At 48.5% G+C, this 115,579-nt stretch overlaps 6 protein-coding genes across 13 annotated transcripts in view; 2 read left to right on the top strand and 4 right to left on the bottom strand.

Annotated features, from left to right (window-relative positions):
* The window catches only part of TIE1 (tyrosine kinase with immunoglobulin like and EGF like domains 1), an 18,548-nt gene extending 5,837 nt beyond the window's left edge, over positions 1-12,711 (bottom strand). Inside the window, exons 1-14 of one of the 3 annotated variants that reach the window (XM_037498939.2) lie at positions 12,557-12,711; positions 9,605-9,916; positions 9,420-9,530; positions 7,838-7,993; positions 7,543-7,674; positions 7,266-7,406; positions 6,968-7,096; positions 6,065-6,210; positions 5,682-5,826; positions 4,212-4,370; positions 3,914-4,051; positions 3,428-3,724; positions 2,572-2,862; positions 2,082-2,272 (exon numbers count right to left, since the gene is read on the bottom strand). In XM_037498939.2, coding sequence (XP_037354836.1) covers positions 2,082-2,272; positions 2,572-2,862; positions 3,428-3,724; positions 3,914-4,051; positions 4,212-4,370; positions 5,682-5,826; positions 6,065-6,210; positions 6,968-7,096; positions 7,266-7,406; positions 7,543-7,674; positions 7,838-7,993; positions 9,420-9,530; positions 9,605-9,916; positions 12,557-12,614 — 2,406 coding nt within the window. In that variant the 5' untranslated portion in view covers positions 12,615-12,711. The remainder of the gene's footprint in view (positions 1-2,081; positions 2,273-2,571; positions 2,863-3,427; positions 3,725-3,913; positions 4,052-4,211; positions 4,371-5,681; positions 5,827-6,064; positions 6,211-6,967; positions 7,097-7,265; positions 7,407-7,542; positions 7,675-7,837; positions 7,994-9,419; positions 9,531-9,604; positions 9,917-12,556) is intronic. The other 2 variants (XM_037498940.2, XM_037498941.2) reach the window with 2 other exon arrangements.
* A 14,916-nt stretch (positions 12,712-27,627) lies between these two features.
* On the top strand, positions 27,628-31,293 carry CUNH1orf210 (chromosome unknown C1orf210 homolog). 2 transcript variants are annotated; one of them, XM_037499667.2, is made up of 4 exons: positions 27,628-27,665; positions 29,162-29,257; positions 30,155-30,269; positions 30,416-31,293. In XM_037499667.2, exons 3-4 carry the CDS (start codon positions 30,251-30,253, stop codon positions 30,727-30,729), a joined length of 333 nt encoding a protein of 110 aa, XP_037355564.1. In that variant the 5' UTR covers positions 27,628-27,665; positions 29,162-29,257; positions 30,155-30,250; the 3' UTR covers positions 30,730-31,293. The 2 variants fall into 2 exon arrangements, with proteins under 2 accessions (XP_037355564.1, XP_037355563.1); XM_037499666.2 differs by lacking the exon at positions 27,628-27,665 and adding an exon at positions 27,710-27,756.
* Positions 31,294-35,048: 3,755 nt separating this feature from the next.
* TMEM125 (transmembrane protein 125) lies at positions 35,049-38,837 on the bottom strand. Its single transcript, XM_037499621.1, has 4 exons — positions 38,808-38,837; positions 38,103-38,311; positions 36,676-36,818; positions 35,049-36,470 (listed from the first exon to the last, which is right to left on the bottom strand). Exon 4 carries the CDS (start codon positions 36,334-36,336, stop codon positions 35,677-35,679), a length of 660 nt encoding a protein of 219 aa, XP_037355518.1. The 5' UTR covers positions 36,337-36,470; positions 36,676-36,818; positions 38,103-38,311; positions 38,808-38,837; the 3' UTR covers positions 35,049-35,676.
* Positions 38,838-46,539: 7,702 nt separating this feature from the next.
* On the bottom strand, positions 46,540-92,093 carry CFAP57 (cilia and flagella associated protein 57). Of its 4 annotated transcripts, none has more exons than XM_037499039.2 (23): positions 91,968-92,093; positions 91,509-91,684; positions 87,879-88,195; positions 85,617-85,903; positions 83,808-84,018; positions 83,007-83,159; positions 81,340-81,479; positions 80,411-80,576; positions 79,593-79,706; positions 78,274-78,486; positions 76,779-76,952; positions 74,202-74,363; positions 72,963-73,118; positions 72,000-72,093; positions 71,279-71,469; positions 68,543-68,716; positions 67,381-67,539; positions 64,943-65,086; positions 62,346-62,462; positions 61,044-61,178; positions 60,820-60,963; positions 52,434-52,566; positions 46,540-46,888 (listed from the first exon to the last, which is right to left on the bottom strand). In XM_037499039.2, the coding sequence occupies exons 2-23, from the start codon at positions 91,663-91,665 to the stop codon at positions 46,683-46,685; spliced, it is 3,747 nt and encodes a 1,248-aa protein (XP_037354936.1). In that variant the 5' UTR covers positions 91,666-91,684; positions 91,968-92,093; the 3' UTR covers positions 46,540-46,682. The 4 variants fall into 4 exon arrangements, with proteins under 4 accessions (XP_037354936.1, XP_037354938.1, XP_054547102.1 ...); XM_037499041.2 differs by having other exon boundaries at positions 64,967-65,086; positions 91,968-92,067; XM_054691127.1 differs by lacking the exon at positions 76,779-76,952 and having other exon boundaries at positions 91,968-92,067.
* Positions 91,888-100,359, top strand: EBNA1BP2 (EBNA1 binding protein 2). The gene is made up of 9 exons (XM_037499043.2): positions 91,888-92,373; positions 92,457-92,540; positions 92,761-92,930; positions 93,519-93,642; positions 94,671-94,760; positions 97,204-97,279; positions 97,517-97,610; positions 99,244-99,406; positions 99,530-100,359. The coding sequence occupies exons 1-9, from the start codon at positions 92,308-92,310 to the stop codon at positions 99,578-99,580; spliced, it is 918 nt and encodes a 305-aa protein (XP_037354940.1). The 5' UTR covers positions 91,888-92,307; the 3' UTR covers positions 99,581-100,359.
* CFAP144 (cilia and flagella associated protein 144) lies at positions 98,887-108,938 on the bottom strand. Of its 2 annotated transcripts, XM_054691128.1 has the most exons (7): positions 108,325-108,938; positions 107,074-107,296; positions 105,654-105,911; positions 104,715-104,774; positions 102,381-102,484; positions 101,138-101,280; positions 98,887-99,536 (listed from the first exon to the last, which is right to left on the bottom strand). In XM_054691128.1, exons 3-6 carry the CDS (start codon positions 105,781-105,783, stop codon positions 101,170-101,172), a joined length of 405 nt encoding a protein of 134 aa, XP_054547103.1. In that variant the 5' UTR covers positions 105,784-105,911; positions 107,074-107,296; positions 108,325-108,938; the 3' UTR covers positions 98,887-99,536; positions 101,138-101,169. The 2 variants fall into 2 exon arrangements, with proteins under 2 accessions (XP_054547103.1, XP_037354935.1); XM_037499038.2 differs by lacking the exon at positions 98,887-99,536 and having other exon boundaries at positions 101,072-101,280.
* Positions 108,939-115,579: the final 6,641 nt, after the last annotated feature.

Genomic DNA, 115,579 nt, shown 5'->3' with positions numbered 1-115,579 from the left:
AGAGGGCACCCTGGTGGTCAGCTAGGGACAGACATACAGACAGAGGACATATACTGAGACAGAATCATAGGAGACAGAGCCATGGTTGGGTGTTGGGTGGATGGAGGCACAGACTGGGGATCAGGTGAATCAAGCTGCTAGAAGTCATGACGTGAGTGAACGCAGGACTAATGTTTCTAACATTAGAAACAGAAAGGAATTAGAATGGCCTGTGATGGGAAGCAGTGAGCTTCCCATTATTGTGCTGATTGCACAACCAGACTTTTTGTTACCAAGGATGCTCTGGAGAGGAGTCTAGCTTTGGGGAGGGTACATGCATGGAGCACCTACTATGTGGTAAGCCCTGAACTGCTGTGAACTAGTGGAAGGGTCTTCTCCACAGGAGCCAAAGCAGCGATGATAGCTTCCTACCCTTGGGCAGTCCATCCATAGCCCTAAACTCACCCTGGGTCCTGAGGATGGAAAGATCATAACAGAGACTAACATCTACTTCCACCAGATGTGTGGGACCCACCTGGGCAGGACTGATGATGGGAAAAGGAAGCAACTGAGCAGGACCAGTATGAGAAGTGGAAGCAGAGCTGAGACACTTGGCAGTACAGACCCCTAACTGAGCTAAGTCCAGTTTGATGGACACGGATGAGGACATGGCTCATGTGGATCTACAGCTTAAGGTACACACCAGAATGCACACACCTGTCCGGGTAGCAGGACTGCAGTGCAGCCATGCAGGGCACACTTGCTCATGTGCCCACAGAGGAACTCAAGCACAGGGACACTGCATTGGGGCACATGCATATACCGGTGGGGATGCACACATGTGCTTGTACATGGAACACACACACAGGTGCACGCATACCTGCCTGCAGGCACATGTGGCAGAAGTGCCTCTATTGTATTAGGATAATAGATGTGCTAAAAGCTACTTTCCCACCTCCTTCGTGCAACACTGGGAGCTGTTACCCTGCCCCCACCATAGCAGTAGCTTTCTGTGCGGGCTGACCTCACAGGGAGAGCCAATGAACCAATGCAGTCTGGAACAAAGAAGCCAATTGAGTGTCTGAAGGGAGATTTGAAAGGCAAGGCAGAGACAATAGCCTGGGACACTAGGCTTTCTATCACAAGGGTCAGCCCTTGAGAGAGAAGAGCATTTTTTTTTTCTTGAAATGCCAAAGCTTGGCTGTAAATATCAAATGCTCAGTGCTGGAGGACCAAGGGTAGAGTTCAACCCTAAGCGACAACAGTGGGGGTGATTCCAGAGGAGACAGGACCACCAGGTGGAGCGAGAGATGGAGAGATGGGAGGAGGTGATACATGAGTTGATGTTGGGAACCTGGAAAGGAGTCAGCATCGCACCTGTACCCCCAAGTCAGCTGGAAGGGCACCCAGGTGCAGAAGGACATGAGGACTCAGACAGGTCACAGGGAAGCCGAGAGGACTGGAGTCTTGTGCTCCTGCCCCCCAGGAGTGAGGGGGAGCTGCAGGTCTACTCTGACTCCAGCGTAGTCACCACAGCTGCGGGAGGGGTCAAGGCAATGGATCTGGGGGCCATGTCAAGGGTTAGAGAAGCACCTCAGAGTCCTTAAGTCACCCAAAGGAGGTCCTGCTACGTGTAAGGATGGTGGTGGGGTAAGGTGCCTGCATCCTGAGTGGCCTATTAGCAGGAAGCCACAGAAGGCCTGAGCCTTAGCCCTGAAGTGACAGATAGAGCCTGCCAGGACAGAAGCCAGCAGGAAGCCAGGGCTACCGAGACTTAGATCACTCCCAGGGAGAAAGGGGAGACCTCAGAATTGACCATGGTGAAGTATGGACACACTGAGTTATTCTGAACTGGGAATATAAACATTTCACCACTAATATAAGTGGGCTCATGAGCTGAGTTCAGTTCTAGAGAAATAAAGTTATGCTTTGCGCCCTTGAATGTGTTCTAGTCTTATACTGTGACATAAATCCTTGCCTGCATGCATGCTTACACACACACACACACACATACGAGGTATATAAGCATATGTGTGTATATAGGTGGAAACATTTCCACAGGGTTTGCACACATGTGCCCTGGATGGGTCAAGGTGACTGACCGAGCCTGACTGGTAGGTGAAGGTGCGTCTGCGATGCAGGCAGCTTCTGCGAATGCACACCAGGGTCAAGAGGGCGGCCAGAATGGTGAGGCAGGTGGCAGACACGGAGCCCACCACAGCCAGTATCAGCTGGTGATCTAGGTCTTCTTCAGCTGCCCGGATCTCCTGGACTGGGCCCTCGCTCTGTAGCCCTGGACACAATGAAATGTCACCTGGGTGGGGGCACACAGAAGCCACCAAGGGGTCACCCACAGGTAGAAATCAGAGATCCTAGCTCTAGGAAAGCCAGGGATGTCAGGTCTAGGACCAGAGGGTCACTGGAATGACAGGACTGTCCCAGCTCCTGAGAGTGGATCCTAAAAAGGGGAGGGTTGAGCGTTCCCAGTACCAGGCCTTGTGACACTTGTTGGGAGGGGCTGGAGGCAGGGGATCATGTGGAGGGAGACTGGTCCCCAAGACCCAGGGGTCCCCATGGAGCCTGCCCTCTCACCATTGCCCAGGGTAGACTCTTCTACCACGTTGCTCCAGTCCCCGGGCCCCTGGACACTGGCCCGCACCCGGAACAGGTAGTGTGTGCTGGCATTAAGGTGACGGACGATGGTGCTGGTCTCCTCTGGCCTGTCCACATCTATCCACAGAGGATCTCCTGAACCCCCAGCCACCTGCACCTCCACGATGTACTTGGCTATAGGCCCAGCCGGAGCCTCTGGCCGCTGCCATGTCAGCTGGATCTCGGAGTCTGAGAGGGCCTGTGCATGGAGGTGTCGGGGGGCTGGAGGGCCTGGGGAGACGGGGGTGGGAAGGCAGGATTCAGATAGGGCCAGGATATGTAGTGGGTCTGACAGATCTCTGTCTCCCTTGCGCTGTGGACCCCAGAATGGCAGCCATACCACCAACCCCCTTCTTCTCCTCCTGGGCCGAGTTCTTCTCATCCCACGGCACCCTTCTGCTTTCCCTTGTTCTCCTTACATCCCAGGTCTTCTTGAGGCCCCAGCTCCTCCTGGCATCCTAGTCTTCCCCACGTGTCCACTGTCCTGCGTTCCCCTGAGTCCCATGTTCTCCTGGTGCTCTGTGTCCCTAGTTTGCCACGTGAACCATCACCCCCGGGCTCTCCTTCATCCCATGCTCCTGGCCACCCACATCCTCCTGCTATCCCGCGTCCCCCTATTCCCTGTCTCCCCATGTCTGCGGATATGCTAGGACCTCCTTATGGCCACGTCTTCCTCACGTCCCATGTCCTCTCCACGTCGACCCATCCTGTAACCTCCATGCCCTTTGGACCTCATGAATTCCCTGGCCCCACGTCCTCCCCGCATCCCAGCCCGCCGCCGCCTTCACGAGCATACCGCTGGGCGGCAGGAGCACGCGTGCGGGGGGCGAGGCCGGGCCCAGGAGGGCGCAGTGGTAGAGCCGCACATCCAGCTGGTAGCTGGTGCCAGGCGTGAGTCCAGTCAGGAGGGTGGTGCGGGCCTGGGGGGACGAGACGTTCTCCCGCCGCTCCTGTCCCCGTGTCCCGTCCCACAGGCGCAGCAGGAAACCATCGCCCACCAGCGGCCCGGGCACCGAGGGTAAGGACCAGCTCACTCGCAAGCGGTCAGGGCCCTCCATGTGCCAGCCCTCCAGCCACGGCTGCAGCAAGGGCTCTGGGGCCAGAGATCGGGGGTCAGAACTTCCAACAGTCCTTAGGACTGGGTGAGCCAGAGCCCCAGTGGATGGGGTGGGACCTCCGGTGGGAAAGGCAGGGGCCCCTGGGCTGGACAAGATGTGACAAGCCCTGCGTGCATAGGACAGTAACCCTGAGGGGACGGGAAGGGATGATTTTGGCTTCTCACCAGGACAGTCTGTGGTCATGAGGGTGGGAGGCCCTGGGGGCCCCTCGCCACCTTCCCCTGGCCTGCTCAGCTGCACGCGGACACTGTACCCTGTCTTCGGCCTCAGGTTCATTAATGTTACGTTCTCACTGGGGTCCACTGCGGGAGGGGCACACAGCACACATGATTAGTTCGTCTTCCAGAAACCTCTGTCTTCTTCAGCTTCTCTCTTCTCCTTATATCCTCTCCCTCCCTGATCATTACCCAGCTCCCCTGTCCTACCCCACCCAGTCCTGCCCCCAGCTCTCTCCCCACTCACCCACAATGGCAGACCAGGCTATGGTGCTGTCCTGGGGCCGGTAGTGCAGGCGGACAGAGGTGATAGGCCCATCCCCAGAGAAGGAGGACAGTGGAGAGACCACAAGCTGGCGACTCTGCTTAGCCAGGAGCCGAGGCGCGGTCAGGGGCTCCGGGGGCACTGCAAGGACGCTCGGGGTGAGGCATGGCCCAGGCAGCCTGCCCAGTCCTCGGGAAAATGAGAGGACTCAGTGCTCTGGGCATCAAAGACGCCGCTGAGTCTTGGTTTGACTCTGGGGACCCTCTGGGCTAGGGAGAGACCAAGTTTAACAGATGACAGGAGAGGCCAGGGTCCAAGGGGCAGAGCTCTGCCCTTGGGCAACTCAGGGCATGAGGAGTGGCAATGAGAGTATGTGGCATCCCAAGAGATGTTAAGTGGGGGAATGACAATGCCAGCTAGGTGTCGGGGAGGGCATAATACCCATGCAGTGTGGGGTAGATGCAGGAGCTGAAACCCAAGACAGGGAGAACCTGTGTCACCTGCTCTCTGTCCCTTCCCCCAACAGTCATATCTCTCTTAATTAAAAAAAAAAAAAGGAAATGAATGAAAAGCATTTGTCTGTATGCTTCAAATGCATGATCTCTAATTCTCACAGCTATCTTCAGGCAGGGCTCACTGCCCTGTTATGAGTGAAGAACCTGGGACACTGAACAACTTGCAGAAGGACACACAGCCAGGCAGAGATGCAGCCTTTGAACTAGGCCTGACTGGGTCACCTAAAGTCAATCATTTCTGCCCCAAGTAGCCTTTGTATTCCTGCCCAGCTTCCTCACTCCATGGTCAGTGTTGCGGCTATAGCTTTTCCCGCTAGATTATTACATTAATGCTTTCCACTGGTTCCCTTGCCTCTTCTAAACATTTACCACTAGCTTTTCCGGGAAGAAAGGAAAGAAAGTGCAGGGGGAAGGTCAAGAAGGACTCAGGCTCTAAGCCAAGGGGGCAGGAGGAACAGTGGCATCAGGCAGAAATGCGCCTGTCTTAGGAGGTGCTGATCTGGTAGGGGTGAAGGCCCTGTTTGGATCTAATTTGGGCCCCATGGAGCAGGCCACCCTCCAAGTCCTAGCCACCCCCCTGTCCTAGCACCAAGTGCCCTGCCACGTGACTCAGAGCAGGGAAGCAGAGTCCAGTGGCAGGTAAAGGCACACGTCTGTTTGTGGGGTGGTAGAGAGAGGCCCAGCCAGGCAGGAGGCTGAGTGGGGCTGCAGAGTACCCCTGGTCTCCAGGCCACTGGATGTCCTTTGTGGATGGGACTGAGCTGGGCTCTGGCCTCCACACTGCCCAGGCCTCTGGCTATTACAAGCCCTCATCTTTACCTGGCGCTGGGGCTGTGCCCTTTGGTGCCCTTTCTGGTAGGACACCCAGTCTGAACACCACAGGGATGTGCTCACTCTGCCTGCTGTCCAGCCTCCATGGTCCCTGGATGTCACTGACCTTTGATGCTGACCCTGAAGCGCCGGCTGTCTTGGCCACCGGACGTTGACACACGGCACTCCCAGAGCCCACTATCTGCAAGATCCAAGTGGGACACCTCGAACTCGGCTGTGGTCCTGTCTGGCTCCACAATGGACTTGGTGGACTGAGAGGCAGGGGAAGGGGAGAGACACAGAGAATGTGCACACGGAGCAGATGCACAAGAGTCTGGACTGACAGCGGGGTGGGCAGAGGCTGGGTGGCAGCCCTTCAACCATTAGCCTGACCCCATCGGGGCCATCATTAGGCCAGTGGGTGGAACCTGCAGAAAGTACTAAGGGGTCAAGGGGCTGGGGAGCCTACTGGGAAGCTGGGGAGTGAGGGGCTCTGGATCAGGGGCTGACCAGCAGCACTGTGCCATCTGGCTTGCGGAGCTCCATGCTGCCCCGGACGGGGAAGGGGTTCCCTGCGGCTGCACAGTTGATCCGGGGCTTCGTCCCTAAGTTGAACTCCAGGTCTGAGGCCACATCAAGGATCTGGGGGATCCGGTCTGAGGAGAGGAAAGACACATATCCTGGAGCCCCCACAGGTGCAGACACATGACCACCAAAGTGCCCCTTCACTTGCCTGGTCAGCCATGCAAACTTGGAAGCCAGCCAGGTGCTTCTTCTAGGCCTTTGCCCCAGCTCTGATCAGCTGCAGAGTCGACCTCCTGTACCCCTCACCCTGCTATAATATCCTCTCATATGGCAACAGGGTCCTGCACTAGCCTGCTCGTGGGTGAGTTGGCTCAGCCCTCATTCATTTCTGACCCAGGCTACAGATCCTCCTGCGCCTCCTGCTTCTACTCTTTACCTAGAAGTGAGAGAAGGGCTTGCCACAAGTATAGATTCGACTCTCTTGTGCCTCTCCCACAATTCCCTCCTGCCCCTGTCATACAAGGCCTGCCACTTGGTCATTCAAAGTCCCCAAGATTTAACCCTCATGACCATTCCCCCAGCACCTCTTTCCACACTGTCCTGGTAACCAAACCTGAGTCCTCAGCCTCTGGGCCTTTGCCCAAGCTCCTCGCCCAGACACCTCTCTCTTGTACTTCATATCTCATCTCAGATCTCCCCTTTTCTCAGGAGCCTTTCCTGACCTTCTTAGGCTGGTGCGGGGTCGGGGTGGGGGGCCCCTCTGGGCTCCTGCACACTCAGGGGAGCTACCTATTGCTGTATGTACTGTGTGGCTGGCCAGTGAGAACTGCTACGAGACCTGCGGTGTTGACTTGAGTTGCGGGATGTCAGAAACCACTGTGCTCATACCTGACTTCTCACAGTGCACTCCATGCCACCCAGAGGGACAGACACAGCCACTGAAGCGGTCACAGGTGCCACCATTCTGACACTGGCACTGGAGGTGGCAATCAGCCCCAAAATGGCCAGGGGCACAGGCTGGGAAGAGAGGAGGTGTGGTCAGAGGAGCACAGTCAGGGGGTAATGAGAGCACAGCCTAGGCCTGTATAAGGGCAGAGAGGGGCACTGCCCAGGTGAGCAGGGGCATTTGGTATGGTTAGGGCCAGTGTGAAGGGTCAGAGACCATGGGGGTTGGGTCAGTCCATACCTTCCTGGCACTGGCTTCCCCTCCAGCCAGATCCACAAGAACAGCCATAAGGATCAGGGAGGCAGAAGGTGAGGCCCCGGCAGCCTGAGGTGCCTGGGCACTGCTCCTGGCAGCTCTGCCCAAAACGTCCTTCTCTGCAAGCTACAAAGAGCATATGGGAATGTGGGACACTGTTGGGCTCCAGGATCATGGACCTATAGGCACCCGCACCCTCCAAGCTCTGTCTCCATGGTTGGTATTCTTTCCGGCCTGGGTACCAGTTCCCCCTCCTCCTTACCCTGCTCACAGCGGGTACCAGTGAATCCAGGAGGACACACACATTCGCCATCCTGGTCGTGGCAGACACCTCCATGCAGGCAGCCCGGGCACTCCTTGGTACAGTCTGGTCCCCAGCGCCCAGCCCCACAGCCTGGAGGATTGTGCTTTCAGTAGTGGACCCTCACCTACCTGAACTCTGCTGCAGAGGACTGAGGCAGCCTTGGGGACCCAGAGGATCCAGGTAGCCCATAGGAAGTGCCCACAGGGCTTCTGGCCTCCCATGCCACCCGTGACCACTACCCTCTGGCCCTGACCCCTCACGATGAGCCGAAAGAAGGCGCTGCCCAGTGGGCTGGCTTCCAGGTAGGTGGCACTGTAGATGCCACTTGACGGTGGCTGCACATTTGGGAGCTTCAGAAGGAACCGCCCATTCTGGGCCTCATGCCAGTCCAGGGAGTAGAAGTAGGATCCTGGGGACATCAACAGGTCAGGGCCCTCAGCAGCACGTGAGAGCGAGTGTCACCACTCTCTACCCACCTCTGCCCAGGTCACGTCAGTGTGTGTCAAGCACAGTGTCACACCTGGAGAGAGGCACAGCAGGTATCTGTACCCAAACCAGAGAGCCGGGAAGCTTCTCCAGGCTCCAACAACCATGCGGCTTATCATTAAGTCCTGCTCAGCCTGTCTCCTCCCCAGCTCTGAAAGTGTCAGTGCTCTCCAACCACTGCCTAGACCTGGCCTCCCAGAGCCTCCTAAGCAGTGTCCCTGTTCCATCTGTCCTCCACTCAGCAGCTGGTGTGGGTTTTTCTCCGCTAGATTTCTGAGTTCCCACTTAAACTCTTCAAAGAAGCTCCACTGCTCTCAGAGCATCCAGCTCTTCAACAGGCTATTTTCAGCAATTTGGCCACCGCTTACCCCTCCTGTCCCACACCTTCCCATACCCTGCCCAGCTCCCCATATTCCTGCATTCCTGAATTGCTTCTTTGTCTTCTAGAAAGACCCGGGCATTTCAGAGTTTCCTGCTTTTGCCCTTATCCATTCTTCTAGAATGTCCTTCCCCCTTTCTCTGCCTGAATCATTCCCATTGCTCCTCTGAGGATCTGGAATTTTTCCCAGGTGCCTCACCCTCCAGACCAGAGAACCCTGATAATAGAAGAGTATCCCTTTTCTTTCCCCACATTGTCTCACCTCTTTGTTCAGGATGGAACTGATGTCAAGGAGCCCAAGTCTAACTAATTATCTACATATTTTTCTTTCAGCAAGTCTGGGGCTTAGGAGGCAAACCCCTTGGGCTAAGGGTGGGGAGGTCTCTCCTCCTGTAGAAGCCCAGGGATGCAGATGCTGAGGACTAAGGTGGGAATCTTTGGGGTCACACAGGAAAATGGCTTCCTCCTATGAGGTGGCCAGAGGCCTGACAGGGCCAGGGTGGAGGCAGGCAGGGCTGAGAACCACAGGTCTGCCCAGGCCTCTGCACAAGTCTGGGCAGATCCTTTGGCAGGGGCTCTACCTCCCCCTGTCTGTGTAGGGAACAGATTTGCCCTGCTATGTGACAGTTAAGTCCCAGCAGACAGCCAAAGGGGAGGGTTTAACCTAGTGCAGCTTTGCAGATGACAGGGAAGGAGGTAGCAGCTTTGCAGATGACAGGGAAGGAGGTAGCAGGCCACAGAGGCTGCCCAACTGTTGAGTGAGGTAGGAGGGCAGCTCAGAGCTAGAGATGAGGTGGATGCAGGTATCCAGGCCAGACGATAGGCCCTGGAGTTTGGCCAGTAGGTTAATAGGTGTATAGAAGTGTACACGTGTGGTCAGGAGCCAAAGCTAGATACTTGAGGGCCCTGGAGGTGCATGGGTATCAGATCCATGGGTTCACCTGCCCAACCAGCAAGATGCCCCTCTCACCATTGCTTTTCCAGATCACATCTGTTTGCTTCTCCTTTCGCACACGTGCAGAAAGCACAGCTGTGTCACCTTTGTTCACTGTGTAGGTGACCTTGTCTGGGAGCAGTTGAGCTGTGAAGTGGAGGGTGAGGTCAGAGTCCATAGCAGCCCCTGCTCCCAGCTCCTTCCCCTTCCAGGAGACTCACCTGCAGGGTTGTTGTATACATAGATCACCCGTGTGCGCTGTGCGCCTGAGCCCCCCAGGCAGGAGAAGACGCCAACAAGGTCGGAGGGCTGTGAGAAGCCACTCAGCGTGAGCTGGTGCGAGCCGTTGCGCGCCAGGTGCAGGGGCTGCCAGGGCGTGCGCACGATGCGGTTGTCCTTTTCCAGCAGCAGCGGCTGGCCCCAGGTGTCGGAGCCCGGGCCTGCCCCGGGCTCCCCGGACACGCAGGTCAGGAAGAAACGCTGGGCCTCGGTGAGACGCAGGTCGGCCCACAGCGTCAGATCCACAGCAGCGCCTGGGACCAGGACACCAGACCTGGGATCCTAGCCGGGTCCCCACCCCCCCCATCTAGGCACCCAGTTTCAGGCATTTCCCTCCTCTTCCTGTCACTTCCCCTTCTCTGGGCTCAGCCCCTTTCCCTCAAGTCTCCACATCCTAAAATAACGAAAACAGAAACAAAGCCCTTTCTCTAGTCCTTTCACCCCCTCCCTTCTCTGCCAGATGGCTTTCCTTTGCAGCCCCGCTTTTGGAAAGAATGATCTATGCTCCCTGTCTCCGTTTCCTCACTTTTTACTGCTGATCACTCCCCTTTCCTGACAGGTCTAATGCAGCTTTGCAAGAGGAGCTGCTTTCTCAGCCCCCTTGAGGAGGGTGAAGGCTGGGAGGAGGAGGAGAGCAGGGAACAAAAATGTCAATCCAGAACCTAGAGAGCTTCGCTAAGCAGGATTCAAGGGGCTGCCTTCTGCAGCGGGTGGTTGTGGGGTAGAAAGACAGCTTTGGGCCTGGCCCAGAGAAAGGGCTGGGACAGGGAGGACAGGCCCAGAGCAGGCCCGCACCCCCCCTACAGTCCAGCTGTGCCTTGGTTAGAGCCCTGCCAAACTGGGGGTACAGACATAAACATATCTCTCAGATGCAGGGCATGGAGAAGGAGCACCTAACTCAGTGTTGGGGGGTCAGGAGGTGAGGCGATGCCTCTTGGGAGATAAAGCCTGAGGGTCTTGGAGCTGACAGTTACAGTGGGATGAGGAAGGTGAGGGCAGGAAAGGTAAATGGTAGAACAGAGCGTTCTAGGCAGAGGGAGCAGCCTGAGTCAAAGCACAGAATGAAAAATGTTAGGGTGCAGAGTGGGGGCTTTCCAAGTTTGGTGTGGCTGGAGCACACGATGTGAAGCTGAGAGTGGGGGGCCTTGTGCAGCAATTCAGAAAGAGGACTGTTCAGAGGGAGGACCATTTGGGAGGAAGATAATGGAGCATCTTTCCAGACTTCCCAGTCCCTCCTTCTCTGACCCCTCTGTTAACTTCCCAGTAATTAGTTTAAAGGCCATTTAGGCTATTGATGACTGTTTGTGGACCACGAGGAAAGAAAGCTAGCATCTTCCGTGTGGCAAGCTCCTGTTTCCCATCAGCTCCTCACCCCTCCATGAAGGCGATGCCTTTCCGTTTATAGAAGAGGGTGGTAATAATTATTCTACAGGCTTCCTTGAGTAAGCTCGCCCATTCCCTTATCTTTAACTCTCACTGCTGAGTCTCACCCCAGGCCTGTGTTTCCATCAGCTTTCCCTGAACCTGCCCTCTCCAGCGCTCACTGACTCAGCACCAGCCACCCAAGACATATACTTTGGAATCCTCTCATATTCCCACTGTCATAATAATTAAAGTTTATTGGTGGTCAATTATATGCCAGGCAGTTTATTTATGTCGTCTCATTTTATCATCCCAACTATCCCAGGAGGTAGTGTTATTACCTAATTTTATAGCCAGGGAAGGAAGTCTCTGGGAGGTAACTTGCCCGTGGTCACGCAGTTAGTAACCAGCAGAGCTAGGCAGCTAAAGTCCACACTTTAAAGCTAAATATTATGCTGGCTGTACCCAATCAGTCCCAAAATTCTGCAAATGCTTTTTTCTCAAGGCTCTTGGATTCATCTCCATCTCCCCCAAGTCCACCCTTGTTTTGCCCTCACCTTTACTCACCAGGACCATCCCAATGGCCATACCCCTCCTTCCTCATCTGGTACTCCATAGGAACTATCTAAGACCCGTGACTCTCGGGCCTACAACCTCCCACAGCTCCCCATTGCCCTCAAGATGAAGTACGTGTTCTTAAGCCCCTTGCTGCTCACACTCTGTCCCTCCTGCCATGTTCCCTCCTGGAGCCTTCTCTCCCGTGCACATGCAGGCCTCTGAGACTTGCCTCTATTGTTTGTCTGCTTGGAATAAAGACCACCTCTCTTTCCTGACACCATTCCATCGCTGCCCTGACATGAAGTAAAATGATTTCTCTTCAAAGCTCCTCCGGAGCTCCTTGTATCTATCATTTTAGCCCTCACCCCATGACCTGTTTCCCCCATTAGACCCTGAACCACTCAACGGTAGCCTGGGTGTCTAATGTTCTTTGGCCAGAGCACTGATAGAATCAGCTGCAGCTTATTCAGAAGGCTACTTACCAAGCGCCAGGCTCTGTGCCAAGCACTTTGTGTAAATTACCTCATTTAAACCCCATAACAGCCATGGGAGGTGAGCATCATTTAATCTCATTGTACGATCTGGAGGCTGCCTGCCTTTTAGCTAATGGCCTACCACTTTGCGCAGCTCCTGATATTGTTGATAAATGTTTGCCAAATGAATAATTGAGTGACTCCAAACACACTAACCATATAAGCACACTCTGAAAACTTCACGAAGCCCTTAGGCCCTGGTGCTCCCCATTGATCCTAAGATCCAATATAGTCAACAGTTGCTACCCTCTATCCCATCTCATGCCCCACATCCCAGGCCACAGTGATTTCTAGAGCCTGCCTGGGTTTTCCTGGCCCAGATCCCCCTTTTATCTGGTCAGGGTGTGGATGAAAGTGATGGCGGTGACCATACGGTTTCCTGGGGGAGAATCAGGGCCTGACGGTCTGGGACATGGTGGAGGGTGATCAGGGGAAACTTACCAACATGAGAAGCCAGGAAGAGAATGGGGAGCAGCAAAGAGGGCCTCAGCCAGACCATACTCTGGAGGCTGACCAGGCCAGCCAGGATAAGCTGGGCCCACGGTCAGCTACTCTGGGTCTGGCTACTCAGCCTGTGCTAGTCAGTGTGTATTGGAGCTAAGGAGGAAAAGGAAGTGAGGTGGCCTGGGTGGGAGGGGTGGGAGGGGAGAGGGGTGGAGAGGGCTTAACCTTCTTCTGGGCCTCTAGGCCCTCCATCCTGGCCCCTACAAGGTTGGGGCTGGGTGTGGCCTGGAAGGCCCTGGTCTGCTTGAGGTAGGGGGAGGGCTGTAGTAAGGACTGGCCCAGAGTCGGTTGAGCTGACTTTCCATGCCCTTTTCTTGCCTCTGTCCATTAGTCCAGCGGCTCACAGGAGGCAGGAGGCAGGAAAGGGAGGAAGCCAGTGGCTTCCGCCTATTGAGGAGGGATGGGGGGAGGATATTGTTCTGGGGTCTCCCCTCCCCCCAGCACAGATATACAATACGGTCACACAGTTTTTGGACTTTTTGCCCCAGGACACAGTTACGTGTGTGTACTGGAGAGCAGTTCGCATATGTAATGTAAAGCTATCTGTGGGTCTGGGAATGTACATACCCCAAAAAGCAAAAAAGCTCACATCAGTGGCAAAAAAAAAGGACCTTAGTACTGGTCTTATATAACCCTCATTTGCGAATGGGAAGCTGAGGTATGCAAATCTGAGGGTATTCTGAAATCGCTGAGCTCGTGGCAAGCCTGGGACTTGGTCTTCTGACTGTGGCCCCTCAAGGGCTTGCATTAAGCAGATCCAGGGGAGCATGTGGGAGCGAGGTTCTTGCATCTACAGTCCTCAGCTTATACAGCTAACTGCCTGACGTCATTGGTTTTGCAGCAGACCCCTGCCGGTCCCCTGGGACTGCGCAGCAGGCGTCGCTCCAGCAGTGTGATCACCCGGTTTTTGTTTTTTTTTTTTCAATTTTATATGTTTTTTACATCATTTTTCATTTTTGCACAATGTATGCATTTTCATCTTGGTTATAGTCCCCATACAATTCCCACCCCCGCTTGTTTTGATTCTACTCCCTTCTTCCCCCCTGCCCATTGTGTTTCTGGTTTAGTTGCTTGTTTATTTTGATTTTTACTTTATTATAATTAGTCTTTTTCTGGTCCCTTATTTAGGTTTTCCACATTCCTGCTATGAGTGAGACCATCCGGTATTTTTCTTTTTCTTTCTGGCTTATTTCACTGAGCATGATCCCTTCTAGCTCCATCCATGTTGTTGCAAATTGCATGAGTTTAATCTTTTTTGATTGCTGAGTAATATTTCATTGTGTGCTCTTGAGGGCAATGACAACCTGGAAGCTGCCCTAGCCTCTTGACAAAGCTTCCAAAGAACCATGGATCTTGCCTTTGCTGTGCCCCTCATGTCCCACTGCCCTGGCGCCATCTAGCCCCTGGCAGTTCCCAGAACAGAGAGTGACCCACAGGCTCATGCTTGCGGGAGGGCAGTGCACTCTGTCCTTGCTGGGAGCAGAGGGAGAAGGCTTGGAACCATCAGCTCTGTGGGATCAGCTGGTTAAGTCTACAGCTCCTCCAGCTGAGAGTGGAGTGGCTGGGGTGGGATGAAACCTGGTGCCAGCGTAGGCGGCTTGGGTTTGGGAGTCCAAGCCCTCTGTCTTCCAAGCACCTCTTCCTGGGTGGACTTACCCCTGGACCCATCAGGCTCCAGCTCACTATCCTAGGCCCCTGCAGCCTGGTTGAGCTGGTTCAGGCCCAGGTTCTTCTGAAAATCTCTGAAAGACCCAGGAGAAGCTTTCACTCCTGATGTGGCATGAAAAGGCATCAGGGAATAACCCCCACCCTTGAGGCTCACAGGCACCCCATTCTTAGAGTGATACTGGGAAGAACTTTCTTCAGACAAGTCTCGGGTGGGAATGGGGTGGGGGTGTGTGACTGATGCCTTAGACTTCTGTTCATGTTGGTGCCCAGGTCTTTGAATCCGGCATAAGGAGGCTGCTGGGAAACGCTGGAACAGTCTGTTTGGCATAGTTGTGGGCAGAGTGCACTTTTGTGTGACTTTCTCCTTGATTCTGGGAAAACCTGGTGAGCCTGATGTCATCCTGCAGATGTATACAGAGAGCACTTGGGCAGCATCTGTTCTCTGGAAAATGACACAGATACTGGCACAGGTGTTTGCTCTGAGTGAAGTTTGGAGACTCCAGACACGGAGGCGCTTGCAAAGACCGCCAGGCCCATCCGCCCTCCCCACTTTCAATTGGGAAACAAAACTCAGTAGTAATGATCTGTAGATAAATCCAATACAAATCCTGCAGAGTTTGCACCGGAGGATTTGTCTATAGAACAATATCCTACAAGTAAGTGTAAAAGTATATTTTTACATGTGCTGATATTATTTTGTAAGTAATTTAAATACCATATATTTACAAACAGCATGTCTCAAATGAAATATAATTGTACAAGCAAAGTTTGAGTGGGTTGTATGTACATCTCCTGTTATAATAGGAATACTTGAATCATGATGCATATTTTAAAGTCTCAGTCACTGGAAAATTGTATAGGCCAAAAATAATGTTAATACAAATATTCAGTTCTACATATTGTAAGGTTTGACTCAAACTCGAACTGTTAATCATGGTAGAGATAATTTATGTATATGAAAAAAAGCGAGAATAACAGCATGACTGACTCCATACAGGGCTGATAATTCACTGCTAACAAAGTCACTTTCCTTCAAATACTGGGAATTCAGCTGTTACACATGGGCACCTACAGAAGTTTTGCCAGGTGGTCCAGGGTTTTGGTGTAGCCAGGTTTCCTTGTGGAACTCTGAAATAGTTTTTAGTAAACTATATGTGCCAATTTTCATTTCTAATGCTACATTTTAGTGACCTCCATTTAAAATGTTACTAGTAACCAGGGCCTCCCCCGTGGCGCAGCGGTTGAGCGCTGGGTTGCGAAGCTCCCTGCGGCCTCTGTGGCGCCAGTTCGATCCCCAGCTGCTCCCCGCCCACCGGAGGAGGGTCCCACATGGCACACAGACCTCTCCTGCCGCCCGCTGCTCCCCTCAGCAGTGTACTTCGGTCCTTCTGCCTGTTCTGCTCCCCGCTCTGGCTCTGGTGAATTCTCTCACCCTCCCACGCTTCTGACTGTACCCAGTGCTTGTATAAACAAACAAACAAACAAACAAACAAATAAATAAAATATGTGCCTCTTTAAAAAAAAAAAAAAAAAAGAAACAAAATGTTACTAGTAACCAGTCTGATATTGGTGATTGCTTGTCAATCACAATAGAGGAAAGCACTTGATTCAGAACTGCCCGGGACCCATTGGGACAGGCCTGTGTTTGCTTGATGGTGTCAGCTGTTTCATGTGAGGCTGAACATGCTTGTAGATTTTTTGTAGCTAATCTGTAGATTTGGGGCCACTTCTTTTGGAGTAGTCTAGATGGCTTATCAGCAACAAAAGTGTTTGTCACATATATGGCGGCTAAAAATCCGAGACTGGGGTGCCAGCACAGTCAGGTCAGCAACAGATTCATTCTGGGTGGAGGTTGTTTGCATGGAGGATGTGCTTGGTGGTGTAGCCTTGCATGGAGGGTCTGTTTGGGGGTCGAGGCTGGGTGAAGTAAGAAAAGTAAATAAATAAATACATTAATAAAAAAGTTAATGTAGAAGGGGAGGAGTGAAGGCTTGGATTTTGCGGTGTTTCTCTTGGACATGAGTTTTTCCTCCAAGCATGGGTTTAAAGAGGGTTCCGGAAATACTTGTTTTGAGGTTGAAGATAGAAGAGGTGGGGGAGCAACTTCTCAGACCTCACCGATCGCCATACCGCGTGCTTACTAGGTGCTCTTCTGCACCGCTGTGTGATTCCTTACTCCCTGATCTGGCCAGAATGAGTCCACTGGTCATTGCCCGTGGATGTTGCAGCCATGTCAAAATGCTCTTAAAGACTCTGAATGTTGTCTCAGCTTTTGCCCTTGTCTCTTTGCAACAGTTCTCAGACTACTGTTACTGGTAACCAGTCTGATATTGGGTTTCCCACCACATTTTGTGTAGTACTAATGGGGGTAACGAACAGGTAACAGATTTAATGGGGTATTGGCTGAAGTCAGATTTGAGGTCTGAATGTATGCTTTGAGAGTCTCAGCATTTCTGGGTTATGATGGAGTCCACAGTGTGGCCATAGGAGAGGCAAGGAAGTGAGTAACAGGAGATGAGAAAATAGGAGTTTGGAAGGGGGCTTTTAAAGATATGCCTGTGTCTCCCTTCACCATTTGGAGGGGTGTCTCTGCACAGATGCAGCTGTACGGGAACCCTGCCCCAGCATTTCCAACACAGGCCTTCCTGACTTGAGCATCAAACTGCATGGTGTCTGTGACATGTCAAGATGCTTAACTGTTTCAAAACAGAATTCTGTCTCTCCTGCAGAGTGATTCCAAATTCTCTTGGGATGGCAATGGGAAGGCCAGGCCTCCTGTGCGGGGTTAGACCAATACATATCCTACTTGACCCCAGGGGCTCAGAGGACCCCAGGCCATAGGAGATCCACTGCACTTGCCTATTCGGGGCTGGGACTGCTTTTTTCCATGTTAGCCATCCCCCATCTTCCATCTGGTGTCTGCCTTTCTCATCTGTGAATGGAGGCTGGGAAGTGGGTGGGGAGGAAGTAGAGGAAGTAGGGAGGAGCAAACCACATTGGGCTGTGGGCAGAAGGCTGCTAATTTAGTAGATTTTACTTTTTACAAGAACTTCAGAATTACAGAAAAATTGAGTTTCCATAACTGCCACACTCACTTCCTGATGGTGCAAGGGGTTAAGTCTCAGCACTATGTAGCTATCTGCAGCCTCTGCAACACAAGTTCGATCCCCAGCCAGGGAGCTGGCCTACATGGTACAGCAGACCTCTCCTGATTCACCCTCTGCTCCCCTCAGCAGTGTATTTCAGTCAGTCTGCCTGTTCTGTTTCTCGCTCTGTCTCTGGTGAATCCTCTTACCCCCCACACTTCTGGCCTGTACACCAGTTCTTGTGTGCATAAATAATCTTTAAAAAAAACAGAAAGAAACCAAAATCTAGGTGCTAGGTGTGCTCACTTCTTTTGGGGTGTCATTGTTTCTTAGCTGAAAAGGAAATATATGTGTGTATACCAACTTGTGTATATATTTCTATATCTACTATATTAAACAATTTTTATTTATATTAAAATATATTTTATATTTCTATATTAAACAATTTTTATTTATATTAAGCTAAACATGAGTTAATAAGGATGTCCCCAACTCTAATTCCTTAATTAGTTCATTTTCTATGTAGCCAACGTCCACGGTCCTCTCACAGAACTGGTGGTGTAATGGACATTGTAAAATTGTTATGCAACTTATGCACACACACACATAAAATGCTGATGGAATTTAGGGGAACAGAAAAAAAGGAAATTATTCTTGCCAAACTGGCCCTCAAAATTGACATCCAGGCCCCCAGAACAAGAGTGTCGCATTGGCCCTCTTCTAAGTAACAAAGACTCCTCCCAAGGAAACCTGTCAGCCAAGGGTGGGTTCCTTAGCTGTTGATGCAGTTATTTTTCAAAATAAAGAGAGTCCCCTCTTTGCTTTTTGGATTTAAGTCAAACTATTCTTTACCTGCTGTGTAAAGTCAGTATGAAGTTGAAGGTTGCTTTATTTTCTCAGTGATTGTCAAGGAGGTGGGGAGGCCACCATGCCTCCTCCATCACATCCCTTTGTGCTCCTAAAACATGCCCCTGAGACTTGACTCCTAGAATATTTGGAAAAGTATTTCAGACGTTTCTGTTATGTGCAACCCCCAGTGCTGTGGTCATTACATATCCCATAAGTGCTGTGACTCTAATGCTTGTCAGTGGGTGATAAGTTGCCCAAACATTCTGAGGTTTTCTTTTGGTTGAAAGATGAACACAGGCACCCAATTTGTAGGCCCTGTCTTTGCTGGGAACCAACTTACCAGTAAGTCGTCATTCATGTTGTGCAGCAAAAGGGGAAAAAAAGAAAAAAGGAAGTAGCTTAAGAAAGATGTTACTTAGGTTTCATCTTTGAGAACAATGGTACTTTCACTTGACTTCAGCAGCCATGAAAGCCATATTTTCATTTCAAAAACCGTTCTTGCTGTTCTTCCAGGAAATCCCTGTCTAGGGAGAGGAAGTCTGTCTGCAGATGCTACTGGAATGTCAAGCTGAAGCTGCGTCCCTCGAGTGAGCAAGTGAACCAGCGTGTGTTCTCATTTGGGGCTGAGAAGATGTACCAGGTGTTTGTGACAAGCTGTGATGAGGGCAGTAGATAACTTGGAATCCATTGTGTTCTTTTCCTTGTTAGAAAAAAGAAGCTTCTGAAAAACAAGGCTGTCTTTGAAGAAAGTCCCAGTTAATCCAACAAGGCTTTGAATGAAGTGCCTTTTATATAAACTGCTTGACAAAGGCCACTTGGCCCAGAGGACACCTGTGAGGCCAGTGGTGGGAATCAACACCCACAGGGGTTCAGCCAAGTCAAAGCTCAAGCTCCAGACCTCCTTACAGCATAACAGGTTTTTATTGGGCTTGGGCAGAATGAAACTGAAGGCAAGCAGAGGTCTTAAGTAGAACACCAGTAGACCTTGGTGATGGAGCATTTGCAGGTGCTACGCCTCCTCATGGCTCACTTGCCTTTCCAGCTTGGTGTCATCACTAATCCCATTCTACAATGAGGAAACAAATGCTTCATCATTTGGTGGGGCTCAGCTCTGACTGCGGTTTGCTCCACAGCTGGGGAGATTAACTGCAGGAGACCTGCTAGATCGTCCCATCTAGAAGCAGGTAGAGTCTGCCCATGTTCCCAGGGAGGCTACTCCCATCGACATGTGTCATCCTAAAACTCTTAAAAACAATTTAAGGATGTCAATCCTTGTGTGCTCGGAAATCATTGGAGATCCTACTTTGCAACGACAATGAGTTCAACTCTGCTGTATTGCGACAAAGTGGAACTCTTTAAAAGGCAGGAGGGACCAGCAGAGGTGGGCAGGCAGGAATTTTAAGGGCTTCTTGCCTTTAAGGTGCATCAGGCCCTTGCTTCATCCCAGATCACTCTGAAATCCTAGAACCAGGAGCACACAGCACAAATGACTCATTGTCCTTCTGCCTCAAACAACACTGAGCCTACTTAGAATACAAAGCACATTTTATGAGCGAAAGCTGTCACCACAGGCCACAGCCACACATTCCTGCAGGAGCCAGGAGTTCCACCAACCATAGGAGGACTTCCTGCTCAGGCTCACTTTTTAATGTTGTCTGAGGATAAGGAGTGGTAAGGACACAAGTGCAGTAGCTGAGATGGTAAGGAAATGACTGAAGGTAGCCTCTCCCCCAACTCCCTTTTCTCACCCATTTCCCTGAGTGCTTATTGGTGTTCTGCCAGCTGCACCCTGCGTGGCCTGGAGGAGATGCACATTTTTCAGTGGGGGGTCAGAGAACATGCCAATGAGACAACCCCCCTGGGGAGAGACATCTCCTTCCACTTTAAGTGGTACCTGTGACCAGAGGATTCCGTCCTGGGGGTCTCAGGTGGGCATGACTTTCCTCTTTCCCCCTTTCTTTCTAGAGTCCTGTGATAAAGCAAGCATGTGAGAGATGCATGCTGCTATTGCGTGCGTGCAGCACAGGGAGGCCGGGCTGGGATGAGGCAGCAAGATATGGCTGTTCTGCCCAGCTGTTCTGCCACCTCTCACCACTTGCTTGGGTGTGAACTTCCTCAGGAGAGGGTGTGGTGGTTCTCTGCCAGGCCCACTGAGTCCTGTTCCTCCTGGTTACCCCAAAGATCACAGTGGGGTGTGGGGGGGCACATAGTGCTACCACATGACACTGGATATGTGTGATGTCTAGTTATATATACCCAATGTGGCAAGATGGAGCTGGTGGCTTGGGAAGAAGTTGTCCTAAGAAGCCAGCTGTTGGAGCTGATGTGGCAACCCCATGAGGTAATTATACTGGAGTTTTGCGGGTGGTATGATTAGGGATATAAAGGCTTGGTAAGCTCCCCCTCAGGGCTTTGTGGGATACAATGGTCCCAGATGAACTCAAGCTGCCACCTCCAAGGTTCCCTTGTCTTGGGCCTAGGTCTGGTGACCGTGACTGGGGATCAATTCTTTGAGTTGACCTCAGTGAACTCCAGCTTCTTAGTAATGACTGGGTCAGAGGGCCCATTTTTATTAAGCTTCAAGCCCAGTCCTCAGCAGGACTAATTCAGGGATGTTCCTGAAATGATAGGGTGTGTCCCGAGGTCAGTGGTGGCAGACTGGAACTGGGGAGAGGCCTCCCAGGAAGGTAGACTGAAGGGGTACAGAGCCCACCTCTGGGTGACTGGAAGTGACCAGGAAATGGCAGCCAGCCTCCTTCCAAAGGCTTGACAAGAAGACAAGCCTCTGTCGATTCAAAGGGGGCATCTGTTCACAACAGAGCAGCGGTTCCTGCACACAGCACACGCACTCAAAGGGTAATATCCTGGATGTCTGCCCATTCATTTATTCAGCCACAGTGTTTTTTGGGATTTTTTTTTTACTGAGGCATCTAGAAGCACTACATCATGATGACCACCAAAAGTCTAGTTTCCATCCACCACCACACAATTGAGCTCCTTGACCTGTTTCACCCACCCCAATCTCCTTCCCCTCTGATAGCCAACAATCTGTTCTCTAGCTAAGAGTTGTTTTTGTTTTGTTTTGTTCGTTCATTTGCTTTGTTTATTTATATCCTCCTATGAGTGAAATCATGGTGTTTGCCTTTCTCCAAGTTACTTTACTTAGCATCATCCCATCAAGATCCACAGGGCTGGGGCCTCCCTGGTGGCGCAAGCGGTTAAGCGCAGCACTGTGAAGCTGTCTACAGCATCTACAGTGCCAGTTTGATCCCCACCAGCCTTGGAGCAACCCACATGGCGAGCAGACCTTTCCTGTCTTGCCCGCTGCTCCCCTCAGCAGTGTATTTCGTCAATCTGCCTGTTCTGTTACCCGCTCTGTCTCTGGTGAATCTTCTCACCCTTCTGCGCTTTTGGACCGTACCCTGGCTCTTGTATAAATAAAATAAATCTTAAAAAAAAAAAAAAAGATCCACAGGGCTGGGCCTCCTTGGTGGCACAGGGGTTAAAGTCTCAGTGCTATCAAGCTATTGCCAGCCACTGCAGGAGCTAACCCATATTGCGCAGCAGATCTCTCCTGTATCGCCCTGTATTTCAGTAGATCTGCCTGTTCTGCATCCCACTCTGTCTCTGGTGAATCCTCTCACCCCCCGCACTTCTGGCCTACAACCCAGTTCTTGTATGCATAAATAAATCTTAAAAAAAAAAAAAAAAGATCACAGGGCAGTTGCATTCCCTCAAGTTTTCATCGAGAACCTTTTGCATGCCAAGCCTGTGAGTGTATTTGTGACTGGGTGTGTATGTGTGTCTTCCTGCCATCTTTGGCTTCTCAAAGATACTGCAGTCACCTCAAGGGTAAGGTCCCCTGGGCTGCTGCAGGAGAGGTCTGGCAAGATGGAGAAGGGAGTGGGTATGGAGTGGAGACCAGGACACCTCCTTCTTTTGCTTGCTCAGCATCCATTCTCCGTTCTAGTGGCAGCATAAGTCCCTTTGGCTAATGTAATTAATCTTTGAAAGGAAGTGACTGCTGTCATTCCAAATGATTTTGAGGACTCTAACACCTGGATGATAATTTCACTTATAATTTCATTTATTAATCAAGTTATTAGTGTGTTATTAGAAGGTTGAGTTGAGTAGGTACATGCTTCAGATAACAGTAAAACCATGACTGGTATGTGGAGCTCATCTGAGGACCATTCCATCATCCATACCCTTGGTCTTGTTTTTGTAAAGACCTGCATCTCCTGAGTAGACTCCTTTTCTGTTTCCACCATCGGTCCACCAACTCCTATTTTTCCAAGGTACTCTCTCTAGTATATCAACAATCACTCTTTAATTCAATGGATCCTCTCCTCTCCCCACCCTCCAGCCTCACTTTCCTCTTTACCTTCTTTACTGCACAGAGCGCACATCACATCCACTCCCTGGTCCACCACTGGGCCTACCACTGTCTTTGGCTTAATCAGATTTTGTGGCAAATCCCCAGTCCTGGTTAGACCTGTATCCATTTCTCCCCACCTGCACTTAAGAGTGGCTGGAAAACAAAACACTAGCCACCCTAAATGACCTCCCTTTAAATCCATGACTTGGACCTTAAGGGGGGCCTTGATACTGCCTTGCAAATCTGGTACAGGCAGCTGGGGGTCATTGTCTCTCCCAAGTTGTTGAATTCATACTTCTTCATCTTTCCTCCAACCCCAGCACATCTCCCTACTCTTCTCTCTCAGGTGACAACATTGCTTCCTATTTCTCTGGTAGCCATGGGGAAAAGCCTCCTACCATTTTATTTGTACAATCTACCTGCCTCCGAGGGCCTCTCCCTCCACCTGTACACTGACCCTCACACCCCTTGGTTTCTCGTTGCTCCTTCTTTCTTCCTCCTTGTCAATTTCCCCTGTCTTCTGGATAATTCCAACCACATACACACTTGGTCTTACAGAAACTAGCCTTAAAAAAAAAACAAAAACAACTTCCCTTGATTGCACACCTGCCCCCAGTGCCAGCCATATTTCCCTTCCCCTTTTCTAACAAAATGCCATGAAGGACTTTCTCTACCTCTTTTGCTCTCATGTTCACACATCACTCCAGTCAGGCATTTGTCCCAAACATACCAACAAACTTACTTTTGTCAAGGTCACCACTGACCTTCATGTGGTCAACTTCAAAGTTAATTCTTGGTCCATATCTTAGTTGACCGATCATCAGCACTTGACACAGCTGACAAAGCCATTGTCCTTGAAAGACTTTCCTCTCTGACCTCCAGGGCCTCTCTCACGTGGCTGCCTCCTGACATGTTGACGGAGTCCTTGCCTGCTGCTCCTGGTCCACCTCTGCTCACCCTCTTCTCACGCTACACTCCTTGGAGGATCTTACCTGGGTGGCTATCTTTAAAAAAATCATCTACGTTTGTTGATTCTTGCATTTCTACGTCTAACCCTTAGCTGACCTCCTCTGCGTTCAGGCTAGTTTATGTTACCTCTGGCTTAGTATGTGGCTGGATGTCCTTTAGGCACCTCCCATCCAACATGACCAAAGCTGAGGTCCTAACGGCCCTCCCAGGTCTGTCCCTTTCAAAGCCTTCCCACAGCCCACCCTTCTAGTTTCTTAGGTCAAAACTTGGGAGTTATTCTTTGTTCCTTAATTTTTCTCAAACCCCACATCAAGTCAAAAATTTGCTGGATTCTCCTTCAAAATATATCCAGAGTCTGAGCGCTCTCCCATCTCCACCTGACTACCCTGCCACAATGTTGCCTCTCTCCTGGAGGGAAGCCTCCCTGCTTCTACCCTGGCCCCCCTATAGTCCGTTCTTCACATAGTCCTTTGCTTAACTCCTCAGTGGCTTCCCACCCGACTGAGAGGGGGACCCAAGGAGGCCTCACTTGAGCTGGTGCCCAGCAGGCCCCTCACACAGCCCTCCCACCTCTCCCCACTCACTGCACTCCATTGTCGGCCCCTCCCTGTTGCTTGAACAAGCCAACTATGCTCCTGCCTCTCCATCTTTGTCCTGGCTGTGCCTTCTTTCTGGAATGTTCTTCCCTCAAATTGGCATGGTTTCTGTCTCTTATTCAGATCTCAGTTTGTATTCCCTCTTCAGTGAGTCCCTTCTTGAGTCCTTTCAGTGAGTCCCTGTTTTCTGTTTCACATTCATTGCAATCCCCTCCACAATTCCCTATCACATGATGCTATTTTACTTTTTTTTATAGTACTTACCATTATCAGAAAGAATTTACTCTTATGTATTGTCTGTCTTCTCTGCCAGAATGAAAGCTGTATGGTAGCAGCAACTCTGTCTCCAGCTGCCAGCACATAGCCTCCCGTATGGTTGCCAGGGCTGCCCTGGAAGGGTGTAAAAGTTATTTACTGCACCAGAGTCCTGGCTGAGGGACTGTGGGTGCTGAGATCCAGCCTGCGCTCTGTGCTCCAGGTGGTGGGCATCTGGCAGGCCGCCTCCTGCTGGTTTGCCTTGTGTGCTGTGCAGGCTGGCTGTGGCTCTGTAGTGGCTGTCATTGAAAATGACTGATAGATGTGCAGAACGTGACTTGTTTTCTTCTATAGGAGATCACTTAAATTACCTTCTCATGGTCTCATATTCTTCATCTATGAAGGGGATAATTAACATCCTTCTCATAGTACAGTTAATGAGGATTAAATGAAATAGTTCATTAAAAAGATGAAGCAGATTTGATTATATTTGTGGATATGATTATATTTGTATACACTGTCATCCGTAGCCATCCTCCAATAGGCAAATTCATAGACAGAAAGCAGATTAGTAATTCCTAGAGGCTGGGGGGAGGGGAAAAGGAGGTGTGACTGCTTAATAGGTAGGGGTAACATTTTGGTGGGGTGAAATGTTTTAGAACTAAAGTGATGGTTGCACATATCCTGAATGTAATAAGTACCACTGAATTGTGCACTGAAAATGACTAAAATGGTGAATTTTTTGTCATGTGAATTAGTTTATGTGATGTAGATGCCTCAATTAGAAAAAAAAGAAAAGAAAACATGGCATGTTGCCCAGGACATCACAATGTTAAGTGACTATCTTTTGAGTTCTACTATATGATTTTCTTTTTTTTTTTTAATAGAGGCATGTTTTATTTGTTTGTTTATTTGTTTGTTTTGTTTATACAAGCACTGGGTACAGTCAGAAGCGCGGGAGGGTGAGAGAATTCACCAGAGCCAGAGCGGGGAGCAGAGCAGGCAGAAGGACCGAAGTACACTGCTGAGGGGAGCAGCGGGCGGCAGGAGAGGTCTGCGCGCCATGTGGGACCCTCCTCCGGTGGCTGGGGAGCAGCCGGGGATCGAACCGGCGCCACAGAGGCTGCAGGCAACTTCGCAACCCAGCGCTCAACCGCTGCGCCACCAGGGAGGCCCTACTATATGATTTTCTTGCATCAATATCAAAGCAAAAATCCTACACCTTTGACTGCTCACTGCCCCACCCAGGTTAGTATTTCCCTCCTCTCATCCATTTATTTCAGAAGTATTTATCGTTGCTATTTCATATCTTGGGGATAGGAAGGGCAACAAGAGCAAAGCAGACCCTACCCACAGTTTGTGGGCTCAGAGGGGGGCCTGCCAAATAAAGAGAAAATCACAGTACTATGGGAGAGAAAGTCCAGATTGGGGGGGAGCAGTAGGGCAGAGTCAGGAAGAAGGGACCCAGACTAGGGAGTGTCCGGTAAGACTGGTCTAGTTAAAGGGGCAGTTAAACTGGAGTCTGAGTGATGGTGGGTTTAGGAGGAATAATCAGGAAGCAGGGAGATGGGCATGTTGGGGGAGGAGCTGGAAGTGAAGGTTGGGGGGAGAGTAGGGATCCCAAGAACAGGGCTAGAAAGCCTGGGAGGTGAGAGCATGGTGGGTTCTAGGAATAGAGAACAGTTCAGGGGCCTCCCTGGTGGTGCAAGGGGTTAAAGCACCGCACTATAAAGCAATCTGCAGCCTCAGCAGTACGAGTTCGATCCCCTGCCAGCCAGGGAGCAACCCACATGGCAAAGCAGACCTCTCTGGTCCTGCACCCCAGCTCTTGTATACATAAATAAATTTTTTTTAATATTAAAAAAAATAGAGAACAGTTCAGTTTGGAGTGGCTGGGGGGAGAGCGAGGGAGGGACCACTGGTGGTCAGAGCCCAGCTTCCACGCTGAGATATTGTAGGTCCTCTGGGAACTGCCTCTGCTCTCTAGCTGCACTTCTACCGTGGCCACTCATAGCTCCTGGCTGCAGCCTTTGCTCCGGCTGTGTCTTGTGAATCCCTGTGGACTCTTGCACCGGCATGACTTAGCTCAAGCAACCATTCCCCAGACTTTTTTTTTAAAAAAAGATTTATTTATTTATGCACACAAGAGCTGGGGTACAGGCCAGAGATGCAGGGTGGGGAGGGGTAAGAGGATGCACCAGAGACAGAGTGGGGAACAGAACAGGCAGGTTGACTGAAACACACTGCTGAGGGGAGCAGCGGGCGAGACAGGAGAGGTCTGCTGCGCCATGTGGGTTGCTCCCTGGCGGGCTGGGGATAGAACTCGTGCTGCAGAGGCTGTGGATTGCTTCATAGTGCGGTGCTTAACTCTTTGCGCCACCAGGGAGGCCCCCATTCCTCAGACTTTTACCGAGAATTTGCCCTGTGTAAGGTGCTGCGAATCCATAAACTGCCCAAACTCGGCTCCACCCTGGGGCAGAGGCGGCACAGAAGGAAATAATTACAAGATTGGTAGATAAGGGCATTGATCTCGAGTGCTGAGCTGGGGAAGAAGTTGACCTGGTAGGGGTGGGATTAGAGGGGGTGGAGGCGGGGCGTGAGGGGTGGAGGTGGGGCTTGCGGGACTGCAGAGGACTCGGAAAGGTGACTCCTGAGCTGAATCATAAAGGACCAGGAGGCACTAGCCACGGGGACGAGAAAGGCAAAGGGAGAAAGGTTCAGAGCCTAATTTTGTGTGGTCACAAGATCCTTGAGATCCAGGTGAGGCTTGAACCCTCAGTTCAGGTAAAACAAACCCCTCAAGGGGCCAAAAGGCCTCTGAACTCACACTCCGCATGGACCTCCACATCTCCCCCACCCCCACCCCGTGCAATTTTGCGAGTCCTTGGTCCTCGGCTTTGCCTGGCGGACAAGCCCTCCCTACTGCCCTCTGGTTCCGGTTCACCGAGGCCGGCGGCCTGCACAGTCCCGCTCACTCTGGACTTTGTACCTGTCATGCAAATTCGCGTGAGCAAGCTCGAGCGGTAGCCTGCTGAGGTGTGTGCCCCTTCTAGGACCCGCTGGACCCCTCTCTGGATCCCAGGGGCACCATCACCCCACCACTGGGGGCGGGGGCGAGGCCTGCGGCAAGGTCCTCCGCACACGCGAGGGAAGAGGTAGAAACCGTCCTCCCGCCAGGAGGCGCTGCCTGCTGCCCGGCCCTCCGCCCTCACCTGCGGCTCCAGCCCCGCCTGCTGCGTCCCCAGGTGAGTCGAGCGGCCGCTCGGCCCGCCCACCCGTCCAGGTCTGGTCTGCGCCTTCCGGAAGCTTCTTCCAGACTGTGCCCAGTTCCAACAGGTGGGGAACAGAGGGGAAGACATTGGGGGCACTGGGTGGGGGGGGGCGTACAGATTCTTGATGGCTCCTGGAACGGGAAAGCAGCAACAAGCCAGGGTGGGGCGTGTGTGCCTGGGCAAATCAGTGTGTGTGTGTGTTTGTCGGGGAGGAAATGTGACCCGAGGGGGTGGGGTGACAGCCTGTGTGTGTGTGTGTGTGTGTGTGTGTGTGTCCTTGGGAAGAATTCACAGGGACAGACAGGAAGAAAGGAACAGAAGTAAAATCTTAGAAACGTCAACTTGAATCCAGTTCGTTTCAATTTCACAAAATCTTACAGTGAGGACACATTGCCCAGTGTGGGACCTACAGTAGGCACCTGAGTGTTTGCTAACAGATGAATGATTTACCTCTCCTTTCTAAGGCCCCTACCCCCATGTATTCACTCTGGATCTCTCCTTCACTCACCACACAAACATGCACTGAGTGCCAGGCTCTCTGTCTGCCAGTGCCCAGGCAGGTTAATCAGCTCGGTCCTGTCCCCAGGGAGCTGCCCATCTAGTAAATGGTCAATTTTGGGTCCTGGGACAACCTCATCTGGAGGAATGGTCTGAGAAGCAAGAGGGTGGGTGGGTGAGGCAGGAGGGGTGTGTGTGTGTGTGTGTACGTGTGTGTCTGTCTGTAGGTGTATGGTATGGGGGAGGGAACTGCAGAGGACAGGAGGAAGAATGTGGCCTGGAGTGGGGTGGGGTTGGAGGCATGTGCTGAATTGCAGGAATTGGAAGAATATACTAAAGAATGTGCACAGCCCTCGGGGGTCTAGGGAGTTCATAGTAAAGCAGGGGAGGAGGGGGGTAAGATTTGGGGAATGGCTGTGGGTAGAGACCAGTTTTAGGAAATTATTGTAAGAATTTAAGTACAAGATAAAGGTGAAATTCTATGGGGACTCAATCTGAGGGGATAGGGGGATGCAAATATTGTTTAAAAAAAGAAAAAAAAAAGACAAAAGTGAATTGGGGGTCTCCCTGATGGCGCAGTGGTTGAGCGCTGGGCTGCCCGCAGCCTCTGCAGTGCGGGTTCGATCCCTGGCCGCCGAGAGAGGGTCCCACATGGCACGCAGACCTCTCCTGCCGCTGGCTGCTCCCCTCAGCAGTGTACTTCGTCAATCTGCCTGTTCTGCTTTCTGCTCTGGTTCTGGTGAATTCTCTCACCCTCCCATGCTTCTGACTGTACCCAGTGCTTGTATAAATAAATAAATATTTTTTTAAAAAAGTGAATTGGATGGGGCTACATCTTTGGGGTGGAGAGGAGGTGATGGCTATTCCAGGGATATTTAGGGGAAGAAAAGATGGGGCTTGGTGACAGGTTTGAGGTCTCAGCGTTAAAAGATATGATGAATGCTTTCCTAAACCAGGTGCTTCTCTCCTAGGTGCTTTCTTCACCTGGATACTGCTCAGGTCCTCCTCTGATTCAAGTGATCTGCCTGCAGATCATCTTTAGCCCTAGCTAAAGATTCCTCCTCCAGGTACTTCCCTAACCTAGTTGCCCTTGTAGATAGATACCTGCCTCCCCCAATCCCCTTTCAGGCATTGCTCCCCCAGACACTCCTCTGATATAGACACTCCTCCTCTGGCTATTTGCAAGCCCAGGTGATCTAGTCTCTAGAAGAACTTCCTTTAATTCTCCTCCACTAGGTGCTCTCCAGCTCTGGTGACTCCCATCCAGGTCATTTCCTTATCCAGGTGATCAGCACTTGCCTACTTCTAGGAGCGGAGGAGAATGGACAAGGGGTGTGCCTGAAGGGCTGAGGGTAGAGGTGAGGTGGCAGGGGATCCTGACTCAGGAGCAGAGGAGCCAGGACTGCCCTGGCTGCTTCTGGGAATTCCTGCCCTGGAAGGGGATGGGCACCATCCTCCACTGGTAGCCTGCACTCGGCTTGTTAGCACTGAGCCATTGCTGCTGTCCATCCTCCTAGAACCAGGACCTGCCTCTGCCTCCAGCCCCAGCCTCAGCTTGGTCAGCCTCAGCTTACTAAGCAGTGTAGCCTACTGGGCTCTGGCCCTGATCCAGAGACCTGGGTTCAAGTCCTGTGATTTTGGCTGAGTCATTCCAACTTTCTGGGCCTGGGTCCTCATTTATGGAGTGGGGGTGATGTTTATAACCACAGTGCAAGGCCCGTAGCTCATTGCCTGAATCATATGGGGTGCTCAGCCTGTTCTCTCTTCGAGTCACTTTTTCAGCCTCTTCCAGGCCTGGGCCCTACAATGTCCCCTTACAAATAGCCTGTTGCCACGCACTCTTTTCTCTCCTGTGGACAGCAGGTTATGGCCAGTTGTCTGTGCAGTGGCCTGACATGACTGGGGCAGTGGCCTGAAATGTGCATGCTGTGGCTGTCCCTGACACCCACATGTGTGTGTTTCAGGACTCTGTGCCCAGGGCCGCCTGGCATCTGGGGGTCTCCTTGGAGGCAGAGCTCTTCTGGCAGAGGCCAAAGCTCACCAGTTCTTCCAGCCCCTCCATGAGTGCAGCAAACAACAGTGAGTGACATTAGGAGGGACACTGAGGAGGGGTGTGGGTTCCCCTTATCTGCTGGGGGTGGGGGAAAAACCCTGCTCCCTCTCCTCTTGATTTCCCCTGGAATCCTGTCTGGAGCCCTATTCACACAGCTGTCCTTTCTTTGCAGCCACTGTGGGGCCCTCGGAGTTCCCCACAGCATCAGCCATGTCCCCTGGACCAATCACTGGGACCCGGGCATGGCCTGTGCTGGTAGGGGTTGTGCTGGGGGCTGTGGTGCTCTCTCTCCTCATTGCACTTGCTGCCAAATGCCACCTCTGCCGCAAATATTATGCCAGCTACCAGCACCGCCCACTGCCCAGGCCAGGGAAGGGCTTCCGCCAGGAGATGGGAGATGATGATGACGATGGCTTCATTGAGGACAATTACATTCAGCCTGGCGGGCTGGGGACAGGGAGTAGCAGGGACCACTTCTCCCTCTGAGCCCTGATCTTTGGACACCCCCGGCCCCCAGTGCCTGACAGCTAAGGATAGTGGATTCTACATGGGAACCACGAGCCTCAGGGACAGAGGTGGCTAGGATTTAAGGGATGACCAAGGCTAGAGCGATTCTCCCCTGATACTAGCCACCCAAGTGACAATGACCCTCCTGCTCAGCGACTCTCAATGGCTGCCTGCTGTTCCCAGGGTGAAGCCTACCTAGGGCCTGACTATGGAGATCAGGCCTGTCAGTCTCTTAAGTTTCTTTTCTTGCCTTTCCCTTCTTTACTCCCCACTTAATTATTTGTTATTCCTTCCCCTCCCACCAATCTGTTTCTTCATGCACAGACACTCCCATACTCCCTCCCTCCGCTTCTTCCTCCCCACTTCCTGGTTCCGTATCCTCTGTGACAGCGATGAGAAACCTTCTTCCTACCTGCTGTCTTTGCAGAGGCACCCAGGTGATCATATTTTAGGAGAAAACCAGCATGCCCCGTTTCTTATTGAAATGTTTTCCTATCAATGAAGTAGATACCTAAATGGTTGTGTTTTTCATAGGTCTTAATAAATCAGTTTTCATTTTAAATAAAAAGTCACTCCTTTTGCTTTCCTGACCTGGCACTTGTGAATAAAAATGTTCCTTGTCACAGTGAAAAACACCACGTGGACAGCGGCTCCCAACACTCCAGGCTTCTTTGCCATTCCCTTGCCTCCTGTATGTGAATTGTTATCACAATTTGCATTTACACCTACGGAGCCTCAGGGAGCTCTGGGGCCCGCAGCTGTGCCTCTTTCTGTCTTCAGGGTCTTGCATGGCCAATGCTAAATATTTGTCAGATTGGTTCAATTACTGTGGGCTAAGAGTGAGTAGTAAAAGGTGGGAGAAGGGTCGGGCGTGTGGAAGACTTTATCAAGAATCTTGAAGAAGAGAAGGATAGAACCATAGTTGGAGAGATTGGAGCAAGGAGGCAGTTTTAAGATGAGACGGGCTGCAAGCAATGGAAAGGAATGTGGGGAGAGAATGAAGGGGGCTGCTGACCTTGGAGGCGGGACGCAGGTGATCCCAGCTCTGGGGGTTCAGCGTGGTACCCCCAGCACTGTCACTTAAGGGTATTAATGAGGCTGCCTACCTGGGACTCCACATACTCCTCTCCTAGTTTCACATATATCAGGTTCTGGGCTGTTTCCTTCAACATGATTTCATTATGACATCAATGAACAAAAATGTATCCTGGCTAATATTGGACAAAACATTTTTCGAGGACCTAGTTTTGTTAGGCACCATTTAATTGCTTAAAGTTGCAGTTTCCAGGAGCCCACTGCCAATGTCAAGAGAGGACTTACACAGGCAGGCAACAGAATCTGATTGGGACAACTGTCTGCCACTGGCCCAAACTGCTGTGACGAGGGGGCAGCTCCTGTAGTGCGTAGGATTTGGGGATCCCACCTGTTCCAGGTTTTTTTCCCAGACAAGGGGAAGTTGTCATGAGTCTGGTGGCTACCTCATATGTGTGCAGTGGATGCAGTGTTGGCCTTTGGAAAGAGCCAGTGGAGGCGAGTGTTGGGATGACCAATGTAGGGAATGCTCAAGGAAGTCGAGGAGGGCTGCAGGGTAGAGTTTGAGGGGTGCCCTGGCAGTGATACGGCTGAATATTGGGATGCTGTGCAGGGATGGATTGGAGGGGAGAGCTGATGTGACTAAATATGGCTCAGAGAACAGTGTTCAGAGCTATGCAGGAGGCAGACCTGACTGGACTTGCTAACTGCTTGGATGTGGGAGCAGGAGGGAGTCAGCCAAGCTGCTTTGGCTTCTGTGGCTTGATGGCTGAGCTCACTGAGGAAGAGTTGGATTATGGGGATGGAGGATTCAATGTCGGATGCGGATTATCAGAGGAAGATGCCCAGGGCACCAGACAACCTGGCTGTGTGATTTCTCTGTAACTGCAGCCGGCAAAGCGGCAGATGCAGCACAGGGAGATGGGTGGATTCATCCAGGGAGAAGCTTTTGCTAGGAGGGTGGGCCCGAGGGCAGGGGCTAAGGTGTTGAGGACTATGATAAGGAGTGGGTGAAATGATGGGTCACAGAATCTTAACCAGAGGGGTGGGAAGACATGAGGGGAAAGGAAGAGAGGCAGAGGGACCCATGGCTTCAGGCTGCAATGTGGACCACGATGAAGTTTAGTAAGATGCTCTAAGTGAACAAGCAAGTCAAGTTTTCCTGACTGAGGAAGTACTGTCATAGCCCTGCCTGCGACTCCACCAGCTTTACCATGCTGCCTCTTTATAGTTGGGTGTGCAGATGCCTTTCCAGTGCCCTTTTGAACAGGCCCCCAGGGGGCACAAACCACATTCTTCATCTGGCACCATTCCCAGGAGAGCCTGACCCTGGCCTTGCCTGCATTGCTGCTCACCCAGACCGGCATGCTGGGAAATGTCCTTCCCCACTTTCCAGCTCTGTGTTTCTGTTTTTCTGTTTGTATCTTAAAAGAAATATTGATTCTGACCCTGTCTTAGTTGAAAGGAAATGTGATTTCTCTCCATATTACAGGAAAAGTGTTCTGTGGTCCTCTACTGGCCTAGGAGTTGGTGCTAATAGGAACCCAGGAAGAGAGAGAATTCCTGGGCCAGACAGGGCAGGGCCTCAAGATGGCAAGATTCAGGCCAAATGTGGGTAGTGGTCTGACTCCCCAACCCTTCCCAGTTATAGCTGGGTAGCTCCATGGCCCACACACACGCACACACACACTGCTGACCCTCTAAGCCAAGTCCTTCATCCATCCAACACAGCACCTACTATGTGTCAGGTCCATGCTGGGAACAAGGGATACACAGATGCGCAAGACCCAAACCCTGCCAGGAGGAGCTCACCATTTTAAAAGACAGACACACAGAGAAGGAATTGGGGACTGGTGTCCAGGCTAAGGTATGGGCATAAGAGAAGGACAGTTTACCAGTTGAGCGGGAGAGTGCTGGGGGAGACTCCCAGAGAATATGGCTTCTTAGGGAACTGGGTCTTGAAGGAGACACAGGCAAGGAGAAGGGCACTATGGATCTGAGACAGCACAGGGAGGTCATGCCAGTAGTTCAGGGGGGCTGGCTCAGGAGGCATTTTGGCTTTGGCTTTTGAAGGGAGAGGGAGGCCAAATTTTGTGAGGAAGTCTGCCAGAGGTGGCAGGCCATGGAAAAATTTTAGGCAGATTTACATATTCATTTTAGGACAGTTTTTCTGGCTCAAGGGTGGTGGGGTGTTGTGGATTTAAGAGGAGAAAAGAGAAAAATTCGGGAGGGTAATAGGGAGACTGCTGTATGAGTCAGACAAAGATGAAGCAGGCTCTGTGTAAGTAGTGACTGTGGGGGCACGATTACCAGGCAAATATTTATGGGGAAAGTCACAGAAGTTGGTGTATTTATTGGCCATGGGGTGAAGAGGGAGGGAGGGTGCTTTCTGGAGCCACTCTGAGGCTCAACCCTGGATGCTAGGTGGATGTGAGACAGAGGAGCTAGTTCAAGATGGAGAGGAGAGCCGTTCAGTTTTGCATGTGTGAAGGCTAAAGTGTCTGTGGAACACCCAGTGCTTCTGGACATGCCCTGTCATTTCTGCTCTTGACTCTCCCTCCCTGGGTGGGTGACACCCTTCCCCTCCTCCACAAGCTCACCATTTTTTCCAGGAGGCCGCCTGGTCTGGACAGCTAAGAGCAATTTACTCTTGCCAGAGCCTCTGTAGCTCTAGTTAAATGCTTTTGAGAAGCCACATCTGGCTTCCCATCTCCCTTGGGATCCTCCTTGGTACTTCATGTAAACTGCACCCTGCAAAGCAGGAAGTGAGGGAAATCAGCAGCCCCCATCTCTAGCACAATTCCGTGGAATTTTAGGGTTGCCTCCCAGGAAGGGGAGATCCCTTCCAGGGCTCACCCCAAGAAGGAAGTGACTCTTACAGCCCAAGGCGGTTACAAACTCCCCTCCCATGCTTGGGAGCCCTGAGCTAGGCACCTGTGCAGCAACTACACAAACCAGGATGCTCTGGTTTCAGAGGTGGGGTCAGGAGCTGCAGCCTCCAGAGAAACGAGATGAAAAAAACCCCAATACTTAAGGCCTCAGGCTCCCCATCCTCTCTCCACCCTCTGGAAGCTGAGCATCCCTTCACCCTAGCTCCCCTCCAGCTTCTTAGCACCAAAAGGAGAGGCCCCAGGTCTGACTGGAGAGGTCTTCACGGAACCTTTGCTCAGCCTGAGGGGGGCACAAAGTGTTCCCTCTGGGAGGGGTGGGGGAGGGCAGGAAGGGTGTCTAAGTGAGCAATAAAGACCATGACTGTAATAGTGAGCACTGCTTTTATTGCAGACGCGCCCCTTCCTTCCACATGTCAGTCCTCACAACAATCCCCAGAACTGTGACCATCACCCTCAAGAATGGAAGCTCAGAGAGGTCGAGTCACTTGCCTGAGGCCCCCAGCTGTGAGTGGAAGGGGGGGGGTTCCAATCCAGACCAGTCCCACTCCAGAGCCCATGTCCTTTCCACGTTGCCACCATTTACTCTCCTCAGGGGTGCTGGCACAGTCTGTGGGTGGGCAACAGTCACTTCTGTGGAAATTCTTGACAGGTGGCACCGGGCAGGGTTGGTTTTGAGGGGTGTTGGGAATAGGGGCCAAAGATCTTCAGGGATCCCAGACACTTCTCTGCCCAGAGACTCCAGACACAGACAGGTCAACTCTGACAGTTGTGGGACAAACACCAGGTTCCCGGGAGCCCCGCACTCACCCTCCTGAGGTGCGGGCATGAGTACAAAAAGGTCTTCATCACCTCATACAATCCACAGGCGGGCTGACTGTCTCGGGACAACCCACGCCTCATCTGCCCTCTCCCCTCCCCTCTCGCACACGTGCTGGCTCACACGCGTGACCTGGCACAGTTCTGCGGCTCCGAGCAGGTGGTGGGAAGGAAGGCTCCGGCTCGGTCAGATGAGATTGGCGATGCTGGAGGTGGTCTCAGGACGCTGGCCAGCAGACAACTGTCCCGAGATGCTGAAGACGCCGCCATTGTCCCTGGGGTCACCATGGGCAGTGGGGGTGGGGGCGCAAATAGGGGGGCAGTGTCCACTCATGCCCACCTGGTACAGCAGCAAGCCCAGCAGTAAGAGTGAGCCTGAAGCAGCCAGGGCGATGCCCACACACAGCATGGTGGCCAGGGGCCGGGTTGGGGCAGGGGCTGCGGCCAGCCCGGCCAGCGTCAGGCCCATGACCAGCAGCACGAGGCCGCTGAGTAGCACCATGAGGGCATCGGCACCCCCACCGCTGCGCAGCAGGGCCACGTGGTGGGGCTGGCGGATGCAGTTCATGTCCTGCACGGCCGAGCTCATCAGCTGCTTCACCAGGACCAGCAGGGCCAGCAGGCAGAGCACAGTGCCCACTGCCAGCCGCCACTCGCCTGAGCGGCTGCTGGTAGAAGAGAGCAGAGCCACACCGCCCACCCCGCAGCCCGCCACAAGGCCCACAGCCATGGCGAAGCAGAGGGCAGAGCGCCGCGGCTGTTGGGACCACCATAGCTCCACCTGCTCCGCCAGCACTTCCGGGGGCAGCCCTGGGCGCAGGGAGCCCTGAGCTTCTCCTCCAGGCATGGCTGGGGCTGGCAGGGTCAGGGCAGAAGGCAGAGGTCAGTGTCAGGGGTTAAAGGGTGCAGAGCATGGCCTACTTGGCAGCTAGAGACCCTGAATCCCGTTCCTCTCACAGTCCCGGGTCTGGTCACCATCACCTGCGTGGAGATAATCAGCTTGTCACCTCCCAGACCTCCCGCCCTCTCCTAGGAGCCTGGGGATGACCTTTAGGAATCTCCCCCAATGAAGCCTCCTTTCCCAGCCATGGCCCTTGGGCATGCCCCTCCAGTGACCCCAGGAGAGTTCACCCCACATAAAACACCCCCACACCCCTCCAGAAAGCCCTTTTGTCCAGCCCCTGACCTCTCTGGCTCCAGTTCTCTCGGTTGCCCGTCCCATCCTGGCTGGCCGAGGATGCTGGTACCACCGTAGAAGATGGAGGAAGAGTCAAAGATAAAGCCTCATTCAAGATCCACTCACATGGCCTCAGCTGTCACCGCTGGCTCCTGGGGGGAGGGGAGGGCAGAGGGCGGGAGCTTATGAGTTAACCCTTCCAGAACCAGCAGCCTGGCCCAGAATCTTCTCTCTGAGGACTGCATCTCCTTCTCTGTGGTTTAGGATGAGACCTCCAACACCCAACTGCCCCTGATAGTCTATCCAGTCTCACAACCAGGGCTGCTGGTTCCCAAGCCGCTCTCTCTCCAAACAGATCTCCCTCCCTTAAGCCAGTAGTCACTTTGATGTCCATCATCATCTCTCCTGCAAGAGAGATGATGATCATCTCTCCAAACTTCTCACTTTACCCCAAACCTGCTCTTCCTCGAGTGTTGCTCGCTTCCTCATTGAATCCACATTCACATCCATAGGGTGGTAGTCTTTAAATAATTCTCCCCCCAGGTCTCTGCTCTCATTCCCACTGCTCCTGCCGCATCACCTCCCTGCCCTATCTCCTCAGCAGCCTTCCGGCTCCCCTACTCTTTCCCATGCCCCCACCCCCTACCCCATGCCACCCTCTCCCACGCTTTCACTAAAGCCTAAAGCTGCATGAAGGAGAAAGGAGGGTCTGAAGTCCAGCTCTGGTCCTAGCACCTGTGGGCTCTTGGGCCAGGGCCTCACGGTGATTACTCATTTAACATGTCCTCCAGAGCCTGCCCACCTTGGCAGCTGGGCTCCCTGACCTCCAGGAACCCCATTTACAGCAGAGGTCCTGTCTGTGATCACTGCTGGCGGTGGGTTTGTCAGAAGGGGGCTCGGCGGGAGGGCCAGGGAAGCTCCCCTTAAGCTCACCTTTTAGAGCCAGGGTCCCCTTATCGTAAAAGTGAGGACAATAACATTTCTCTTGAGGGGTGGGGGTGAGTCATTTGACATCTGCATTTCAGAATTCCAATGGGAATTCTGGGGCCCCCGTAGATGCCCGAAGCATGTTTTTGAATAAAAGAACACTGCCCTCCCTTCCAACTAGGGTAAGACTCCTGCTTTATCCACAGGGCGCAAGTCCTGAATCATCCAGGGGTTTGACTACGTGGCTCTAGAGGGGTTACACCCCAAATGAGGGCTCTGTCCTCCACAGCTCCTCTGCAGGAGCAGTCTGGGGAACACAACTTGGGAGGGGCAGGTGTTGATGCTCCCAAGGGAGACGGGGGAGGGGCTGTGACTTCACTGGGTGCCAAGTGCTTGCACAGAGGTGCTGGGAGAGTGGCACCGGGTGGGGGTGGGGGTGGAGGGTCTCGGGGAACAGCCAGTGGGAGAAGGTAGGGGTGGGGTGAGGTGGGGGGCCGTGGGGCACTCACAAGAAGCCTGGAAATGCTGGATCCTCTCTGAGCAAACTGGGCTGGCGGGTAGGTCACTCCAGCTCCGTTTCCGGGGAGGTGCTTCACCTGCCTAACCTGCACCCAGGTGAGCCTGGAGTGGGGGAGGGGGAATCAACAGGTGTTTCTAAGGCAGGACTTGAGCGGATTGGCTGACGTGGCAAGGTTTCTTCTGCTGGGCTGAGGCATTCCTGGGAAGGGAGGGGCTTCTGTTAGCTGCTGCTAGGGCTCCAACACAATTCCCAGATGGGGCAGAAGCAGGAATGTGATCTATCTGCCCCAGCGTCTTGGACCCCACCCACCCCTAGCTCCAACCCCAGCTTGGCTTTATCCTCAGTCTCAAACCTAACCCCAACTCCAGCTGCAATTCAGACTCCAACTAGAACTTCCTTTCAGCCTCCTACCCCACACCGCGGCCCTAGCCCTGAATCTCAAATCCCAATCCCAATCTCAGCCCCATTTCCAAATATATTTCCAGCCCCAGCTGCAAAACATAACCCCAAATCTGACTTGAAACCCCAATCCCAGCTCTAAATTATGGAATTAGGCCCAATACCTTACTCTCTCACCCTCAGCCCCAACCTTGCCTCCCATTCCTGAACTCAGTCCCCAAATCTCAACTCCAAACCCTGCCTCAGTCCCAGATTCCACACCAGCTGATATTCAACCCCAGCCCCAGTACTCTACCTCTGGTGCTTTTCCCTAGGCTGGATATCCCACAAATCCCTTGCTCATTCTCAAGTGCCTGACCTTGGCAGGACTGCCCCACAAGTCTGGCACCTGCTGGGAGAGGGCGGGTAGGGGAGGGGTGGCTTAATTGCACTGGGAGGAGGGGTAGAAGCACTTAAGTAGGAAACAGGAACTTCCTTGCTTAAATCACTTGTAGGACACTTTGTGATAAATGCCACTCTCTCCACAGGCACACAGATCCCCTGCAACCCACTGGGCGTCCCTTGTCACTAACCCTGTCCCCCAGCCTGCACGCCTGTAGTTCAGTTCTACCTGCTCTGCCCTCTACTCTGCCCTTCTGGATGGTTTTGAAGTCAGAATTCTCACTACCTGGGTTGTTTACCACTCCCTTGTCTCAGTCTGGCCAACTTATTCAACTGAGATGTCACCTCCTCCTGGAAGCCCTTCCAACCACCAGGCTGGTTTAGGGGTCTCCTTGATGCATCTGTGAACTTTGTACTTTCCCCACAACCACTTTTCTTGCATGTGCTGTAAGTGCCCTTATTTGCTTACCGGTTATCCGCTGCAGACGCGCGGACCCCTGTTTTGCTAACCATCACGGCCTCAGCAGCTAGCATGTGCCTGGCACATGTGAAGTAATCGGTATTTGTTGAGTGAATGTGTGAGCTGACAGGTGCTGGGGTTTTGAGCAGGGTGCATGCGAGAGGAAGCTGGAAAGGCAGGTTTGGCAGAGGGTGCACAGCCCCTGGAATGCCATGCGAGGCATTTGGACTGTGTCAGGTGCCAGAAGGTTCCAAAGTACAGCAGAGACACAGTGGGGGCTCTGCTTCTAGTATCCAAATCTTATGCCACACACCCCCTGCTGGATGGGCCAAGGGGGCTGGTAGGAAGGAGGTGGTTGTGGGCAGTCACCCATGTCCTGGGCTCAGTGCCTTCTAATGCCTTTGCTCTTCTGATGTGTATGAAGTAGACAGGGAAACAAAATTGAAGTAATCTTTCCATTAGCAGTTCACAAAAGAATTACATTCAACCTGTCGGTGCTTCTCTGTATGGTGTGGACATGACTGAGAGTCCCGCTGTTATAGAGCAACCCCGATATTAAACGGGTTCCTGGCTGTGGGTCCTCACCCGCGCGCTTTAAAGGGACTTATGAATACTCTACTACAGACACACACAAAAGGGTTAATAAAAGGTTTATTTACAAGAGAAAAGGAAATAAGGAAAATGTACAACTCAGGGAGAAAATAGGGAAATAAAGTCTTTAATGCGTCCTACCCGATCCGACGACCTGGAAACCCAAAGTCCCTCTCAGAGCTGGCCGGACGCTGCGAGCTGGTGGAGAGCCCAAAATGGGGTCCCCCAAAGCCCACGTGTCTGCCTTTTCTATCCACCTGGCTGCTTAACCCCACCCTCAGGTCCCAGCCACCTTCCCTTTGGTGGTGATGGGATTTGGAGTTCCCAGTGTCTTTGGCTTTGGCCTGGGGTGGGGGTGGAGTCCACAAAGCCTATATGGAAATAGCTTTGGGACATCCTTTTCCCCCTAACACCGCCATAAGTCTAGGGCAGTACTGTTCAATGGAAATGACCATGAACCAGATATGGAATTTAACCCCTTCTTCTAGCCACATTACAAAAGTATTAAAAAACAGGTGAACTTAAAACACTAAACTTTTTATATAGCCTCCAAATATTTTCATTTGCATACATAGGTTATTAATTAGCTATTAGTATATTTACTATGCAAATTACTCATGAGTTATTTAATCTTGAAAGTACTCCAAGTACTTGCTCTTTACAGTGCATCTCAGTTCAGAGTAGCCACAGTTCAAATGCTCAGTTGCTACCTGTGCAGTGGTTCCCTTATCAGAAGGTACAGCTCTGGGTGTTCTTCCCCTACCCCTAGGGAAGTCTGGTTCCTGTGAATCTTGAGGACAACCACGTGGGCTTGCTACTCCTCAAAGTGTTACAGAGGTGTCTCCTGCCCTGGGAGAAGCAGGGGAGCAGAGATTCCAGCATGGCTCGCCCACTGTGTATCCCTCTTGCACATAACTGATGTTTATTTTATGTTCTGGTCCCAAAGAAGAGGGGTCAGTCCCAGCCAGACCCATGGTTCAGCTGTGCAAGAAATTTCCCCTTCTTTGCCCTGGAGGATTTGAAGGAAACTTTTTGGGTGAGGGGAACAAAGTTTAAAAAGCCATCAGTTTAAACACTGACTGGGTGAGTGTTCTCATTGTTTGTCTTATCAAAAAACTCCAGTTAAAGTGAATAGGCAGGCTCCCTGAAGGGCTGTTGAACTCTGTCCCCAATCATAGGTTGCTGGGGCAGCTCAGCCGGGAGGTAATGAAGGCCAGGGACAGGAGGTGGCAGTGGGTACAGCATGCTGCTCACCCAGCACACATTTACTATTTCCTTCTGCACCTGGCACTGTGGGCATGTTATAGAGCAACCCCAATATTAAACGGGTTCCTGGCTGTGGGTCCTCACCCGCGCGCTTTAAAGGGACTTATGAATACTCTACTACAGACACACACAAAAAGGTTAATAAAAGGTTTATTTACAAGAGGAAAGGAAATAAGGAAAATGTACAACTCAGGGAGAAAATAGGGAAATAAAGTCTTTAATGCGTCCTACCCAATCCGACGACCTGGAAACCCAAAGTCACTCTCAGAGCTGGCCGGACGCTGTGAGCTGGCGGAGAGCCAAAATGGGGGATTCCCCAAAGCCCACGTGTCTGCCTTTTCTATCCACCTGGCTGCTTAACCCCACCCTCAGGTCCCAGCCACCTTCCCTTTGGTGGTGATGGGATTTGGAGTTCCCAGTGTCTTTGGCTTTGACCTGGGGTGGGGGTGGAGTCCACAAAGCCTGTGTGGAATTAGCTTTGGGACATCCTTTTCCCCCTAACAATTCCCCCCTTTCACTTGTTGCCACCATTTCCATGGTGATGAAGATCGAATATATGGAGGTTGGGATGCAGTCTCAGATGAACATTTTTTCAGGTTACAGTGTGAAAGAAAACCAGTCTCTCCAGGTATTTGTCCATTGTGGAAAGCAAAAGTCCTCTACTCCAGGAAAAATAGTTCATCAGTTCAAGCCAAAAAAAAAAAAAAAAACATCTGGAGGCTTTAGCCAAAACAAGACAGCAGATATGTAAAAATCACAGGAAAAAAAATCTGAAAATGGTTCAACTGATGTAAAACACAAATTCCCAAGCCAGTTTTTCAACAGCAAATCGACATATGAAACAAACACACTGGAGAAACCAAAAATCACATTTGTGCTTATGGTAGCCAGAGCCATAGGGAAGCCCAATTTCCCCATGGGGCTGACTAACCACGAATGGCTCTGTGCTAATCACGTTGGGCGCCAAATCTGTTATAGGACAGGGAGAGGGGCAGCCCAAACCCCTCAAACCTGCCTATTCTAAATGGGTTCTGCCATCCGCCGCATCAACACAAAACATATGAGACTTTAATGGGAAGGAAATTTAATAAAACTAGGAAACAATACAGGTAAGGCAAAGAGTCTAGTTTCTAAATCAAGCACCCAAAGTTACCCGTCCCCTCGTGGGTAAAACTCCATCCATATGGGATCGGCCCAGAACAAGGCCCCAAAGCCTGCCACAAGTCTAAAGCATCTTCCAGTGGGGACCCACAGAAAAGGGTCAGAAACAACCAGACAAGCCCAAAAGGAAAAGAGCAAAATCAACATCAAGATAAAAGCTGCCATGGTCACCTCTCCACGGGTCTCACCCACATCTGTGTCACCCAGTCCACGACCAAAAGACAAGCACAGTTTCTTCACGTGTCTCTAGGATCCACGCGCCTCCTCCAGGTCTCCTGGCTCCATCCTGCTTCCTTCCTCAGTCTCTTCTCTGCAGCTTCTCCTCCTGCTCAGCTCCACCCTTCCTTGGGTGGGGCAGGGAAACTCCCCCTTTCCTGGGGACCACCCTGTTACAGGCACAGTGGGAAGAAGTCCAGTCCCTGCCCTCCTGCAGGGCAGCCTGGGAGAATGCTGGGCACAAAGAAACAGGTTGTGCTCCATGACTGACCCCAGACAGATATCCTCTGGAGTATCTGCCCCATTCACAGTAACCATCTTCACTGCAGGGATGAACCCCAGCAGCCAGGATTAGATTTTGTGACCCACTTCCATGGGTAAAGTTGATTGGATAGAGGTGAACTCAAGCTTGCCCCAAATAATCTCTTGACAATTTAAAATCAGACTAGACATTCCATTTCAGACTTGGGGCTTCTAATGAGAGATGCTAAGGTACCCATATGAACAACGTGAGTATGAACAATAAATACAAGTCCTCGTACAAGACTGGTCATTGTAGGGGATCAGGTACAAGGGTCCCTTCTGCTTTGTGGGCACAACAGTGTTTCTTCCTTGTAAATCTGCTCCCCACTCCAGCCTGGGGAAGTCTGACTGCATCTTAGGCATGCTCAAAGCATAAATAATCTCCAGTGGTCTAGGGGAACTCACCCCAGTGAGCTTGTGGAGAATATACCCCACTCCTCATCCTGAGATGCCTTCTTTCTCACTTCTTACTCCAAACCCAGAGCAGTTACTAAGGGAGGTCTTTCTGGATATGCAGATTCTCCCAGGCCCACCAGAGCCCTCAGGCACTCCTGGGGAGCAGCTTGTTGCCAATGCTGGTCATGCTTTGTGTAAGAAGCAAAGGGAAAGATGGATACTGATGCTAGAACCTCCTGTTGGTCAGGGTCTTTGGTACTGGGAGAACATGCTGCTGAGGAGGCGCAGCTGGGCAGCTCATAGTGTCTGCCAAGGCATTGCCAAGGCTCTAGAAGAAGGGCCGGGGAGCCAATGATATTTGGGGCCCAGAGAGAGGGCAGCCGCCAAACTCACCAGCTGTCACACTAGAATTGAATGGGTCTCCAGATATTAGCCATGGACTGCATGTAGAAGAACAAGAGTGTAGCCCATATGCCAATGCCCAGCCACCTGGGTGACGCGCAGGTCTCTAAGGCTGCTGCAGGGGAAGATGATTTCCAGGCCCACCCTGTAAATGAGGGGTCAATTAGATAAAGGAGCCAGCCCCATGAAGCAGGAGGTGGAACCAGTAGGCTGGGTACCCTTAACCCACAGGAGAGAGAACTCAGAAGGAGGTTTCAGAAACAGCAGCCACCCAACCAATGCCACAAGTCTGCCAGAACATGGAAGACAGCATGGAAAGGTAAACAAGACTGTGCCTCTGGCCCCAGAGTTGCAGCAAGAAGCTCTGCTCACCCTGGTGACCTGCACACGGAGGTGCCAGGCTCTGTGGGGCTGGCCCGGGCTTCATCCTCTGTCCCATCCTCATGTGCTGGAGAGCAGCTGTCACAGGCTCAGGCAAGCTTAGCTTGGTCGTTGCCAGCTCCTTTAACTTCTGGTTTAAACTCTCTGGGCATCACGCCTGCAACTTCCACCACCTGGCCTGGAGTTCTGTTTGGGCACCTCTCCAGTGCAGGGCTGAGGGCAATCGCCTGCATGAGCCGGTGCCAATTACCTCACTCCTTCTTGGGCTTGGTTTCCTTATTTGTAACCTAAGGCCTGTCTTGCAGGTGAAATGTGGAAATTTGATTGGAAGTAATTTTTATTTTATTTATTTATTTAAAAAAGATTTATTTATTTAAGAACCCAGGTACAGGCCAGATGCACGGGAGGGTGAGAGGGTTCACCAGAGACAGAGCAGGAAACAGAACAGGCAGACTGATGAAATACACTGCTGAGGGGAGCAGCGGGAGCGACAGGAGAGGTCTGCTCACCATGAGGGTCCCTTGGGGCAGGGCGGGATTGAACTGGCGCTGCAGAGTCTGCTTCATAGCGTCTGCTTCAGCGCTCAAACGCCTGTGCCACCAAACTTCAGGGGAGGCCCTGAAGTAATTTTTAAATTGAAAAATCTAATTGGAATGTTGCTTCAACCTAACTGCAGTGAATTTCCTGCTGGCCCCCAGAAAAGGCCCAATTTCTGCACATTTCAACTTCTCAGGTCCTATGTCCTTTTTGCTTGGCTAACTCCTATCCAGTCCTTAAGCAGAAGGATTCACTTCTCTGCATCTACACTGCCACCAACTTGGTCCAAGCCAGAGTGTTTTCTTAACTGTTTCCCCTGTCTCCACTATTGGGGCACTCATCGATTCCCCATCTGGTTACCCCAGTGAACTTTAAAAACAGATACAGTCCTTGTGCCTAGTAAAAGAGGCAGACACAAATGACTGCATAGATGTGTGACAGGGAGGGTTATGAAGGAAATCAACATGGCATGTGTTATTTAAATGGAAGGCAGGGAGGAGTCAGGGAATACCTTAGGAAGGGCCATTTCAACCGAGCTGTGAAGGAAGAGTAGAAGTTCACCAAGGCAGGTGCAAGAGCATTCTTAGACAGAGGGAATGGTATGTGGAAATACCCTGGGGAAGGGAAGAACTTGGCCTTTTATAGGGCCTGAAGGCAGGCCAGAGTGGCAAGAGCTTAGGGGGTGGTGGGCAGTGATTATCGGAGTGTAACTCTTGCCTCTAGGCAGTCCCTTCTCTTTAGTGTGCCTTTACCATCTGGCCTGTTCACCTCCCTGAATTTATTTCAAGGCAGTTTCTTCTGCAAAGGTAAAGTCATGAGGCTAAGTTGGAACAGAAGGCTGGATCTGAATCCCTGCACAGCCCATCAGCCACAAGACAATGTCCCGGGCTTGGTGATTGTAGCTGGATCTCTCAGGGGGGCCTGAATTTCTTCCTGCTCTCTGGGCTTGGCCTCCTAGTGGGCAGAGGGCATGCTGGCCAGGAGGTGGTAAGCTGGCTGCTCTGGCGAGGTGTGGGCTGGTGGGGGACAGAGAGTCCCACGTAGGCTTAGCTTGGTGGCTTCTGGGTGCACCTTCCCTCTGCTTCCTCCAGCCTTTAGGAGCCTTGCCAATTGTGACAGCTCTTGGGTGAAACTGACCCAACAGCAATGGCCAAAATTGGGGTAAAGCAGCCTGAGAGATGCCTTGAGAGGCCAGGTTTAAGACAGTAGGACCAGCAGGAAATGGGGTTTGAATATTTGGATTTAGAGGATGTCTGGTCTCTGCAGGTGGGAGAGGATGGAGACATCTGGGTTACGTTCCTTGTTCTTAAGTGCAAAAAAAAACCCTACCTTTCCTGGCATGTGTGGCTGGCTTACCTACTATGGGGCTAGAGGAAGAGGTGCCCCCCCACCCAGGAATTGGGGAACAGGTTAAGACTATTCTGAATAAAGATGGCAAGTCAGAAGTGGTGTGGGGTTCAGAGAAGTAAGGGCAGAGCTCTACTTTCAGTCCTAACAACAGGGCAGCACAGAGTGGAAGACCTGGAGGGATTCTGGTAACTGTGCCATGTTCATTATTTTACTCTCCTCTTTTCTGTCATCTTTACACAGAAGTAAAAAATCTCAGAAACCTCATTATGTTTCACAAAGGAGGAGAAAATGTAGGAGGCTTTCTCTGGTCCTGCTTTGCTGGCAGAGCCAGGCTGGCTCTGGTCAGATGTGACCTGGTCAGATGCTGCAAGGCTTAGAGACAGGAGGGGAGCTGGCAGCCCGACCCTGAGGGCCAGAGAAGAAAGGGGTGCAGCAGGAAGCTGGTGTCAAATCTCACGTGAGCTCAGGGATAGGCAGCAGTGGCTTTGGATGAGCAGGAGCCCCCAGTCAGCAGCACCCTCTTCTTCCCTTACTCTTCCTGATCTCCCCTACTAAGCAGAGTTGAACCTTTCATGGGCACACGCCTTTATTCGGAGCCATGTCCCAAATTCCCCAGCGCAGGAGAAAGAGGTGGGTGTGGTCAGTGCCTTAGGGACCCCAGGCCAGAGTCAGCGGTGTTCCTTCTGCTGTGGCTGGAAAGGGTTCACCGGAGCCAGGCTTTCTGGCCTAGGTCTCACAGTCCATATTTGAATTGAAGAGGGTGGGAAGCCGAATGCCGGTGAGGGGTTGGAACCCCGGGACCTGGTCTTGCTCTTGGATTTGGTCTCTGAGGCGCTGGATTTCTAAGCGTTGCATTTCAATGATTCTCCCCGTTTCTTCTTGCTCATTTAGTCTTTTGGTGGAAGTCGTGCGGGTCATGTCCTCGCTGGGCACTGTAAGGGGCAGAGAGGGACTAAGGTGGGCCTGTTACTAGAAATGATATATACCCATTAAACAATCACTTCCCACCCTCCCCTCACAACCCTGGCGACGATCATTCTGTCGTCTGTCCTTAGGAATTTGACTCTCTGGGTATCTCAGATAACGGACTCATACAGAATTTGTCTTTTTGTAACTGGCTTGTTTCCCTTAGCATAATGTCCTCAAGTTTCATCTACGCTGTGTCATGTGTCAGAATTTCCTTCCTTCTTAAGACTGGATAATATTTCACTACACGCACACACACACAAACACACACAATTTTGTTTCTCCATTCATCCATCGCTGGACAACTGAGTTGCTACCACCTTTTGGCTATCGCGAACAAAGCTGTTATGAAGACAGATGTGCATCCATATCCCGGAGACCTCGCTTTCAATCCCTTCAGATATACACCCCAAAAGTGGAACTCCTGGGCCGTAGGGAAACCAACTTTCTTAAGAACCACCATACAGTTTCCCCAGGGCTGCATCGTTTCACATTCTTAGATCTCCCTCTGCTACCACGGTTTCTATTTCCCCAGATCCGTGTCAACACTTACTATTATTTTTAAATTTTCACTTCCTTGGGAGTGTGAGCTGGAATCTGGTGTTTTTGGTTCCATTTCCCCAATGATCAGAGAAGTTGAACATATTTTCATGTGTTTATTGGCTAGTTCTTTGGAAGGGGAATGTTTATTCAAGTCCCTTTCCAATGTTTAAATAGTTTTGTTTTGTTTTGGTTGCTGAGTTGTAAGAGTTACTCACACATCTGGATATTAACCTCCATCAGATATCTGATTTGCAAGCTCTTTTCCCCCATTTCATAGGTTGACTGGGTCCTTTGATGCACAGGAGTTTTAGATTTTGATGTAGTCTAATGTATTTTTTCTTTTGCTGCCTGTGCTTTTGGGATCATGGCCAAAAAATGATTGCCAAGCCATGCCAAACCACCTAATAGATGGCATTGCCATCCTTTCCCCTGAGAAACCATGTCTCCAATTCCTTCCCCGCAGTCAAGCTCCTCTCTTTGGGAAGGATCTCTTTCCTGCCCACCCATTCTCTGTACATCTGGAGGAAAAACCAGAAAAACTTTGGAGGCCAAGGAAGGGAGCATTTCAAAGATGAAGTGGTTAGCAATGGACGCAACCAGCTCTGCCTTGGGCCTCCGACTGGTCTGTGGGCCATCATCAGAGGACTTGACTTATCCGGCGCTTCCCTGGAGATATCTGACCCCTCCCTTTCTGGCCTTTACTCCTTGACTCTTTGCTTTAATTTCTATGCTCTTGATCTTATAGTATTTCTTCTTTTTTCTAGGTCTCGACCTTCATCTTCTCTCTACTACTTGTTGCCCCTGATTAAACTGTGGCCCTGGAGCGCAGTGGGGAGCAGCACCTCCGGGGAGCTACAGCCGCACACAAGCCTACAGTAAGCCCATCTACCTGCCTGGGTCTGCACAGTTCGCCTCTGCCTTATTTCTGTTTACCTCTCCACCTCCTCCCTTAGCTACTTCCTCTTTCCTGGTTACCAACACAGTCATTGGATCAGCTCTGTGCCCCCCACACCCCATGGCCTTGTGCACACAGTTACTTACCCAGTCACCCCTGCCTTCCCCTGGGAGACCCAACCTGTGTTTGTAAGGCCACAGTCCTGAAGGTACCCCAGTGGAGTGTCTGGAAATATTCTAAGACTCAGAATTTTCCTTTCTCTGCTCTGACACGAGCAGGCCTGGCCACACCATTGTCCCTTCTCCCCTGTGCTTCTCCAGGTGTTAGAAGGATCTTGACACAGGTTGTAGCTTTAAGGGTTGCTGGGATGCCTAATCCCTGGATGAGGTCAACTGACCTCAGAGGTGTGTAGTGGGATGGTCTGCGCAGGCGGACTTCCCCAACATGCAAAGAATGTGACGATCAGCCACTGCAGAGTTACAGGGCAGCTCAGAGGTGGCACAGAGCTGCTGGTGGGTGGCTGGCCTCCAGGTCATCTCCTAGAACCTGACCTGGGAGGCACTGTCCCCTGAATGGTCCTGGGGCACAGCTCTGCCTCCTGGGAGGCCAGTTTACATGTGCTGGGCCCAACTGAGGACTTTGCCCTTGTTTTCTGTTTTGACTCATTCCACGGTCTGTGAGCATCTTGAGGGTGTGGGCTGTACTTAGTCTGACTCTTCCCTTTACCCCTGCTTTCCTTTCCTTGCCTGCAGATCAGAGTTGGTTTCTGGCTACAGAGGGGCTCCTTTGCTGTGTAAACCATCCTGTCCTCCTTTCTCCATGGCTGTACAGTCAGTTCTTTCCTCGTGTTCCCCCCACGCCCTGACCCTCACTCTCCTGCCTCAGTCTCCTCTCTTTCCTTGCTCTGCCTGCACCCACCACCTTCCAGGCCTGGCCAGTCTCCCTGCTGCTCACAGCTCCCTTCAGCAGATTAAGTTCTGATTTGATTAGTAGATAAGGAAAAATAAGAATGTGATTACTGATACAGCTGGATTCACTTCTGCTCTTTTAGTTGCATTTGATGTGTGTGTGACTATTCTTTCCTTTGAAAAAATTTGGAGTTTTTTCCTTTACAGGTTTGAAAGGTATATACTCTCTTCTCCCTTTCCCCTTCAACCACTTTCCTTTCTTTCTCTACATCCTCACCAATACTTGCTATTTTTTTTTTATACTAGTCATCATAATGGGTGTGAAGTGGTATCTCGCTGTGGTTTCAAGTTGCTTATTTTTAATGCTTTCTACTTTAAGCACCTTTTACCTGCTTATTAGACATCTGCCTGTGTTCTTTGGAGAGATATCTTGTATTCAAGTCCTTTGCCTTTATTTATTTTTGAGTTGTAGTTCTTTATATATTCCAGATATCAATCCTCTATTTGTTAATGATTTGCAAATATTTTTCTTCCATTTTGTGGCTACCTTTTATTCTTGATAGTATTCTTTGATGCACAAAAGTTTTAAGTTTTGATGCAGTTCAGTTGATCTGTTTTTTCCTTTAGTTGACTGTGCTTTTGATGTCTTATCTAAGAAATCATTACCAAGCCCCATGTCAAGAGACTTTGCCCCTGTATTTTCGTCTATGAGTTTTATAGTTTTAGCTCTTACATTTTATAGTTTTAGCTCTTACATTTAGGTCTTTGATCCATTTTGAGGTAATTTTTGTATATGGTATTAGTTAAGAGTACGTCTTCACGCCTTTGCATGTGGCTATCCAGTTTCCCCAGCACCAAATATTGAAAAGATTGTCCTTTCCCTATTGAAAGGTCATATGACCACTATCCTGAAAATCACTGACTATGTGAAGTTTTCTCTCTGGGCTCTCTATTCTATTCCATTGGTTGATATATCTGTCTTTACAGCAGCATCAGACTGTTGTGATTACTAAAGCATTGCAGAAATTTTTGAAATCACTAAGTGTGAGAGTTCCAACTATATATTTTTTCCAAGATTGTTTTTGCTATTCAGAGTAAATTGAGATTCTATCTTAATTTTAGGATGCATTTTCTATTTCTGCAAAATATCATGGAACTTTTCATAGGGATTGCATTGAGCTGATAGATTACTTTGGATAATATGACATCTTAATAATATCAAGTCTTTCAGTCCGTGAACAGAAGTTGTTTTTTCACTTATTGGAGACTTTAATTTCTTTCAGTGATGTTTTATAGTTTTCAGGGTACAAGCCTTTGCCTTATTGGTTAAATTAAATTCTAAGTATTTGATTATTTTTGATTCATTATAAGTGAAATTATTAATGTCATTTTCAGCTGGTTCATTGTTAGTATATGAAAGTGCTACTGATATTTTGTGTGTTGATTTTGCATTCTGCAATTGGGAATTTTTGATCCTTTGTGTAAAATCTCTCTTTGTTCTTTTTGGAAGTTGGGAGAGTTTTTTCTTTTGTACTCTGATATTCTGAAATTTCATTATAATGGATCTGACATGGGTCACTTTTTAAACACTGTACTGGGTCCTAGGTGACTTCAGCAGATTCTTAAAGATTTTCCCTCTTATTTTCAACTCCACTTTTACCCCCAGAGATACCTCCAGAGATATCTGTGTCTGCTAACTCCTAAGCTTTTTGAGGGTTCTGTGGTGTAGCTGGGTCTATGAAATCAGTTACTATTCATCACTCATCTATTCATCTTCCAGCTTTCAAAATTTTGTGTTTCTTGTTGCCTTTGTGTATAATTTGATCTTACGGCTTATTTACATAATTTTGGTAGATTTTTAATTAGCCATGTTTAATAAGAAATCCCAATGATATATTTTTAGAAACCAAAAAACAGGCAGCTATGTCTGTTAGGCCTCTTAATTGTGATATGAGTGAAAACAATATAATTAATGCTAAAGCTAAAGCAGTTTGGGGGATTGCCCCATGTTCAAAATCAGAGGTTTAAAATCAGACTTAGGTTCTTTCTCTCCAAGGCAGACAATTGGTAATCTTCAACTGTTACAAATGAAACCTTCCTTGAATAGAACTATGTCATGCAAATGATACACCTATACACTCATACAGTGTATTTGAACCCCACTGACTTAACTGTCCATTGAAATGCCTTCTATTCTTGTTTATTTTTTGACTGCCTGGGTAAGAAATGGATATCCGAAGAATGTTCTTCTTTATTGTCTAAAAACCTTCAGTTAAAGACTGAAGACTGTCCCATTGGATCTATGTGGTAAGTTTCTCACAGGATTTAGTACCAAGAAGATGTCACTATTTCTTTATCAGTATGGGCCTCTTATACCTTCTAGGGATTATTTTGAAGCAAATCAAGCATATTATTTGCGTGCTGGAATTTTACTCAAGGAAGACTTTAATTGCAATAGTTGAAGACAACTATTATCAATGTCTTCAGAAAAAACAAACTTTTTTTCCATAAATGAGAACTATCATATTTCTGTTTCCCTTTTTGCCTTGATTATCAGAAATTCAGAGGAACTTTAGGATATAGTTGCAATAACTAATTAATTTGCTATTTCTAATGTAATTCTTTCCTCTCTCCCTTTAAGCAGTTTCTGATCTTTCTTTTCAATTTTTATATTAATTGTAAAGAGCCACAAACCTTTATTCACAACTCTAAAGTACAAAAAGTTCTAAAAAATAAAGAGTTTTTTGGTTTATGAGGATTAGTGTGCATATTTATATGTTTCACTACAGAAACACTAATGTAATGCTTCTCGGCCTTTTGGCTAAGATCAAGTGCAGAAACACTAATGTGTTTGATTTTGGGGCAGAGCCCCAGACACCTCCACGGGTATTAAGTAACATAGTCTATAGTATGTTCTTTGTACAATCTGAAAGATTTTGAAACCACAGGTAACACCAAGTATGTTAAACCTGTGACAATGTGAATCTGGTAAGGGCCTTTGAATAGCAGGTAGGTAGCAAGGAGAAGCTCCAGGTCAAGGGATGGATGCAGCCTGATACAGGAGGACACCCACGAGAGGCAGCCTCAGGGCTAAAGGAGGCCTGCATGTGCTGCCATCAGTCCCTTGACCCAGTGCCCATCTTGCGTGGTCAGTGGCAACATTACCTGTCTCTGGAACATCCTGTGGCCGGATTTTCTTGGTTAGTTTCAGAGCTGCTTCAAGATCATAAACCTGGGAGCGGGTTAACTTCAGCTCCCTGCGGAGCTCATTAATTTCCTTGATCAGGGAAACATTTTCCTGCAGAAAAAAAGGATTAGAGAGTGAGTAGAGATGGATGAGTGATTGGTGGGCAAAGAGCCCACCCTGGCCTTGAGCTCACTGTGTGGGGAATGGGTGGGTTTGGGTCTGCACCTTGCTCCTCTAGTGGGGCATGAGTCTGTGTCCTGGTGCATGGATTCTCCCAAGGACCAACTAACTCACCTCCAGGTGGCTCTGGCAGCATAAGATACAGACATAAGATACATTCCCATCCATCCAGGCTCTTTCCAACATCATCAGCAGCAACATCAATGCTTTTCTCAGCACTTTATATGAAATATGCTGTGCATATTTTATTCAATTTTTTCATTCATTTGCTGAATTTACATGTGTATCATTATCTGCTAGGTCCTTGGGATGTAGACAGAAATGAGGCATGACTTCTTTACAAATATTTTCATATTAATCTGACAGTCATTTTCATAGCTGTCTTTGTGGCTACAATTTCACTTTGGATACACAGGCTTCACTCACCCTCCACCAATACTGACGTGCCAGTGACCTGTCCCAATTTTCCCCCTGTTCCTTCCCTCCTCTCCCCTATTCTCTTTAGTAAACTGCTTATTTTTCACAGTCTAAGAATTATTTTTGCCGTGCTTTGCCTGTATGTGATCTTTGGTTATTTACATTCCGCAAATTAGGGAAACCATACAGTATCTGTCTTTCATTTTCTGACCTCACTTAGCATAATCACCGCAAGTTCTATCCATTTTGTCTCAAAATGCACTATTTTGTCTTTTTCACAGCTTAACAGTATTCCATTGAGTATGTATTCCACAATTTCTTTATTCAGTCATCTATCACTGAGCACTTACGTTGACTCCATGACCTGGCAGTTGGGGACAGTACTGCTATGAATACAGTACATAAACCCTTCCATATTAGAGTTTTCATATTCTTTGGGTAAATACCTAGCAATGGTATTGCTGGATCATAATTTTTTAAAGGTATTTCCATATCGTTCTCCATTGGGTTGCACCAAATTACATTTCCACCAACAGTGATTGAGTTCTTTTTCTCCACAGCCTTGCCAACATTTGTTGTTTCTGTTCTTTTTGATGTGGGCCATTCTCACAGGGGTGAGGCAATATCTCATTGTGGTTTTGATTTATATTTCCCTTTAATTAATGATGCTGAACATTTTTTCATGTGCCTGCAGATTTTTGAATATCTTCTCTGGAGAAGTGTCTAGAGCTTCTCCTCCCCCACTCTTTTTTTTTTTTTAAAGATTTATTTATTTATGCATACATGAACTGGGGTACAGGCCAGAGGCATGGGGGGTGGGAGGATTCACCAGAGACAGCAGGGAACAGAACAGGCAGATTGACTGAAGTACACTGCTGAGGGGAGCAGCGGGTGAGACAGGAGAGGTCTGCTGCACCGTGTGGGTTGCTCCCTGGCCAGCTGGGGGACCAAACTCGTGCTGCAGTAGCCATGGACAGCTTCATATGTTGCGTTCCAGCTCCACTCCCCCACCCACCCCAGCCCCATGCCACAGGGAGGCCCCCACTCCCCCCCTCTTTTTTTATTGGGTTGTTTTTTATTTTGTTAGGTTGTATAAGCACTTTATATATTTTGGAACCTAATGCTGTGTTAAACATGTGCTGAGCAGATATCTTTCCCCAGTCTGTAAGCTGCCTTTCTGTTTAGTTATACTCAAACTAAAGCTTTTTCGTTTGATGGCATCCCACTTGCTTACTTTTGCTTTTGTTTCACTTGCCATTGGAATTGTATCCTCAAATATTCTTTCTGCAGTTGATATCTATGTTTTCTGTTAAGCATTTTATGGCCTCAGGTCTTATATATAGGTCCTTACTCCATTTAAATCAATTTTTGTGTATGGAGTTAAGTAAGGCTTTAGTTTCATTTTTTTTTTTCATTTGCATGTGACTGGACATGTTTCCCACCATTATTTGTTAAAGAGGCTTTCCTTTCTCCATTGTATGGTTGTGGCTCCTTTGTTCAAGATTAAGTGTCCATATTTATGTAGGTTTATTTCTGGACTCTATTCCATTAATCTGTATTTCTGTTTTCATTCCATACTGTTTTATTTATTATTGCTGTGTAGTATAGTTTGAAGTCAGGGCATGTGATGCCTCCATTTTTCTTCTTTTCTCTCAGGATTGCTTTGGCTATTTGAGGTCTTTTGTGGTTTCACATAAATTTTATTATTTTTTTAAAAGTATTTCTAAAATAAGTATTTTTTAAAATAAGTCATTGGGATTTCAATAAGTATTATGCTGAATTTGCAAATAGCCGTAGATAATACAATCACTTTAACATTGCTTATTCTTCTAATCCATGAATATGGGATATTTTTCCATTTCTTTTTTTCTTCATTTCCTTTAAGAGTATCTTCCAGGTTTTGATTTGAAGATGTTATTTCTGTTCCTAGCAGTATATTGCTTAGTGAGGAACCAGAATAGCAAATGATTAATAAACATTTGGTGCAAGATGGCATATTGCAAGACAATATCCATTGCAAGTTCACTTCTCTTGTTTGTGTTGGACAAAAATCCGTCTATCCATCCAACATTTACACAGTATTATCATATGGCCAGCACTGAGTTGATGCTGAAGTAGATCCAAATAAGACCTGGCCTCTGCTCTTGAGAAATTTTGGGTGTAGAGGAGAACATGGGCACAGTGTGGCCTGGTGGTCATCTTGGCATGGTGGGGTATGGGGTAAAGGGGAATGACTCTGCCCGAATGACCAGGTGGATCCTGAGGAATGGGCCCCTAGGCTGAAGTTACCAAGGAGAAGAGAAGGGAGCAGCAGGAACAAAGTTACAGCAGCACATGGAGGTGTGCGTGGGGACGTGTGGCAGTTCTGCATCACTGGCAGAGTGGGAACAAGTAGGAGTGAGGAGGGAGAGACTGCTAGAGCCCAGGAGGTGCTGGGTCTGTGCTCTGGACCAAGCTGTCTCGTCTCTTCCCATACCTCGAGTCACTGCTTTCCTTGTCATGCTTGGTTCAAGGGCACCAAGGAGGCTCTGCATGGGTGTCCCTGTTACCATGGGCCTAGAACGGGATCAGCCACCTATTCTGAGAGCCCACTGCCTCAGGACTCAACTAGTCAACACACAGTCATGGGACCACCTTGCAAAATACCTGTCCCCAGATTTTGTTAAGTGGCCTCCTCTAGCCCAGTCGGTCTGAAGCTGATCCTGAGATTCTACGCTTCTAACCAGCTCCCAGAAGAAGCTGCTGCTGGTCCAAGGCCAGACCATCTCATGAGTGGCAAGACCACTTGAGGGTCTAAGTACCAAACAGGGCAAAAGCAGGCCAAATCTGCCTAGAATGAAATGGACCTGTGCCAGGAACAAAGCACGCTATGCTCTCCAGCGGGAGAGCCGGAGGACAGGACGATGCCATTCTCATGGACCTGACCCAAGAGGGAGCAGAGGTAACCCAACATTTTCTTTCCCCCTCCCAGAGCATCTTTATCTATAGACCATCAGATTTTCAGTATATTTCTTAATTTCAGTATTCCTCATTTAAGAAAAATTCTCCCCCTCTTGGGTGAAAAGCCCAATTACTGCCAATCCCTCATCCTCAGGCTGGACTTTGTGCCTGTTTTCTAGAGTCATCAGGCTTCCTCCATCTGATCTTATACCCTGTTAACCAGCCCAGCCTTGGTGGTGGATCTCCCACATTTCCCTTGCAAAGATCCTCCAGTCAAACTCTGCATGTTTCCTGCCCTGGAATCTCTTCAGGCCTCATGAAAAAAATGATTAAATACATATTTATTGGGTTGTAAGACCTTGGACTCTGCCTTGCAGGTAAGAGGTGCTTAATGCACATTTGTGGAATAGCTTAGCAAATGAATAACTAATGCAGCAGCTACCAAGTCGAGTAAGGTAAGATTCTTACTAATGAGGAAATGACCAGCCAGGGGAACAGTCAGGCAGGGGTTGTCTTAGCAGCTGGGCTCCCTGCACCCCTCTCAGTGACATCACTTTCCTTTACTCCCATCTTTCAGCAAAGTAATGGTTATCAGAATAAAGATTACATCACTTTACTTCTGTCTTTCAATAAAGTAACAGTTATCAGAGTAAAGATTAGAGGCTGAAAGTGCCATGTCCCCCAGTGCTCTCTATTTACATCATTAATTACTTCCTGGTTATCTCCATCTGTTTGGTCACTGAGTCCTGTCAATGCTGTGTCTGACCTGACTCCCATGTTCCCCTTTCCTGCCATAATTCCCAAATCAGTTTTCAGCATTTTGCCCCTTTATTATCATAATGGTCCCAAGTGGAGCCCTTGCCCAAGTTCCTCTCTGTCTCTCCACCCTGACAGCCCTGTCACCACAATTAGACATACCTGGCTCCTACACTGCAGGATGGGAATGCCTGCCTCTGACTCCACTGCCAGCCTGGGGCACCTCCAGGATGCTGGCCTCCCACCTGGGCCTTCAGGATGTGACTCATTCTTATCAGAGTGTGTTTGAGGCCTATGATTCAATGAAGCCCAGTCCCCATTCATAAAAATCACCTAAGAGGGGCCTCCCTGGTGGCACAGCAGTTGAGCACAGGGCTGCGAAGCTACCCACAGCCTCTGCAGTGCCAGTTCAATCCCCGGCCGCCGGCGAGGGTCCCACATGGCGCACAGACCTCTCCTGCCACGCCCGCTACTCTCCTCAGCAGTGTATTTCCTCAGTCTGCCTGTTCTGCTCCCGGCTCTGGCTATGGTGAATCCTCTCACCCTCCTGCGCTTCTGACTGTACCCAGTGCTTGTATAAATAAATAAATAAATCTTTAGAAAAAAATCACTAAGAGCCAGTTCCTGAATGCTAGCCGACTATGCACTGGTCACTGGGCCAGACACAGGAGGTCCAGCTTGGACCCAATGTGGAGAGACATGGTGGAGTCTGAAGAAGGATGCTCACCCAGTGTGAGTAGGGTGTGTGTAGGTAAGATGGGCTGGCGGATGCCAAGATCTGTTTAGGTAGAAAGCCTTCCAAACAGAGGCCCTATGCTGAGTCGCCCAGGATGGCTTTTGTTTGAGAGAGATGCCAGAGCTGCAGATGGGAACTGACCATCTTTGAGACGCCCAGGTTGGGCAGAGAAGGAATGCCTATAGCGCCTCCTGGTGGCCTTCCCTGAGTTAACACCTTTAAGAATATGGCAGTGCCTTGCCCTATGGGAAAAAGCAGGCAACAGATTGCTTTTGTGAAGTTGGAAGCCAGCATCAGCGGTGTCTTTCTGGGAGCCACAGTTGGTCAGCTTGCCATCTTCCTAATAAACATGCAATTTTGCCTCTCTTCTCATATTGAACCTGATATTTATATTATCATTTCTCTCCTGAAATGTCTTTTGACCTGTCTATCCCCCTTCCAAGCCCTCCTCATTTCCCCTACCCTGCAGTCATTTTCTGGGTTCTTCTGCCACTGCCACTTCCCCCGCAAGCCTTTACACCCCCCAGCAGAGCTAACCTTTCCAAACAGATAGCAATCCTACCTGCTTAAGACACTTGGGATGGCATCTGCTTATAAGACAAACTGTGTGCTTCTTGCTGTGGCACGAAAGCCCTTTCAAGGCAAGCCCCAGCTCTCAACTGTACTCCCCCCTGAAGCTCCTGGGACCCCAGACTCCCCACAGGCCTCATGCTTCTCTGCCTGTTCTGGGGTTGTGCCATCTGCCTGGAAGGTTCTCCTTCCCCCACTCGCTCCTGGACTACCCTTTACTTGTCCTTCAAGGCTCAGCTCAAATACCTCTGCCCATTAGAAATCTTTTGCAAGTCTACAGGCATGGCTGGAGCTGCCTTGAGCACGGCTGACAGTCCTGGACATGCAGAATAGAGCAGCGATTATTGGTATCTGGTTCGAGTCTCCTACCACAATACCATGAGGGCAGGTATGCTATCACATCATCCTGGAAACTTCCGTGGCCACTGGCATGGAGCTCGGCATGTACAAGCCCTCAAAAAATGTGTCCTGAATGAATATGTGTGTCCTAGATGTTTGTATTCCATAGCAACTCTCATTTTCCTATCTGTAAGCATGCTGAGGAATGAGTGGGGAGGCCCTGTACTCCTGTCTGAACATACAAATGAGGCAGTGACCTCATTTTCTATGTTTTCTGATGAGTTTCTCGCAGGGGCCATGTCCGCCCTGCTCTTGCTGGGCCTTTTGGCTGAAGTGCCAAGGGACCTGCAGATAAGCTCCAGTCAGGTCCTTACCAGCACATTCCAAGGCATCAGGTACTTGGGTTACCAGCTGAGATCTGGGTGGCAGGAACCCTCTCTTTCCTACATCCCCCCACACAAGCCCCCTAGCCCATGCTGTGAACGTCTTCCAGCCTCTCCCACTGGATGTCTGCCTTGGGCCTTTAGTAGGTTTTCTGCATTGACAAAGAGAATGGAAAGAGCATTTTTGGAGCACCTGGTCTGTACCAGGCCAGTGCCTAGTGCTTCACATTCGTTATCTCACTCAGTCCTCACCATGACTGGTTGATGCTGGGGTTTCCTTCCCTAGGGACTGGTCCTGGAGAATATCAGAATTTACTCAAGGTCGCCTGCAAAGGAGTGGCTGGGGCAGGATAAACGGGTCTGCATGGCCAAGGCGCTGTCTCTCCACCACACTGGTGGGAGCTAGGTTCTCAGCCCTGGTTTGCCTGCTCCCAAGCCCCGCCTTCCAGATTTTTCTTACACAGAACCCTTTAACAAGCAGGGGGGTCCCCCTGGTTGAGGGTGAGAATCCAGAGCCTTCTGGGCTCCTCTTGCTCTTGGCAGTTGCCTGGGGCACTTCCCTGGATCCACATCACTCCAGAGCACAAGGGTTTACAAAGCAGTTCCAAAACACACTCTCCAGGGAATGCCCTTGCCTGTAGCTCCCACTGCCAGCCTCTGCTCCCTCCACCCAGATGCTCTCTCTGGACCAGCAGGAGTGGGCATACACTCTCTGAGGTGTGTGTGGGGGGCAAAAGCAGACACTCTTCTGCCCCAAGCACCCTCTGGATAGCCTGTGGCCTTTATTGTCATTCCTTTTTCTTCTCCTAGGACTGACATTGCTTGGGTGTCTGCTTGGCATGGGGTGAGGGCCCCAGCCCCTGGAGGATGCCTCTGGCTTGGGCCTGGGGCTGGGATGGGATGGAGCTCAGCTGTGTCACCAGCTGACGACTGCTCCCAGGACGCTGTGCTCCAGTGGGCCCTCCACGCTCTGGGTACTTGAGACTTGGTGATGATTTTGTGTATCAGCTGCTGGTGTCTAAGGGGTCTGCCAACTTGATCCACTCCTACCTCGGGCCTCTGACTGCTTTCATGGCCCAGGAATAGGGCAGTGGTTTGACAGTGTGGGCTGCCTCCTGGCAGGAGGGGCTGGCTATGACGGCAGGAGGCTGCTGTGCCTGGGTCTGGCCTGAAGAGCCATGTGCTCTGCCCAGCTGCATATGGGCTAAGTGGGAACTGGTTTATTTCAACCCAGCTGCAACCCATCCCCATTCCAGTATTTTAATTATGGCATTAAAGAAATCTAAACACAAAAAGGTACATGCCTTATAAACATGCTTCTGATGTTCTCTTCAGATATTAATTCACATTCATTGCCTCAGACGATACTGATACCCAAACAGAGGTCTGGCAATGCTGATAGTGCGCCGGAGAGGAGGCGGCGTAATGGGGTTAGGTTCTCTGAAGGATCTTGGGAGGTGGGTGTGGAGGGCTCATTAAGTCAGAGCCTGGCCAACTCTTAGGGTGGGTGTAGCTAGTCCTGAACCCAAGAGATAAGGGTACAGACCTGAGGCACCAGAAAAGTCAGATGAGGCAGTGGAGCCAGGCCTGCTCAGAGGAGAGAGTTCCTCCAGCAGGGATCATGTGATCCATGCAATGAATAAAAGGCAGCTCAGTAAAGCCAGGTGGCACAAGAGTTGGACACAGGAGAAAGTGACTCAGGAGAGCTACAGCCATGTGAATGAGGAGACAGGGTCAGTGCAAGAAGTATAAAGATGGGGCAGAAAAAGAAAGAGGTGCATGGTGGAGTGAGATAGGGGGAAACAGAAGAGCAGGAGCGGGGCGGGGCGTGGACGTGGAAATGCTAAGAGAAGCTCCGTGCATGGGGCTCTGGGTCAAGGACATGGCTGGGACCAGCTCTGCGAGGGCAGAGGAGAGGTGTTGAAAGAAAGCTGTAGGGAAAGCTAGTGGGTCCCTTGGGCAACTGGGGGGTCCTGAGGACAGGGGTGCCCTTGACTGCCTCTCCTGTCCGCTGCTCTGAGAGCCGAGGGAAGGTGCTGGTACCTGCATGATGCGGACGTAGTCGGCGCGGTGCAGCTCGCCCTCCTTGACCACCTTCTTCTTGAGCGTGGCCAGGTTCCGCTCCAGGTGCTCCCGCTGCCGGGAGTACTCCTGCTGCAGGTCTGTGTTCAGCCCTGCGATCTCCACCTGACGGCGCGGGAGGGGTTCTCTGTGAGGGCAGGGGACCCCGAGACAAGGGCGGGGCAGGGACAGGAGGCCCAGCTCACCATGTCTGCCCGCTGCACATACTTCTCGAAGAGCCCCCGGACCTTCTCCTTCAGCTGCCAGGGCTCCTGGATGAAGGCCACACAGTTGTGAAGGTCTGTCTTAAACCTTTTGACCAGCGCCTCCCAGTCTCGCTCCTGCAATTGGAGGCATGTACTGTTGGCCATGTGGGGCGTCCAGGAGGAGCGGCAGGGGCTGCAGGCAGAGCTAATGGCATCAGAAAGGGACAAGAGATGTCTCTTCCAGGCACAGAGACCTAGATGGGCGAGGAGGGGCTAAAACACTATACACACCCTGCTGCACCACGAGGGGCCGCACGACCGACTCCTTTATCGACCCTGGGTTGCGCTCAGGACCACAGGCCTTAAACGATGAAAGGAAGTGCAAGCGGTCACCCTTATTCCCCACCATCCAAGATGGGGAGAACATTCATTTTCTCTTGCAGATCCCTGGGCCAGGGCTTCTGCGTCCCCCTTTTCAGCTCTTGCGATGTTTATCCTGCCCGATAGTCAAGAGGGCCGCTACAACTAGGTTGGGAAAAGAATTACAAAAATTGGGCAGACTGGTTCATTTGAAACTGCTTTCTCTGTTATCCGTCTTACTTCCCCCCAACCTACAGAGTCTGTCCATTCTCTGGGTTCTCAAGCCCCTGACATGATTCCACACTCTCCTAACTGGCTTTATAATCATGCACAGGTCACACATACCTTCTAGCCTCTTCAGGTTGTGAAGGGCAGGCTCTGTGTCTGCTCGTATGTGTAGCTCTGCAGTTTCTAGTATTACCTGGCATAGCCTCAATGCTTAATGTGGGGGATGGAGAAATTCCATCTGAGCCCACCCACAGAACTGGCACATTGAGCTTGGGGATGAAGGTGCAGCCACCTTCTGGGCCAGGACCAGAGGACCCAGCGTGCAATGTGGCCCTAGAGTTTCCAGCTATGGATGCCAAGGAAATCTCTTGGCCTCCTCATGTGCTTGGGTGTAACAGAAAGAGACTAGATGACCTGAGGTCGGCATACTTGGGCCATCAAAGCCTTCGACCACTGACTACAAATGGCCATCGTGAGCGTGTTCCTTTCCAGGCCATGCAAGGCGAGGTGGGGAACCCTGGGAAATCCTACGCCCAGATCACTTCACCCAAAGTCATCGACAGTCTCAGATGGATTCAGTCATGTCAGTTTGCACGGGCAGTGGGCGTGAAGTCAGGGGGGCTGTGAGCCGGGGGTGCATGCAAGCGATGGGCTGCAGGGCCTTTCGGATGCCCCTCCTGAACCAGCCACGTCAGGCTCTGGACATCCTCACACCTTCTGCCTTTCTCTGCGCATCTCCAGGTCCGTGGCTCTTAGCTTCTGCCACAATTCTGTGATGTTCAGCTCCAGCTTCGTGTTCTGCTTATGGAAACGCTCCAGTTCAGATTCCATCTGTAGTGAACAAGGGAAAAATTGTCCAGAAGAAGGCAAGAGAATGCAAATTGTGTTTGGGACCTGAAGTCCCTCAGTGGGGATATTTCTCCTGCGACCAGGGCATTTCTTTTCCAGCCCCTATGTATGTCCTCTGCAAGGAAAAAAACAATTTTCCTTACTCCTTGCCACCCCAGAAGCACCCCCTCCCCATCTCCTTGAGACATTAGCCTTGAATCCTGCAGTTCTACAGCCAGTGTGTGAGTTCTCCCCTTTTAGTGTCCTGTCCCTGCACCTTGCTGGTCACCTACCTCCTCCTCTTGAATTCCAGGTACATTAGTAACTCTGCAGGAGGGCACCTCAGCCCTAACTGGAGGCACGTTCTCCTGCCTACTTTGTGAGGTTATGGGACCCTCTGGGGCCACAAATCATCAATGTCAATTCTAAGGCAGGAAATTCTGTGGGCATGAAGGATGCTGCCCACCACACGGAGGAGCACAGAGGCTGAGAAGGGCCTCCACCTCGCATTCTGCAGGAAAGTACAACTGAGGAGAGTGTCCGACTTTTTGAAAGGAAGAGAAGGGACCACCGGCAAGCTTCTGAGAGAGCGTTCTTTACCACTGAACTTGTATGAACCAAGAAGCATGGAAATGAGACCAATGCTGGTGTCCCTGTTCAGAGAGGCTCGGTGACTGTTTAGGGGGCAGGGCGAGCTCACAGGGCTTCCCCACGACTAGATGGAGCAGCTCCTCTGGTCCATCCCAGCTCCTCTGGTCAGACTTCAAGGTTCCTGGAATATTCTGGGTATCAGAGGCCCCAGGGAGCCATTTCCATGTCTGGACATGAAAGGGCGGCCTGAGAAGAATGTTATCCTGTCTTCATCACGGAAGTGCTTTGTGGAGACACAGTGGCCTTGGGACCCAAAGCTCAGGCTAAGGCAGCACTCAGTACATCTCCACAGATGAATGGATAAAAGACACTAAGAGTGTGAAAAGGATGAATATATGGCGAGTACAGAAGGCAAAGGGGAGCAGCCATGACCCCCTGCAGACACACAGCAGATGGGAGTATTTGCGCAGCTGAAGGAAGTCTATGTCCATTCGAAAGGGCTAGCAAAGGGTGGGGCATAGGGGTAGGGCTACAGAAGAGATTAAGAGGTAGTTTCTGTCTTCCAGAAGCCTCAGGGGTAAGAGGGGCTAAATAAGAAGTCAAGGTGGAACAGGAGATATTGTACATCCGGCGTGTGTAGAGAGGAAGAAGCACCTCGAGAAGGGATGCTCGGGTGAGTTTTGTAGGAGGAATAGGGATTGCAGGACACAATGGGGCACGAGACTTCTCGGTGGAGAGGACAGCCATGTGCAGAGAGGAATGGAGGTGTGGGCAGCCTGGGGCATCTCTGAGGGTACACCCTGTTCAGGGGGGCTGCAGGAGGGGGTGCATGTGAGGAAGGGGGGGATGGGTAGCAGAGGTCACTGACCTGGGTCATGCAGGGCCCAAGGGCAGAGGCTTGAATGGTGAGTTCAGCCTTTATCTTAACGGGAGACTTAAACCAGTCAGCTCAGGGAGCACGCATGGGTTTACTAAGGGCTGGCATGGTCTGATTTGCACCTTCGAAGGCCCAATGCAGAGGTTCTGCTCAGAGAGCAAGCCTGGGGCCAGGAAGACCAGCCAGGAGGCTACCAGGGGGAGGGAGGAGGGTTGGATTGGTCATATTTATGGAAATGGGTCAGCCAGTTATTGGGAATGATTTGGATAGAGAGTTAAGGGGAGAGAAGAATCCAGAAAGATGTTTATATTTCTACCTTAGCACCTGGGGGGACTTGGAACTATTTACTGAGAAATGGAAAGTGGGTGGGGGAGAGTTAGGAATGCAACTTGAGATCAGCCGTGAACCCCACACCAGCTGCTCTCTGTCCAGTGAGGGGAGGCGACAGGTAAACGTCCGCCAAACGTGGGGGCCAAAGGCGGATACTTGTCCCTCACCCGACTCTCAGAAGCCCTCATCCAGTTGGTCTCTCCTCTCCACTTTCATCCTGTTTGCTTCCCAGAGCAAACAATTATGCCACTCTCCTGCTTAAGGACCTTGGTGACTTTCCATTCCTTATCAGATGAAGTCTAAACACTGAGGCCTCGCAAAGAGCTTAATCAACATTTCAGTGAGAGAAAATGTTGAACGACAGGGCTGTTCTTTCCGGCGGTGGCTGAGCACACGTCGCCCCCTGGTGGCAGAAGCCCAGAGAGACTCTGGTTCCCTTCAGAGGGCCTGGAGGGGGCCCACCAGGTGTCAGAGGCAGGTCAGATCTCAAGGCATTTTGCTTTTGCAAATGGACCCCATGTTGGTCCACAGCCTCTGTGCAGAGTAGAGGCTGTGCACACCCTAGGGGCAGGGAGAGCTGTGGGGAGAGCTTGCTTCCGTTGCCCCCAGGTGCACTAGGCACTTAATGGGAGAGTGGCCATAGGTGGGAGAGGCCGGCATGATGCAAATGGCGTCTCTGCCTCACCTCCTGAATCTGTTCCTTCATCACCTTGATCTCATTCTCTCTTGGTTCTATTTGCCTCTTCAGCTCCTTTATTTTGTAGTCAAGCACAAACTTAAATTTTTCCAGTTCTTGATTTTTCTTTTTTAGATCATAGATTCGCTTTTCCTGTGGGTGAGAGAGAAGTGAGAAAGCCATCAGGACGTCCTGGCATATGGCCTCCCTTAGGCGAAGAACATAAATCCTGGGACCTGCTGCTAGAGGGGCCACAGACATCTCTCCTTGGGGGTCACAAGCTCCCCCACTAGGCTGCAGCACTGACCTCTTCCATGCCAGGACCTCAATCACCCCCTCACTCCTTCACACACAGGCTCCAAAGTTGGCGTTGGCTGGCTGCATCTCTCGGCATGTATGCTGATCTGCAATGCGACCTCGTGCTCTCCATTAGGAGGCGGGCTCCAGATCCCTCCCGTGCACCTGGCTGGACTTTGGGCTCACCTGTAGCCTAAAGGACGCAGCTCAGGTGATGCTGTGTGGCTTCCCGGGCTAGCTCGGAAAAGGCCAAGCAGCTTCCAACTGGTTTTCTTGGACCCTAGCTCTGGGCTAGGCCATTGGCTATGTCAGAAGCCCCTTGACTCCGAGCCCTCCAGGCTAGGGAGCATGTTAGGGGCTCTGACTGACAGGCCTGGTGAAGCCCCACCAAGCAACTGGACTTGTGAATGAAGAAACCACCTTGGATGCTGGTCTTCCAGTCCCTGGTTGTTTGAATGACCCCGACTGAAGCTCAACTAGGCCCCAGACATCAGGGACCAAGGAAAGCCATCCCATTGTACACTGCCCAGATTCCAGACCCACAGAATCTGGGAGGATAATAAAACAGTTGTTTTCATTGCTAAGTTGTGGGGTAATTTGTTGCATGGCAATAGGAAAAAGGATCAGCAAACATTAACTGAATGAAGACCTTTTGTCAAGTAATGAGATTCCAAATAGAATATGATACAGGCCCTGCCCTTAAGGAGAAAACACTAGCTGGGAAAGCCGCCATGTCAACAAATATAATCCCAAGGTGTGAGAGGTGTTGTCAGAGGGGGCTGGGAAGAGCTGGCCTACGTGTGAAGGGTTCGTCGGGGAAGGGAGAAAGGAGGGAGAGGATGGACGAACGGAGAAGGCGGCAGGGTCTTACATGTTGAGTTGGAGGGTTTTTAGAATGTACCCAGGAGGCCACAAGTTCACAAGATCGGGTCTGCTGCCAGTTTCCTTTTTATTGGAACATAGCCCAGCTGACTTACTTACGTGCTGTCTATGGCTAAGTCCATACTACGACCGCAGAACTGTGTAGCTGGGAACAGACCCTGCGGTCTGCAAAGACTAAAACTATCTCTTACTGAGCTCTTCACAGAGAAAAGTTCGCATACCCCTACCAAAAGCAATGGAGCTGCAGAAGAATCTCTGGTGGCGAGGATGACATAATGAGAGTATAGTGGCAGGGAGCAGGTGGGAGGTGGGAAGGAAGCCTGTTTCCTGTTAGCAGGCTGATGCAATTTTGTAGGGATATCTTAGCCTCTATTCTTGTCAACATCTTTCTTTGAGAATCTGAAGACCACTTTGGACCCAGATAAACATTCGCCTGCAGGAATTTCAAGTACACATTTAACATCCCATTTAATACTTATTGGCCCCCCTGAGGGGACCCATTTCACAGCTTAGAAAAATAAAGGTTTAGAGAAGCTGCCCAAGGGCCTGTGGCTTTCAAATGGAGAAGCCTGCACTGAAATCCAGCCAGCTAGTGCTGACACCGTGTTCTCAGCCACCAGGGCCTGTTAGGGTAGTAATGGCAGACGGGATGGAGAGGAGGGCACCGGGCCTGGATCTGCTCAGGAGGACAAGAGGAACATCTGGATTGTGAGGTGATACACCTCCCAAAAGGTGATGTGTCTGTCTCCTATGTGTTTTGTGAGAAAAGGCATCCTGAAGAGGATGCTAGCTCTCTGAGTTACCCTGCCATTACTGGCCACCCACAGAGGGAGTTCCCCTGGGGCTAGGGGGACTGTGTGGGCAATGGGTTTGGGAGTGAGCAGGCCCCAGCGCATGGGGGTGGTCACCCCAGGACGCCTGGAGCAGTGAGTGTAGGGGCCTTGCAGACAGCAGACTCAGGCTGTAAGCCCACATCTGTCACCTTTAAACTGAACGACCTTGGACAAGACACTTGACTTCCTAGAACTCCATTTCCTGTGCTGTGTAACTGGGTTGCTTGTGGCCCCCTGGGCTGTTGGGAGAATTGAACATGGTATGTTTACAGCAATTAGCCCAGCACCAAGCACACAGTAGGCACTTCACTGACTGCTCACCCCCCATCAGGATAAATAATGTGTGCTGAGAAGCCAGGGACCTGCTCTCTCCTGAGCTTTGTGCTCATGGCTTGGGCCCATTAGGCTGCTGAGGGGGAACAGATGAGCCTTCACCTTATCCTGAATTGTCTCATCCCTTTCCTGGATCTCCCGCTTGAGGCCCTGGATGTCCTTCTCCAGGGACTTAATGACGCCTTGCAGCTTCACCTGCTCTCCCTTCAGGGTCTCGATGTCGTTGGTTCGCTCTTCAATCTCCTTCTGCAGGCTGCTGAACTAAAGACAAACAGCAACAACAAAGACCACCAAAGTCACCTTTGAACCCATCTCCGCTCCTCTCAACTCTGTAAATTGAAAGAGCTTCCCATCAGAATTTGAGACCACGCAAGAATTCTCAAGCCAAGTGACTAGTGCAGTATCCTGTCTGATAAGACATGGTCCCATCCCCATCAGGTGAGGAGGGGCTGTCTGCATCAACAGGTGCCAGAGACCAGCTCCCTGAGTGTACCCATCACCACATGGACCTTGTCGTGCTGAGATCCATGCTCCACCAAGGTCAGGGAGATTGGACTCTAATGAGCCATCTTAGCTATGTCTCGGGAGGGAAGACACTCCTTTACTACTAGTGTGATTTCTAATAGGATGGCACCTGAGCTTGCTTTAAACTTGGCTTCTCTAAGGCTAAACATTTTGGGGAAACTGGCAATTCTACAAAAATCTGTGAGCTGAATCCCTCCTCCCATCATCAATGATTTAAAAAACATCTGCTCCACCTTGAAACTTAGCACTCTACACCTTCAATCCCTCTCCCACCTATGCAGAGCAGGAGCCAGCCCCGACTCCCGCACCCAGAGCCTGAGGACACCTCCAGGGGAAGACTGTCTCACCTCCAGAGACTGCATTTCCTTCTCTATCAGAGGAGTAGTTCTAAAAATGCTGACTAAATCTTACTTGCCAATAAATGGAAGCCCAGAGAATGTTCCTCAGTGTCACTCTGAACCTCACTATCCCTGTGAAAAGGAAAGAGAAGTGGAGTCCTGCCAGTCCCCCCTTTAGAGTCTGAGGTATGGCTCTGTCTGCCTAAGGGTGCAGGGGGCCACAGGGGGCTGCTGTCTGGAGCTGAGGACATCCAGGCAGGCCCCAGGGGCCAGGGCCCCGGGGCAGAGGCACTGACGGGGTTCCCCCACCTCCCTTATCCCCCCAACACTGCTGTGGGCACCTGCCCTGCTTTCTCTACAGAACGGCCCCTGCCCACCCCCGGCCCCCGGGAACCCAGTACCTTCTTCCTCATGATGCCTGTTTCTCCTTTGAGTCGCAGGTTTGCTTCTTTTTCATCCCGAAGCTTTTTCTCATACTTGGTTTTGATGTCTTGAATTTCTCGGTCTTCATCTTCTTCGATCTGTTTCTTGGTCTCTTCAAACTCCCTCAGCTGCTGCCTGACATCTTCCTGTGCCTGGCTCGGAGAAAGGGTGGGGTTACATGAGGGGAGCAGGGATACCTGATGCCTCTGTGCTGAGAGGGAGGAGGTGACCCCCTGGGACTCCCACAGAGGGGGAGACAGAGACCAAGGCCCTGGACCCTTCCTCGTCCTTCGTCTTGGCCTTCCATCTTCCCAAAAAAAAAAGCCAGAGGTGAAAATGGCTTTCTCCACACTGAGCTCACCGTCTAGGCTCTAGGCTGTCATTCATTCAGCACCAAACATGCACCAGAACTCTGCCTGGAGTCTGGGGGTGACTGGGGTGTGACTCCCCTGTGCTTATCGCCACCAAGTGGCCGGCAGCAGGACAACCACTTTCTTCAGAGAGCGGCCTGGCATTCCCCCAGGGTGCGTGTACCATCCCTGGGCTGAATGTTTGGATCTAACAGAGACATGGCTTTAAACCCGGGCTCAGTGGCCTTCAGGCTTCTCTCTTTGTTCATCTCATGGCACCAGACCCTGGCCACACAGAAGCCTGGCGCGGTCCCTCTGCAGCCTGGAGGGGACTGTGGGTCTCTGCTGGTGGTCTAGGAACTGTTGCTAAACCGTGAAAGAAGCCCAAATCAGGTGGACGCTCCTTGGGAAAGTTCTTCATTAAAATCTTCCTGACTCAATAGAAAAAACGCTTTGTAGTCGCTGTGGCTGTGGGAGCTCCTGGGAAGATGGCCAGCGCCTCTCCCCTCTGGGTAGACTCATGCCAAAAGGCAGCGCTGAGGTCAGTTTACTGGAGGTCAGCAAACATTCTGGAGCATCTAGAATGTGCTGGAGCAAGGAGATGTTGAGAATTAGTAGTGAGTGAGACCCACTCCTAGCCCTGAGAGTGGCTGGAGGAAGAGAAGTAAACGCGTGGCCTCGCCTAAGCCTGGAAGCAGTAGGGTGTCTGGGGAGAGGCGCCCATGGCGCCCCCACGAAGAAGCTTGGAGGCTGTGTGGGACCCCTCACTGATCCCTGTTGTGGGACTTGAGGGAGTTGGACAGGGCAGCTGGGAATGAGGGTGTGGTGGGGCCAAGTCAGGGAGGCTTGTGAAGGCGGTGCCTAGCAACACTCTTCAAACTGTGGGAAGCACAGGGCTGGGCTGGGGAGCTTCTCCAGGGGGCCCACTGCTGGCGGGGCGCTCAGCCTGCTGGCGCTCCTGCATTTGTGAGATCTCGTTTCCACTGCTTTCCACATTTCTCCTGACTGCCTGGTCACCCTCCTGGCTTCCTGAATATTTCCAGACGCCCTCTCGGGCTTCCTGACTGTAATTAGGGCTGGTTATAGAGAATTCCATGCTGTTTCCTGGTATGTTGACCTTTATCTCACCCTTGCTTCAGCCCCACTCTCAGGCTCTGCCCTGGGAGGTACCATCTCTGACGTCCTCAAATGCTGGTCCCTGCTCTCTGGTGGGCCCACAGGGATGCCACCCTGGTTCTCAGCTTCACCACAGCCCCTGGCCCTGTCTTGATTCTTCCACTGTCTCCTGGGTTCTCGGTTCTTCCCTGGCCCTTCTCAGGCCTGGACTTGAAAGCTGGTGACCAGCACACCTTTATTTTCACCCAGTGAAAACAGCCACGACTCAGATGGCTCTGTTGTCCTCACTCGCACACCTACTTGCTGAGGCCTGCTTTGGAGAAGCACACTGCCTGGAGGGTAAATGCCTCCAGAATTCACTGGGCCCTCAGCTGCCCACCTGCCAGTCCTCTTCTAATCACTCCCTTCAAAATTCGCTCCACGCCTTCACGACTCTCCTGCGCTTTGCTCCCAGCACCGTCACCACCACATGCCAAGGAGGCCTTCTGACCAATCTCAATTTCCTCTTCGTCTTAGGAGACTTGTTATCTAGGCAACCCAAACTGCTTGATCATTCTATGACTTTGTTCTTCCCTTCTCTCCTGCAGTTCCCTGTCTCCTGGTTTATTGCAGCTCCATTACTTCTGGATCTCATTAGCTCCTGCAGGTCTTCCCTGGTTTCCCAGGCAGAGGCGGGTCCTGTGTCTACCTTCCCCGAGGGTCCTGTGCATGGCTCTCTAAGCAAGGATCGACGGGCTGGCCTCCCTCACTCCACTGAGGACAGGCCCCGGTTTACTTCTCTTGACTACTGGGCACTTAGGCTGGTGAACCAATGAGAAGCTACCTGTGTCTGTCAAATTGGTGGATGGATGATTTCATCTTGCAAGATGAAGTAAGAAGTCACTAAAGGACTTTAGACAACCACATTTCCCATCGTTCTGGGTTCATATTCCTCTCCTGGTCCTGTAGGCCTCTTCTAGAAAGGTCTCCCCAGTGCTGAAGGCTTGGAGGTACAGTTAGGACACAACAGGTATGATCTGAGTCTATCCAAGGAATTTTATCTCAAAGGCTGAGCACCCCACAGCTCAGTGAGTCCCTGTTCCACAGGGAAACACACAAAACAGCACAAAACATGGTTGAACAAAACACATGCTGAAAGGAAGTTGTGAGAGTGAGGCAGGTGGGCAGGTTTCCCATAGCTCTTTGGGGTTGTTCCCAGGCCAGGTCTGGCACCATGAAGGGGGACATAGGTGGGCTTCCTGTGAGTACCTCTTCCAGAAGGGTGGTTTTCTCTTGCAGTTTGGCCTCGTAAAACTCAGTCAGCTCCTCCAGGGCTTGGTTCTTGGTCTCATCGTTATCCCGAAGCTGCTTTTCATACTCTTCCTGCATCCTCTGGGACTTGAGCTGCAATTCCTGATATTTCTCATATTCTAGCAGCAACTTTTGGTTGTTACAACATTCTGGAGAGATGCAAGGTGATCATTTCAGGTGAGACAGTAGCACTAACCTCAGGGCCACCCAGAAGCTATGGGTACTTTTCCACCTCCTCCAGCATCAGATAGAATGTCTGCCTCCAACCTGCCCATCTCCCTCACCTGTCTCCCCCTCCAACATTTTGCCTTTAGGCAAAAAGCTTTCCAGGAAAGTACAAAAGATGTTTGGGGTTCAGGACCAAGAAAAGATGTCCTGAGTCTGCAAATGGGTGCTAATACCCCCATTTTACAGAACAGTAAACCAAGGCTGGGTGAAGTAAGAAGATCCCCTAGACACCCAGTGAATATGTGATGAGGCTGGAAGCCCAAGGCAATCTACTAAGCCTTAGCATGCACCTTTCCATATCTCCCACAGGCATGGAGCAGGAGTTTCCATGGAGAGTTCCAGGGGCTAACCGTAGCCTGTTTACAGACAAAGCTGGGTCTGGGGTATTCAGATGTGTGGCCCTACCCACCCAGCCACTCTTTACCCATGTGGCCTCTAGTGGGGCTCTCACCCAGGTCCTGCAGTTCCTGGGCTTGTCTGTCCAGGAGGTCCTCCATGCGGTCACGGTGGAAGAGCTCCTGCTTTTCTTTTTCTGTTCTTAAAACCTAAAACAGAGTCAAAAGTTCTTGTTTTTACATATCTGCTGAAAGCACTGAGGACATCCTCCTTCACTCACAAACACTTCTCAAGCCCTCATTGTGCTCCAAGCACTGTCCTGGGAGCCACAATCAAGCTACCACTTTTTAGTATATTATATTCTCTCTGACAGTTCTAGACACCCTCTCTATCCTTTCTGCTAGATGGGTCTTGTCAATGATGAAGACATGGAGCAAATGGAATTGGGGGTAGAAAAGTAAGGATTTGCTGGAATCCTCTGTCATCTGCACATTGCTGTTAGCTATACCTTGGATATGTTAATGTGTCAGCCTCAAAGGAAATGTTTTCTTTAATAAGCAAGAGAGCTTGTAGACAGGTGAGTGCCATCCTCAGGATCTAACTGTGTTCTGCATACAGAGGGCACCAAATAGATGATTGTTGATTGAATGAACTAATAAACAACCAAGGTTTTCTTTATTTTGAAGTCAAATTCTCTGACCCAAGACCCTTTCTGTACTGTTTTTCTTGCTATTTTTTGCTTTGTTTTAAAGTTTCTCTTGATTGTAGAGGTAACAGTCATATTATAGACAATTTAGAAATTACAGGAAAATATAAAGAACAAAACTAAAATTGGCCATAATGTCAACTCCCAGAGATAATCACCTTGTTAGCTATATTTTTAAAAAACTGTTTTACTGAATGAATAGCATTCATTACAGAGAGTTTTCTAACAAGGCACTTTGTTGTAAGCATTTTTGATCTTAGCGGCTAGGCTTTAAAGTGGCCTGCTGCCACCTATCTCAGCTCACACCAGTTCTCTCTTGAGTAAATTGGAAATTTCTTGTTATTTATGGTTGGTTTAGTCTCTCATACAGACCTGGTTTTTGGTTTTCAAGGATTCCATTTCCTGGAGAAACTTGTCTGTGAGCTCCTTGATCTTCTCAGAATAGTTCAAGTCCTTTAGTCGAAGTTGATACTCATTCTCCATTTTCAGTTCTTCCACACGAGTCTTCAGCTCCAACATAATCTGAGCCTTTGGGAGAAGGACACTGAATAAAGAACATTCACAGTGGAGTGAACTGGTCATTTTTGCATTGCTGCTCTGATGGTTTTACTCGCCTCCATCCCTCACTTGATTCTCAGTTTCCTGATGTCAGGGCTCAAGCCTGTCTTTTCACACATACATCCCCTGTACCTAGCAAACAGTAGGTGGTCAATAAATGCACTTTTGATTCTGAAAGAACACCAGTGAGCAAATGGCTTTGCCATGTTCTGTAAGCCTTGTGAGTTTAATGTCCATTTGACTTCTCTTAGGGAGTATAACACAGAGCTAAACAAGCAAAGATCTCAAGACACACCTTTATGGAATGTCTTCTGCAATAATAGGGGGAGAAAGGAAGGGGGAAGGGCATTGGGGTAGTGACTGGAGGAATATGCTCTAGTTTAAATCTGGATCAGAACTTTGGTCCCACTGCTTACTAGCTCACAACTTTAGATATGTCACTCATCTCCTCCAGACCCACTTCTTGAAACATGGAGGGAATCATAATATCTCCTTCTTAGAGATAGAAGCTTTAAATGAGAATATACAAAGTAATTAGCACCCTGCCTGGTTTGTGGGAAACCTGAAAACACACTGGTTATGGGCTATTATCACCTTTATTGTTGTTATTGAAGAGTGGGTTTCAGGAATGTATTCTAAATATTTTTTTTTAAAAAAAGAAGTTTCCACATACAATCAGCTATTAAGTTTCACAAGTACAACTGACAAACTGAGTCAATTCAATTTTGTAAATACTTATTGTCTCCCAGGTGCCTAGCGTGTGCTGGAAACTATTGGTCACACAAGAGCACTTATCAAGGAGGAGGAGAGGAAGCTAGTTCTGAGGCTGAAGGCAAGGACACTGTTGGTCACAGTGGTCATGGGCAGAGTGGCAGGCAGGGTGAGGGTGGAGACAGATCAGGTGGCAGTGAGGGGCCAGCAAGCCAGCGTGGCGTTATGGATGGAGAATGTGCAGGAGCCACGGGGCCTGCACCGGTCCCTGGCTGTAGGGGCTGGGAGTGCTGTCTCTCGGGAGGCTGGAGGGAGTCCCTCTTCGTGAGATCCCATTCTTACCTTCTCTTCCATGTCTGTTTTAGTAACAAGCACCTCTTCGGCAAAGCCCACCTCCCTCTCTCGCTTGATTCCCCGACCTTCTTTGTCAAAGACCTTCCAGGTGAACAAGCAACCATCCTCAGCAACAGTCAGCAGAAACTGGTCATCAAAGGTGAGCAAGATCTGAGGAGAAAAGACCATGGAGGGGAGGCATTCTGAGGTCTCAGATGGTGGGGGCTGAGCCGGCCACTGCGAGAGGCCCTTTCATCACGTAGTCTGGTCACAGCCTGACCAGGAGGAAGACTTGATCCTGGCTAAGAATGAGAGAGGAGCCCAAGGGCTTCTGTTATTGAATGAAAGAAGCAAGACTAGGTCTACTGTCTCCTGGAATTTTAAGAGTCAGTTATTATAGAGACCAAAGAACTCTCACAATGCAGTGGCAACAAAACAATGATCCAACTATAAAGTGGGTGAAAGATAGAGAGACCTTTCACAGAAGAGAGGATCAACAGGAGTTGACAAGCACATGACAAGATTTCCAGCGCTCCGAGCCATCAGGGAAATGCAAATGAAAATTACATGCATAATAGAGCAGCTAAAACAAAAAACAGTGACAACGTCAAATGCTGGTGATGATGTGGAGACATTGGACCTCTCATGGTACTATGGGGAGAATGGAAAAGAGCTTGACAGCTTCTAAAAAAGAGAAACCCAACCAACAAAACCTACACTTCTATGATCCAGCAATCATACCCTTGATTATTCTTCCCAGAGCAATGAAAACTTATGTCCACATAAAAACCTGTACATGAGTGTTCACAGCAGCTTTATTTATAGTAGTCCACAACCGGGAGAAAATAAAAATATCCTAAGGTAATAGGTAGATGGTTAAACAGCTGTGGTACCTCCCCATCATGGATTGCAACTTAGCAGTCAGGAGGAATAAACTATTGATACATGAAATACCTTGGATGGATCTCCAGGGTATTATGCTGAGTGAAAAATACTGTCTGATTTCATTTATATAAAAGGAAAACAAAGCAGTCGCTGCTAAGGATGAGGGATGGCAGTGTAGAGTGGGTTGGGTATGTCTGTAAAGGCAGCTCTTCGTGGGCATAGGACAGTTTTGCATCTTGATCACAGTGGGGGTTACACAATTTAATGTGTGATAAAGTGACAAAGAACTACACACACACACTATACTAATGTTCACTTTCTGGTTTGATGTCATATTATAATTACATTCAGTGTAATTTGGGGGGAAATGAGAAGGTACTCAGGACTTCTATGCTATCTTGAAAATTCCTGTGCCTCTGTAATTATTCCAAAATAGAAAGCGAAAACAAAAAAATCAACTTAAAAATGATAAAACCAGCAAAGAGTGTCAAAAATCTTAAAAACGGAATTACTCTTTCACTCACTCAGGAATTCTCTGTCTAGGAATTTAGGTTTAATAAATAACCAGAGAGGCCCATGTAGATCTGTAATTTAGGATATCCATTATAATTCATAAGATAGGGTCCATCATATGATATTTGTAGATCTACTAAAATGATGCATTTGAAGATTATTTAACTACCTGGAAAAATAAAATTAATTTTTCCAAAAGCAGTATATATATATATATATATATCTGTATGTATAATCATATATATATATACTCAAAAGCAGTGTACATATACACTCATATATATATACACACTCATAAATATATATACATATATTTATACACTCATATACATACTCATATATATATACTTATACTCATGGCTGTGTAGGTGCCTCAAAATATTTATGATGATGCTATTATGAGAAATAAACATGCATTACTTTTATGACCCCCAAGCTAAACATCTGATTCAAAAACCCAAGACCCCAGGTTCAGTTCAGGATATTCCAGTTCCTAATGAAAAGCCCTCTCTGCATAAGGATAGTGTCTGCACCGAAGCCAGTAAAGAGCTTGAGAGATAATTAAAACCTCAGGTGCTAGTGTTTCCCAGGCTGGAATAAGAGGGGAGGTGGGAGAAGAGACAGCATTTCCCCAGTGCCTGTTTACAGGACTCCCTGTAAACACAGACACGCCTCTTTTAGAAGGGGGAATGGAAAGGCAGTGTTACAGACACCGCTCAGGTTAGTACCCAGGAAAGCCTTCTGTACCCGCAGGGAGGGGCAGGAGCGCATCTCCCAAGCGGGGGCTCCTCGCTGTCCAGTGCATATGGGGCTGAGGAAGATCAGGACCCACAGCAGCCAGGAGATGGGGATGTTCACCTGCTAAAGGGGACCTGGGTGGGACACCTCCTGCATCTCTCAAGTCATCCCATATTATGTACAGTATCATGGGGGAAAAACCTGTACACAGACTTTGGGTGTGTCTGGTTATTTCCTGGGATGTTCCCAGGAGCTGTTTAAACAGATATCAGTGGCCAAGAAATGTTTATTGAATAGATGGAGGGATGAGTAGGTGAGGAGAGAGGAGAACTCTGGAGTGGGGGCAGATGCTGGAAGGCTGAAGGGATGAAGGGGGTCGCCAGAAGGCCCAATGGACCCATCGAGAGCGGATTCTGGGGCTGGGCTCCCGAGGACAGGGTCCCTGCTCACCTTGGTGATCGGACCGGCGTGAGCCTGGTACTCGTTGAATTCCTTCTGTGGAGATATAGGGTACTTCATGGCGCGAATGGTTCCCACCGAGGTGCCTACAAACACCATGCGCCCAGAGTGCGAGATAACAATGGCAGTGTAGGTGACATCAAAGGCTGGTATCTCCCGAAGGACCTGGGACATGGGCAATGCTGTTCAAGGTGAGGGTCCCCAGGCTCCTCACACCATCCTCTTCCTCCACTCTAGTATAATTTTAGGGCAAGTTCTGTATTTAAAAGCTGTTTTTCCCTCCCTATTCCTTGTAGCATCTGGCATAGTGCCTAACACACAAAAGGCATCAACTAAATATTTCTTGGCAGCTTGATCAATGAATAAGCAGTTCTAGGAGTTAGGAATAATGAGAATTTAAAAAATCACCTACTGTGTGCTAAGTACCATGTTGTGGCTTTTGGATAATGTAACTCACTCAATCTTCACAAAGGCCCTTTGAGGTAACAGTCACCCCCATTTTAAGTGAAGAGACAGTCGCAGATATGGTAGTAATTTCCCTCTGCTTGGCCACCTGCACATGGCAGTCAGGCACCAGGGTCTCTGGGGTGCTGCTGTGCCTCTCAAATTGGGATAAGGATGGGATATGGATCCTACATTTCTTTTCCGCTAACATGTATTAATGTCTATTGTATAAACAAAGCTACATTACCAAGGGATTCCTGCATTCCTTTGCTTGTTAATTCGCCCATCCAGCCAACCACTACCCACCAAACATTTACTCAAGGTGCATTCATGTGTGGGCTCTGGGAAAGCTAGAGTAGTGAGGTGAGCTCTGTTCAGAGGGGCCTGTTTCTGGCAGTGCTGTAAAAGTGCCACAGAATCAGGACCCCGTGAGCACTGGAGAGTCACCCTCCTCTGAGCTGGATTCCAGGGCAGTCAGTTTGCTGCCACGGTGTCATGTCACTGCACTTTCCCAGGCTCCCCGAGAGAGACAAACACCAAGCAGGCACTCAAAGCCCCTGGAGATCAGCTGTCCTAGTGCCCTGGAGAAAGACGCAGGCAGTGCCCTTGCCGAGTTCTTCCTCCTCCCTCACTGTCTGGAGCCAAATTCTAAAATTTCAGAGCATGGAGATTTCAAAGGAATATTGAGGCAAGCCTGGGTGAGAGCAATAACTCCAGTTCTGCTTTTGCCTCAGGAAAGTAAGTGCAGACCAAGACTGAGAGAGTAGGTTGGAGATCCCGCTGCCTGCCCTGCCCAGAAGGGTGGCAGGAAGCAAGCAAAACAGAAATGGAAAGGGCCCCACAACTCCGCTTGGCCAGGCAGGTCACTTGGTAGGACATTCCAGAAACTACAGCATCTGGACAAACCCCAAACGAATGAGGAGCCAGGTGTTAAATTATGCAGGGACCCCTTTCTCACAGGGCCTCCTCCCAGCTCGCTTCCTTTTGCACATGGGAGGCACTGCCAGTGAGGCGGCCCAGGGGCTGGGTGGAGCAGACTCACAGAGGAATCTGCGATCTCCTTGAGGGTCTGGTCCGATCCAACAGCCAAGATAATTTTGGAGTCAGGGGAGATAGTCACACAGTGGTAGCTGCAGGACTTGAGCACACATTCTGTCTCTCTCTTTCCTGTGGACAAATTCCACTCGTACACAGCCCCATCTGTGCCACAGGAAATCAGCTTGCTGTCGTCTACGTTCCACGCAACTGAACGGACCTGCAAAGGATGAAGGCACAGACAAATCATGGGCGGGCAAGCATGAGTGCACGCACGCGTGCACATGCACAGACACACACACCCCATGGAAAAAGGAGGCTGAAGCTCTCACGCCTTGAAAAACACAGAAGCAGAATGTCCTTTCCTGGTACAGGCCCTTCTGGAAAACATCTCCTAAGCAGCACACTAATCCTGACCCAAGGTACAAGAAACCTCACCCACACACAACATCTGAGCAAACAGTGAGTGTGTAATTAGCTCCTCTGACCATCATGGGGGCATCTCCTAGGGAGCCAGCCGTCAAAATAAAATCACAGTTACCCTTGGCAACCCAGAAGACAGTGTGGTGCCAATGGTTTTGCCTTCCCAGACACAATAAGAGGGGGGTGACCAAACTACTAGCTGGACAAGGAGCCAAAAATGGAAGCTCCATGAATTGTGAGAGCAGCCTCCAAGTCACACATGAAATCAATGGCGAAGGGTAGAAATCCAACTGGTTAAGTGGGTTTAAGTGAAATTCATGACCAATAAGCAGCCTAGGCCCTCTCAGGCATGTCCCTAAGCAGCCAGGCAGAAACATAAAAGAATATAAGCCCAGGCATGAGGCTGCACATTGCAGGGGAGAAGGTTTCTCAGCCTTGCCGACAGCAGCCATCACTGCCACCAACACCACCACTTGGAGGACCAGTATCTAGCATTACAGTATGGAGCCTAAAATATTCTTAGGGAATATTCTTTCCCTAAAGAGTTCAGGCTGAAACAAACCATGCAGCTCCCTATCTGCATTCATTATCCCTCAGCGGTTCTGTCTAGTTAATCCCTACCCACTCCTTTAGGACCACACCCTTGCAAACACCTCCATCTAAATTCTAAATTTGGCCAGCTCCTTCATTATTTCCTCTCATAACATCCTATGTTTTTCTTTGGTTGAATGCATTGCCAGTAGTAATGAAACTGGTCGGTGCGCTTCTTTTATTGTCTCTGCCCTCAACTAGACAGTGAATTCTAAGAGGAGAGGAATCACTTTACTTTTGTTCACTTGTATCCTGTTGGCTGCCATCACACTTGGCTTTGTGCTCTATGTTTCCCTGCCTTCACTCACTTACCTTCCCTGTGTGTCCTTTCAGGTTTGAGATGTTCTCCAGGTTGGTGGTGGTGAAAATGTGAATCACGTTGCCATTGACGGCAGCAAACAGGTGACCTCCATTGCTGAAGGCGCACTACAGGGAAACAGAGCAAGAGGGCGACAGGGCGAGACATAAAAGAGTGTTAAGTGGAGGTTACAATCAAGAGCTCCTTTCCCTAAAGAGTTCAGGCTGAAATGATGCATGGGGCTGGGACCTCAAGAGGTGGAGGACTGGCTGACGTCTTGGACACTCTCCCTGTCCCACCCTGGCCAGGGTGCCGGTGCTGTGGTGGCCACAGAGTGGTGCGCTCGGTCTAGCTGCAGACGTTTCAGAGTGAGCGCTGATGCCTGAAATCCCGTCTTGTTTCTGCAGATCTGCTCAGGAAAGCTGAGGGTCGTGATGTCACTCACTGTTGACACTTTTGTCTGCTGGCTCTTCTCCCCCTCCACCCTCGCCTTCCCGGCGATGTATGACTCCGATCCTGAGATAACTTTTCTTTGGCAGGCTTTTTATTACTTTACAATAATAGAGAGGACCTATGAGAGGTGGGACCTCACAAGGGTTTGGGATCAATGAAATATTTTGGTGCTCATGAGTAAAAGGGGATAGAGCTGTATACTCAATACATTTAGTGGGAGAAGAACTGGATTCTCCTCTTTCCTTTTTTTTTTTTTTTTTTATAAGTCACTAAAATTCTCTAAGACAGACTTTGGTCTCACTACCTCAGAGTGAGTGAGTTCTTGATACTTCAACCCAGACTTTCCAAGAAGACAGACCTTTATCCTAGCAGTTCTTACCTCTCTGCATCCTCTGACAGAGTATTCTTTGAAAGGACGTATATCATCAATGAGTAGATTCATAAGCCGTAGTTTGTCAGCAAACCCTACTACAATGAAGTGGCCAGATGGATGGAGGCTGATCGTGTATGCCTCTTCCTGGTACTCCTTAAATAGTTCTAGAGTGCTGTGAAAATGATGGAGGATTGATTTATAAGCCTAGCCCACTACATCCCTGGAACCCCTCATCATTTCTGGAACATATTTTAATCATAGCTTTTGAGATATCTAATTGCTTACAATTATTGGTCCTTCTCTTTTCTACCTTTTGGTTATTTGAGGATACTATCTCACAAAGAGGGTAGAAATAGAAAGACTGATAAAGGGTTGTCCAGGGAGGTTAAGGGCACAGCTCCATTCAAGTTCTCCAGATCAGAAGCATTCACAATTTTAATTCCCCAGGGACCCAGCAGCTTTATACAATAATGACAAAATGCTAGAGTGGGGCAACTCTAGGTTGGGAACTCTCAGGGAAGCCCTGCCAGGAGGATAAAATCACTAGGGAGTTGAGGATGGCTAGGGGCAGTGATGAGGAGTAAGTGGTCCAGAGAGCTCCTTGAGGTTAAAGCACTCTGTGGGGTAGGAGAGCTGGAGGGACTAGAGTCAGGCAGCTGATACGCTGAGAGCTAACTCCATGTCCCTAGTGTACAGCACATTGTATGGTGCACGGGAAGCATTTAATAAAGCACAAGTCATTGTCTAGCCCCTGCAAGAATGAACAGAGACGAGAAACAGGTAGATTGACTGACTTGCTTTAAAAATAAAACCTTTTCTAACTGAAAGCTTCTATGTAATTAAAATTTAAAACTCTGCAATTAAAATAATTCACAAGAACAAAATTAACAGCGGAGACCCTGCACACGACAGTAGCAAAGCCTTTCATTTCTTACTTTGATTCATAATTCCAGAGGCGAACAGATCGATCCGCAGAACAGGTGGCAATGAGGGGTTTGCGGATGCAAGTGGAGAGACCGGTGATGGATGCTGAGTGTAACGGGTACATCAGATACTCAAAGTGAGCGGGCTCCCCCTGGTGACACCACAAAAATGAGATCCAGCAGAGTAAGCTGAAGGCTGGCCTAGCATTTCTTTCATTGCTACCCGTGAACAGTAATTATCTCGGGTGCATGGAAATCAGACTGGGGGCAAATTGTTTTACTCCCATGCACATTTTCCTATGTCACTATTATTTCAAGGCAATAAAATATTTCATTCTATGGATAATACCAGAATTTAACTTAGCTGTTCCTTACTGTGGGGATGCTTAAGTCATCTCCAGTGTCTGTTGCTTAAGGGTAACACGAGACTCAATATTCTTGCATTCAAGTCTTTGTGCACCTCCCTGATTACACCCTTAGTACCTGATATTCAGCTTTTTGATTGCTGTGTAAGCTTTTGATTGCTAAGGCATCCATGTCAAAAGACATGCATCTTGGATAAACACATTGGCAGTTGCATGACGCAGCTACTAGCAAAACAGCCAGTGGGGAATGAGGGTCTTTCAGAAAGTCCAGGATAACCTTGTAACTGGCCCTTGAGTGGCCCTGTGTCTCCCTTCCTGTGCCCTAATTCCCACTCTTATGCTTTAAAATAGCCAATAAAGAGTGAATCTGGGGAAACACTGACACTCTCTCCTCAAACCCTAATAATAGCAGAGCCTCAGGTTTGCTTTCTCTCTTGCTGTGTGGCTCTTGGGAGTTCCCTGATGGTTTTTACTGAAGTGTATCCTCCAATCATAGTAAGAACCATAGGGCAGGGGGCCTTCCTGGTGGGCAAGGGGTTAAGCACCGCACTATGAAGCAATCCACAGCCTCTGCAACACGAGTTCAATCCCCGGCCAAGGAGCTACCCATATGGTGCGGCAGACCTTTCCTTTCTACCCACTGCTCCCCTCAGCATTGTACTTCAGTCAGTCTGCCTGTTCTGCTCTCCACTCTGTCTCTGGTGAATCCCACCCCCCACCCCAACACACACACCTCTGGCCTGTAACCCAGTCTTTGATGCATAAATAAATAAAATCTAAAAAAAAAAAAAAAAAACCACAGGGCAGTGCCGGCCATAATATCGCCTGTGCCTCAGGCATTCACAGCTGATGCCTCACGATCAATAGGCTGGAATCAACACAACAGATACATTCTAGAAATAGAGTACAGAGGGAAATGGTATGAATGATTTTAGGATCTCGAGAAATACAGCCGAAGTTCTCCAAAGAGACTGTACCACTCTCCTGTCAGCAGCAGTAAGAGTTGGGTGAATGATGTGAAGCTAAATGGATCCTATTACTCTGGTTATTTGGGTTCCAGATGAGGCACAGCACTACCTTAAATTCTCTGAAGTGCAACTGTTGGGTGAAAAAAGGTGTAGAAGATTTAAATCTGACAGACAACTCCTACGTGTCCTCCAAAGAAACCATAGCAATCACATTCCCCCCCCGCCCCCGAGGCTGCTTCCCCATGGACATCTTAAAATCAGAATTTCTTCTGCCCAATTATCAGCTAATCTGGATTAAGACTGCCCATCAGTTCCCAGGCTAGGAGGCCTCGCCCTCCCCACACACCTTGCTGATCTCCGTCAGGGACATGGTGATGATGTAGAGTTGGTTCTTGCTGGTGCTGGCAACCAGGGTTTCCTCTGAGGGGCTGAAGCACATGCAGAGGATGTCCTGTTTGTCAGACTGGTTCAGGTCGTTGCTCTGTGGGTCCACAGGGATCTGCCCAAGACACAAGACAGCGATCACTGTCGGGGTGTCCCTGGGCTGACGGGGTTCTTTCAGAGCCTTTCAGCTTACAGAAGCCTGGACCGGCACACTTCCTGCTCAGATGTCACCTATGTGCCTGCGGATTTTATATTCATCTTTTAGCAACTGATGGCTGTTTAATAACACAGCAGCACATGTAAAAATGACCAGTCTATACATCTCCATTTGAGACTCCCTCTGAAAACAGCTTTAGTCTTAATTCGACTCATGCCGGCCTGTTGGGAGCCCAGTGTGGTATCCACCTCTACCAGGTACACCCTGGTGTGTACCTTCAGGGCAGCAGAGGGCAGGTGACTTAAGGTCTGCAGGATCATGGTGGAATTGTATCAATCATATCATCATAACAGCAATTTCTATGGCAACACTAATCTTCAAAGAGAAAATATAATTTGCCAGTGTTCTCCTCCCAGATTCCAATTTAGCTCTTCCTAATTTTAAAACCCAAATCTGTCCAACCCATCCCAAAACTCCCCTCAGGCCCCTCTTTCTGCTCGGCACCACAGCGCTTTCACATCCTCCCTGTCAAACTCCCGTCAGGGACCTGCTGCTGGAGTACAAAGGCCAGTGGGACCCAGTTTCGCTGCTTCCTCCGCTCTTTACCCGGATCTCTCTGCTTTCTCGGTAAAAATCCTTGTCGTCCATCTTCTCGAAGAGCAGGACTCTCCCCGGCCCCGCGGAGCAGGCAAATCCCTTTGAGTAGGAGGCTAGGGCAAACACCTGGGGCATGGTTAGCTGGATGTGGCTGTCGCTGGTCGCCACCATCTGTTCATAGGAAGGGATCGGGGAGCTTATCGCTGGGAATTCGATCAGGCTAGAAAAAGAAAACAGCATACAGAGTTTACAGAGACAATCCCTAGGAGGTGAGTGCTGCTGGGGATGAGACAGAAGGGCTGACCTTGGGTGTGGGAGAAACCCCACAATAGCCCCTTTCCCAGAGCCGAAATGTTAGCCTTTGGTCTGGGAATGCTGTATAGACTTTAAAGACAGACCCATGGTCGCACATTTATTTGGTGATCTCACAACCTCGTGTGGTCACTATTATTAATATAGCATCATCATCTTCATCCTTATATCATTGAGAACAAAATGGCTCAGAGGGGTGGAATTTTTTGAGCTCACACAACTAGTAAACAGAAGAGCCAAGATTTGAATCCAGGTTTCCATTTCCTCTCCTTTACACTCTCCCTTCCTTGCACATAACGAATATTTATTGAAGTTACACTGTGTTAACATCTCTATGAAATGCTGTAGGGTTCACATAGCTCCTGTCCTCAGAGCATGGGCAGCAGGAAGGAGGAGCCAGTCAGCAGTGAGGAGGACTTTCTGAGGACAGGTGGGGGAGAGGCACACATCAGAGCCGAGCAGAGGCCCAGAGTGCCCGACTGAGATCTGGAGGACACGCAGCAGCAGTATGTCAGGTACAGTGTCCAGGAAAGTGGGGCAGGAGTCGGGGACTGGGGAAACCACACATGGCTGAGCCCAGAAGCAAGAGCGTGCTGGAGGCACGTGCAGCAGATGGAGGCAAGAGCAGGCAGCCCTGTGCAGCTCAGAGAACCAGGGGTGCTTGGGCCAAGGTCAGGAGTTTGAGTTTTATTCTTGTTGCCCTTAACATTAAAAAAGGGACTTAACACTTAAAAAGGGACTGTCATTGGCATGTGGGATGGTGAAAGGGGTAAGCCAATAATTGCTGAGGAAAAAGAATCTATGGTCCACTGCTGTGGACCGTAACAGTGTGATGATCTTGGGTGAGCCATTTAAGCTCCCTGAGCCTCAGTGTCCTGGTCTATAAAATAGACATGGTTATAGTATGTCTGGATATTATATTGGATATGGGGGGGGCAGAGAGAGGGGGCAGAGACATAGAAAAGTGCTTAATGGGGAGTCTAGTACCCACAGCGGTACATTCCAATCAGTGAGATATGATTATTATTGGCTGTAGTGAAGGTAAAATTGACCACTCCCTCCTGAGACCCCAAGTCACCCCACATGCTGTGCGGCATTTGCTGATAACACGTGCTTGCATTTCTTTGTTGGTCTGTGGCCTCCTATGGAGCCGTGTCCCCTAGCCCCTTGCACACCTCAAGGGCTCAGTGGACATATATTTAATTGATTTAGCTAGTTAGCTGCTAGAAAATCTGTAGTTTTGAAGGCTAGTTATACTGATATGTTCGTAAAATGAACTTAACTATGAAAATAAAAAGAATTATATCTAGGCTATAATCATGACTGTCAAATTTGTGCTTGACTATAGACAGGCACTAGAAAGGCAAAGGGAAAGTGGACAGAGCTGATGTTGGGGGCTCATTTGAGGGGTATGGGAAGAAGAAACTCACTTGAGGTATCTGTGGTGTCATCTAACAGCATAATGAGTATGTTTTTATAAGAGTACCGCCCAGGGGTCACCGTTACCTCTCTGATTCCTGGATTATATTCAGGTTCTTTACATCACTGGTGGACTCCTTGACCATTATATTTGTCTCCCAGCGCTGATCTCCATTTTCGAAGAGGAAGAGCCTGCCTGTGTCAGTGCCAACAATAATCTTGTCCTCAGACACCCAGGAATGGGCTAAATAGTTTTGAGGTTCTCCCCTCTGAAAATTGGTTTGCTTTAGGGTTCCCTCAGTAAAACGGAGCAGCTTAAATATCCCATTTCCAGTGATGCAAACCTGAGTGTTATCCTGGGGATTGAAGCTCACCTGTAAAATGTGCAAGAATAAAAGAAAAAGTCGGATAACCAGGGAGTTATTTCCCATTTTACTTAGTAATATTTATCTCAGGCAGCTTAGAGTATCCTTTAAACATCATGAGATCATATAGTATTGATACCATATTTGAAAACAGCGTAGTTCTGTTATATTTGTAGAACCCATGACTCTTAAACTAGGAAATCTACAGAAGCCATTTCATAAAGACCAAAGAGCAGGATCAGCAGATCTTGACAAAAGCCAAACTGTACCAACAGAATGGAATCAAGGCTAGAAACACAGAAAAACGAGGGTCTGGCAAGTTTTTGTGCAATGTCCAGCGTGGGGGGAACCACACACCAGGAGCGGCTAGCTTGTCTCCTACAGAGTTTCCTATTCCTGTAACTCATCCCTAATGCACAATAACAGCCAATCAACCAGTTGCCCCTACTAGATTGTGAGTTGGGGACTCTGGCTTTTTCAGCTCTGTATTTCCAGTGCTAGATTCAGAGAAGTCAGCCAATATATGTGTATTGAATCTATCTGACAGGGGGTGCTCTCTGCTCTGAATAGGGATTCTTCTCTATCAGACCTCGTGTGGCCTGGATAAATGGCCTCCTGACTCTACCTGCCTTTGGTTTGATTCTGTGATCACCAAGCAACTTTCTGATTTCACTCTCTACATTCTCTACTACCAGGGAGGAAAGACACTGGATAAATGACGTATGTTGTGCTTGGGATGTGTTGCTTGGTACACCAGCCTCTTGTGAGTGGAACTGAGTCTAGCCTGAGATACCAACACCTATTATTTTTCAACATGAACAGAAATGAGTTCTTTTTTTTTTTTTTTATAGAGGCATGTTTTATTTATTTATTTATTTATTTGCCTATTTATACATGCACTGGGCACAGTCAGAAGCGTGGGAGGGTGAGAGAATTCACCAGAGCCAGAGCAGGGAGCAGAGCAGGCAGAAGGACCGAGGTACACTGCTGAGGGGAGCAGCAGGTGGCAGGAGAGGTCTGCGCGCCACGTGGGACCCTCCTCCGGTGGCCAGGGAGCAGCTGGGGATCCAACCGGCGCAGCAGAGGCCGCGGGCAGCTTCGCAACCCAGCGCCCAACCGCTGCGCCACCAGGGAGGCCCAGAAATGAGTTCTTGAGCTTGTAAAATCATGTACTAAATCCTAGACTGTGGTGCCTGCATCAAGATAAGACCTCTTTGGGGGCCACTCCATTTTTCCCTCAATTCACATTAGAAAACTGCGCTCCTGTATCACTGTAATTACATTGAAAGTGAAGATCTCTCCCTTTACATCATATTCCCCAAACCTCCCCAGGACCCAGCAACACTGCTGGCAAGAGGCCAGGTCAGAAGAGAGAGTTTGATAAATCTCCCTCTGCCCCTGGCCTGGGACGAGAGAGCAGTTCTGGGCCAGAGTAAAGGCGACAGACAATGGGGTAAGGGACCCCTGACCTGCTCTTCTCTACCTCTGTGATCTTGGGTGAATAACTTACCTTCTTGGGGCCTCAGTTTCCTCAAATGTACAAAGGGGTTAATAATGAAGAATGCCATATATGGTAGTTATGAGACTAACTTTGAAATGCATGTTAAGAAACAGCACTATTCCTGGTGCTAAAAAGCATTCAATAAGAGCAGCTCTTGGGACCTCCCCAGTGGTGCAGCATGTTGAGCACAGCGCTGTGAAGCTGTCTGCAGCCTCTGTAGCGAGGGTTCGATCCCAGCCAGCCGGGAAGATACCCACATGGCGTGGCAGACCTCTCCTGTATTGCCCGCTGCTCCCCTCAGCAGTGTATTTCAGTCAGTCTGCCTGTTCTGTTTCCCGCTCTGTCTCTGGTGAATCCTCTCACCCTCCTGCACATATGGCCTGTACCCCAGCTCTTATATGAATGAATAAATAAATCTTTTTTAAAAAAAAGAGCAGCTCTTGCTATTTTTATAATTTTCCACAATGCTTGTGATGACGGTACCTGGTAGATAGCATTGTTCTGAACATCAGTTCTAATAATGGCCATGACTTTCTGTTTTTCCCACAGCCAATAGATAAGGTTTGATTCTGGAGGTGAAGTCTGAGTCAACAGGTATTTGGAATCTGGAGAAAAAGCCATGCTAATAAATTTCTGAACTGGGAAGTCAAAATTATTGAGGATTTTGCGTTTCCGGCAAGGGATGGATGACAGTTCATAAATGGTGATGACGGGCTTATCTTGCACAGTCTCGGAGATAGCGAGGTATCGCCGGTTGGGACTGATGGACAAGGCCAACATGCCCTGACTCTTGTCTGAGCCTGCAAACAGAGGGAAAAGGGGATAATAAGGGTCAATCCTGCTTTTACCAAGATTCAATGTGAACCAGGCACAGGGGCATGCACTGCTGATACAACAGGAGAAACAGGCAGAAACAGGCACTGGGTAAGCCCTATGGCCCTTTGGTACAACTATGTCTGGGGTATACTGAAAATGTCTGCGATGAGCATCTCACGGAGGCCAGTGTGGAGAAGTCTGGGGACAGTTCCAGAAGGAGGACAAGGTGGAACGTGGCAGGTGGCAGGAAGAGCACAGATAAGGGTGTGTGGTGGGAGAACTGCCAACAGTGGGATGTTGCTGGAGCTGCACATGGGGTGACTGGAGATGGGTCTAGAGGGTGGAACAGGGTCAGATCATAGAGTCTGGTCTAGTGGCCAGCACTCTTCACCTGCGGCTTCACCACCAGGTGCAGGGAGAGATGCCGCACTTTCCCAAGCAGGCAGGTGACCCAACACCTAGGAATTAGACTAAGGACTTTGCAGTAATTGTGCCTCAGAAGAGAGCCCAGGTTTAGGGTCACTGAGAGCCTTGCATGTGAGTTTGGACTTTACCATACCAAGGAAGCACATGGGAAGCCACTTAGAAAGTTGAGAAGGGCACATACGTGTCACAAAGATGCTTCTGGCGCCTGTATGGAAGACAATCCTGGAGGGAAGGAAACTGGCTGGGGGATTATTTTAAAAAGTAAGATTACTTTTAAAAAGTAAGATGTGGCAACAAGCAATAAGAAGGTAGTAGGGGCAATGGGAATGGAGAAGAGGGGGGTTAGAGAAATACCATGAGGACTCGGCAGTTGTCCTGGTGAGAAGGTGAGGGGGAGAAACAAGCCAAGAGAGACATTTAAGCTTCTGTGACTGGTGATACCTGGGATGGAACTGAGGTGGAGGGAGCGAAGGTTATGGTGAGGACTATGGCCACTGTTTTCCACCAAAAAGAGCCCACCCAAAACTCTCATTTTTATTCATGCTTATTTGCCTTGAGGTTTTTATGATTTCAGTTTTTCACTCTTCAGTCTTTAACCTATCTTGGGTTCATGATGGCAGAGGGCATAAGTGAGGATTCAACTTGATTCCCATTTCCCAAATACCTGGGAAGCTGTTCCAGTACTGATAACTTATGCTCCATATAAGAGATATTAAATTTACCTACACATATAGTATTAGGTTTCTGGGATATTTATACTAGGGCTATATTACTTTTATGGTCATATCTTTACTATGCATCAACATACCTGGCAAAGGCACAGCAAAAGAAACTATCATTAAAACAAAAATAGAAGAAAATGTTTGTACATCATATATCTGACAAGGGGCTAATATCTAAGATCTACAAAGAATTCAAACACTCAACCCAAAAAATAAAAACCAATCTAAAGTGGGCAGAAGAGCTAAGAAGACATTTCTCCAAAGAAGACATCCAGATACCAAGAGGCACATGAAAAAAATGCTCTTGTCATTATCATCAGGGATATGCAAATCAAAACCACAATGGACTTCCACTTCACAACTGTAAGAATGGCCCATAACAAAAGACCAGAAACAATAAGTGCTGGGCATGGTGTGGAGAAAAAGGAACCTTCTTACACTGTTGGTGGGAATGCAGACAGGCCCAATCACTATGGAAAACATTATGGAGGTTTCTCAAGATATTAAAAATAGATCTACCATATGCCTAGCCATTCCACTTGTAGGCATCTACTTAAAGAATGCTAAAACAGGAATTTGAGGGATATATACCCTCCTATGTTCACTGTGGCATTATTTACAATAGCCAAGTTATGGAAACAACCTAAGTGCCCAATGACAGAAGAGTGAATTAATAAGATGTGGTGTATTACACAACTGAATATTACTCAGTCATTAAAAAAGATGAAATATTGCCATTTGGAACAACATGGATGGAACTGGAGGGGTTTATGCTAAGCAAAGTAAGTCTGAAGGAGAAAGACAAATACTCAGATGATTTCACTCAGACATGGACTACAGAAGAATAAAACCTAGGGACCAAACCACACCAAAACAAAGTTCAGAAATCTGATTAGAGTTGAGGCTTTCAGAGGGGAGAAGGAGAGAAGGAGCCCAGTGGACTAGGACAGAGGATGATGGGTGGCTTGGTGGTGGGTGTGGTGTAGTAACATGCTTTTTAAAAGGTGTGAATGGGGATGCCTCTGAATCATATACAGTATTATAAGCCAATGTTACTGTAATAAAAATACAAAATATTTTTTTTGAAAAGTAGAAAATATAAATAACTCTCAAAATAAGGTCTTAAGAGAATGGATAAGTATATTTGAGAAATTAGTTTGCAGAGTAGAATACTATATAGTGATAAAAAGAACTCTGTTAATATGTGTCAAAATGCATAAGTCTCAAACATATGATGTTGAACAAAAGCAAGTCACAGAATATATAGTGTGATTACATTTATATGAAGAAGGCAAATAGCAAAAACAAAACTAAATCTTATGCAAAGTCACACATATATGTGGTAAAACTATATGGAGAAATAAGGGAATACTTACAAAGTCTAGGACAGAGTATGAGTCTGTTCTGTGTGTATGTGTGGTGAGAAGAATGCAAGCAGGGAGAAACACTAAAACTAGAGTATTCTACTTCCTGTCCTGGGCAGTGGGTTCACAGAACTTCATTTTGTTACCTTTGAAAAACTACATATATGCAGTATACACTGTTACGCATGTATATGTAAATATACAACATGTTGATACACCAAAGAGTAGTTAAAAATTACACCTTGGAAACTGTGTACATCATCAACAGGACTAGCAACAACAAGTGTAACAAGGAATGATTATTTGTGACTTGGAAGAAAATCACCAGTGTGTTCATCAGACTTGGATTCAAAATGCACTGAATGAAGGTGGTGTACTCTGGAAAACTGTGTTAGACCACCCAAAAAGTGGCCCTAGGGACCACAAACACAATGATATTGAAGATGCATGAATAGAGATTCTTTAATTTTTTCCCAATAAATCACAGTGGAAAAAAAAAAGCACTTTTAAATGAACATTTTTACATGAGATTTTTATCTGTGCATGTGTGATTGTGTGATTAATATGCATGTTAATGCAAAGCAGACATTTCTTCCTTCTATATTGATAAAACACTATATATTCAAATTGGTTCAAAACATTTCATTTCACTGTCATGTTGGGATTAGGGGATTATATCTGGCATTTACAAACTTCAGAAATCTGGCATTTACAAACTTCAGAAAGTACAGACTTATATTTGGCATTTAAGGTGAATGCAAGTATCATGATGGAAAGGGTTTTACCTGGAATGAATTTTTGCCATTTCTGATCCACATTGTACTTCACACAGTGATTTCCTGAAGGGAATATAATGATCTGTTCATCGAAGAAGAAGACATTGTTGGCCACGTGGGCTCGAAAACCAAAAACATGCAACGTCTGAGCTACTACAGTGGACATGGTGTCCCGCTGAGGCGTTCTGTCAAAGAGCAAGCGCTGAGGTGAGAGTGGTGAGGAGCAAGCCCCGCCCCTCGCCGCCCCGGCCCGCCCACATCCCCGCCCTCACCGCCTCGCTCCGCCTACGGCCCCGCCCCTCGCCGCCCACGGCCCCGCCCCTCACAACCTCGTCCCGCCCACGGCCCGCCCACTGAGCCCCTCTCCACTCTCCTGCCCCCACCCACCCCCCCCGCGGTCCCCGTTTCTCCCCTTTGCTCCCTCGCAGCTTCCTGCTCCTCCAGAAGGCCCCAGGTACTCGTTCCCACCTTTTACGTCCACTCTTTGAGTCACCAGGCCGCACTTGTATGCAGGGATACTAGCCCTACCGATCCGAAGCAACCCGGGCACTTTCAAACGCCGGAGCGGTTTCTATAGCAACGACTAACCGGAAGCATGAGTCTGAAACCGGAAGCGGAAGTCCCTCTTGAAAAAGCTCCGCCGCCGCGGTGAGTAGCTGGAGCTGGTGCGGCTCGAGTCCACGTGGATTCGCGGCTTGAAAGTGGGGGGCTGAAGGCAGGCCGCCCCGGCGAGAGGCACCCTTTTCCGCCGCGCGGGCCTCGCGCCCCCCCGCTTGCCCCGCTAGGTGTTAAGCGAGCGTGCTGCGAGATGGACACTCCCCCGCTGTCGGGTTCGGAGTCGGATTCGGATGAGTCTCTTGTCACTGACAGAGAGGTAGGTGTCTGCGAGCTGGCGGGGCTGCGCGCGGGGGCGGGGACCCTGCTCCTCCGGTCCTGACCGCCGATAGTGTCTTGCAGTTGCAGGATGCGTTTTCCCGAGGGCTGCTGAAGCCGGGCCTCAACGTCGTGCTAGAGGGGCCGAAGAAGGCGGTGAACGACGTGGTGAGCTCAGGGCGCGAGGTCGGGGCGTACTCGTTATGGGATGTGAGCCAGGCACTGTTGTGCTCGGGAGGTTGAATTCTCCCAAGAAAGACTACGCATTGCCAAGGTCAATTGTCTGGGAACCGGCGTTGTGTTTGTTGGCCTAGCACTCTGGGCTTGGGAGAGACACGCAGGGCTCCTTCTGGTCCCCTTTTGTGAGCCCAGTGTCTGAATTTCCTAGAATGGCCTGAAGCACTGTTTGACTGAATTCAAACGGGATCTGGAATGGGTTGAAAGGCTTGATGTCACCCTGGGCCCCGTGCGGGAAATCAGTGGATCTCAAACAACACCTCAGAATAAGGACCAGAAAGCTGTTGATCCAGAAGATGACTTCCAGCGCGAGATGAGCTTGTATGTATGTTTTCAAATGTGGGAAAAGCTGAGGATGGGTCTTTCTGCTAGAGAATTGGGAGGGGGAAGTAGCCAATTTGTACTTCTCAGAAGGCCTCATACCTGTGGGAGTAAGCAGGAAGGCTTCTTTTGACTACCAAGAACTCACAGATTTTCCCTGGTTGACAGAAGAGCCGCTTTGTTTACTAGCCACAATTCAAAGTCTAGCTGCTTTTATTTTGTTATATTCTTTTAAAAAGATTTTTGTTATTAGAAGAAAAATTTGCTTGTGGAAAGTTGTCACGGACTATTTTTAGTAACTAAAGAATTGATAGTTGGCATTAGTTTGTAAGTTAATGGGTACTTTCAGTGATCATTCTCTTAAACTAGTAATTTATTTTTAGCAATATGTCCCTCCCACTTTTAAAAATGAATGTTCAGTTAAATTTCTTCTAGATACCAAGTTAATGAAGTTTTAATCCAGTTTTGTATGTTTGTTCATGGTGGAGGTCAGATGTTGAAAGTCCTTCTGCCCTTAACTCATGAGAGACAGAAGGAGTCAAGATCTTGCTCCTTTAGCTTATTTCACACTTTGTCTTACATCCTTAGCTACCGTCAGGCCCAGGCTGCAGTGCTTGCAGTATTGCCTCGCCTCCATCAGCTCAAAGTCCCTACCAAGCGGCCCACTGATTATTTTGCAGAGATGGCCAAGACTGACCAGCAGATGCAGAAGGTAAGAAACAGGAAATATTTTTCTCTGGAAGGCTGAGGCTTTGTACTTAAGTATATCCTGCTGGCTTATCTCCTGTAAGGTTTTTAAAAAGATAGGTATAAGCCCAGTAATAGAGAATAGTTGTCTTTCAGACTCATGCTGATCACCAATTCGATGAATACATCAGTGAATTAGATAAATACAGTTATGGGGAGGAAAGTATTGTCACAAGTGTGGGCCTTGCATTTCCTAACTGGCATGGTGTTTAGAGAAGACTACAGTTCTTGCCTGCCATTGCCCAGGGATCAGTGCTATGACTTGTAGTCAGTTCCTTTCCTCTGGGCCACGGTTTTCTATTTTGTAAAATGAGGGGATTCATATATGAATGGTTCAGATGTAGTAAAATTTAAAGCTAGGTCGAACTTGGCTTTCACTTAACTTTGGGAGGAAGAGAATTTCCAATTCAAGCTATATTTAAACAATTCCCTTGGTCCCAAGCTGTATTTTAGGGCGCTCTGGTCTCACTGCTACACAGGGAAGCTAATCTAGAGATGCCCACACACATCTCCATACATCTGCATTGACATCGGCTTTTCCTTTCACTGGCATGCATATGTTTGATGGAAAGGCTAGGTACCGGATATCATTTTGGGTCTTTATTGTGTACATGATATATTGGAGAAAGGAACTGAGACTACATACTGGCTTAACTTCAGTTTGTGGATAGTAGGAATGGGGAGAAGTTAGTGTCTCCTGACAAAACTACAAGTAGGCTATTTTGTATAATGGAACAAACAGCACACTGGACGAGAGAAGATGGCTTTCAAGTTCTAGCTCCATTCTGGTACTTTTGGTATCTTGGGTAAAGTGCTCACCTTTGGGCCTCATTGTCATCAGATATTAAAGACAGGGGTTGGAGTAGATGATTTTACAAGGTTCCTTTGAACACTGGTTTTGCAGAACTGGGGCTATCTGTCCCCTACTCTAGGGCACCTTCAACGGTAATCCCAGATTCAAATATCATAAGCTGACAATACTTTGTGTTTTAGATTCGACAGAAACTGCAGGCTAAACAGGCGGCCATGGAGAAGTCTGAAAAGGCTAAGCAACTGCGAGCACTCAGGAAGTATGGAAAGAAGGTGAGGAGGAAAATGCATGGGAAGAGGAGGCCGAGTGCATTTGTCAGACCAGATTGCTGTCTGATTTGGTTCCGTGCCCTGTGGTGTTTGGTCTGGTCTGTTATTTCATAAACTGTGTGTGTTTGATTGTGTATGTGCACGCACCACACGCCAATGTCCACAGCACAATCTTTCCTCAACACTTGTATGTCACCAGGAGTAGCATGGTAACTACAGGCTAGTCAGTCACGTCTCTGGGCTTCAGCTGGAAGAGTTAAGTGCAGATCTGAGGTTTCTAAAGCTGACCTCGCAATAAAATCACCCTGGGGAACTTTCAACACAGATTTCTAAACTTCTTTCCCCAAAAAGTTCCTCAGGTGATTCTGATTTGAGACTCACTGGCATAGATGATTATAAAGTCCTTGAAGGAATCATATTATTGTCATCCAGTCTGAGAGAAAAAATGGCACCTGTGTTTGAACTAGGTATAGATGAACTCTAATGTAAAACCAGAGCAGGCATACCATGAAACCTCTTTTAGTTTTTCTTTTTTATTTCGTTGTCCTCTAATAAAGAAGATGAAAGAAATTAAAGTTAGGGTTGTGGAAAGAAATAAGTTCGAGGAGAATCAGCTTGGGCGTTAAAACTGTCAGTGTTTTGGACATAAAACTTAAGATATGGAATGCTGAACTGCTCTCCACATTTGGAGTCATTTCACTGATGGGTGGTCAGTGGAGGAAGAGTGTGGTAGTGTCCTGTCCTCTGCAGAACTCTTCTATTGAGTTGATCTGGAGGTAGGTGCTGAGATCACCTTAAAAATGTGGGCAATTTGGGCCTCCCCTGGTGGTGCAGCAGTTGAGCGCTGGGCTGCAAAGCTGCCCGCAGCCTCTGCAACGCCAGTTTGATTCCGGGCCACTGGTGAGGATCCCAAATGGTCATGCCCACTGCTCCCCTCAGCAGTGTATTTCGTCACTCTGCCAGTTCTGTTCCCTGCTTTGGCTCTGGTGAATTCTCTCACCCTCCCGTACTTCTGACTGTACCCAGTGCTTGTATAAATAAATAACTCTTTAAAAAAAAAAAAGTGGGCAATTTATCTAACATACCTAATATATCAAAGAAAAAGTCGGGCCTATTCTTTCACTGCTTCTGTCAGTAATATGGGGAAACCTTAGGGCAGCTTTTCTCAACTGGAGCTGAATTTGCCCACCAGGGGACATTTGGCGATGCCAGGACACAGTTTTGGTTGTCACGTCTTGGCGGGGAGGACCCTGAACCGCCTACAATGCCCAGGGTGTCTACTTCCCAACAAAGACTTATCCTGCCCAGATTTCAGTAGTGTTGAGATTGAGAAAGCCTACATTAGAGCGGAAATGTCTTCTTTTTTCCTGAGAGCTTTCCTGTTTTGTTTTTGCCCACCCCGAGCCCCTTTTTTCATGTAATCATCTCAGAATTTACAGGGGATTCATTCCAGGATCCCTGTGGATGCCAAAATTCTTGGATATTCAAGTCCCTTATATAAAATGGTGTATGCTACTTGCATCTGCCCACGTACTTTAAATCCTCTCTAGATAGTTCATAACACCTAAAACAGTATAAATGCTATGTTAAGTGGTTGTTATATTTTTACGGATTAATAAAATAAATCTGTACATAGGTATAACTGCATAGTATGTAGTTTTGATCCTCATTTGGTTAATCTGAGTATTCAGAACCCTTGAATGTAGAGGGCAGACTGTACTTTCATGCCTAGTGACAATAAATTAGATCTTTAGTCTGCCTAAATATAATTAATGGGGTGAATTGGGTGTGGACCTAACAATGATTTGCTGCAGTTTTGTAGCAGGATTTTGTAATGGGGTAAGAGTGTACCTCTGGAGTCAGACCACTTGGGTGTAAATACCAGCTTTGTACTTTTCCCTCTGACTCTGGCAGGTTAACTTACCCTCTTTGTGCTTTGATTGGGGGGATGGTTCTTCACTGGGTTGTTGTGAAGATTAACTAAGAATATTCTCAGAGCCTTAGCATAGTTTTCGCAGCTAGTAAATATTTAGTGGTAGTGGTTTTTTTTTTTTTTTTTTTTTTTTTTTTTTTTTTTTAAAGATTTATTTATTGATTTATTTATACAAGCACTGGGTATAGTCAGAAGCGCGGGAGGGTGAGAGAATTCACCAGAGCCAGAGCAGGGAGCAGAGCAGGCAGAAGGACCGAAGTACACTGCTGAGGGGAGCAGCGGGCGGCAGGAGAGGTCTGCGCGCCATGTGGGACCCTCCTCCTGTGGCCGGGGAGCAGCCGGGGATCGAACTGCGCTGCAGAGGCTTCGGCCAGCTTCGCAACCCAGCGCTCAACCGCTGCGCCACCGGGGAGGCCCTAGTGGTAGTGGTTTTGTCAGTATCATTACTGAGAGAAGGTAGACACTGGAGGTGATGCTTTGGGGTGGGGTAATAGTCCTGTGTCCTTGTCTCAGGTGCAAACAGAGGTTCTTCAAAAGAGGCAACAGGAGAAAGCACATATGATGACTGCAATTAAGAAATATCAGAAAGGTAAGTACATCTCTTTCCAAAGCATGTGGGGGAGAGGTGGGGACATTGGCTGCCTTAGAATTAATTCTGACACAGGGCTTGAGGCCTTGATTGGTTGGGAACTATTGGACCTAAGGTTTGGGAACGGTGTGGGGAGCAAAATGTATCTCTTAAAATTGATTCAGTTAATTGGCAACTTTATTTAAAAGTTGAAGCTGATAGACAGTGGCACTGATCATGGTACTTATTCACTCCCAGGCTTCTCTGATAAACTGGATTTCCTTGAGGGAGATCAGAAACCTGTTGCACGGGGCACGAAGGAAGGCGCTAAAGGCCAGAAGATGAAGAAGGGGTATGAAGTGTTTCAGTTTTGTTTTGTTTTGGAGTGTGTGCTGGACAAGCAGTTCCTGGGTACAGTGGGGCCTCCACAAGTAGCAACCTCAGTGAGAAGTGTGTGGCTGCTGCCGGCAGCCAGGGCCCAGAGGCCTCCGTGATGGGCCTTTTAGCCACCATCAGTCTTTGAACGTTAAAGTGAGACGATTTCAGGATTTTGACACATTTTAAGTGAATGTTCAGTAAAAGTTGATTTCCCACCTCACAGTTGATGGCTAGTACAGGCTGAGGTTTCAGATCTGAGCCTGTTACTCCATTGGAAGGGGACTTTGAACTTTACCTTTCTAATGTTAATTGCCTCATCTATGGAAATGAGCCTGTCTCATGGCCTCCTGGTAAGTTGAAGATAATACTGTGCCATGATGTTGAATGCTATTATTGTTCCTTTTCGTTCACCTTTATGCATACCTGCATCCACATAGAATAGTAGTAAATGCTCTGATGGAGTCATGTAGGGAGTCGTATGGAAGCATGTTTTAGAAATATTGACTTCATCTGGGGAACAGGGTCTGGGAATTGGCTCCCATGAGCTTAGTCTGAAAAGTATGAACTAACCAGGAAAATAGGAGAAAAGCAGGTTTAGGGAAGAAAAAAGAACATAAATGAGCAAAAACAGAGATTAGAACAGCAAGTTTGTATGTGAGGAACAGTAGTATTTGGTATCACTGGGAATACAGGGTGAGGAGGTGAGATGTGGCCAGAGGGGACTTAGGCCAGTGCCTGGAGGCCATGTTTGTCTGGCCTGCTGAGAAGCTTGGAATTTATCCAGTAGGCAGTGCGGCGATAACGGGCTTCACTCAAAATAATGAACAGATCTTGTTCATGTTTTAAAAAATTAAGTGGTACTTGGGATAGACTTGGAGGAGGTAGGGAAATTGACTAGGGGACTGTTACAGAATTCCAGATGAGCAGTGGTAATGACCTGAAAGTGATAATGGGGCTAGAGAAGGGAAAATGGATTGAAGAAATATTCAAGAGGTTAAATCAGGAAGACTCAGTAATTGAATGGGGTGTGGAGAGTGAAAGAAGGAAGAATCCAGGTTGACTCCTGGGCTCCTAGCCTGGGTGTCTGGGAAGATGTTGTACCACCACCCTCAAGTCAGGGCATGTAAACAGGAGGTGGAGCCAGACTAGGAGGGGGTATGATGGCTGATTTTGGATGTGCTGAATTTGAGATTCCTGTAAGATAACTAGTTCTAAATTTTATTACATTTAAATTTATTGTATGTATACCAGTAATATAGGGATAGTGAGATACAGATATCCTTGAGAGGAATAAAAACAGCAAAAAATTTAGCAAAATTTAGTTGAAAAGATCTTTGTTCCAAAGATAAGTGGGGAGCCACATGGTATATGTGGGTCCTCTCCTACTTCTTGCTTTGTTTTCCTTCTCTGGTGGTTAAAACCAGAAATCGATAGGCTTGTCTGAGCAGTTTGTGGAGTAAGAACGAAGAGGCAAGGGTGACATTCTGAGCGGCATAGTGTCCAAGGGGCTCTGTAGGCAGACAGGTAGCTGGAAGTGTTGTGGAGCCAGAAGTCCCCTCAGGATTTGCCGTGTGTGGGTAACCAGCAAGACCCCTTTTTTTCCCTAGTCCCAACGCCAAACGACGCTATAAAAACCAGAAGTTTGGTTTTGGTGGAAAGAAGAAAGGCTCCAAGTGGAATACGCGTGAGAGCTTCAACGATGTGTCCAGTTTCCGGGCCAAGAAGGCTCATGACAAGGGCCTCAAGAGGCCTGGGAAGAAAGGATCAAATGTAAGTGAGCCCTTGGGCAGTGAGGGCCTGGTCAGCACCCTGCTCCTACCTGCTTGTGCACCCTGACTCTGGGGCAGAGGGCCAGGCTGCTAGGTGACCACACCTGTGTTTCTTTTTCTGTAGAAGAGACCTGGAAAACGGACAAGAGAGAAAATGAAGAGCAGAGCACGCTAAGGAAGCAGCATCTTTTTATACAGAGAACCAAGAAACAGGATGAAGGCTTGTGATGTCATAGTATAATTGGATTCCTTCTGGTGTTTGGTTACCAATTTTTTTTTTTTCTGGTAAAAATTTTTTTTTAATAAACTAAAGAAAATTTTCAAACATATATCTTTGGTTGAAAACTCAGTAAGACTAAAAGATGGAGATGTTACTTTTACAATAGTAATACTACTATCACAGTTTCAGATAAATCAGTAATCAGTGTTTTATATCGTATGATTGTTTAAACACCAATCAGTTTAGAGCTAGGCGTACTGTGATAAAACTTCCTTTGTGGTAGTTTATATCTGAGTCAGTCATCATTTTATTTTGTTGTGTGTGTCTAATTTCCCTTCTACATCCTTATTTCTTTCCTAGTGCCTTGTCTTTCTATCCACCTTATAATTTTCCTGGTACAACCTAGGTCCCTTTTACAACTGTGTCCTCTCAAACCTTCTAGACTTGGCCACTACTACCTGGGTTCCATTTTTTTCTTCCCTTATAGTTTATACCTTTTTTAGCTGTATACCATTTCCATGTTGTCTAAGAAGGGAATTTAAATTCCCTTGCATTTCTGCAGTTTATTGTAGTTGATGTGGATCTTCCCCAAGAATGATGCAGGTACTGCTTCCTAAGTTTGTATTTTTAGCTCACTTTAAAGATTTCGTAATTATTTTTTCTCAACATTTTATTACAGTCCTCATTTTTCACACTATTGGCTAAGAGTTCTTTATTCTTCAGTTGCTCTTTTTTTCATCCCTTTATTCTTATAATGACTACAGAGCAGTGTATGACTCAGAAAATGAAATATAGTTTTGGCTTTTTAAAAAATGCTTCCTTTTGTTCCCTTCACCCTTGCCGCCAGCAGTCTAGAAGTTCTCTGACTTTCTTTACAGACTTGCAAATGGTACTAGGTGGGAGTCTTTAGACAAACCCACCAGCTTCAAAGCCAGGGTAAAAATGCGATCTGTCTGGGCTAGGGTTCAACTTGTTTTCAGCCTTGCCCTCACAGTTACCCATGTTTTATTGGAGTCCCTGAGCCCTGGACTTTCCCCATTGCTTGAAGACAACCTCGTCAAGTCCCCACAGACTTCTGTGGGGAGAGATACTGGCTCTGGTGTGTTTGGAGAGGGTCTCACTCCTCGTGTCCATTTTCAGTCCCCTGATTCACACCCCACTGTCTTGGAGTCCTGAACTCTCCACAGCTCTGGGGGCATGGTTTCCTCCTCCACTTTCCAGCAGATTTCCATTAAATGTCCTCTGTTTCCTTGGTTGCTAATGTTTCTTTCCTATCCCATTGTGGCGTCGTACCTTATACCTTATTTATACCTGTATTATGCTTTTTTTTTGGTATTTGGAGAAACAAGATAATTGTAAGCTGCCTTTAACTAGTGGGAATTCTCCCACTAGTTTGTAAGATTAAAGAACTGAACTAGTGGACTTGGGCAGACATGAGAAATGGGAGACCCAGGATAGGTTATGTCAAACTGAGGTTTTGAAGTTATTTTTATTTAAGTTGGGAGGACGTACTTCAGGCGTGAATAGTAGGGGCTGCTGGGATGCTACTTGTGGCGATCATCTTCTCCCAAGCTCCACATTTTCGCTTTGTACAGAGTGATGTCATTGTAGACCCGGAAGTGGTTCAACCTGCGATCACTGCGGTCCTGGTTGATCTAAAGAGGCGAATGCAGGTATTAGGAGCCAGTGGGGGTGGAGGGAAACTGGGGTTTGAAAACAGGTAAACCTGGAGACTTAAATTACTTTTTACTTTACCCTTCACTCCCAGAATATACAGTCCTTGAGGGAAGGTGCTGTACCTGTTTAAGTCACTGCTTTACCCCCAGCACTTAGAACGGGATCTAGCACATAGTAGGGACTCCATACATATTTATTGAAAGAATGAATTCCGTTGAAGTAGTTACACAGACAACTAAGAATAGCCCCTCTCACACAAAAATCTTACAGAAGCTACACTGTGCAATGAATAACCTTAAAGCAAACACTTGGAACAAATATAACTAGGAGACTAGAGGCTGAGAGGTATTCATTGAGTGTGGCTTCCCTAGCACCCCAGTATTGGAGTTGGGGGTACTCAGCCTATTGGAGTGAAGTCCTGTCAAGGGGCTGGGAGCCTGAAGTCAAGTCAGGGCTGATCAAGCCTCACTGCCCCCAACCATACCACTCTGAAATTCCATCCAGCATAATTATCTTTTAGGGCTGCACCTTATGTTAAGGTGGATAAATGGAGGTTAACAGACATTCACATACCACTGTTAGGAAGTAGTTGAACCTGAACTTGGGCTTTTGGCTCCAGAGCCACTAAGCTGGATACCCAAGTGCCTTTAGAGCAAATGGTGTCTTCCCAATTAAATGGGGTGAGTACTGTGACTAACACTCCCACTTACAGAGGAGGGGACAGGACATGGAGATAAGTGACATGCCCTAATCAGCCCACTGATAACTGGTGGAGCAAATTCAGGCTGTCAGCAGCAGCCTTTGTTTAATCAACACAACACAGTATTTACTATGCGCCAGGCACTGTTCTAAGCATGTCACAAACACCTCATTTAATTCTCATCACAATCTTATAAGTACTGTAAAGTCTCCATTTTACAACAAGGGAACTGAGTCACAAAAGAGCTTAGTAACCTAGCCCAGGTCATACAGCCAGAAGCGGTAGCCAGAGGCTGAACCTAGGCAGTCTGGCCCCAGACCCTCCTCCTCCTGCACCTGTACTGCTTCCATGCTTCCTGAGTAAAGGAGCCACACCTACCAAGGGTTCTGAGTCCCATCCGATTTCTTGGCTTTCCGTCTGTGTCTCCTCATATTTTCTCGTTGGTCCCTGGGCTGCATGGTGGATGAGATTGAGAAACCTGGCTGGGAGAGGAGGCATGAGTTGGAAGGAGTCAGGCTTTGGGCCCAACAGTGATTCTTGGCCCTTTCTCTGGTCATATTGTCCTTAGGGGCCTCTCAGAGGCTTGCCTAGGCCTCACAAGGGGTGTCTGCCTCATCTTTCAGCAAGTATTCATTGAGCACAAACTCCATGCTGGGTGGTTCTGTGTGTCCTGGAGGCAGAGCAGAGTCAGATGTGGTCCCCGCTCTTCTGCAGCTTGTCATCTTGGTGGGATGAACCTCATGATGGTAGACAGTGATAGAAGCTGTGAAGAAGGGGGTAGGGAAAGACGCAGGCAGGGTTCACGGCTCCTACTGTAGATACGATGGTAAGGGGAGGCCTCAGTGTGCAAAGAAGTACACTGCAGGCAGCAAGAACAAAGACCCTGAGGCAGGAGCCAGTTTGGTCAGCGTAGTTGTGGCTGCTCAAGAGTAAGGAGGAGAGCTGCAAGGAGTGAGGTTAGACCCCACTGTGTTGTATGCATGTGTGACTGCTGACACAGGCCTGGGACTTCAAAACTTTCATTTTTAATTTCTACCCTATCTCCCTTTGAGAGAAGCAGTTTGACAACAGGAGGACTTGGACTTTATAGTCCCACACTCCTGACCCTTCCAACTACTAGCCTGTCAGGTGGTTTAATGGTTCTGGGGCCTCACTTTGCTCATCTGTAAAATGGGAGGAAAATATCCACCTCAGCAAGATGACTGAGAATGGAGCAAAAGGATATGAATTTAGGGCCTAACATTGGGCCCAGTTTATCCTCAAAATAAGGCAGCTGGGAATAAACTCCCGCCTGGTTTTCAAAACACCCTCACCACCAGCTGCTTTCCTTATTGTGCTAGTTCCCAGCTCTTCCCACAGATTATATCCGGTAGTTATCTGTGTCCTTTGACAGCATTCTATTAGTCTGTTCACTTATCTGTCTCCACCGTGCTACGGGATCCCCCACTCCCATTTTTGTCTTACTCTATAATCCTACATCCTTCCTCCATCAAACTCTGCTCTAATAAGGTAGAGTGGAAGGAAGAGAGCTGGCCGGGATGGATTAGGCTTCCCATCAAATACCTCTCTCCCCTCACTCCCTCTCTCTTGACCACCTGTGCACTGAGGTCATGCCCAACTGCTATAGTTCCCAGACTGTATGGTGTCTCTCATTTGTGTGCTTCTCCATACAAGTGTTCTTCCACAATCTTCTACGCCTGACATATTCCACACCTCACCATCTTATCACCTCCAAGAGGACTTCCCAGAACTGCACTGCCTGACTTAGGCACTTGTGTACTACGCTGCTGTCATACCAATCTTACTATTTACTTATTTTTTACTTCTCTGTCTCCTTCACTATGTTGTGAGGTCCTTTGCCCACATCCTCTCTCCACACCTCCAGTCTGTTGGCCCCATTATTCTGACACGATAATAATAAGAATAACTTAATATGGGCCTCCCCGGTGGCGCAGCAGTTGAGCGCTGGGTGGCGAAGCTGCCCCTGGCCTCTGTGACGCCGGTTCGATCCCCAGCTGCTCCCCGGCCACCGGAGGAGGGTCCCACATGGCGCGCAGACCTCTCCTGCCGCCCGCTGCTCCCCTCAGCAGTGTACTTCGGTCCTTCTGCCTGCTCTGCTCCCCGCTCTGGCTCTGGTGGATTCTCTCACCCTCCCGCGCTTCTGACTGTACCCAGTGCATGTATAAACAAAACAAACAAACAAATAAATAAATAAAACATGCCTCTATAAAAAAAAAAAGAATAACTTAATATTCCCTAATCACCATGTACTGTTCTCTGCACTAGCATTATCTGTTGAATCCTCATAATGGCCCTGAGAGGCTCAGAGACGTAAAAAAAAAAAAAAAAAAAATAGAATTTGAACTCAATACGGCTCTAGAACCTGTGCTGTAACAGCCAGATGTTTGATGAATGAATGAATGCCTACATAATTCTTGATACATAGAAGTAAACAAATATAAGTCCTGATATTGCCTTATTTTGCCCCAATGGGTCATATTAATCATGGTAAGGCCTTTAGGAATATTTCTTTTGGATTGGAAGTTAATAAGCTGGCAGTATGGTTGACTATATTAACCTCTTGTGAGTCTGGCTAGTAGGAGTCCAGTTTTCAGATGATCAAAGCAGGGAACTGATGTTTTCCCCAAGGAGTCTCCATTCAGCCGCCTACCTGTGCTCTATCTCAATGGTACTGTCAAATCCAGTACTTACCATCTGCAGGTTCCTCCAGATTATCATGCCAAGACATGGGTTTCCTGGTAATTGTGTGAACTAGAGAAAAAACAGCATCACAGGTGCACGTTAGAGTTAACGCCATCCCTCTTTGAGACCCACCTTAGGCTGACACCCCACACTGCTGAGTGTCTGTCACATGTCAGGTGTTGTGCTGGGTACTAAGGAACACATACGGCTCTTGAGGACCTTACATCACAGTAGCAAGTGTGCAATATTGTGGTGACCAACCACATGTGACTATTTGAACTGAAGTTATTAAAACAAAAGGCAATTAAAAATCCATTCCTCAGTCACACTAAACAACAACTCCCCCCACCAACTTTAGCTTACTAATAACAAAGCAAAACATGGGCCTCCTTGGTGGTGCAGGGGTTAAAGTCTCAGTGCTATCAAGCTATCTCCAGCCACTGTGGCATAAGATGGATCCCAGCCAGGGATTAACCTATGTGGCGCAGCAGACCTCTCCTGTCTTGCCCTCTCCTCCTCTCAACAGTGCATTTCAATCAGTCTGCCAGTTCTGCTCCCCACTCTGTCTCTGGTGAATCTTCTCACCCTCTTATCTCTGGCCTATACCCTAGATCTTGCATGCATAAATAAATAAATAAATTTAATCTTTAAGATAAAAACAAAGCAAAACGAAACAAAATCCTGCAAAATATAATTACTTTTAAAAGCAAAATCAGATAAGTCTTTCAATATTAAGTGTAACTAAAATAGTATTTAATTGCGAGATGAGTGCATTTTATACTTTTAATACGTTGATCTGACGTGGGGCAAGAACCACTCCCACCCCCAAGTCTACAAAGGCTGAAGTCTACTAAGGGGTTGAGTTCGAGAAGGCATCTCCCACATTGCTCTGTCTGGCTCCCCCTACTGCTTCCTTCCCTCTTTGCCTGCATCCAACAGTGCTCTCACCCTTGCGTAGAGGGTTCACGTGATACTTTGTGTACAGTTTTTGGGTTCGTAGCTCTTTGAGGTACAATTCACGCAAGATCTGGTTATGGTGGACCTCATCTACGACCTCCTTCTTGTGGTGTGTGGCCATTGCCTTGTCCGCGCTGCCCTCTTTCGCGCTGGCCGGAGTCTCCCAGCCTGCTCGGTGCCAGGCCTCCAACCGTCTCCAGGCAACGCCAAGCCAAGCTGTCGCCACACTGTTGCCAGGCAACGGGGATTCTAATGGAAGCGACTTGTTGAATGGTTTATTGAAGAAAAAAAATTACATATGTATAACATAAAATTTACCATCTTAACGTTTTTTAGTAATGCATATTAGTGTTAAGGGTATTCACCGTGTGAAACCAATCTCCAGAACTCTGTAATGCCCATTAAATGACAAGCTCCTCATTTCCTTCCTCCCTGGGCTCCTGGAAACCACCACTTCACATTCTATGAGTTTGACCACTCTGGATACCTTATATAATACAGTTTATTTTAAAAGAACCTAAAGGAGACCTTGCATAAGAAATGAGCCACTCCTGGTTTTAGTAAGCACCTGAACGCTTGACTTGAAAGGGTGTGGTCTTTCCCAATGTGTTATTCATTCATTTACTTATTAATTCATTTACTCATGACACAGTGTGTTCCCTGACATGTAGATGTCTGAGGGCACAGAGTTGAACATGTCACTTGTATGGGCAAGTCTGCAGTTTCCAGAACTTAGCAATATACCTCCTGACTCCTTGCTTTAACCTCTGGCTCCTTGGCCTGGAAAAAGTGCTTTCTCTGTTGTCAGTCTGGGGAACACCTACCCAGTGTTTATAACAAGTTCACACATAATCCTTTAAAATCTTTCTGTAGCCCAGTCCAATTTGTCTTTGTGTCATGCTCTAGCCCAAGTATTCTAGTTACTAGAATATTGAACTTATTTGTTTACATCTAAGTTGTTTGAGAACAAGAGATCTATATGGCTCATCTCTGCAGTACCAGTACCTGGCAGAACTATACACAAATACAGGTACTGGTACCTGGCAGGGCTATAGACAAATACAGGTACTGGTACCTGGCAGGGCTATAGACAAATACAGGTACTGGTACCTGGCAGGGCTATAGACAGATACAGGTACTGGTACCTGGCAGAGCAATGGACAGATACAGGTGTTTGATGTTTGCTGGCTGACTCGATATTGACCAGTTCAACTGTGATTTTCTTCGAATTACATAAATCCTTATGTCATTCAGAAACAGGTTCCCTCACACACTGGCTGAGCTAGAAAAGCATTTTACTTTGTCATTGTGAGCCATGTCTGGGTCCCTTTTCCTAGCAAGGCTTGAGCAGTCTCCTAAGTCTTTACTGCCTTCCTAAGGTGGAGAAGAAAATGAAATATCACGTTGTTACCTTTGAATCAAGAGTCTCTTTATCCCCTGCAAAACTGACTTTTTGTCAACCTGGACCCCGGTGGTCCAAGGGATCGGGTTAGGCAGAGGTCAGGGGCACAGGGATTGCAATCACCATCGTTTCATCTATTTCCACCGCAGCTCCACGTTCGTGTTTCCCAGGGCTTCTGCTTCTGCTCACCGTGGGTCATCCAGAGTCATCAATGTGCTTCTAATCTCTGAGACTATTTGAGAACACGGTGAATTAGTAATGGGATAAGTCCCACAATATGACTCTTCAGGCCCAGATGGCTTTTCCTGAGACTTTGTCAAACACAGAAATGAAGAAAATACCAATCCTACACGAATTCTTTCAGAAAACAGAAGTGTTTTCTAACTCATTTTATGAGGCCAGCATTGATATTAAAGCCACACAAATTATTACAAAAAGGAAAACTAGAGATAAATATCCTTCACGAACATAGATGCAAAAGTATGAGAAAATGACATCCAACAATATAGAAAAAGAATAATATATCATGACAAATCACCAAATTCACAAATAAAAGAGAAAAGCCTCTGATCCTCTTTCTCCATTTGGCAGATGGGGCAGAATGGTGAAAGGGGAGAGTTGTTGGCTTTTCTACACTCTGTTCCTCCCACATTCTAGGGTAGAAGCAGCAGACTGAGAGAGAGGCTCAACCTTCAGAGTTTTGATGAGAGCACATTGGAGGACCTCTCCCTTTTCTTGCAGGAGACATTTCTCAAGGGCAGAAAGCACCTGGCAAGGTTCTAGAATCCTAGGATGCAGGGAAGTGGAGTCTTGGAAGAACATGACCAAAAATATCTTGAGCCCCGTCATATCTATAGTAGGGGTTTGTGTCCTGTGTGTGTGATTTCTCAGGGGTCCCCCATTCCTTCACTCACTCTAACCCGGAATGTAGTATAGACTTGCTCTCCTTCAATGCAATCAGATGTGTCCCATTCCTTACTTTTCTTGCCTTCTCTGTCAATGGTCCTGTGGTTTATGGTGCGGTCTCAGACCAAGTCCCATGGACAAGCCAGCTACAAATCTAGAGGCTCATGAGGGCTGCCTGATGAGAAAGGGGAAATGACACAGGTTCTCTTGAGAAAAGATCTTGTCTCTGGCGTCTGACATGGATACCAAGAGGGTGCAGGCAGCATGCAGATGGCAGTGAGGTACAGTGGTCAGCTGATCAGGATCTGGCCGCTGCTGAAAATGACGTAGTGAAATAGGGGTAACCAAACTTACCGTCTGGGGTGAATGCTGGTTGCTGTCATCTTGAGTATCCTCTGTCTACCGAGTCAGGCCACTGGGAATCCAGTCCTGGCAATTCTGAACTGCACTGGAACTGTCCCTCCAGTAGGGACACCAACACTCCGGCTAAGATATGGGACTCACCGGGTCTGACTGTGGGTGTCAGCAAGGACCAGAGTCCAAGGAACTAGGGTGAATGGGAAGGAGAAGAACTCAGGGAAAAGCAAGGTGAGATACCAAAACGGGGATGCAGGTCAGCTGAGCGGCGAGCAGATGATTTGGAAGGAACAGATCTAGGGGGTGAAGCCCTGCAGGCAGGGGGCCGGGGAGGGATGACGTTGGTCAGAGGAGGGATGATGTTGGTCAGAGGAGGGATGACGTTGGTCAGAGGAGGGATGACGTTGGTCAGAGGAGGGATGACGTTGGTCAGAGGAGGGAAGCGGGTAGGGCTGGAAACGGGTGGTTGGGGCTGGGGAGCACGGGCATGGCCAAGAGGCTTAGGGTTTAGGGGAGGAAAGCGGGTTGAATAACGAGGGCCTGAAGGAGCAGGAAGAGGAGGTCGAGGCTGGTTGGGGTTAAGGGGTTGAGATGGGGAAATCAGGGGTAGCTTTTTCGTCATTTTTCCAAGTCACTAATCTTGTCAAAGTGAGTAAATGAGCTTCAGCAGCCAGCATTTATCTCTCACAGGACGCTCCCATCACCAGTGACTGAATATTCGCCCATTGTGAAGCACACATGCCACACCCTTTTGGGCTCCACCTACCGGAGAAGAGGGTCCAGGCTCTGGATTGAAAAGTAGTCATGGAAAAAAAAATACTCTCCATTCCTTGGGATAATATGTAGTTTTGCTCTTCAGCAGGCAAAAATTGATTAAAGAACTAAACTAACCTATAGAGTTAGAGGACTGGGACCAAGGAGAATCCATCTGAAACAAAATGGGAGATTGGGGAGCACTCAGGGACCCCAGCTAGTCAACTTACAACTTTTCCAGAGTTCTTTTATGTCACATAGCATTCCAGGAACGTAAAGGTGCCAGAGAAATGATGTCCATTTTACTGATGAGGACACTGAGAGCCAGAGAGGAGACTTTGTAGTCAGGTAGTGGGTGAAAGTCAGGTGGGGTTAAGCCTGGACCGCCAGGAGGGAATCGGGGAGGGGGGGCATGCAGGAGGGCACACAAATGAGCACTGAACACTGACACCCAACATGATGCCCTCCTGTGTTTTGGGACAGGGTCTTATAGTCGTGTTCCGGAGCAGGGCTTGTGATACAGCTTTTCTCTTGGTCCTGCTGCTCCCTTGGCTTATTGCCTGATTCTTAACTGGAACCAGAAACACTGGGGCAAATGTCTGTTATCAAAACTTCAAAAATGTTTTCGTCACATTCTGAAAAAGAAGCTAATAAGACAGCCTCCTCCGCGAATCATTTACCAGCAGTAAGGAGTTCAGAAACAAGAAAAGCACCACTATCTGGAGCCTTTGTCTCTGGGGTGTACAAGAGGCCCCCACCTGCCCCCTGCGTTCTGGGTTCCCAGCCAGCCTTGGCGGTCAGCTCAAGGTTGTCCATAAGCCTCTTGTCTTTGCTGTGCCTGTGGAAAGGAAGCCTCAAAGAGAAAGTGAGATTGGTCTTCTTTTCTTGTGGGCTCTTAAGTGTCTGAAAATCAATTTTAACCCTCTAGTTCCAGTTTCAAGTCCCCAGATCCTTCCATTTCTATGGAAACAGCATTGCAGTGGGTCTGGCTATCTCCTGCGGACAAGGGGGGGTTGTGGTTGTTTGTTTGCTTGTTTGTTCTGATGGAAGGTTTTCCCCTTGAGGGAGAGCTGCTCCTTTGTACCTCCAATGGGGGAGTCTGATTGTTTGGCAAATTTCTCTGAAGTTTTTGTGCAGTATTTTCTTTCATATTGAAAACCTAGATAAAGGGGGGACTGTGGCAAGAAGAAAAATCAGAAATACATGCAACAGTTTGGGGAATAAATTGCCCATTTCTGAAGGCAGCCAGGAAAATAGATTATGAAGGGGAGCATCGGCCCCCTTCACACTGGTAGACTATACGACAAGATTTGAAATATGAAAGAGAAGTTCATAAAACAGGAGAATCTTTTTTTATATATATAGAGGCATGTTTTTTATTTATTTATTTATTTATTTGTTTGTTTGTTTGTTTTGTTTATACATGCACTGGGTACAGTCAGAAGCGCGGGAGGGTGAGAGAATTCACCAGAGCCAGAGCGGGGAGCAGAGCAGGCAGAAGGACCGAAGTACACTGCTGAGGGGAGCAGCGGGCGGCAGAAGAGGTCTGCGCGCCATGTGGGACCCTCCTCCAGTGGCCGGGGAGCAGCCGGGGATTGAACCGGCGCTGCAGAGGCTGCGGGCAGCTTCGCCACCTGCCCCTTACAAGTCAGGTGATGGCCCCTCCTAGCGACTGATCAGAGTGACTGCAGGGAGAGAGACTTGTGCTGAGTGTAGCCACTCAAGACCTCAGGGAGAGAGACTTGTGCTGAGTGTAGCCACTCAAGACCTCTCCCCACCCTTGCCCCACAATGCAGGTGCTCCCTGAGGGTTTGGGAGATAGATATGTGACCCCTGGAGTTTCAGGGATGATATTCTAGTGCCTTCCTTCCATCTCCATCTACATTACTAAAGGCAAGAGGCTGACTGAGGAGGTCCCTGGAGGTGGAAGAAGAGGGGACTCTTCCCCACTCAGTGTCATGAGGTCGAAGTGTACATCCTGCAGGTCTGGATATGGCGTTGAAATGTGACTTGACTCTGGTTTCTGCTCTTGTGGATCTTAAACTCTAAGAGACTGAGGCAGATAGTAATAAAAGAATCCTATAAAGAAATATAAACCTGATAGAAGAACTAATGTAGAAAGGAGCACAGTGCTACAAGAGCATATAGACAGGTCTAATTAGGTCTGTGGTTTCCTTGTGGATATGATGTTTGGGACCCTAAAGTTAGCCATAGGAAATTGATGTGTTGAAGACATTCCTGAGGGGAGAGGAAATATATACCAGAGCGTGGCATGTGCAAGGCACAGAGAGAAGGCCTGTTAGGCAGAAAGCAAGGCAGAAGCAGGTGGAGATGTGCAGGGCCAACCATCAGTCTTGTGGGTCACCTCGGGATTTTGATTGTGATCTGAGTGTACTGGAAAGTTATTAAATATTTAAAAACTGAGGATGATGTTCCAGGACTCATATTTTGAATGATTCATTCTAGTGGAGAACAGATTACTAGCCGGCCATAATCTTTCATTGAGATAATGGCTTCTTTCATTAATATTTCCTGTACTATAGTGGGACATTTTGAACTTCAGAGTATTTGACATCCAGAAGGTTTTATTATACCATTGGATGTTGTTTCTGATCCACTTACTGTTTTCTTCTTTAGAAATTATTTAGCACTTATAGGCTGGATCTTTGCATCTCACCCTAACTCTTTAGTCATCATCATTTTCTATCTTTCCTTCTGCATTCTGGGAATATTTAAATTGTTATTCAAGGTCAATCTTCCAATTTCCCATCTCCAATTCAGGCTATATTTTGACTTCTGTGTTAGATTTTATTTAACTTCTTGTATTCTTCTTATCCCAGTCTATTATCATCTTATCAGGGCCCCTGTTGTCCTTTTGTACCTGATTGAAATCACAGAACAGTTATTTAAAAATATTTCTCTTGTCTGGTTTCAAATAGAGGCCTTTTCTCTGAATTCTCAGGACACTGCTTTCTTCTTGCGAGCTCAGATCTGTATTGTGATGGTCATGGGAGGGATGGAGATGAGTCATTGACACATGGTGAAGGATTGAGCTCACAATGGTAATGGGGATGATAAAGATGATGAGAGATGATGAGCAATGAGTGGGTAATATTGGGAATAATGCAGTAGGGAAAGAACAGTATTTGGGGGGTGGTGGCTGAAAGTGGTGAGAATACTAATAGGGTGATGAAGTTATGATGAAATATATGATAAAAAAACAGGGTGATGGTGGTGGTGAAAGTGAAGGTGCCTTGGGTATGAGTTTAGTAGCTGGAGCACACACTTGGGATAAAAGTTAAGCAAAAGTTAGAAAAAGTTTCTTCAGCTGCCTCTGAGGGACACGGAGTCACTTCTGTTCTTCCTACTTAGTTGCTGGTGTTGGTTCAGCTGTCTAATAAGCTGAAGTTCTTAATGATATTCCTTCCATATTCTTAACAAGTCTCGCGGGACTTCTTATTCCAGAGCAACTCATCCGTGGCTTAATTGTGCCATAGTCAGGAAAGGGCTCCTGAGACAGAGAGCCCAGGAGTGGCTCTCAGTAACTGGGGAATAAACTTGTGAAGACTCAGCAGGAGGGGAAAGAGGAAGAGTGATCTAGATATTACTTCTTGCTTAATTGGCATTAAAAGAGTGAGCTCCCTGTGTAATTGACAGTTCTTATGTCCTCCTGAGAAGTGTCAAGCTAAGGCACAGCTCACGGGGAATTCTCAGCAGGACAAACCTGGGGTGCTTGTGCTTAGGAAACCATATGATAGTCCTAAGTTTGGCCCCAAATTCAGACCGCACAAGCTGCCTGAGAAGTTTTTCTCTACCTTAAACTAGCTTTGATGTGAGTCATTTCCTGCAAATCAAAGCTCTGAGGAGCCTTAAAAGTGACAGCAATCATCTGGTTACATTGGAAAGCCCTGAGTGTTTTTATTGCTATTATCTGCAGTTACTTTATACTTTAATTATACAAGTCAACACTGATATGAAATACTCATTATAAACATTTAAACAATACAAATACATCAGCCCTCTTTGATACTCTATTTAGTACCAGCCCCCACACCAAAGGTTTAAAATGTGCTTCCAGATTAAAAAAAAATACATATATGTATACATACACACACACATATATAAATATATATGTATATAAGTATAATTTTGTTGTGTTTCTCTTTTCTAAGATGTCGAGATATAGTGATTTCATAACAATAATATGAATTTCACACTTTTTTACTGTATAGGTCAAAAGTAGTCAGTCCATTATATGTGTGTAGATATGTATATATTTATTTAAAAAATTCGACTTCACTAAAGTAATTGACATAAAATTGTAAATTAAAATTGTAAGATTTCAAAGTGTATAAAGTGATTTGATATATATATATACATATATATATATATATATGTATATATATATATACACATTGTAGGATTTCTCCCATCTAGTTAACTAACACATTCATCAGCTCACATATTTGTTTTTGAGACAACATTTTAAGTTCTACTCTCATAGCAAATTTCAGTGATATAGCACGGTGTTATTTACTATAGTCACCCTGTTTTACATTTATTCCTTAGATGTTATTTATCTGAGAGGTGAAAGTTTGTATTCTTTTTGCAATTTCTCCCTATTTCCTCTACTTCCTGGGCCGTGGCTATCGCTTTTCTACTCTCTGCTTCTGTATTTGATCTTTTTTTCTTAAAAAAAAAAAAAGATTCCACATATAAATGATACATGCAGTATTTGTCTTATTTTAATTAACAGAATGCTGTTAAGTTTCACCCATGTTTTAACAAATGGCAAAATCTTCTTTTTCACGATTAAATACTGTATTATATATATAGTATTATATCTAATGTATATATCTCTCTGAGATATATATAATTCTCTCTCTCTCTCATCTATCTCTGCCTCACATCCGCTTATCCATTTATCCATCAATGGTCAGTTAGGTGCTTGGGCGCAGTGGACACCAGGAGGCTGGCCTGACCACAGCATGTATGTCTTTTGGGGAGTGTCAGGACTTGGGGTGGAAAGGATCAGGGTTCTGGCTGTACACAGCCTCGGGTACTCAGGGTTGAAGTTCAAATTTGATGTTCAGACCTGGGAGAATTCAAAAACACAGTGAGCTCATTAGGAAATCATTGGCTCTGTCCTCCTGGGGATCAGAGCAGAGGTTCAAAGGAGGGCTCCACAGACTCCTGACCCACCCCTTGCGCAAAGCCCAACAGCAGGTAAGGAGGGGCAGAGCGGGGGCGGTGGGCCCAAGGCTTGGACATCTTCTCGTCTGAGGCACCCCTTCTTCTGCCTGCCCTGCTCCTCTGTACTGTCTACAGATCTCATCTGTGTGTCCCTTCACGCCTACGCTTCTCGCTCTTCCCTTTCTCTGTCCCTTCCCCATCCGTCTGATTTGCTTTTGTGTTTACTTCTCTCTGTCCAACTGCCCATCTCTGCCCTCTCTGTCCTTGTCAAACCTAGTGTGTGCGTCTCTCTCAAGCATTTGACCTTCAGTTACCAATAAAGACAAAGAAACAGGGCCTCCCCGGTGGCGCAGCGGGTTGAGCGCAGCGCTGTGAATCTGTCCACAGCCTCGGCAGTGCGGGTTTGATCCCAGCCCTCTGGCGAGAATCCCACATGGCGCAGCAGACCTCTCCTGTCTCACCTGCTGCTCCCCTCAGCAGTGTGTTTCTGTCGTCTGCCTGTTTTGTTCCCTGCTCTGTCTCTGGTGAATCCTCTCACCCTCCCGCACCTCTGGCCTGTACCCCAGTTCTTGTATAAAAATAAATAAATCTTAAAAAAAAAAAAAGACAAAGAAATGGAGGAGGGGCTGTTGTTAGGAAAACTGAGGCAGGCAGCTAGATGAGTCCATGTCTGCATCCTGATCCATGGGACCCTTGGAGGTGGACAAGACAAGGGGTGACAGTGGCAGGTGGGAAAGGTTGGCAGGACTGCGGTAGCATATGGGCGTGATGAGGGGAAGCCATGAGATCTCAGGGGAGCCAGGGTTTTGAAGGACCACTTTGATGTTGGGAGTTGCTCTAAAGATCTCTTACTGAAGAGGGAAACAAGGCAGATGCCTCCCACCAAGATATCTGCAGGCCAGTGTGGTCCCTGTTATAGTTGTTGGGGATGAGTGTGCTTTTGGGATCTGCTCACTTATTTCCCACTCCCATTCCCTTCTGAGCACCCCATACACTTTCCCACATACAATCTGCACCATGTATGGATGCTTGAATATAGAGACCACAATGGAAAAGCGCTTCTATTAACACTGCTCCTACCAAATGCTACAGTTCTGAGGGATGGACTGCAGTGGGGGTGGGGTCACAGTGAGAGTTTGTTCAACTCTGCAGGCATTAAGCATAGGGAAAAAGCAAAGTTAGAGAATAAAGAAGACAGAGATGATGGGAAAGTTTTTAACTCTTGCAAATGGAACAGATCTCGCCAATCCTCCTGCCCCATCGCTCTCTAATTCCAGGTTGACCCCAATGCATCCCTGATGTGTGA

This window comes from Talpa occidentalis, unplaced genomic scaffold (genome assembly GCF_014898055.3).
Source record: "Talpa occidentalis isolate TD23 unplaced genomic scaffold, MPIMG_talOcc4v2.1 talOcc4.9, whole genome shotgun sequence".
Taxonomy (NCBI): domain Eukaryota; kingdom Metazoa; phylum Chordata; class Mammalia; order Eulipotyphla; family Talpidae; genus Talpa; species Talpa occidentalis.
Note: the sequence above shows the minus strand (reverse complement) of the source record. Positions and strands in the feature narration are given on the sequence as shown.

Excerpts from the sequence above, each read along its gene's own strand:
- CFAP144 (XM_054691128.1), bottom strand. The coding sequence starts at position 105,783 with ATGGCCACACACCACAAGAAGGAGGTCGTAGATGAGGTCCACCATAAC. Across the intron at positions 104,775-105,653 it reads CGTGAACCCTCTACGCAAGG|TTCACACAATTACCAGGAAA; the intron begins GTGAGAGCACTG and ends TTTTTTCTCTAG. Across the intron at positions 101,281-102,380 it reads GATGGGACTCAGAACCCTTG|ATCAACCAGGACCGCAGTGA; the intron begins GTAGGTGTGGCT and ends TCGCCTCTTTAG.
- TMEM125 (XM_037499621.1), bottom strand. The coding sequence starts at position 36,336 with ATGCCTGGAGGAGAAGCTCAGGGCTCCCTGCGCCCAGGGCTGCCCCCG.
- CFAP57 (XM_037499039.2), bottom strand. The coding sequence starts at position 91,665 with ATGTCCACTGTAGTAGCTCAGACGTTGCATGTTTTTGGTTTTCGAGCC. Across the intron at positions 88,196-91,508 it reads ATGGCAAAAATTCATTCCAG|GCTCAGACAAGAGTCAGGGC; the intron begins GTAAAACCCTTT and ends CTCTGTTTGCAG. Across the intron at positions 71,470-71,999 it reads CCAGGAACTGCAGGACCTGG|AATGTTGTAACAACCAAAAG; the intron begins GTGAGAGCCCCA and ends GCATCTCTCCAG.
- EBNA1BP2 (XM_037499043.2), top strand. The coding sequence starts at position 92,308 with ATGGACACTCCCCCGCTGTCGGGTTCGGAGTCGGATTCGGATGAGTCT. Across the intron at positions 92,541-92,760 it reads AGAAGGCGGTGAACGACGTG|AATGGCCTGAAGCACTGTTT; the intron begins GTGAGCTCAGGG and ends TGAATTTCCTAG. Across the intron at positions 94,761-97,203 it reads TCAGGAAGTATGGAAAGAAG|GTGCAAACAGAGGTTCTTCA; the intron begins GTGAGGAGGAAA and ends TCCTTGTCTCAG.